Raw genomic sequence first — 107,867 nt, 5'->3', positions numbered from 1 at the left:
GCCTGGGTCCAGGTGTGGCTTCTCCATCTCCCACCTGGCTTTAGGTAATTAGCGGAGCGTCTGAGCCTTCCGGCTCTCGGCAGTCTGTATATCCAATCCTACCCACGTGTGCTTCTCCCGCTCTGGTTGCTTTCTAGTTTTCTGGGTCACTGGATTGAAGCCTAGGCCTCTTGGCCTCGCTTCTCTAACGAGCAAGAAGGGTGCGATGGGGACTCGCGGAGGACACCTTTAGCCTTAGCTGGTCCTGGCATGCCGCTTCAGTGTACCCTGGAGCAGCGACCCCTTTTGAAAACCTGGGGCTGAATGTCTCTCCCATTTATGCCAGACATGTTAAGCCACCACGTGCACTAGGAATCCAGGTAAGCACCCAGAGGCCCGAGTCGTTACTATATGCAGACACTCCAGTAAGTAACCTTTTTTTGCCAAACACTTCACAAGCATACCAGGCACTCCGTGGGTCATAGCCCAGCTAGTAGTGGAAGTACGAATGGTATTACACCGAGAACAGAACTTTGATAGCAGTTATTTAGGGTACCATCTCTTTAGGTATTACATCTGGTCAAAGTTTGGAAAATATCTGTACTTCACATGCAATATTCGACACAGGCAAATGGTTAGGATATAGGGCACCTGAGGCCAATTCAAGGCCTTCTGGGAACTGTAGTTCTCTTTGGTTAAGAACCGTTTCAGAGCTTTCTGGGAATTGTAGTCTTCTCCATACCAGAATCCAAACAGTGGTTTTTTTTAGCTTTCTCCAGGACATGAGCTCTTTCCCCAGACCAAACGCCCAAACACAGGCTTCTGCCTACAATTTTGATGGGCACAATGATTACAACTATAGCTCATCCCTAGCCGTCATACCCAACTCCTCAACTGGAGCAGGTTGTGTGTTAACAGCTCTGCCAAAAAATCACTGAACACTTGTGCTATGAGCTGATAGAAGTTGAGGATGCAGAACTGGGAGGGTCTCTGGCTAGAGGAGCCCACCTGTCACACTTCCCTTCCCCTGTCAAGGCTCCTTTAGGCGTGAGACCTGCATGAGTTGTGACCTCTGAGTACATAGCAAATGACATCAGAGGGCGAGATGGTCTAAGGTGGGACAGTCATTTACACGCAGTTGCCAGACAGAGTATAAAGAAAAAAAAGTTTGTTTTTTTTTATTTTGTGGAAAACAAAAGCCGAAAAACTAAAACCCCAAACTCCAGAAAAAATACGTTTTGTTTTCTTAAAAAATACTGTATAAGTCTCTACTACTCTCCCTCCCCCCCCAACAGCCCTTCTTGTGTACTCTCATCTAAGTGCCCTACCCCCCACCCCCACCACTATTTGTAGTTCTTGCTGTTGTACCCCACTTCCCAGTATCTACCCAGGCTGCTCACCCCCATAGTCTCTTACCTGCCATCTTATTTTGTTCTCCCTAGAATTTTGGTGAGCCTTGTACCCATCCCGTTTCCCCAGCATGCAAGAACTGTCTCCCCTTTCCTTCTCCAGAAATCAGTCATCCTTTCCCCCTACCACTCCCTCTCACAAGGATCTGTTCCAAGCGGGAGCAGGTAAGCTGCCTCCTGCCGGATTCCCTCCCACTTCCCACCCACCCCCACTCAAGAAATGTCAGAACCTCTTCCTGGGCAGCCTTAGCCAGGAATAAAACATTTTCCAGTCTTTTGCACCCCCACCCCCCCACCCCCGCGCCTCATCCCATAAGCCCTTTTCCCTCCCTCCACATATCCATGCACCTCCAAGAGAAGAAACTCTTTCTCTGGGACCCCCTATTCCCTTGGCCTTCTCAAAGAACTCTCCCTCTCTCCATCCTTTCCTTCTGAAGAGGCAGGGTCTTCTCTCTAAGGAATCTTCGGCCCCTTGCTGTGTGTCTGCTGAGGCTCCCACCGTACCTGCCTGCCTGCCCCCGACCCCCCACCCCCCTATTCTCCTGGACCAGGGAGCCCCTCCCCACCTCGCCCAGGGCCCCCAGCGCACGCCTCGCTGGCGCCCGCCTCGCTAGCGGATGAGGACATTGATCTCGGCCACACTAGCCTCCAGCACGTTCTCTGCTGTGGTCTTGCCGTGCTGCTCCTTGAGGTGCCGCCTAATGGCCGGCTTGTGAGCGAAGCGCACGTCGCAGTAGGAGCAGCGATAGGGCCTCGCTCCTGAGTGGAGGTTGAGGTGATCGTGCAGCGTGGACTTCTGCGTGAAGCACTTGCCGCAGATGCCACACGAGTGCGACTTGACGCCGCGGTGCACGTTCATGTGGCGGTTGAGGTTGCTGCTGTGGTTGAACTGCTTGCCGCAGCGCGGGCACATGAAGATGAAGTGCTGCGCCCGCATGTGGAAGACCAGCTTCTCCACGCCCTGGAACACTTCCGGGCACTTGGTGCACTTGATGTTCTTTAGGGGATTTCCGCTGGAAAAGCCTCCGGGCAGGGGTCCCCGGCCACCCCCTGCCCCCAGGCTGCCCCCCGCCCCCCGGGCAGCCATGGCCACCGCTGCTGCCTCCACGAGGCCTGAGGTGGCCCCCACACTGGCCCGGCCTCCTGGGATCAAGAGCAGGCCCTCCCCTTCCGCGTCCTCAGACAGGCTGTAGCAGGCTTTCACCACGCCCTGCGGTGGGGCCACAGTGCTGGGAGGCACACTGCTCTGGGCCAGCTCCCCAAGGTGGCTGCCCACAGAGCCTCCAATGCCCAGACCTCCTCCCAGGCCCCCGGGAGGTTTGAGCCGGTGTGCCACCTCCAGGGCTGATTCCACCTTGACGATGCAGATGTCAGACACGTCCTCATCCTCGTCCTCATCCTCTTCCTCAGCCTTCAGCTCCAGGTCCTCATCCAGCGGGAACTCCAGCTTCACAGGCCGCAGGAGTGGAGGGGGGAGAGGGGGCGGGGGCGGGGGTTTGGGGGCTGGCTTTGGGGTCCTAGCAGGAGGGAGCAGGGATTTGGTGGCACTGACACTGCTCACAAGGCTGGCATCGCTGACCCCATCCTCTTTGAGGCCTATTTTGGGCTCGATAAACTGGCTGAGGGCGTTCCGGCATTTCTCCACCACGTGCTCCATCTGCAGGTAGGACGCGGCCGTCAGGTAGTTAACGATATCCCTGACGGCGAATTCCAGTGCGCCCGTATAGCAAGAGAGGAGCAGGTCAGCCACTATGCGTGCACTGTGCATCAGTGAGACCTGCAGCTCAGAGCTGGGATTCAGCAGGAACTGGTCCCGCAGGAACGGTGAGCAGGCGGCCAGGATGACCTTGTGGCCGCGGAACTTGAGGCTGTCGGCCACAATGGTCACGTCGCAGAACCGCTCCTCTGCGCGGAGCTGGTTCATGTTCCGCAGCGTAGCGGCCTCGTGGCCAGGCAGCTGGAAGCGCAGGACTTCCACCCCAGAGGCCATTGTGACGGGGGGTGGGCAACCCTGGTTGGGAAGGAAACCAGTCAGAGACAAAGGTCTCTGGCTTTGCTAAGCCAAGGCTCTAGGCCTTGCACTCCCATTCTTGGCAGGGTCCCCCAGCATCGGATCACCCAATCTTCAAGCCTCTTCCTCAGTTTCCCCAGCCCCCGGGGAGGCGCTGTCCCTTCGGGAGAAGGGAGGCGTGGTTCCCGGGGGCGGGGCAGCGGCGTCCACACCCCCCAGCCCTACCGCCCGCGACGATGGGGCGAGCCGGCGCCCACAGGGGAAGGTCGGCAGAAGCGGGAGCCGAGGCCTGGGGTTCTGGGGTGGCCCGGGTTGCAGCCTCTTCTCACCCCGCCCCTTTTACCGGTCCCCATTCCTCCGCCCCCCCTTGCACGTTTGCACGCGGCTTTCACGTCCTCCCCCCCTGCCTGCACGCACCGTGCACGCCCCCCCCACGTTCAGAACTCCGTGGCACGCCCCCCCCCGCCCCACGACCCTGAGTGCACGCGCCGCTCACCTGGCTGGGTTCCGCGCGCTGTTTTTTTCCCCCCCTATTTCCCCCACCCCCCCGGGGCCGACTGCGCCCCCACACACGGGCAGGGCCTGGGCAGCGCGCAGGCGCGGGGGTGCACGGGGCGCGCGCGCGGGGCCGGCTCCGCGTGGGCGTAAGGGGGAGGGGCGGGGGCGCCTCGTGCAGTGTGTTCCAGGCCCCGCGCGCGGCGGCGTCGTCGAGAACTCGGGGAGGAGGAAGAGGGGAGGGAATTAAAGGAGCAGGATTCCCCCTTTCCCGACCCCCCTTTCTTCACCAGCTCCCCCCACACGGTTAAAGGGCCGGACGGCCTGGCCTCTCCTTTGGCCGGTATTATTTGTCCGCCAGAGCGGAAATACGTTCCGCACCCCCCTCTTTCTGGCTCCCCCTCCTCTGTGCCTCCGGGCCCCGCGGCCCGTCTGCGCGTGCGTGCCAAATGCCGCGCGGAGGCCCGCTCGCAGGGGCCCGCCCTCCCCACTCCCAGCGACCGGCGGCGCAGCTTGCTCCTCGCCCCCCAATGCGCGCTCCCCGCCCTCTGCTCTCCCCGCCTGCCTGGCTCCCCGCGGGCGGCGCTGCCACCTGCTCACGCGGGTGGTACTTCTCTGACCCAGCTGCGCGAAGCGGGGCCAGAGTTGCAGCCACGGCCCCTCCTGGGATCCCAGACCGCCCCGTGGCTACCGAGATGTTGGTTGTTGGTTGCCTACGCCTGCATCCCCTGTTGATTCTGTTCATATTTCCTCCAGCCACGCTTTCAGATTTTTGCAACTCTTCTGAAGCTGGTAAACACCTCAGCACTCCCGGCCTAAAAGATATTTTTAACTTTCTACCAGGCCAGTCAATCCTCCACTTCCTCTCCTCTGTCTCAAAATCTTAGGAAATCACAACCATCCTTCCTTCCCTCCATTCTCAGAATCGATCCTAACTTCTTGCCAAGGCAAACGCCCTCGTAAGGTCGATGACCTTGCCCATTGCACCCCATACAATATAATAGACCTAGTACTAATTCTTCTAATTCTGTGAAGATATATATTTGTAGGACAAGTGTCCATCCTACCCCTGCTTCTCCACCAGACTGACAAGGTCAGAACTCCATCGCCTTAAACAAAATCCTCCCTCAGTTCTGCCCCTTTGCCTTCTCTTTCTGTCCCTCCCAAACTGCCATCTCTGCGATTCAACAGCGGCGTTTATGAGCACCTTGAAGACTGGCTTCCTTCCCGCCTTCTTCCTTGCACCTCTCATATACCTCTCACTTCCCCACCCAACCAAGTCCAGGTGAAGAAGCCTCTGTTGCTTGCCGCCTGAATTTGTTTATTACATCCTCCAGGAGACTAGAGCGTTATCCTTACACATGAGTTTTGGTGGAATGTTCAATATCTGTGTTCAGTCTAATGGTTTCCCCATTAGACTGCCAACTTTTTGATGGCATGAATCATGTCCTGGGTTACGTTTTGCAAATAAAAGTCATACAATAAATGACTGACTGTTGAAGTCATTCCTCTTCAGTTCAGCTGGGATCCACCCATAGAAAGTTTGTTCCTGACTTAAACTGGATCCTGAATTTAAGGGATGCCCTTTTGGTTGGGAAGGGAGGGAAGTGTTCAGATGGTGCCTCTACTCTTTTCCTTTCTCTTTTAAATTCTCTGACTTTTTTGCCTTCACCCTGCTGATACTTTGTCGGTTCAGTCATGTCTGACTCTGTGCAACCCTATGGTCTGCAGCCTGCCAGTCTCCCCTGTCCATGGAATTCCCTAGGCAAAAATACTGGAGTGGGTTGCCATACCCTCCTCCAGGGGATCTTCCCCACCCAGGGATGGAACCCAGGTCTCCTGCATTTCAGGCAGAGTCTTTATCCCTGAGCCGCCTTCAGCCAGTTCTCTCTATTCTAAAATGCCCTCTTTGTAGAAATATGTGTTATTAGGCCACATGGATTCTGTTGGCATTTGTGTCAGATTTTCAGACACACCTAGGCTCAAAGCCATATCCCACTACTTACGACAGGAGGGCCTTTGGGCAAGTTCCTTCTCTGAATCACAGTATCTTTATCTTTAAATTGGAGGCCCTGATTCCTCACAGGGCTAATGTCAAGTTCAAGTGAGCCTGACACATAGTAGGTGTTGAATCAATGAGACCTCCCTTCTCCTTTGCCTAATTGGGGGACAGACTGAAATTTTCGAAAGGACTTTAAAAATTCTGTTTCCCTATCTTATCTCTTCTTTTCCTCATTAGCAAATTTCCCAAGAGTTGTTTATCAGCTTCTGGTGGCTCAGTGGTAAAGAATTTGCCTGCCAGTGCAGGCGACAGGGGCTTGTTCCGTGGTCTGGGAAGATCACACGTGCCATGGAGCAACTAAGCCTGTGTGCCACAAGTATTGAGCCTGCGCTCTGGAGCTGGAGAGCCACAACTACTGAACCCCAAGTGCCCTAAACCCGTGCTCCACAACAAGAGAAACCACCGCAATGAGAAGCCTGCTCATCACAACTGGAGAGTAGCCCCCTACTCCCTGCAACTAGAGGAAAGACCACGCAGCAACAAAGACACAGCACAGTCAAAAATTTTTTAAAAAATAAATAAATATGAGTTGTTTACACTCCAGTGAGAGCAGAAATTTTAAAAGTTGTCAAGGTAAGAATTTAAGTTTGTAAAAGTTTTGTATCTTGTTCCCTTCTTGCTACTTCTCCTTTCTGGGAGTATGAATGAAACAGGGGGCGTAATCTCCGTTTGGAGTTTAATACAGATAGTCGTAGGTAGCAGGAAGAGTTAAGAGCTGGTGAATCCTTAAGTACCCAGCCCACCCAGTTATAGTTTTATATGGAAACAAGCAGTACACAAGGTTGTCTTTTCCTGTACATTCTGGTGGGGAGATGCCGTAGGGCTGTTTTGTCACATACCCCCATGTAAGGATGTCTTGGCCCCCAACTTCTGCCAGCATAAAATGAGAGACCCTCCTGTCCTTGGGTGGCAGTACCACCTTGGCATAGTGTCAAGAACACATACACATAGATTCAGGATTTTTTTTTTTTTAATTAAAAAATTATTTATTTATTTTGGGCTGTGCTGGATCTTCTTTCTGCCTGGGTTTTTCTCTAGTTGTGATGAGCAGGGACTACTCTCTAGTTGCGGTATGAGGGCTTCTCATTGCAGTGGCTTCTCTTGTTGTGGAGCATGAGTTCCAGAATGCTTGGCTTCAGTAGTTGCGGCTCCCGGGCTCTAGAGCACAAGCTCGATAGTTGTGGCTCAACGGCTTAGTTGCTCCGTGGCATTTGGTATCTTCCTCAACTAGGGATCCAACCTGTGACTCCTGCATTGGCAGACAGATTCTTTACCACTGAACCATCAGGGAAGCCCAAAATGAGGATTCTTATTGGCGCTGAGAAGTAAAATCTGAATAAGGATTCAGAAGAAAAACTGGGAGACAGAAAGTCTAGGTTCTGGTCCAGTTTTGAAGTCTTCAAGGCTCCAGAGGTTTCAGTATTCTCTTCAGTGAAATGGAGAGATTGTCTTCGAAAGTCTCTTCCAGCCCCATCAGTCCGCAAAAGTTCAGTCTGCAATGGGGTATGTGTGTCTTTGTGTGTATGTTTGGAAGAAGTGGTCAAGGACTAGCAAGCTCAGGGCTTAGAGCAGCACTCTTGGTTACTGATAGAGGTGAGCAGTGGCCTGGTAGGAAATGTGTAGCAGTAGGAAAGCTGAGACATTTCCCTGTGGCATTCAAAGTGTTTTTGGCAGTGGGTTTACTTTTGCAATTGTCCTTCGCCCAGACCGAAATAACTATTTCTTGAGCAACCAAGAGAAAGGAGGAAAGAAGTCTGCCTGGGTTTTTAATCCATCAGCTGATAAGACTTTCCTGTCTTACAACAAAATCTCCAGCCTCTCCCCGCTCTCTCCTTTGCCCTACACTCAACGCTGCCCTCACTGTAGGAATCCTGGTGAAAAGGGCAGCCTGTTCAGGTGATGATGATAACAGGGGCTCACAGCTTGAGAAAAGAAACTCGATAAAAACAAAAGGCTCACACCAGTCCCCTCTATTTGTAAAGCCACATTTCCTAAAGTCCCATGCATCTCCTAAAATGTACTCCTGTCCTCGACTTTTGCTGGTCTCTTCTCCAATAACCTGTTCCTTCCAGCTCTTTGGAACCCTCTCATAGACACAACCTCCTGATAAACTCTTCCCTCCCCTTCCTGCTTTACAGGGAATTTAGTTCTTCCTGCAGCCCATGACCTTTCCCCTCCTCCAAGTCACCTCCCCTGCCTTACTCAGCACGAGGTCTGGGGAGATGGTGGTGGATTTTAGCTCCTTGTCAACCCCAGGAGCAGAACTCTTCCACTTCATGCCAAACACCCATTCCTCCCAGCCTCAAGAGTGCTGCTTGTTGCCATGAGAAACTGACTTCCAGGCCTGCCAGGGTTCATGCAAATGACCCAATCCACACTCCAATTAAAATTTATTTTGGTTTATGTTTTCATAGAGTCCTTTGTAGGGCTCAGAATTCAAAAAAGTGTAAAAGGGTACATTGTCAAAGGTCTCCCTTCCACCTCCACCCAGACCCCTTCCCTTCCACAGCCTATATTACGGGTGTTTTAAAGCTTCTTGACCTCCTTCCAACAACTTTTATATTGACTCTTATCTCATCCGTGTTCTTCCCAGAATCATTCTCTGGTGATTATCAGCACTTGGAACTACATCCTCCCTGCAATTTAAAATGCCAGCATACCATTCTCTGAGTAGCCCTCATATTGCTCCCTCCTGGAGGGCAGCAAGTATATCTGCCCTGCTTCCCCAGGGGGTCCTCCAGCCACCTGGTCTTCCCTTTTCTGTCAGGCCCTTCTCCCTCCCTTTCTTCCCTGTCCAGCCGAAGTACCGCTCACAGTCCATCCCTCAGCTCTTCTCTGCAGGCTCCCTTTAGCTGGGCACTGGTGCCACTTTAGGTACTGGAAGAGCCTCTCCCACCTCTCCCCAGCCCCCAGATCCTTTCCAACCCTGTCCACTCTCCTGAGTCCACCACCCTAACTTCGGATCCCCTTCTCAGCAAGCGGCCCTGTCTCTTAACTGAGGCTATATAGCTTCTTCAGCCTGGACCCTCTCCAGCTTCTCCTCTTTCCAGCATAGCCAGCATTCTGAGTTCCTCACTCAGCCTCTTTACTCTCTCTTCACATTCATCCTCTCTCCTAAAAATATTTATTATGAATATATTATACACATAGATGTATGTATAGGGCTCCCCTCATGACTCATCTGGTAAAGAATCTGCCTGTCTGTGCAGGAGACACAAGAGACAGGAGTTCCATCTCTGGGTTGGGAAGATCCCGTGGAGAAGGAAATGGCAACCTGCTCCAGTATTCTTGCCTGGGAAATCTCATGGATTTCAGAGGAGCCTGATGGGCTACAGTCCATGGGGTTGCAAGGAGTCAGACATGACTGAGTGTGCACACATACACACACAAAGGGACTAGCAAACTTCTGGAATTCCCTACCAACCAACCGAGTGATAGAAGTATGTATATGCTGGATATGTATAGTTAAAGATGAATGCAACAAAACCCCTGGGTACCTGATCAAAGGTTAAGAAATGAATTCCTGTAGAACTGAATCACGGTGCTGTACATCTGAAAGTAACACAGCATTGTAAATCAACTATGTGTCCGTGTGGGTCAGTTGCTCAGTTGTGTCCAACTCTTTTCGACCCCATGGACTATATAGCCCGCCCATCTCCTCTGTTCATGGGATTTCCCAGGCAAGGATACTGGAGTGGATAGCCATTTCCTTCTTCAGGGGATCTTCCCGACCCAGGGATGGAACCTAGGTTTCTTGCATTGCAGGCAGATTCTTTACCATCTGAGCCACCAGGATAGCCTATAAATTAACTATACTGCAATGCAAAGTTAAAAAAAAAAATCCTAACACACATACACACACACACAAAGAAATAAATTCCTGGGATTTCAGATGTCCACATGCTTCACAATGACTGCATCCCTCTCCCTCCTGGGAGAATGGACCCCACCCTGAACTCCTTAGGTTCACTTCCTTTGTTTATCTTCATAGTTCTACTCTCTATGCATTTTGTAGGCATTCCTACACATGCATACTATTTGGTTTTGCCTGTTTGATCTCCAAAGGGATAGAATCATCGGAATCATATTCTGTTTTTATGAGGCTGGCTTTTTTACTGAGCATTATGATTTCATTGGCCGTGTAGCTGTAATTCATTAGCTTACTTTCTGTTGCATGATGACACCACTGTTTATAAATCCCTTGTCCTGTCAGTGGACATTTGCTTTGTTTAAACTGGTGCTTGTCACTGCAACGCTGCTGTGAGTTCTCTTACTTTTCTCTGGATAAGTTTCTCCAGGGCTACAGTCTTCAAAAGAGGGCCTGTGTATCTCTGTGATGTGAAAGGACTGTCCAGGGCTTAGGTGGACCTGGAGAGATGTACGGGGACTGTCCTCAGATCTGACACTCCCATATGAGCTGGGACACTGGTGGGCCTGTGAGGGCCCCTTTCCCCACCCCTTGCCCAACTTTTCCTTACCACAGAAAGAAGGCCCAAGAGGGAATCCAGGAGGGTAAAAACTGCCAGGCAGCAAAGCGACAGTTTCAAAACCTCACTGAGGTGAGTGACCTAGTGACATCATTTTGCAAGTGAGGTACCTTTCTTTCCTTTCAACAAAATTGAAGGAAGATTTATCGAGTGCCAGCTGATTGCTAATTTTTTTTTTCCTATCCTTTATGCTATTGAAGTGAAATTCACACAGCCTAATTTTTAAGGAATTTTTATTGCTAATTCTAGCAATAAATAATATTTATCCATAAATACATGAACTGATTGAGAAGTGGCCTGATTGTCTTATTTAGAATTGGGCTTCCAATAGTGTTTTTATGCTTCATCATTATGTAGTGAAATTTATAATATATTCATATTCTTTTGACAAATTGATTGTTAATGATGATCATAAGTACTTAATCCAGAAGAAAGTTTAACAGAGCCTTAAAATTTTTTAAATTCAGTTTTGAGTTATATACTTATTTTTATTGCAGAGAATAGAAGATTTTCAAGCATAAAACATATTAGGATACTATTTGGGGAGGTAGAAACAGAAATATGAATTCAGAAGAAATGGAATGATATGAATTTTTTGGGGGGGCCATGAGGCTTGCAGGATCTTAGTTCCCAGCCAGGCGTTGAACTTGGACCCTCAGCAGTGAAAGCTCAGAGTCCTAACCACTGGACCGCCAGGGAAGTCTCAGATGTGAAATTTCTGATTGTTAAAGAAGGGTGTGTTCATGTACTTTTAAATGAATCACAGTATCATCAAAAGTGAAATAACACTTTTTTTTTAAAGGTCAGTGTTTACAACATGCTGGAAATTTCACCCTTTCACAACTATTTAAAAATTTGAGGAAAATTTTAGATAACAGCAGGAAAATGTACAAGAGATACATACTTGCAAAACTTTTTAACATGAGTCAAAATTTTGAGTGTTTCTCAAATTTCATTATGCCCATGAATCATTTAGAGGTTTGCTTAAATGTGGATTCTGAGTCAGTGGTTCTGGATGGCCTTGTATTTTACATTTCTACAAGCTTCTGGTGATGCCAATGCTGCTGGTCTGTGGACCACACTTTGAGGAGCAAGCCTCAGTATATTCCCAAGAATGGAATTGCTGGGTGATGGGTATGGCACATGCTCAACTCCCAACAGCTGTTAAAGTATTTTCTGAAACATTTATATAAATCTGATAGCAATAGTGTAAAGGGACACAGTGGGTGATTAAATAGTTAATCCCACTAAGGGATTGTAAGTAGAAAAAAATATGGGAGACCCCTGTAAGTTTATGATTACTGAAGAAAGCAGGTTTGCTTAACCACAAAACCAAGCAGGCTTGCTTAGTAACAAAACCATGCAACAGTAGCATAAGACATGCCCCCAAACAATAAAGCAATGGTGGCATAAGACCCACATCCTGCCCAGTGAGCTTACTAAGTTGATGATCGCTAGGACATGCTCTCTGCACACATAAAAAACAATAATTTGTAGACCTAGCTTGACCACACAGCAATAAGAAAACTCCCACACTCAACCTGGAGGAGGAACTAATGATGAAAATATGACATCTACTCAAGAAAGACAAAGGTCTTTCCACCTGCCCATTTTTCCTTTGATTGTAAAACTGTAGCCCAGGAAGTCACAGCATGTCTCACCCATCCGCTTGTAAGCCTCACAAACACCCTATTCTAATAAACTACTTCTTATCTATCACCTTGTCTCTTGCTGAATTCTTTTCTGTGCTGAGGCATAAAGGATCATGATACCAGAGCTCTTTGGAGCTTCTGAAATGACATCAAACGTTGCAAATCTATACTCGAACTAGCTGTGGAAATGCTGCTGTTTCTTGAAAAAAGTTCGCTAAAGGCTTCCTGATTTTCAGTCCTCATCTCACTTACACTTTCTGTGACACATTTGGCCATGCTCATTTGATACACTTCTTCTCCCTGGTTTCTGTGACACCATTTTCTTTGAGTTTCCTTCCTTCTACAACCACAGTCTCTTCTGTAACCCCTCACCCTCTTCCAGGTCCATCATATAACTGTTGGTTGTACTTGACCTTCTGTTGGGCTGAACCCCCAGGGTCTATAGGGCCTGCACTTGCCCAGCTTTAAGACTGAAGAAAGAGAGCCGTGTCAGCAATAGAGACATCAATGGAATGGAGAAGCTTGTGTGTTTCAAGCAAGATCCTGGAGTGACACCCCACCATGCGCAGCTCGTGGGCTGGCAGGACTTGGTGGCAGGCTTTGCTCCTGGGGGTGGAGAGGGAAGGGGAGGGAAGGGGAGATTACCTGTTATAGGAGGAAGTGAGGGCAGTTTGGCTCATTAGTTACCAGGGAAACTAGCAGATGGGCCACTGCTCTTTACCGCCCCCTTGATAAGACCAAGGTATGACCACTAGCTAGGGCTGGGGCAAGTATGTAGGAAGATCAATCATGTGCATGGGGTGTAAGCGAAGCAGGCACTGGTCAGGCAGGGGATGTACACAGAGCAACAGAACAGCCATTCCCCCCCCCCAATTATTTATTTGTTTATGGTTGTACTGGGTCTTCATTGCGGCACGTGGGCTTTCTCTAGTTGCAGTGAGTGGGGGCTACTCTTCACAGCAGTGCACGGCTTCTCAGCAGTGGTTCTCTTGTTGTGGAACACGAGTTTTATGTGCAGAGGCTTCAGTAGTTGGGGTATACGGGCTTTATTTGCTCAACAGCATGTGGAATCTTCCCCCATCAGGGATCAAACCTGTGTCTCCTGCATTGGCAGGCAGATTCCTATCCACTGTACCACCAGGGAAGTCTGACAACAGCCATCTTAAGTGGCCTGACCATACACCTTCTTTCAGTTCAGTTCAGTCACTCAGTCGTATCCGACTCTTTGCAATCCCGTGGACTGCAGTATGCCAGGCTTCCCTGTCCATCCCCAACTCCTGGAGCTTACTCAAACTCATGTCCATCGAGTCGGTGATGCCATCCAACCACCTCATCCTCTGTTGTCCCCTTCTCCTCCTGCCTTCAATCTTTCCCAGCATCAGGGCCTTTTCAAATGAGTCAGTTCTTCGCATCAGGTGGCCAAAGTATTGGAGTTTCAGCTTCAGCGTCAGCCCTTCCAATGAATATTCAGGTCTGATTTCCTTTAGGATGTATTGGTTCTATCTCCTTGCAGTCCAAGGGACTCTCAAGAGTCTTCTCCAACACCACAGTTCAAAAGCATCAATTCTTCAGCTCTCAGCTTTCTTTATAGTCCAACTCACATCCATATATGACTACTGGAAAAACCATAGCTTTGACTAGATGGACCTTTGTTGGCAAAGTAATGTCTCTGCTTTTTAATATGCTGTCTAGGTTGGTAATAACTTTTCTTCCGAGAAGTAAGCGTCTTTTAATTTTGTGGCTGCAGTCACTATCTGCAGTGATTTTGGAGCCCCCAAAAATAAAGTCTCTCACTATTTCCATTGTTTCCCCATCTATTTGCCATGAAGATGAAGTGATGGGACTGGATGCCATGATCTTAGTTTTCTGAATGTTGAGTTTTAAGTCAATTTTTCACTCTTTTCTTTCCCTTTCATCAAGAGGCTCTTTAGTTCTTCTTTTCTTTCTGCCATAAAGGTGGTGTCATCTCCGTATCTGAGGTTATTGATATTTCTCCTGGTAATCTTGATTCCAGCTTGTGCTTCATCCAGCCCAGCATTTTTCGTGATGTAGTCTGCATATAAGTTAAATAAGCAGGATGACCATATACCGTCTTGATGTACTCCTTTCCCTATTTGGAACCAGTCTGTTGTTCCATGTCCAGTTCTAACTTGCTTCTTGACCTGCATACAGATTTCTCAGGAGGCAGGTCAGGTGGTCTGGTAATCCCATCTCTTTAAGAATTTTTGGGGGGCTTATGGAACCATGAATGGGGCAGGGTCAGGCCCTCGAGGGCAGGCGCGAGTGTCCTGCCTCCTCTCCTTCAGCCTGACCCACCGCCTCCACAGGAAATCAGTCCTGAATATTCATTGGAAGGACTGATGCTGAAGCTGAAACTTCAATACTTTGGCCATCTGATGTGAAGAACTGACTCATTTGAAAAGACCCTGATGCTGGGAAAGATTGAAGGCATGAGGAGAAGGGGACAACAGAGGATGAGATGGTTGGATGGCATCAGCGACTCAATGGACATGAGTTTGAGCAAGCTCCAGGAGTTGGTGATGGACAGGGAAGCCTGTCCATCCATACCAGTCCATGGGATCACAAAGAGTTGGCCATGACTGAGCGAATGAACTGAACTGAACTCCCTCCTCCAGTCACTAGCTCTTTTTCGCCTGTTCCCTTGATGCTAGACCCTATATGCCAGCTGTTGTACTATACTACTGTACTTTTCAAGCAAATCTCTTAGTAATGAAGAAAATTTGAAATTATTTGGGAAGTGCAACAACCCAAATGGCCATGGGCACAATTATAAAGTTGTGGTGACAATACATGGAGAGATTGATCCTGTTACAGGGTCATGAATTTGACTGACCTCAAAGAGTATATGGAGGAGGTGATTATGAAGCCCCTTGATCATAAGAATCTGGATCTAGATGTGCCGTATTTTGCAGACGTTTTAAGCACAACAGAAAATATAGCCGTATATATCTGGGAAAACCTCCAGAAATTTCTTCTGTGGGAGTTCTTTATAAAGTAAAAGTATATGAAACCGACAATAATATTGTAGTCTATAAAGGAGAATAACTCTTAGAGATTAATTTCCATCCATATTTGAAGAAGATCTTTATCCCCTTGAACAATTAAGAAGTCATCACCTAACTGTTGCACTTCCGCATTGTGTTCTGGAATCATTGTGAGTGAGTCCTGTTCTAGACTCAAATCTACCTTAAAACCAAGTTTGTAATGTATTCTGAGTGTCATTTAAAGAGTCTTTCATCTGTAGATTAAAATCACTTCAGCAAAATGTTCTGGTGTAGAATCATTTGGAAGCAAAAGAAATCTTTTTTTTTCCATTATCTCATTTTTAGTATTCATTTTTTTCTTGGTATAATATAAATGGCAAAAATGTTTATAAGACTGACAGTAGGTGAATCTTATTAAAAATACCAGTGACCACAAAGTCTGGAAACAGAGACTACATAATATTTCTAGTAGATTGATCTCCCTTGATTACTTCTTCAAGGATATGCTAAATGTGTTCCACTGGAAAAGGGAATGGCAAACCACTTCAGCATTCTTACCTTGAGAACCCCATGAAGAGTATGAAAAGGCAAAAAGATATGACACAGAAAGATGAAATCCCCAGGTGGGTAGGTGCCCAATATGCTACTGGAGAACAGCAGAGAAATAGCTCCAGAAGGAATGAAGAGGCTGAGCCAAAGCGGAAACAACGCCCAGCTGTGGATGTGTGTGGTGATGTAAGTAAAGTCTGATGCTGTAAAGAAGAATATTGCATAGGAACCTGGAATGTTAGGTCCGTGAATCAAGGTAAACTGGAAGTGGTCAAATAGGAGATGGCAAGAGTGAACATTGGCATTTTAGGAATCAGTGAACTAAAATGGACTGTAATGGGCTAATTTAATTCAGATGACCATTATATCTACTACTGTGGACAAGAATCCCTTAGAAGAAATGGAGTAGCTCTCATAGTCAACAAAAGAGCCCGAAATGCAGTACTTGGGTGCAATCTCAAAAAGGACAAAATGATCTCTATTTGTTTCCAAGGCAAACCATTCAATATCAAAATTCATTACCATGTCAGTAATCCAAGTCTATGCCCTGACCAGTAATGCTGAAGAAGCTGAAGTTGAGCGAAACCATGAAGACCTATAAGACCTTCTAGAACTAATACCAAAAAAGATATCCTTTTCTTCATAGGGGGCTGGAATGCAAAAGTAGGAGGTTACGAGATACTGGAGTAATAGACAAGTTAGGCTTTGGAGTACAAAATGAAGCAGGGCAAAGGCTAATGGAGTTTTGCCAAGAGAATGCACTGGTTATAGTGAACACCCTTTTCCAACAACACAAGAGATGACCCTACACATGGATACCACCAGATGGTCAATACTGAAATTAGATTGATTATATTTTTTTGCAGACGAAGGTGGAGAAGCTCTATACAGTCAGCAAAAACAAGACCAGGAGCTAACTGTGGCTCAGATCATGAACTCCTTATTGCAAAATTCAGACTTAAATTGAAGACAGTAGGGAAAACCACTAGGCCATTCAGGTATGATCTAAATCAAATCCCTTATGATTATACAGTGGCAGTGACAAATAGATTCGATGGATTAGCTCTGATAGAGTGCCTGAAGAACTATGGACAGAGATTCGTGACATTGTACAGGAGGTGATAATCAAAACCATCCCCAAGGAAAAGAAATGCAAGAAGGCAAAATGGTTGTCTGAGGAGGCCTTACAAATAGTTGAGAAAAGAAGAGAAGCAAAAAGGCAAAGGAGAAAAGTACAAGCTTATTCAGTGAAAATTAGACCTGAGTCATCTGGGACAGTGTATTATAAACAGATGTACAAGGACTGATGGGAGTGCCTTTTGGCAGTGCCTGTTGTTCATTGCAAATTTGCTTATTGAACCATGAATTGCTGGTGAGGAACACTGAACATATCATAGAAGATGAATAGACTGCTTATGTATAAAAAAAAAGAATTTTCCACAGTTTGCTGTGATCCACACAGTCAAAGGCTTTGGCATAGTCAATAAAGCAGAAATAGATATTTTTCTGGAATTCTCTTGCTGTTTCGATGATCCAGTGGATGTTGGCGATTTGATCTCTGGTTCCTCTGCCTTTTCTAAAACCAGCTTGAACATCTGGAAGTTCACAGTTCACGTACTGTTGAAGCGTGGCTTGGAGAATTTAGAGCATTACTTTGCTAGCGTGTGAGATGAGTGCAATTGTGTGGTAGTTTGAACATTCTTTGGCATTGCCTTTCTTTGGGATTGGAACGAAAACTGATGTTTTCCAGTCCTGTGGTCACTGCTGAGTTTTCCAAATTTGCTGGCATATCAAGTACAGCACTTTCACAGCATCATCTTTTAGGATTTGAAATAGCTCAACTGGAATTCCATCACCTCCACTAGCTTTGTTCATAGTGATGCTTCCTAAGGCCTACTTGACTTTGCATCCCAGGGTGTCTGGCTCTAGGTGAGTGATCACACCATCGTGGTTATCTGGGTTATACACCTTCTTAGCCTTTATCTTTTTCTCCCTGGTGTGCTCTTAAGAGGTGGGCTACCACCTTGATGACCCTGTGATGGTTAATTGTATGTGTCAACTTGGACGGGCTATGGTGCCCAATTCTTTAGTCAAACACTAGTCTGGATGTTTCAGTGAAGGTATTTTGTAGATGTGACTAATATCTGTACTCAGTTGAATTTAATTAAAAGAGACTGCCTTCGATAACGTGGGTGGACGACCATCAATCAATTGAATGCCCTAAGAGCAAAAACTAAGGTTTCCAGAGAAGGAATTTTGCCTCAAGACTCAAACAGAAATCTGCCTCCATTTCCAGCCTGTCAGGCTGCTCTACAAATTCAAACTCAAGGCTACATCGTCAACTCTTCCCTGAGTATCCAGCCTGCTGGCCTGTGCTATGGATGGTTTGGAATCACTAGTCCCCACAAATGCATGAGATAGTTCCTTAAAATCAGTCTCTTTGTATATATCCTTCCGGTTCTGCTTCTCTGGAGAACTCTGGCTGATACAGACAGACTCCCATGTTTCTTTTTCTCACTAGACCTGCCTCCTATTTCCAATCTAGAATATCCACCACCTCCTGAGTGTTCTAAAGGTGCTTAAGACATACTATGTCCTGGACAGAATCTGTTCTCTTTCTCCTTAAACCTGTTTCTCCTCCTGCGTAGACTGTGTTGCCACCAGCCATCGCCATCCCAAGCTGAAAACTTGGAATTCAGTATGGACTTCTGTTTTCCCCTTTACCCCTCATATGTGCTGAGCCACTAAGTCTTCTTTCCATCCACTTAATAAATATATGAATTTGGGACTTCCCTGGTGGTTCAGAGGCTAAGACTCTGCACTACCAATGCAGGGGACTGGGGCTCCATCCTTGATCAGGGAACTAGATCCTACATGCTGCAACTTAGAATTCACATGCCACAACTAGAGATCCTGCATGCTGCAACGAGGATCGATGATCCCATGAGCCGCAACTAACACCCAGGGCACCCAAATAAATATTAAATAAATGTGTGAACTTGGAGAAGGCAATGGCACCCCACTCTAGTACTCTTGCCTGGAAAATCCCATGGATGGAGGAGCCTGGTAGGCTGCAGTCCATGGGGTCGCTAAGAGTCAAACACCACTGAGCAACTTCACTTTCACTTTTCACTTTCATGCATTGGAGAAGGAAATGGCAACCCACTCCAGTGTTCTTGCCTGGAGAATCCCAGGGATGGGGGAGCCTGGTGGGTTGCCATCTATGGGGTTGCACAGAGTCGGACACAACTGAAGCGACTTAGCAGCAGCAGCAGCATGTGAATTATTCCAATGTGCCAAAACCAGGCTAGTGCTGGGAATAAAGGAGAGAGTAAGATACATTTCCTGAGGGTATGGAGATATTGAAACCTTTGTGCATTGTTGTTTTGGTGGTGAGAATACAAACTAGTATTCCACAGCTGCTACGGAGAACAACAGGGCGGTTCCTCAAGAAAAAAAAAAATTTATCAGATGACCCAGAATCTCCACTTTTGGGTATATATCCAAAAGAATTGAGAATAGGGCCTCAAAGAGATATTTGTACACCTATGTTTATAGCAGCATTATTCACAGTAGCTCAAATGTGTCCATCAACAGGTAAATGGATAAGCAAAATGTAGATACACCATATAGTAGGATATCATTTAGCCTTAAAAAGGAAGGAAATTCTGACATATGCTTCAGTATGGATGAACCTTGAGGACACCATGCTATGGAAAATAAACCATACAGAAAAGACAAATGCTGTATGATTCTATTTACATGAGATACTTAGAGTAGTCAAAATCATAGAGACAGAAAATAGAATAGTGGTTTCCAGGGCTGGAGGAAGGAGGGAGAGAGGAATTATTGCTTAATGGGTGAAGAGTTTCAGTCTTACAACATGAAAAGACTTAGAGATTGTTAGTGGGGATGGTTGCATGATATTATGAAGGCATGTAATGCCTCTGAGCTGTACACTTACAATGATTGATACGGTAAGTTTAGTGTTACAAGTATTTTACCACAATAAAACATTCTTTAAAAAAAAAAGAAATGAGAAATAAATTCATTTAATAGTGAACCATCATTTTAATACAAAAAAACTGTCTTGTCAAACACAATTCTTGACAAAGAAATCTGTCTCTTTAGAAGCTAAAAAACCTATCTATTTGTTGGACATATTTTGCTTCACTTTTTCAAGCTTGTTTCCCAGGTAGCTAAAGCCTCTCTCATATTTAACTGCCTTTTGAATCAAATGTGTGTGTGTGCTCAGTCGTATCTAACTCTTTGTGACCCCATGGACTGTAGCCCACCAGGCTCCTCTGTCCATGGAATTCTCCAGGCAAGAATACTGGAGTGGGTTGCCATTCCCTTCTCCAGGGGATCTTCCTGACCCAGGGATCAAACTCGGGTCTCCTGCATTGCAGGCAGATTCTTTACTGTCTGAGCCAACACCTCGGAAGCCCTTAAATCAAATAATAAAATGTTATTATTTTTTTTAAGAAGACACATTTCCTACCCTCAAGAAGACTGTAGATAATAAACAGGAAATCACACCACACTGAGATAAGTGTTGAGACTGAAGCAATCCGAGTGTTTGGAGAGCCCAGGGAGTCATCAGACGGGCGGGCCTTGCATTCTCTCCTCAACATTCCTCCTGCCTCCCCTTCCCCACTTCTCTATTTGCTCTCGGCCCCTGGTCTCTTGCCGGAGCTATAAATGTCTCCTAACCGGTCTCCCACCTCTCTCAATTCCCTTTCCACACTGATTCCACAATAATATTTTTGAAGCACAAATGAAATTCTATCACTTCCTTATCTAAAATGCCACATAACTAATTGCTGTACAAGCTCCTAACCCTGGCTCCCCAGTAGGATGTACCCTCCTCCCTGGTCTCTTTCTACTGTGGCCTCCCCTTCCCCCTCCCACCCTAAAACTTTTGGAATTGTGGGTAATGTAGTTCCCTTCATGGACTCTAGCTCTTCAGAATCCAAGCCTCTGCTCCCATGGATTGCTTTGCCTGGAGTGGTCTCTCTTTTTTAAGAACACTCATCTTTTTTCCTTTCCTCTTTCTTTTTTATGTTTTAAATGATCAAAGTATGATAACACATTAACAGGAGACTTGGAAAATACAGAACAAAGTTACACATAGGTTAGTTAGTGTTAGTCGCTCAGTAGTATCCAACTCTCTGTGACCCCATGGACTGTAGCCCCCTGGGCTCCTCTGTCTATGGGATTCTCCAGGCAAGAATACTGGAGTGGGTAGCCATACCCTTTTCCAGAGAATCTTCCTGAAATAGTACCATTATATATTACAGTTATTTTTAAGTAGATAAATTAAGACTTTTAGTTTCAGTTTCAACATTAAACACTCAAAAATTAATAGAATGAATATACAGAAAAGCAGAAGATACAGTAGACCTGAAAAGCACCAGGAACCAATTCAACATAAGATTTATCCAATTTTCATACCACAGTAGGATAAAAATTCTATTCAAGTTCCCATAGACTATAAACTAAGAGACACTGGAACATGTCCAGGGACATAAAACAAGTTGCAAAAATGTCATGGTCTAAAGTCATTGAAATGATACAGAGTCAGAGGACCTATGTTTTGAGGCCTATCTCCAGTTCCCCTATGAAGCTTTTCTGAACCTCTGGAGACATTTGATACCTCCCTCAGTGTCTCTGTGAACTTTATATGTATTCCTGTCTCAGTTTGTGTCAGTCAGAATGGCCAAGTAACACCGGAGAAACAAACCGTCTGGCAATCCTAGTAGCTTCACATAGTTGTATTTCTCACTAAGCCTACCTAATTGGGTCAGTGGAGTAGTAGGTGGCTCTCATCGTCATAGCTGCTCAGCCTCCAGATTAAAAGAGGCTCTGTCAGAAGAGGGCGCTGCAGGGTGTCAGGCTGAATTGGCAATGAACGTGTCTGCCATGAGGAAACAACACATTGAGCTTGTGTTCACGCCTCGCCGTTGAAAGCAAGCTCTGTGGTTATGCCTAATTTCAAGAGCACTGAGAGCTTCATCTCCTGTGTGCCTGGAAGGCGGAAAATGGCAAGACTGGTGCACAGCCTCAGTGACTCCATGGCTGAGCGCAGTGCTGACTGGCGGATGTATCTCTCTTCCCAGGGACATAGAGGGATCCCAAGCGTGTCCCAGGGCACTGACCTTGAGCAGTTTGTGCTGCAGCAATGTGGAGAGACCTGTAAATCAATGGATTCTCTGTGTTAATGTTACAGTCCAGGGGTGACTGAGGTGTTGGTGGGGAGCCTATGAAGGAAGAACAGAGGGAAGTAGGAGAGGAGGACAGGAAAGGGACTGTCCTGGTTTGAGTTTCCTGAAATCAGAGCCTGAGCCAGAGGTAGAGGCAGTCAATTTAGGTGATTCCAGAAAGTAGATGTGAGGGAGGGGGAGACTGTGAAGGAGGAAAAACCAACTTAGGAGAGTGACAGGATTCGATTCCACTGGAACATTACGAGGAGAGAAAGAGAATGTCTCCAGAAATTATTCACCTGGAGGACACGGAGGCTGGAACTTCTGTCCTCCAATTTCCATTCTTCAACTGATTGCAGGTTGACTCTGGGGCTTAGCTTCCCTGCCTTTCCCACTTTTGAGTGCCCTTTGGGCATCGATGCTATAGAGAAGGCCCAGGTTGGGATGACTGAGCACAAGATGAAACTGAGCTGCAAAGAGCTGCACCCCTCAGCCACTGTGGAGAACAGGTGGGTGAGGAGAGGCTGGGCTCCGGAAGTGGCTGTTACAGGGGCCTGATGGTGCTTGAATGAGTGCTTCCTGCCAGTGCTGTGCTAGGTCCTAATTTAACACATTTTACCCTTGTGCAGTACGGCAGCCTTATGAGGTAGGGTTTGTGGTAATTTTTAGAAAGACAGGAGCCTGACGTCTGGGGAAGGACAAGAGGTGGCTCTGACAGAGTGGGTTTACTTTTTTTTTTTTGGTTTTACTTTTCTATGGTCATTTTCTAAAGGGCGTTATGAACTCAGAAATGAGATTTAAAACTGCCTACAGAATGGTCCCCAGGGAACTGACTCATGCTAGTAGAACTCACCAAAAACTAGTGTGTGTATGGCTCATTTATTAGTTTCAGTGGTAGATGTAATTCACAAGATGATTCAATATGTATGTTTCCTGAGTTATGTTTATCAGCCATTCATTAAATATTTTTGGCAATGCCTATTCAGTGCCAGGATCTTGGTGCCTTGTCTGGTCTTCTAATTTCTTTATTTAATTATAGTCACTTATTAGTCAAAGGGGGCTTAAAAATACTTTATTTTTAACTTTTTGTCATGGAAATTTTCAAACATACCTAAAGTAGGGAGAATAATATACAGAACTCCCATGTACAGATCATTTGGCTTCAACAATTTTCAACAGCTTGCCAGCCTTGCTTTATCTGGCTTCCCTGTCCCACTAGCAATTTTTAAAGCAAATGCCAGACATCATATCAATTCATCTGTAAATACTGCTGTTTGCACACCTAACATTAAAAGGATTTTAAAACAATATCACCATACGGATATAATATACAGCATAAGGAATATGGTTAATAGCATTTAATAACTTTGCCTGGGGACAGATGGTTACTAGACTTATTGTGGTGATCATTTCATAATGTATGCAAATGTTAATCATTATTTATATGTGGTACACCTGAAACTAACATAGTATTGTATGTCAACTATAATTCAGTTTAAAAAAAAGACCACAATGATACCAAGAGGGGTACTCCTACCATTTTGCTCTTTCTTTTTTTTACATTTATTTTTGCTTTTTTGTTTTCTTTGTAAAGGCCATTTAAAAAATATTTATTTAGGCTGCATCAGATTTTAGTTGTGACATGCAGGCTCTTTTTTTAGATGCTGCACTTGGGATCTAGTTTCCAGGCCAAGGATTGAACCTGGCCCCCTGCATTGGGACTACAGTCATAGCCCCTGCACCACCAGGGAAGTCCCCATTTTAAAATTTCTTCTCTATAGGCCCTCTGACTTTGTGTGCCTCATTTCCTGCACTACTGTCTTCCTTTTATTTAGTTGGTTTTTCATAGTGCAATATTTAAATTCTCATTTCCTTTTGTATATATTCTGTTGATATACCTTATTTTCTTTGTGGTTACCATGGGGATTACTTTTAATATCCTAAAAGTTATAATACACTAATTTGAATTTTTACCAGCTTACCTTCAATAATATATAAAACCTCTGCCCCTTTCCAACTCTGCCCCCACTTCTTTTGATTGTGTATGCCACAACTTTATGAATATATTTAATACAACTGAGCTGTACACTTAAAATTGGTTAAGATGGTAAATTTTGTTATGTGTATTTTACCACAATAAAAAGTTAAAAAATAGATTTTTTTTTTTTTTTTTTTAGTTCTACCAGTTTATTGCTACCAACCAATTTCCCTCCACCCTCATGCACGCGTGCTCAGTCATGTAACCCCATGGACTGCAGCCCACCAGGCTCCTCTGTCCATGGACTTTTCCAGGCAAGAATACTGGAGTGGGTTGCCATTTCCTTCTCCTAAAAAATAGATTTGATATTGCTGATATTAAAAATGTGAGCATTGTATTATGATTCAAAGCATATTGTATTATGTATTATACCTAATACAATATGTATATATTTGTATTATGTAATATACATAATATAATACATAATTGTGTTATGATTCAATTATGATACAATACATAATCGTGTTATGATAAAAAGAGTCCTTATCTTATATAGATACATACTGATGCATACAGTTGGCCTGTATCAACTGTAATATGATGGCTTGGAATGGTTTAAAAATAATCCCAGGACTTCCCTGGTGGCTCAATGGATAAGAATCTGCCTGCCAATGCAGGGGACCTGGGTTTGATCTCTGGTCTGGGAAGATTCCACATGCTGCAGAGCAACTAAGCCTGTGCACCACAACTACTGAAGCCCAGGTGCACAAAAGCCCAGGGGCACAGAGCACGTGTTCTGCAAGAAGAGAAGCCAGCACAGTGAGAAGACAACGCACTGCAACGAGGAGTAGTTCCTGCTTGTCACAACTAGAGAAAGCCCATGCAAAGCAATGAAGACCCCAGTGCAGCCAAAGATAAATTAAATAAATTATATTTAAAAAATCCTGGAAGGAGTGGGAGGGTATACAGAGATGAACCAGGATTGTCTGTTGATTGATGATTGTTGAAGCTGGGTGATAGGCACACAGAGGTTCATCATACTATTTTCTCTACTTTTGCATATGTTTGAACTTTTACAAAATAAAGCTTGGAATGTCTAAAGAAAGAGATTTCATCTGGATCTCCTGTTAGTAGCCCAGCAAGTGCTTCTTTTGCTGAATGGTTCCATGTAGGCAGACATTCAAGCTGCTTTTTCCTGTAAAAAGCTTTTATAGGGCTTCCACTGGAGACAGATTGGAGACACAAAGAAGGTGCCAACTCCCTCAGAGACCTCCTGCCCAGTTCCTGAGCTTTCTCCTGGGCTCTTTGTGTTTCCCTCCATCAATCTGAATAGGAACCATTCATATTCAATAAAAAGCTCAGAGAATAATAAGTGAAAGTGAAGTCGCACAGTCGTGTCCGACTCTTTGCAACCCCATGGACTATAGCCTACCAGGCTCCTCCATCCATGGGATTTTCCAGGCAAGAGTACTGGAGTGGGTTGCCATTGTCTTCTCTGAATAATAAAGGGGATTTAATGAAGAGTAAATCTCTGGAAATTCCCTGATGGTCCAGGGGTTAGGACTTGGCGCTTTCACTGCTGGGGCCTGGGGTTCAATTCCTGGTTGGGGAACTAAGATCCCACGAGCTGCCAGGTGCGGCAAAAAGAAAAAAAAAACTCTTTCCTTTCCCCACACCCCATTTTCCAGCCCCCACCAGTTCTCCCCAGAGGCAGCTTTCCTATCCACTTTCCTGTCAACCTTTCCAGAGAAATTTCACACATATAAAATACAAATATGGTTGCATTCTCTGTTTCTTCCTTTTTGCATAAATGGTGGCATCCCAGACACACAGTTTTGAATGTCTACTAAGTTAAAACGTATGTGTTATATTACATATAATATCTTGAGACATCCCACTTTACAGGTACAGACAAACCTCAAGATTTCAGAGGCAGCAGGATTTCCATTTTCCAAACCACTGCATACTGTGCGTCAGTCTAGGGACATGGGTCAATCTCAAACTTTTCCTCTTGGTCACAGTGAATGCTGCAGTGGATGTCTTTGTACCTCACCCTTCCACACCTGTAGGGGAAAGGATCCTCTCATTTTCTCAGTCCTAATTTAATTTTCAGAGATACCCTTAAGGGCAGGGTGTGATAGGTGATGCAACATGGTGAGTAAGGTTATGAAACAGCTAATAAATTTTTCAAGCTGAACCTGAGATTCCAGGCTGTCTTCAAAGACTGACTTCCTTCCCCCATCCTGGGACAGGGGCCAACGGTGGGGGCACAAGGAGCTCTGCTGGAGTATGACCTTTCATCTGCGTCTGGCAGGAAAGCAAGTCATGAATGCACCTGTCCTCTTACACTGGAAAGTTCTCTCCCTGTCCCTTGACAGCACTGGGGGGTGGGGACAGGAGGCTGACCATCTTTGAACCCCCGGGCTGCCCTTTTGGTGGGAGGGACCTGGTATTCAGAAGAGGGAATAGATGGATCATCCTCCTAGCACCCGTGGGAAATAGAGGAAAACATTAGAGAGGCATTTTGAAGGAAAGGGCAGAGGAATTGGGCTTCCCCGGTGGCTTAGATGGTAAAGAATCTGTGTACAATGCAGAAGACCCGGGTTTGATCCCTGGGTTGGGAAGATCCTCTGGTAGAGGGAATGGTTATCCACTCCAGTACTTTTGCCCGGAGATCCCATGGACAGAAGAGTCTGGCAGGCTACAGTTCATGGGGTCGCAAAGAGTCACACTACTGAGCGACTAACACTGGCAGAGGAACTACAGTTAGTTCTCGCCTCCCACCAAAGCTCAGTCCAGACAGGGGACCGGGGTGGAGGTGATGAGAGAGGAGCCAGGGAGGTTGCAGCCAGAGGCCATTCCATCCCGGCCTTGCATTTTCTAGATGATCCCTGAGTACACGGGCCATGATCATCACCTTCTCACCTGGACTATGCAGGGCAGCCTCCCCAAAGGTGGCAAGAAGTGAAAGCAGGGAGAGTGACACGCACACCGCCCCGCCAGGACTGGGAGGCCCCAGAGGGGTGGGAGGGACAGGGGTGAGGTAGGGGCTGTAATGTGGGAGATAGGCACACTGGCAGAACCCAGGCCAGGCTGTTCCCAGAGGCTGATGTGGCCCCTTAGAGAGCTCAGGACAGGCTGTTTGTTTCTTGGGAGGTCTGCATTCCATCCTTGCTTAATTCTCAGGAATTGCTTGTGCAATGGATGGGTGAGAAGAGGAGGTTCAGTGTCCAGACCTAGAGTCTGAACTGGTAGGGTAGCCTCTGGGTGCAGAGGTCTGGAGGATCCTGGGGATGGGCGAGGGGCCAGGGACTGGGCATTACCCTTCTCTGAGACTCTAAGGATGACTTCTGTAAAAGGGTTCTCAAGGTCACAGTTGGGCAATTGGTTCAAAGTAAGTAGGTTGGTGCACGCTAGGTGAGGGGTGGTTGTGTATCTAGTACTCTAACACTAGTGTGTGCTAGAGGAACGGGGTGGGGTCTGACCCAAAGTAAATATTTTTATTAAACAAGAAATGGAAAGGGACTTCCCTGGTGGTTCAGTGGTTAAGAATCTGTCGGGCAATGCAGGGAACAAGGATTCGATCCCTGGTCCGGAAAGATTGCTCATGCCCCAGGGCTACTAAACCCGTGTCCCGGAACTACTGAGCCTGGGAGCCCCAACGAAGAATAGCCTCGCTTGCTGCAACTAGAGAAAGCAGGCAGAAACTAAGATCCACTGCAGAAAAATAATAAATAAATGTATATATAAAAACAAAGACATGGAAGGAGTAGAAACCCAAAACACTTTTGTTGCTGATCTAAAGGAACCTAGAGGGACTTTCCTGGCGGTCGAGTGGCTAAGACTTACATTCCCAATGCAGGGGACCCAGGTTCAATCCCTGGTCAGGGAACTGGGTCCCTTATCCTGAGAGCCAACCTGTTGTGGCCAAATAAATAAATATTAAAAAAAAAAAATTGGAGTGAGGCTATGGCTAAGGAGAAGTTTCTGCTGGGTGTAATCTGGAGTCTGGGGTGTAACCATCAATCTTAACCTCACTTGTGGAGCTCATTGTTTCAACGGCTCTTGGGACCCTTCCTCTGGGAAGCACGAGACAATCACGCACATAACTAGAAGGCAGTACAGCCTGTGGATGGGTCTCGTAGGAATTTGGAAGACTGAGAGAGCTCCCTGGAAGACAAGGGGTTTGAGAAGGATTGAGGTGTTTCGAGAGAGAGGGTAGCAAGAGGCAAGCGCTTAGGGGAGAGAAGGCTGAGAAAGACACAGGGCTAGGGGGTGGGGTTGGAACTGGGATTTGAGGGAGGTTTGGGCAGCTCAGAAGCTGTTAGGAAGAAGCACTAAAGCACAGGGGCTATGAGAGTAGACTCAGGGTACTGTCTTGTTTTGAATCCAGCTCTACCACTTAGTGAGAGTGTTAGTCGCTCAGTCATATCTGACTCTTGCAACCCCATGGACTGTAGCCCGCCAGACTCCTCTGTCCACGGGATTCTCCAGGCAAGAATAGTGGATTGGGTAGCCATTCCTTTCTCCAGGGGATCTTCCTGACCCAGGGATTGAACCTAGGTTTCCTGTGTTGCAGGCAGATTCTTTACTGTCTGGGCCACCAGGGAATCTAGAAGTGGTACATGTCATTTACAGTCACGTTTCACTGGTCAAAGCAAGTGGATGGGGAAGTTCAAACCTACTACATGATAGAAAGGAGACAAAGCCAGAACGTCTCTAACACTTATGATTCTGAAGGTAGTTTTTTTCTCTCTTGTAAAAATCTGAGCAGGTCAGCAGGACTGTTATAACATCAACACGGTGTCAGAGACCCAGGTTCCTCTGTCTGTTGACTCTATTATCCCCAGGATATTGCTCTTGAATCACCATCAGGTTCATATTCCAGCCCATGGGAATGGGGGTCAGCGTGGGGAGAATACTCGCCGTTTACTTGGAAGTTACACACATCAGTTGTACTCACATTCTATTGCCAGAATCTTGTCACCTGGACACTAACTGCAAGGGAAGTTGGGAAATGTAGTCTTTAGCTGGGTGACTGTGTGTCCTGCTAAACATCTCTTACTGTAGAAGGAGGGAGAGCAGGTACTGGGTACAGAGGAAGCACCTACAACTCGGTCACAGCAGCAGTTTTGGGACTGCAACACCAGGGGTGTCACAGTCTTCCTGCATTCAGTAAATTTTGTCCGAGGAACTGATTTTGTGTACGTTCACTTGCGTATGTGTATTTCTGAGAAGTTATTTGTAAATCAAAAGAGTTTTCATAAACTTAAATGATCCCTTCAGAGATGTTTCATCTTCATCTTTAACTAATCTTATTTACTTACACCCAACATTCTTCCAGTTCATTCAACTCTTGTTTCTCCGTCAGCGCCACCAGTCCCGGCACTGCTGTGCTCCTCTACTCAAAGGAGCTCAAAAAGTGGGATGAGTTTGAAGACGTTTTAGAGGAGAGGAGGCATGTCAGAGACTTGAAATTTGCAATGAAATGTTACACACCTCTTGTCTATAAGGGAATTACTCCTTGTAAGCCAAGTGATATTAAATGTAGTGTTCTCAGTTCTGAAAACATTATGTCATTAAACAGGTGGTGCTAGTGGTAAAGAACCTGCCTGCCAATGCAGGAGACTTAAGAGATGCGAATTTGATCCCTAGGATTCCAAAGAGTCGCACACGACTGAAGCTACTTAGCACATACACATTGTTTGATGAATATTAAAGACTTCTGTGGGATGAGGAGGCTAACGCAGGAGCTCAGAGTTTCTTTGTTTCTTGTATTTCATACAAAATGCACATTGTAATTAAAAATTTTATTTTTCTTTATGGCTGGTAATTTAACATCTTTTTCTTTTGCTTTTAATTTTATTTATTTTTTGGCTGCATCAAGTCTCCACTGAGGCAAGTGGGCTCAGTAGTTGTGGTGGCAAGCTTAGTTGCCCTGTGGCATGTGTGATCTTAGTTCCTCCTCCAGGGATCGAACCCGAGTCCCCAGCATTGGAAGGCAGATTCTCAACCACTGGACTACCAGGGAAGTCCCTTGCACATTGCAATTTAAAGGCACATTCCAAATCTAAAAATATTTTCACTTGTTTGAATAATCAACCCAGATTTATTTATTTTATAAGTTGGGGACTGGACTTTCCTTAAAAATGTTCTCAATCTTTTTCTTGTCTCTAAGTGCTGATTTCACTTTTATCCCTAGATTCTCTCTGGGGAAGAGCTGCAGGGAAGAAAAAGATGGTGAATCCTAGGCATCAAGAATTTTTAAGACCATTAGTTTAGTCCCTCTGAGGCTTATGTTGAAGAAGACAATACTAACCTAGGTTCTGAGGAAGTATTCATAACATCCACTTGGGAAACCCAAAAGAAAACCGAAACTTTACTTAAATAAAATGTTTTGCAATCTCAGTTGGTTTGTGTGCTTTAGACTATTCATGTAACAGTGTGTGGGCACGTGTGTCTGAGAAGCGGTGGCGGTGGGGGAGCAGTGGGCATAGCCTGTGGTGCAGATCAACTGACTCTAGGGATGTGTGGAGACTAGGGAGACAGGGCAAAACTTTCACTCCCTCAGCTCAGCCCCCAATCCCTGATTATGGTTGTTTTTTTTTCCCCTAACAAGGGAACATTCCCCCTTGCCACTCCCTAGTGTTCTTTCTCTGGCAGCAGATGAAGCAGCTGCTGAGCTAGCTCTGGTTTTCGGGAAGTCAGATGACCTTTTCCCTCTCCCGGTTCTCTGCCTGTCCCTGCCCCTGAGGTAGACACCATGGAACCACTGATGGCCGTCCTTTGCCTGCTGTCCCTGTACCCAGGTAGGAGCAGGGGAGAGGGGATGCTGGGGTCCTGTGGGGCCGGGCTGGTGCCACCAGATTGAGTTTCCACGTGTGAAATGGACAACCTCTTCTGCTTTCCTTTTCTCATCCATGCCTTCCTTCTCTGCTGCATTTCTGAGTCATGTCCCCACGCCCGCAGGTTTGGCTACAGCTGCGCTTTCCTGTCCCAAGAACGTGAATATCTCTGGGGGCAGTTTCACCCTCAGCAACGGCTGGAGCCCTGGGAGTATCCTCACCTACTCCTGCCCCCTGGGCCATTACCCATACCCAGTGGCGACAAGGCTGTGCAAGAGCAACGGACAGTGGCAAATCCCGAGATCCACTCGGTTGACAAAGGCGATCTGCAAATGTGAGGCTCCCTGCCAGCGTCCACCCTGGGGACTCCTATTTAGTTTGCTCAGCGTGGGGCTTAATGTGACTCGATGGGGTGGAAAAGCTCCTTTTCCACAGGGCTTTTCAAAATAGTGAGGAAATGTCTACTGCCCACAGCAAGGCGTTGGAGGCAGGCTATGACGGAGATTGTGGGGTTCTAAAGCCAAGGATGATGTTTAGAGGTCTTGACAATCTGCCTCACGGTACTGACTGTTCAGAATGGATGCTGAATGGTCCGGGTGTTCTCTGTTTTGCCATGTGTCACCCCTCTAGTTACCCACTCCTAGGACATTGGAGAACACCAAGGGAGGGATTGGGGTGGTCATAGTCCTCACAGGGCTGAGAGAAGTGACTGTTTTTAAATCTATTAGATTGAACTATGTGAAACTGCTAATATTCAACCAATTGTCAAAAGTAGCAATTTCACAGGCATCCACCTAATATTTTGACAAGCAGCTGGCTCTTGCCATGCCTCCAAGCTGAATGTCACCCACTTTGGTGTCCAGTCCAGGTGTCATCCCTCCATCCCTGTATTCATCCCCTTCTCTCCCTCCAGCTGTTCGCTGTCCAGCCCCCGTTTCCTTTGAAAATGGCATGTACATGCCACGGCTGGGGTCCCACCCGGTGGGCGGCAACCTGAGCTTCGAGTGTGAGGATGGCTTCACTCTGCGGGGCTCAGCTGTGCGGCAGTGTCGCCCCAACGGCATGTGGGATGGGGAGACGGCCGTGTGTGACAATGGCGGTGAGTGCCCTGACCCATGGCTGCATGGGGGCAGGGGGCTCCTGGGAGCCGTGGAGCCAGATATGTGCCCAGGGAGCATGTGTGGGGTCAGGGACCAGGTGTTTCTGGTGTCAAAATCATATTCTTAGATTTTGGTCAATTGAGGCCTATAGTCACATATCTCCAGTCTGTTACGCTTCTGGCTCGAAGAAGTCGGTGCTAAGCTTTGGGTCCAGCATCAAGACTGCAAATGCTCTGTCCAGCTTTTCCTAATGCCTCCAAGCCAGGCTGGTACCTGGTCCCCCTGGGCTGTTGCAGAGAGGATGTGATGAAGGCAATCAAGTGCTGTGCTCAGCTGCCTTGCCTCTGGAGCCAGTCTGAGTTCCAAGCCCAGCTTTGATTTTGACAGCCTTTGGGGAGGTTATTTAATCTCTCTGTGCCTCAGTTTTCACATCTGTAAAATGAAGATGGTGAGAGTACTGACTGCAGGGGGTTGCCATGTGGATCAAGTGAGTTGCCTCTGGAACAGCTCCTGGAATCTGCTGAGCACCACAAATACTTTTGTTATGGTCATTACTGCCCTCGTGAAAGATCGGGGGGGGGGGGGCTCTGCTTGACAAAAGTGGGGTTCCTGGGATTCCCTGGAGCTACATTTGCCTGTAGGTTTTAGGAGCTTCCTAGATCACAGTTCTAAATACATAATACAGAGGACTCAGAGTTCATGAGGCGGTAGGATCATACCCTCACCTGGAGCCCAGCTGCTGGCTTTCTAGTCACAGCCTTGATTCTTTGACAACAGCCATTTATTCAAACATAAATATAATTCATTTGAAAATTGAGGTTTAATCTATCTAAAGTGTACAGATTTTAAGTATTCACCAAAACCGAGTGTCCATCATCTCAGGAGGCTCCCTCCTGTCCCCTTCCACAAAGTAACCCTCTCCTGACTTCTATCTCCATAGATTCGTTTAGCTTCTTCTTACACCTCAAACAAGTGGAATCAAACAGACTGTGCTCTTTCGCATCTGGTTTCCTTTATTCGACATTCTGCCTGGGAGATTTATCGATGTTTCCCTGTGTATCAGCAGTTTATTTTTTTTTATGCTGTGTAGTTCCATTACATACTACAGTTTATCTACGCATTCTCCTATTGGTGAGCATTTGGCTATTTCCGGTTTTTGGTTATTGTGAGTAAAGCTCTGTGAACACGCTTATATGTGACTTCGGGTGCACTAGACACTTATCTCTCGAGTATATTATCTGGGAGTGGAGTTACTGGGTCACAGGTTGGCATCTGTTTTCTTTTAGTAGGGGCTGCAAACAGTTTCTCAATAGATCAGCAGCTCTGGTTGTCCTCTGACACCTGGAATTGCCCATCTTTTTAGTTTTAACAGTTCTGGTGGGTGTGTAGTGACGTCTCATTGTTTGCAAACGTTCTCTGTGGAGGGGTAGGCTCCTCAGCCGCCATCTTCCATGAGGTTCTGGTATGGTACCAGCAGAGACCCTGGGTTGGGATTGGGATGTTTTAGGTGGCAACTGAGGCCACAGAGTTCTAAACCTTTTCCCTACTTCAGGTTTTTCCAACCACACCCCTGGGAAGCACAGGTATGATGTCTCCCAAGGGAGAGGCCAAGGGATCCGTGGAGGCTCTGAGGGTTTCCAGAGGAGGAAGAGCCTAGAAGGAGAGGGTGGGCGAGCCGGGTCCAGAGTCCGGAGGCTGAGGAGGCGAGTCCCTGCTCACCTCCATCTTCCTTTGTTCCTCGCAGCCAGCCACTGCCCTAACCCGGGCATTTCCGTGGGTGCAGTGCGGACCGGGTCTCGCTTCGGCCTTGGGGACAAGGTCAGATACCGCTGCTCCTCGAATCTGGTGCTGACAGGGTCTGCGGAGCGTGAGTGCCAGGACGATGGGGTCTGGAGTGGGACGGAGGCCATCTGCCGCCGTGAGTAGCAGCTCTGACCCTGTGGACACTGCTGGGCCCCCACGCCCGGGCCCAGCTGACCCCATCGGCTCTCCCCACAGAGCCCTACTCCTACGACTTTCCTGAGGATGTGGCCCCCGCCCTGGGCACCTCCTTCTCCCACTTACTTGCAACCACCAATCCCATTCAGATGAAGAAGGGTGAGTGCTTGAGGTGGGCGTGGCAGGGTGCTGGGCGGGAGCAGGGGGCGGGACAAGCTTGGGGGCGGGGCAGGAGCCTCCTGTGGGCTCACTGGGCTGAGCTGACTGGAGGCGAGGCACAGGGGTCTGATTGCCTTGGCTAGAGAGCAGGTGGGCAGTGGAGGTCTGAATCTCCCCCCTTCCACATTTCTCCCAGAAAACTTGGGCCGCAAAATACAAATCCAGCGTTCCGGTCACCTGAACATCTACCTGCTCCTGGACGCCTCTCAGAGTGTGTCCAAAGTTGACTTTGAAATCTTCAAGGACAGCGCCTCCCGCATGGTGGACAGGGTCAGGAAATAGGAGGCTGCGGATATTGGCTGCCTTCCTGCACTGTCTCTGTCTCCTTCCCTTCTCAGAATCCCATTCACAGCTCACTTCCTCCAAGAAGTCTTCCCAGATTACACACATGCCATGGATCATGAATTTAGAGGATACTATTTTTCATTCCACAAACACTGTTGGGGTACCTACTATAGGTCAAGCACTATTCTGGGTCCTGGGAGACCACAAAGATGAACGAGGCTGAGATCCCATTTTTCAGGAATTCTAGAACAGTGGTCTTCACAAAGGGGTACCCAAAACAGTCTGTGGGGGGGTGGTGTGGCAGAAAAATGCTAGTAATCATGTGGAATAACTAACTTAACTGAAATGAAGAACTTAGTAATTTCCTTTTAAAATTTCAATATTTTCTATACATTTAAAAATGTATACAATATATTTGAACAGTGATACATTTTATGAGTATACTTTATAAATACATTATACCTATATTGAGATATTGGAGAAGGCAGTGGCAAGCCACTCCCGTACTCTTGCCTAACTGAAGTGACTTAGCAGCAGCAGCAGCAGCATATTGAGGTATGTGTTCAGAATGTTTCTGCTGACAGAATGCATGAACAGAAGAGTTTGGAAACCACTGGTTCACATTTCTTGCCAGGACTTTGCTTGGGAATTATGCTTTTCACAATAGTTTTTGTAGATATGTGTTTTCCCTCCCTGCTCCAATGAAAAGAAGGCAGCTTTTGTGCTCCTTAGTTTCTCTCTTCAGATGTAAAGTTAAGTAAGCTACTAAGCCATGAGGCTGTAAAATGCGACAGGCAAGTGCTCATAGGTTTGAATTCTTCCTCCATCTTTCACCAGTGGTGTGATCGGGGGCAAGGTAACAAGTCTCAGCATCCTCGTCTATATAATAGGGACCATCACGACCCCTCACATCATTCATATGAGGATTAAATGCAGAGTGAGCCTGTCAAACAGAGGAGAGGACCAACAAACGTCAGTCTCCTGGCTTCCTTAAGCAGCTACCTCCCAGGAAGGGATTCTCCATGGGCCTTGCCTTTGTCGATCTCTGTCTAGGCTCTCTGTCTCCTCCAGGGCCCATTGCTGGCTCTCTTACCATCGTCTCTTTGGTCTGGGGGCCCTTCACCCTCTCACTTGCCCTTCACAGATCTTCAGCTTTGAGATCAAGGTTAGTGTCGCCATCATCACTTTTGCATCAAAGCCCAAAGTCATCATGTCTGTCCTGGACGACAGATCCCGGGATGTGACTGAAGTGGAGAACAGTCTGAGAAATATCAACTATAAAGGTATGATGCCATCAAATGAAGGTGATGGGAGTGGGAGTAGTGGATGAGCTCTCTGTGCCTGCAGAGATTCTGGACAAGTTTGAGAGAGAAGCCTCTTGGTGGCATTCAGGTCCCAGGGTTCTAGGCCTAAGGTTTCTTAGATTGGGGTGACTTCCAAGTCAGGTTCATGGTTGGGGAGTCACAGCTCCTACCAATGCCTGGCTTGTTCACATGTTCTACGTGTCCAAAAGCATCGTACAGGTCTTCAGCTCCTCCCTGAACCACATGGTCTGGTTTTCATAGTCTCCTCATGTCATTATGATACTACCTGGCTGGTAGGTAGCAGCTGGTTGAAACAACCCACTTTCTTTGGAAACCCCATCTTTGAATCCTGGGATTTTAGAATGACCTTTAGTGCTGTTATGCAATGAGCATTTCTAAAGGGAAAGGTTTGAAATGTTTGAACGGGCAATGATGCCAAATCTCTAACTGAATATCAAAGGTCTGTCTTTATCAAATCAATTGATAATTGCATTTCCAGTGTTTGGGGAAAATAGAGTGATTCCCTTCTCCCAGGTGGTAGGTGGAAAGTTTCTAAGAGAGTTTTTCATCTTCACATATTCCAGACCATGAAAATGGAACTGGGACCAACATCTACGAGGCCCTCCATGGTGTCTATATAATGATGAATAACCAAATGAATCGGCTCAGTGTGAACCCAGTGGCCTGGCAGGAAATCCGACATGCCATCATCCTTCTGACAGACGGTAGGTATTGTTGGCTCTGTGAGTGAGCCTGGCACCGTGGAAAGAGCAGCAATGTGGGGTCAGAAGACCTGCCTTCTGGTTCTCCCTCTGCCATGTCAGGCCTTGGTTTCTTACTTTTAAAGTAGAAACAGTGTTGATGATGACGGTAATGACAACCACAACAATTATTGACAATGGAAGCTGCCCTCTTTTCCGTATATAGTTTGTTTGTTTGTTTGTTTGTTTATTTTTTGGCTGCACTGCATGGCATATGGATCTTAGTTCTCTGACCAGGGATCAAACCTGAACCCCTGGCAGTGGAAGTGCAGAGTCTTAACCGTTAGTCCTCCAGGGAAGTCCTCTTACACAATTTTTATGAAGAGCAATAAGTACTGTGTGTAAAAGTGCTTTATGATTATGTGTTAGTTGTTACCACGTGGGAGGTCACCTAGAGGGATTTGGGTGGGAGGTGTGGCTCTGCAGCAGTGATGTTGAGGTCCACAGATGAAAGGCAGACTGGGTAGTGGATCAGGGCTCTGCCATTTATCTTGATTTTGCCCAAATCACACAGCTCCTCTAGAAATCAGATTTCGTATCTATAACATGAGGAGAACCACACTTACAGGGGCTTCACAAGAATCAAATGAGATAAAGTATTAAGATGCCCCTGACCCAGTGCTAAAGAATTTCCGTGAATAATATATCTTGAAACTCCAGTAGGGAGTGTAAGTGTTGAGGTTCCCAGGGTGAATGCCTCCCCACTTCTCCAGGGCTGAGGGGATTGTGATGCATCCATCTTAATGAACAATTCTTTTCCGTCCTTGATCCAGGAAAGTCCAACATGGGTGGCTCTCCCAAGGTGGCTGTTGACAATATCAAAGAGTTCTTGAACATCAACCAGAAGAGGAAAGACTATCTGGGTGAGCCTCTGCCCTTGCCCTGCCACAATCTGTGCTCTCTGCAGAGGACCCAAGGCCCATAGCCGGGGATTTCAGCATCTTGGCTGTATTTCTCTGCATTTCATTTTTTTTGGCTGCACTGCATACAGCGTGAGGGATCTTAGTATCTTGACCAGGGATCAAACCTACACCCCCTGCAGTAGAAGCATGGAGTCTTAACCACTCGACCGCCAGGGAAGTCCTCAGCTGTATTTCTATCGAGACCCCAGGCTGTGTTGTTCTGTATGCAGGCAGCCAAGGATCACACTGAAGAGTTTGTAGTCAAACTACAAACCTTGAGTTTGTGGTTTCAACCTTGGGTTCATCTTTGATTGGCTGTGACCGTGGGTCGTTTCTTTACTTGTAAGGAGGATACAGGACAAGGACCTACCTCACAGGCCAGTAAGGGCAAATACTCAAACATTACCTGGTACAGAGAGACTCACGTGTGCAGTGGTGGTGACCACCACCACCACCATCATCATCGTCGACGTCGTTTTCAGTCACCAGCTTTTGTTCCACAAACCTCGCCAGGAAGAAAAGGTCTGGAATCCTTGTGGCAACTGTCTGGCCTTTTCTCCATTAGTAGTGCAGTTAACTAAGGCTTTGGCAGTTGCAGTCTCTAAAAGAACAGTTCCTCTAATTCTGACTAAACAAAAATTGCACTGACCTTTGACCAGAAAAGAACTTCAAAAAGAAGTGCTCCAGATAAGGGGTGGCAGTTTGTTTTGAGGTCCCAAGTTTTACTTTCCCCTTGGGTTCTCTCTTTTCTGCTCATGCCACCCACTCCACCTGCCCCTTGAGGGTAAGCAGATTTCTTTGGGAAAACCCTTGTCTAAGGAAGGCAAAATCCAAACTTCACTCCCTAACTCCTCAGCATCACTGGGCCAGAGTTATATGCTTGAAAACACCTTCTTCAAAAGAGGCAGGGACCTCAGGGAAATAGAGAAAACACATTGCTATTGTTGTTCAGTTACTCAGTTGTGTCCAACTCTTTGCGACACTGTGGACTGCAGAACTCCAGGCTTCCTTGTCCTTCACCATCTCCTGGAGTTTGCTCAAACTCGTGTCCATTGAGTTGGTGATGCTATCCAACTATCTCATCCTCTGTTGTCCCCTTCTCCTCCTACCCTCAGTCTTTCCCAGCATCAGGGGCTTTTCCAAAGAGTCAGCTCTTTGAATCAGGCAGCCAAAGTATTAGAGCTTCAGCTTCAGTCCTTCCAATGAATATTCAGGACTGATTTCCTTTAGGATTGACTGGTTTGATCTCCTTGCAGTCCAAGGGACTCTCAAGAGTCTTCTCCAACACCACAGTTCAAAAGCATCAATTTTTCAGTGAAAACACATGGGATGTGATAATCTTCCAGCTCCCACTGTAATTGCATAAAAGGACTATGAGGGGTATAAAGGGTGGGAGAAGGCTAGCTCGGCGGCCGCCCCGGGGCAGTTCTAACTGGCACCCACATTGGCTCAGAGGTTGATGTGGATGGTTGTGTGGATCCAGTTTCTCCAATGGGAAGAGTTGGCTTCAAGCCCTTCTCCCAGAGCCGGCATTTTGTAGAGGATGACCAGATCTGAAGCTGTGCCTCCATGCTACATCATGAGTTCTTTTTCATTCATTTATTTACCTCACCAAGAGCCTCTTTGGGGCCAAGCACCACTCTATGAATACAGCTATAAACAAATAGAGGAAAATGCCTGTTTCATGGGGCTGTAATTCTGGAAGGGGGCGATATATTAGTTTATTAGGGCTGTGGCAACAAATGGTATAAATTTGGGTGGCTTGAAACAACAGAGATGTATTCGCTCATGCTCAGGAAGTAGGAAGTCCAAAATCAAGGTATCAACAGGACTGTGCTCCCTCCGGAACCTCCGATAATCCTTCCTTACCTGTCCAACTGCAGGTGGCCCCAAGCATTCCTTAGCTTGGGGTAGGATTACCCAATCTCTGCCTCTCTTCATATCACTGGCTTCCCTGAAGGTATCTCTGTGACGTCACATGGTTCTCTGTGTTGGCGATCGGATTCCCTTATTCTTGTAGAGGCGTCAGATTTGTCTCTCCCTTCCTTCCCCCATCCAGCGAGACCTCACTTTAACTGATTGTATCCGCAAGGACACTATTTCCAAATATATATGAGCATATTCACAGGTCCTGGGGGTTAAGACCTGAACATACCTTTTGAGAAGACACAATTCTACCCACTCTAGGCATTACACAAAATAAATAAGGAAGCTATATGGCGCAGTAGAGGGTGACATGCACTGAGGTATAAAATTAAGCAGAAAAGAAATCGAGATGTCTGGGTCATTGCAATCTTACGCATGGAGGCCAGAGGAGGCCTCCTGCGATGGTGACATTTGAGTCAAAGCTTAGAAATGTAAGAGAGTGAGGCTTGTGGGAAGCCTGGGGGTAGGAGTGAACCAGGCAGGGACAAAGCTCGTGCAAAGGCCCTGAGGTGGGAGTGCATTTCAGGAACTTCAAGGAGGTTGTGTGACTGGAAGAGACTGAAGGGGAACAGTGGTAGGAAATGAGGTCAGATAGGTAGTGGAGGGGAGGGAGGGGATCCTGCTCATGTAGGGCTTCGTGGGACACAGCAAGTTCTCAACCACAGCCTCCTGTGTGGCGGGATAGCTGTTCACTGTGAGATTCTGCTAATTCCCTCCCCTTCAGACATCTACGCCATCGGTGTGGGCAGCCTAGACGTGGACTGGAAAGAACTGAATAATCTGGGGTCCAAGAAGGACGGCGAGAGGCACGCCTTCATTCTGAAGGATGTGCAGGCACTGAGCCAGGTCTTCGAGCACATGCTGGGTGAGTGCGTTTCACCCTCTCTGGAGGGGGTGGCCAGTGTGGAGCTGGCCGAGGGTCCCGGGATGGCATCTGCTCACAGCACCCCTCACCGGGCTCCTTCACCATCTGCTTCTCACACCCACAGATGTCTCCCAGCTCACAGACCCCATCTGTGGGGTAGGGAACATGTCTGCCAATGCCTCTGCCCAGGAGAGGACACCTTGGCACGTCACTTTAAAGGTACCCAGAAGGAGGGATGGGGCTTGGATCCCAGAGGTGTGGCCACGAGCCAGAGACGTAGCAGTCCCTGAGATCACCTGTTCCCCTGTAGCCCAGGAGCCAGGAGACCTGCCGGGGGGCCCTCATCTCTGACCAGTGGGTCCTGACAGCTGCTCACTGCTTCCGCAATGCTAAGGACAGCACACTGTGGAGGGTCAGTGTGGGTAAGGAAGGGCCCGCACCAGATTCCCGATCCCCTGGGAAGAGCTCCCACCCCTTATTCCCAGCCTCTGGCCCCTTCAGGAGCCCTGGTCCAGCCTAATCTGCTACTTTGTTCCCAGGGGATCCCAACTTTCAGATGGGCAAAGAATTCCAAATTGAGGAGGCAGTGATCTCCCCCAGGTTCGATGTCTTTTCCAAGAAGAATCAGGGAATCCCGGAGTTCTATGGCGATGACATTGCTCTGCTAAAGCTGACCCAGAAAGTGAAGATGTCCACCCATGCCAGGTGCCCGAGTCTGGGATGGGAGGGCACCTTCTGTAGGGGAGAGTGTCCTGGGGAGCCCTAGAGGAGAGGACACCAAGGATGGGCCTCTGTGACCCTGGTCCTTCTCCTTAGGCCTATCTGCCTCCCCTGCACAGTGGGGGCCAACCTGGCTCTGCGGAGACTCCCAGGCAGTACCTGCCGAGACCACGGTGAGTGCTGGACTCAAGATGAGGGAGGGACCGGCACCAGGGCTTGGGGGATGATATCATGGGCTGTGCTGCAGTCCCCAAGTCAGGATGCTGGGTAAAAGGACCAGCACTGACATCCTTTTCCTTGACTGCAGAGATGGAGCTTCTGAACCAAGTGAGCATTCCCGCTCATTTTGTGGATTTGAATGGGGATAAACTGAATATTAACCTCAAGACGGGGTCAGAGGTGAGAGTCTCAGGTTCTGGATGCTGTTGGTGGGGGATGGGATTTCTCTCTGCATCCCCTAGCTCTGGCTGCTTTCTCCCTCTGACTCCAGGCCATCCCTTCTCCCGGGCCTAGCTGCCCTGCCAGGGTCCCCTGGACTTGCTCACTCCATCCTTTTGCCCTGTTCTGCCCCTCCTGCAGTGGACAAACTGTGTCAAGGTCGTCTCTGAAGACAAAACCACGTTCCCCAACCTGACAGATGTCAGAGAGGTGGTGACAGATCAGTTCCTATGCAGTGGGACCCAGGGGGATGACAGTCCCTGCAAGGGTGAGCCCCTCCTCCACCCATTTTCCACCCCCCAACTCCCACCCTGGAGTCCGGATTCCCCAGGGGAAGGCCACCGGTGTCCCTTATGGCCAGCATGCATGCCCCAATGCAGCGGTGATGGTCGGCAGGATGACAATCTCTGTCCCTCCTTTCTGGTAGGAGAATCCGGGGGAGCAGTTTTCCTCCAGCGGAGACTCAGGTTTTTTCAGGTGAGAAGGGAGAAGTTCACAGGACTGGAGTCACGGGATCTGGGCCTTGTTGGGGGATGAGGCAGGCCTTTGAAGGAACTAAGGAGATTGGGGCTGGGACAGGGTAAGCCCCCCACTCCAACCTTTCCCTCTTCTAGGTGGGCCTGGTGAGCTGGGGTCTCTACAACCCCTGTGGCAGCTCCAGTAAGAACTCCCGCAAACCTGCGCCCCGTGGCAAGGTCCCGCGAGATTTCCACATCAACCTCTTCCGCCTGCAGCCCTGGCTCAGGCAGCATCTGGAGGGCATCCTGAACTTTGTGCCCCTCTAATCTTTGCCACCAAGCCCTCTGCTGACCTGCCAGGACCTGCCATCTCTCCGGTCGCCTACCTCTGAACGCCCACCCTCAGCCTCCATGACCCATCCGCACTCCTTGCTCTGAACACATCCCCGCCTCCAGGATCCCGGATCAGTGGCGCATCCACACTAGGGAATCCCCGGTGCTCCTGCCAGCGCTGGCCCCTCCCTCTGCTGTACTTGGCTCACTCTCCTTCCACTTACACTGGAAATTACCCAGTTATGAAATTAATAAAAACCAATGATCTCCACATCTGTCTGTGCCTCTGCCTAGGGGCTGGTCTGGGAGGGGAAGGAAAGGCCAGAATGATTCCAGGAACTGCCAAGAAGGCAGGTCAGAGACCTTGCTGGACAAACAGTGGCTGAACTCTGCTCCGTAACAGAGTCAGCAAGTGGGGGGGCAGTGTGGGCCTTATATCTAGTCCCCAAGGGGAGGTCTGGGCTTGTTGAGAGGACCAGGGGCAGAGAGGAGGTGTTAACTGGCAGAGTCTTGGACCTTGGGGAGCCAAAGGTGGAGTTTTTGCAGTTTCTGTTTCCTTGATTGGCAGCTCAGTGGGGCCCTCCCCACTTGGACATTCCGGAAAGTGATGTGGGTAGGGAGGGTGGGGTGAACAGCAGGTGCCAGAACAGGATTGCATAAAAGGCTGGAGGTTGTGGGGGGCAGGGGAAGGGAGTGTGACCAGGCTCAGGTCTAAAGTTTCAGCTTGGCCATCAAGCCAAGCAGACTTGCAGCAGAAGCCAGGAGAGGCCCTCCTGCCCCCAGCCCCGGGTCACCATGGGGATCGGTCACAACCCCCGACTCTGCCTGGTATCCTTGATCCTGGGCCTCTTGTGTGGAGGTAAGTGAGATCACAGCCCCCCTCCCTCCACTCCTGCTTCCCCCATGATCCGTCCTCGGCCTTGTGAGGCTGGATCTCACCAACTTTTCTCTTTTAGGTGTGGGCATGACTCCACCGCCTGAGGCCAGGCCCCAAAGCCCCTGCTCTCTGGAGGGAATAGAGATCAAAGGTGGCTCCTTCCGGCTTCTCAAGGCAGGCCAGGTGCTGGAGTACTTGTGTCCTTCTGGCTTCTACCCATACCCCGTACAGATTCGCACCTGCAGATCCACAGGGTCCTGGAGCACCCTGCAGACTCAAGACAGAAAGATTGTCAAGAGGGCCGAATGCAAAGGTTGGAGGGCAGTGAGGATGGGGATGGGCTGGCTGAGGGACGGAGCAGGTGGCAGCCAAGGTCCAGATTTGGATAAGTCTAGGCTTGAGTGGAGACCAGGCAGGCTGACAAGTTGGGCTGAGCATAGGTCAGAGCTGAGTGAGGGTTGGAGGTGGGATGGAGAGGGAAGGAAGGGGAGCTAGACTTTACTAAGCATTTACCCTGTGTCAGGCAGCCCTGGCAGTTCAAAGAACACTTAGAAATGGGGAGGGGGGAGCAGCAGGACTCCTTATGGGTGGAGGTACCTCTAGGGGTCGAGGGTAGTAGCTATCCTGTGGGGCCAAGAAGTAATATTTCTCAGTGACAGGGTCCTTGAGACCAGGAGGGTTATCCTGAAGGGCAGCCCTTCCCTTCCAGTAACTTCTACTTGGTCTCCACCCCCTTGCCCCCAAAGCAATTCGCTGTCCCAGACCACAGGATTTTGAGAATGGGGAGTACTGGCCCCGGGCTGCCTACTACAATTTGAGTGATGAGATCTATTTCCGCTGCTATGATGGCTACACTCTTCGGGGCTCTGCCAATCGCACCTGCCGAGAGAATGGTCGGTGGGATGGGGAAACGGCCATCTGTGATGACGGAGGTGAGAACCGTCCCCTCTTTCCACAACAGCTCCTTCTCCCTGACCACCCTCAGCCTAGGAAACACTGCCACAGCTTGGTGCTCTGCCTTGCCCTTTGCGCCCCAGGCTTTGGCCCTCACCAGTGTATCTCATGCTTCTGCAGCGGGGTACTGCCCCAACCCGGGCATCCCCCTTGGCACAAGGAAGGTGGGCAGCCAGTACCGCCTTGAAGACCGTGTCACCTACTACTGCAACCGGGGGCTCACTCTACGTGGTTCCCAGCAGCGAACATGCCAGGAAGGTGGCTCTTGGAGTGGAACGGAGCCTTCCTGCCAAGGTGACCCTTGATCTGTACCCTCAAGTCAGACCCTGCTCTCTCATCCTCACATCCCCTTGGGAGCACACTGCCTTCTCCCCCTGCCACCATCCAGCTCTTTCCTCCCTTCTAAATCTCCCCGAAGAACTTCTGAGCCCTTCCGGCCCCAGAAGCCCACCATCTCCTGTCAGTGTCCCTGACCCTCCCAGACATTTGACCTGCTCTCTGACCTCTCCCAGACTCCTTTATGTACGACACTCCTGCAGAGGTGGCCGAAGCCTTCCTGTCTTCCCTGACAGAGACCATAGAAGGAGTTGACGCCGAGGATGGACATAGCCCAGGTTTGAAGGCAGAGAGGGGAGGTGGGGCAGGGAGTTGGGCGTGGGGTGGAGAAGGGGCAGGAGACCTATTTGTTCTGGAGACTGAGCCTCTCTGGTGGCATCCAGGGGAACAACAGAAGAGAAAGATTGTCCTGGACCCCTCAGGCTCCATGAACATCTACCTGGTATTGGATGGATCAGACAGCGTGGGGGCCCGCAACTTCACAGGGGCCAAGAATTGTCTCAGAGATTTCATCGAGAAGGTGGGGCTCTCTCCCCTTGAAGGTGGGAACCCTGAAAGGACCTCAGTGCTCTGCCAGGACTAGTTCCCAGATACTCCCAGCCCCTCGGAGCCACAGGGTCCCAGAAAATCTCCAGGTGCTATTGTGTCCTCCTTTTCTTTCACTTGACCTTTAACCTGGACTCCTCCATGACCTCAGGGTGATGAGTCAGTCCTTGAATCTCTTACTAAGGACTTTCCTATCTGTCTCAGCCAAGCTGCTGAATTCTCCCAACCATATATTCTACTTTTGAGGCCGTGACCTATTTCTCCCCTCGCCCACAGGTGGCAAGCTACGGGGTGAAGCCAAAATATGGTCTAGTGACATATGCCACAGAACCCAAAGTTTTGATCAAAGTGTCCGACCCAAAGAGCAGTGAAGCAGACTGGGTCACAGAGCAGCTCAACCAAATCAACTACGAAGGTCAGAAGTCAGGAAAGGGTGGGAGGTTCACTTTGGGGTCAGAGAGGTCTAAAGTTTCAGGAGCGTTGTGGGCAGGGTGTAGTGAGACCACGTGGTGGGGCAGGGAGGACTACTTTTTAATCCACAGTTGGACAGCAGGGTCATTGGAAAATGGGGTTTGGTGGGAACCCTTTGGAACTCAGAGGGTCACTTTGTTGTCAAAAGGAAGACAGTGGGGTGACAACTCAAGTTGACAGATGTGGGATCCCAGGTGCTGCCAGGCCTCTGGGGTCAAGGATGGCTTGGGAGATCAGGCGAGGTGATGACATCTTCCCTGTTCACAGATCACAAGTTGAAGGCAGGGACTAACACCAAGAGGGCTCTCCTGGAAGTGTACAACATGATGAGCAGGGAAGTAAACAACCTCAGAGAGACCTGGAACCGCACACGCCATGTCATTATCATCATGACTGATGGTAAGAGGGGCTTTTCTCCTGCCTCTGACTCCCCACCCTCTCAAACCAGCTCATGGCCCCGAGTCCACACGTGACACTGGACTTGTGTCTGGGGGATGGTGTGCTGCTCTTCCCTGTGCCTTTACAAGGAGGGATCCTCCACTCCGTGATCTCTCACTCATGATCTCCTCTCCAACCTGCTCACTCAGCCCTGTATGTCACTCCTTTCAGCCTCTTTATCTTCCTGGACCCTCTTCCTTCAGGTCTCCCACCCTCACGGTCCGTCTCTCCTGCAGGTTTGCACAACATGGGTGGGGATCCAGTCACTGTCATTCACGATATTCGGTACTTGCTAGACATTGGTAGAAATCGCAAAAACCTCAGGGAGGATTATCTGGGTGAGTTTTATTGCCTAGGACCCAGCACCCTACTTTATTAGCTTCTTGCTTGCGCCAGGGCCAAGACCCTCACTCTGTTTTTTCTCTCTCAGACATCTATGTGTTCGGGGTTGGACCTCTAGTGAACCAAGAGAACATCAATGCTTTGGCTTCCAAGAAGGATAAAGAGCAACACGTGTTCAAACTCAAGGATGTAGATAACTTGGAGGATGTTTTCGTCCAAATGCTTGGTAGGAAGAAGCTATGGAAGGCTATAAGGAGATGGTCAGGAAATTCAGCTCTCCCCAGAACCCCCCAGGTCACTCATTCTTCCACTCCTCCTAAATCCCTGGCAGTCTAGAAGCCCTTTCTCTTTCCTCCTCTACCCCCAGGTCACTATTCTTGCTTCCTGGTACTTTCCACTCCCTGATCTCAGAATCACGGGTTCTGAAATGATGCAGAGACCTTTCTCAAGTCCCTCCTTTTACAGATATGAAAGCTGGGGCCAAGAGAGGTCAAGGAATGGCAAGTTAGCAGGAGTTGGGCCTGAAAATGCCCAGGTCTCTGAGTTTAGTCCCAGGTTCATGATTCCACAGTGGTTCCTTGCCTTCCCTTCCCTCTTATGGACATCTGCTCCCCACAGACACGTTGGTGTCCCTCCCCAAGACAGCTGCCATTTGGCAATGAACTGTCCCAGCTTTTAGCACAATCTCCTTTCTTGCCAGATGAAAGCCGGACACTGGGTCTCTGTGGCATGGTTTGGGAGCACAAGAAAGGTACTCCCTACCACAAGCAACCATGGCAGGCCAAGATCTCAGTCATTGTAAGTGCAGTGTCCTGGTGGTGGGGACTTAGGGGAGATCACGGTGAAATGAAGGTCGAGGGAAGGGCAAGGCACTCTTAATCAGATTGTGACATTTGTGAAAGCTGAGCTTTCCCTCTGCTGCTGTTCCCAGCGCCCTTCGAAGGGACATGAGAGCTGTATGGGTGCTATTGTGTCGGAGTACTTTGTGCTGACAGCTGCACACTGTTTCACTGTGGATGATGAGAAACACTCAATCAAGGTCAGCCTGGGTAAGGATGCAACCCATCAATTCTGAGCTTCTGCGGTGCCCTCTGGGCAACATTGCCTCCAGGGCCCACATTCTCCACCTCTCATCGCAGCCCTTCCCTTGCATGCTGGACCAGTTAGAGATGGGGAAGATTTGAGTTAGGGATGACACGCAGGCAGGAAGCTGCCTACACAGACATCGGTGGTCTAGAGGGACCCCCTCTCCTACTTCAGGAGGAAAGAGGAAGGAGTGGGAGGTAGAAGAAGTCCTATTTCATCCAAACTACGACCTCAATGCAAAAAAAGCAAAAGGCATTCCTGAGTTTTATGACTATGACGTGGCCCTCATCAAGCTCAAGGAGAAGCTCAAGTATGAGGAGACCATCAGGTGAGCCATCTGGATTCTGAGAGAAAAGGCTGGGAGAGGCATAACTGAGACTGGAGCAGGCCCAGGGTTCACTATCCTTGAATTTCCCCATCTCTCCTCAACAGGCCCATTTGTCTCCCCTGCACTGAGGGATCGATTCAAGCCTTGAGGCTTCCAAGGTCAACCACATGCCGGCAACAGAGTAAGATACATTCAGGGAGAGCAGCTTGTTAAGGGTGAGGTTCTGAGACATGGGAGGGACGAGAGGGAGTACAGGGAGAGCAGGTGATGTCCTGCCCAGCTGCCAGCTCACAGGAAGGGGTGGAGGGCCACTCGATGACAAAGCATGAGGCAGGGAGGGGAGGGAGAGTGCCGAAATGATCCCATCTATTCGTCTGTAAAGTGCAAGAGCTGCTCCCTGCAAAGGCGATCGAAGCTCTGTTTGTGTCTGAATCTAAGGATTCTAAGAAGACCCTGACTCGGAAGGCGGTCTACATCAAGAATGGGGAAAAGGTGAGGAATGTGGGATCCTGAGGTCCTTTAGGCCCTAGTTCTTCCTAAGCAAGGTTTGTTCCTCACCCCTCTCACTTCCCCATCTCACCTACAGAAAGCCGGCTGTGAGAGAGATGCTCTACGCGCCCCAGGCTATGACAAAGTCAAGGACGTCTCTGAGGTAGTCACCCCCAGGTTCCTCTGCACTGGAGGCGTGGATCCCTACGCTGACCCTAACACTTGCAAAGGTGAGAGAAGGCTCTTTGGTTGTGATGTGAGTTCTGAGGCCTAAGAGTCTTTCCCTACAGCATCTCCTCCCCTACAGGTGATTCTGGTGGCCCCCTGATTATTCACAAGAAGAGTCGCTTCATTCAAGTGAGTCTTCCCTTTCCTCTCTCTGGGGAGATGCTGAGTGGTCAGCGTGGGCCCCCCAACAGGAAAGCTCACTGCATGTGGCTGAAAAGAGGTGGGGGTGGGGGGTGGGCAGAGCCTGCCTCACCTTCAGACTCTTCCTTGAACTGGCCAATTCAGGACCATGTGTCTGGTCTGTGTGCCAGGGGACAGGACTGAACTGGGTCCCTAGCTTAGTCTTCCCAGGTCAGGTCAGTTCAGATGCAACCGGCAGTAGTTGTGCTTCCTGCGATTAAGGAGTTCTACCAAACGATTCCTGGCAACGCCTCGCTCTCTCCAGGTTGGCGTGATCAGCTGGGGCGTTGTGGACGTTTGCAAGCGGCCACACCAAGTACCTGGTTATGCTCGAGACTTTCACATCAACCTCTACCACGTGCTGCCCTGGCTCAAGGAAAAACTCAAAGATGAGGATCTGGGTTTTCTATAAGGGGTTTCCTGCTGGAAAGGGGCATGAGACCAAATTAAAACAGCTGCGACAACACCTGTGTTCAAGATCCTTTTGGGGTAAAGGAGTGGGGAGCGTGCACTAGCCATGTGGTTACAACTGAGATCACATCTAACAGCCGTTTTTAAAGGCTCAACCCCAATCCCAAGTGCTGAAAAACCAGAGGCTGAGGGAGATGGGTGAGCTTCCACCTCAGTGTTTTACTGAGACCAGCGTTGGGGCAGATGAGGCACACGGAATCCAGCTCCATTCCCTAGAAGCCGTCCACAAGGTTTTCCTTGTAGACATCGTCGCTGTAGACAATCTGAGTCCTCTTGTCCCGGTGGCAGCCCTTAGGGCTATTCTGGACAGCTGGGGAGGGAGGAGAAGTTTCGTTAACGTCTGAGGGAGAACACCGACGAGACCTGAGGCCCCGAGTTTGACCACCTCAACTCTAGCCTCTGGCCTTTGGATGCTCAGTTTCCATGCTGCCCTCTGGTGGCTGGGATGGCTTCTCTACTTTTAGCCCCCTTAGCCCTGTGGCTACCAATCCATGGCCCCAGGAAAGAGTGTGCAGTTATCATGGCACATGCAAACACTGTAATGAGTGTTTTGTCCTCAGAAATAACTCAAATGTTATTCTTGACACATGTGAATAATGTTAACCACCTACTTCCAGTCAGTATACCAAAATTTAGAAAATCTCTATAGCCCTTTGTTAACATGCTGGTCTTTCCTGGTTCCTTCTTTAGTATAACGGGTTACTCGCGCTCTGAACTCCCTTGTGCCTACTCCTTTACATGAAAATCTACTTCAGGTGAAACGGGTTATTCATTCCATCAGGAGAATTCATTCCAGTGTAACCCTGGCCCTAAGCATTCTCCCTGGAGCTGCCCCTTCCCCTTCCTCTTTCCTCTCTACACTCCATTCCCAAGGATTCTATTCCTGCCACTCTGGGGCTAGAGGGAACCCCTCATGCAAGCCCCCATCCTCTTGGAGCTTTCATCTTGATGCCGTGGATCACTTCCTCCTTCTCAAAGCCTGTATCCTTCGGCTGCAACAACCCAGGCCTCTCGGGTCCTGCTCCCAGCCCTCTGCCCTCTCCTTTGTCTCCTATGTTGCACCCTCAACTTCAGCCTAACAGGTCAGGAGGGCTGGGGCCGTATGGGGCATAAGGAACACAGCCCAGCTTCCTCCCATAGTTCCTGACTATTTATTCAAGTCCAGTCCCAGCTCATTTTTCCTCTGCATTCAGTCTCCCCTGCAACACTATCGTGTCGTTTTGCAGCAGCCCTATGATACAGGTGACTCCAGTCTACATTTTCAGTCCTTACTGAACACCTGCATTCCTGATTCCTAACTTCAAAGATCTATTTTATAAAACCAACTATACTCCATCTCAAAATGAATAAGGCCACATGAGGTGCTCACCTTCTTCGCCAACCTGACTCACTCCCACTCTCTTCCCTGTTCCAATCAACGCCTTGGAAATGGTTTCCAATACTTTTCTCTCCTCCTGCTTCTAACTGATAGAAGGCCTGGGGATTCTCCTTCTAATCCCCATAGTTGCCACACAAAACCAGATCTCTAGCCCCTCTAGGGGACCCAGGGACAGGCAGGAGAACAAAACGGGGTGAGATCTCTAGCCTCTCTAGGGGACCCGGGGACAGGCAGGAGAACAAAACGGGGTGAGCTGTGGGCAACAGAATGAGAAAGGAAGAATCCCCTTCTTACCTAGGGAGCCCCAGACAGACTTGCCCGTGGCGGCATCCAGCATGGGCTGTTTTCGGGCAATGCTGACTTTAAGCTGTACAGACTCCACTTGGGTCCCATTGAGCTAGGGCAGAAGAGGGGAGCAGGCAGAGGATGGGGGCAAACATTACAGACAAACCAAAGGAGGGTTTCCAGGAGCTGTCATCCTAAGAATAGAGTAAGTAGGGACTTGAGAATATAAGGTTTCCTGCACGAATAGGGAAATACTTTCTTTGTCAAGAGAAAATGATTTCCTCCTGGCTACCAGTATTTTAGAGAGAAAATATGAGGATGGCAGGAGGGATGGGAAGAACAGATCTGGGAAGTCCCAACCTCAGCAACAGCCTGATCTGCTGACTCCATCTTTTCATAGGTGACGAAGGCACAGCTGGGATGAAAAAACACAGGGTCAGTAGAGGGTCTACGGGCTCCTCGGGACCCAGGCAAACCCAGTGTTACAGGCTGTGGAGACAGGCTAGCTTCCTCCCTCAGGTCTCACACCCCAGGTCCTCCTAGGACAGCCCACTCTTGTCCTTACTTTCTGGGTGGGTCCATGGAGAGGTCAATGATGTTTCCAAAAGGAGAGAAGGCCCCACGGAGGAGGGTGGGCGTCATGTCTTCTCCATACACATAGAGAGTATTTCCCTTCCGAGGGGCCCGGCGTTCAGGGAACGAGTCTGATCCTATGGAACACAGGAATCCAGTCATGAGACACAAGCTTAGCTCATTCTCCACTTTAGAGTACACTTTAGTAGGACCCACCTAAACCTTACTGAGGTCACTTCCCACTAGCCAGGCTCACTCACTGCGGAAAGGCCCCTCTCGGTCCCGCTCCCTGTCCCGGTCTCGATCTCGGTCTCGGTCCCTGTCCCGGTCTCGATCACGGTCTCGGTCCCGCTCCCGGTCTCGCTCTCGATCCCGATCTCGGTCTCTGTCTCGGTTCCGCTCACGACTGCGGTCCCGGCTGCGGCTTCGGGGAGGGGAGGCTGAGGAACGGGCACCACCACGTTCTTCGTAGCCCCAGTCGAAGCTTCGAGGGGGGCCATCGCCAGCCCCTGGGCCCTCTGCCTCTTCCCCATCTGGCCCCAGTTCCCGAAGCCGATCACTGGAAGATACAAAACTGGGGAGCAGTAGACAATGAGGATCAAAGGGGGCCTTTACCTTGTCTTCCCGGATCCCACACAGACTCAACACTTCCTCTGCAGCCCCAGCTCTTCCCACTTCAGTCCCAAACCTCCTAAAGACCCAGGCAAGCCTCTCGTGCCCCCAAAACCCCGCCAACTGGGACCCCGTCTTATCTTTCTCTAACCTCTCATACAGAGATTTCCTTTGTGGACGTCTGGATGACTGAAAGAGACCAAGAACAGTTAAGACGAGTCTGAGTGGCTGGCATACGGCCTCCAATATGTGGGTTTCTCATTTTTCTCAATCCCCCGCTCCTCAGAGACAGAAAACTGGAAACCATTACCTCCTGCAGGTCGTCGTCAGCAGATACGCTCCTCTGGAACGGTTGGAAAGTGGGGACCGGCCCCTTCTCAGGGTCCTGGGAAGGTGGGAGAGACTTACCTCAGTGGGGGGAGCAGGAGGCCACCTATCGGGGGTGGGGGGCTCCTCTTCCCTGACCCTCCTCTTGGCTCCCCTGGCCTATCTTTTTTTTGTTTGTTTCTTACTTGACTACGTGCTATTTTACATAAAAGACTTAATACACACTTGAAGCATTTAGTTTACTAAAAACACCTTAAACCCGATGACCTTCTCAGTCTTTTCAACTCCTTAGAGAACACAACCCAACAGATCTATTACATGATGGACTAGAGTCACAGAATACATAAAATGGAGGAGAATTTAGGAGGCATCTAGTTTTTTCATTTTATAGATAAGAAACCTGAAGCTCAGAATGGTACAGCAACTTGTCCATGACTGAACTGGCATTACTTTCCCCCTACACCTACCTTCATTCCAACTTGGAAGGATGCCCTCTGACGTGAAGGATCCCTTGAACTATCTTTCTGCCTGTGCTCACCTTTAACTTCCCCTCTAGGGTCCGAGAACGCTTGAAGCCTGAGTTCTTGGTCTCAGCCTTGATGGCACTGATGGCTCCTGACTTCACCAGCTGCTTTGCCTGCTCTGTTGCTGTGGCCGTGTCCACCACAGGTTGCTCTGACAGTGCTGAAGTGGTAAGGGAAAGAGGTTTATTATGTTGGCCAGAGGTCAGCCGGTGTGCTTACTTCCAGCCTATCACCGCCTCCCCCATCACTCACAGCGTTTGACACCGCCTTGGCTGGCTGTGCTGCTGCTACTTTGCTTCTTCAGAGCCAGCAATGCCTTTTTCTGGGAACAAGAGTGAGAAGAGAGGGATTGATGAGGGCCAATCCCTGGCCAGGTCTTCTCCCAAGGCCCTTGGGCGCATCACTCCGGGGATACCTTTCTGAGAGAAAATAATGCAAATGGTACCCCTGGGGTGGTACACTACAGCTGTCTTGCCTCTAACATATAGTTCCTCAGATCACATACACGAGCCATACCTACTTGGTCTAAACCATCGTATCCAGAGGCTTTGCAGAGTCTCATATTTTTCAAGTTGAAAACAAGGAACTCAAACACAGACGATGGCCCCCGGATATACACTGCAGTTTAGTATAAGCCTCCGTGCCTTCTTAGGGGCTTCGTCCATACACCCCTACATGTTTAATAAGAACATACAAATGCTTTGAAACGGAGATTTGCAGAAGAAAGAGACACAAATCCTCCTCTTGAGTTCACAGGCTGAGAAAGAAGATGACCAGACTGAACTGTCAAGACTGATCATAAGTGCAGATTGGAGCTGAAAGCAAGTAAGATTTTTCTGATGCAAGTGGTTATTAAACCAGGCCCTGAGTAGGATCTACATAACGCAGGCTGAGGAGGAAAAGGCCTTTTAGACAAAGAAAACAGGGTGGCAGAGATGCAGAGATAAGAAGGTTTTGAGAACGCATGTTTTGGGACCAAGGAATAGTTCTATAGGAAGAAAGGCCAGATTAAAGCTTTTTATAGGCAATGTGAAACCATTGTGTTTTGAAAAAAGAAGGGCAGTGTTTACTGTTTTCAATGCACCGTTTTAACAAGAGTGAAAAAGTCTGTCCAATAAAAGAAACTTGTTGAGAGACCATTACAACAGTCAAAGTGAGCATCCGCAAAGACGTGATCTAGGGAATACAGAGGAAAAAGAAAACAGAAGAAATTACTTTAAAAGAAAAATGAACACTTGGCAAACGTTTGGCTACACAAATCGTGCAGGAGACAGAGATGACATATTCATCTCAAACAAATCGAAGAAGTGAATGCAGACAGTCCTATTTGGAAGACCAAGTTTAGTACAGACAAGACGACAGCTTCAGTTTTAGATATGTGAAAGTTATCAGTAAGACACTAGACGGCACTGGAAAAACTAAGCTTGGGATCACCAGTTCTTAGGTGGTACTAAAAGCCATGGGAAAGGAAAACAACTCCATGGCAGACCACACAGAAAAGAGAGAAAAGAAAGTACACACTTGGGAAAGTCCATCTCTTAAGTTACACTGAGAGATGATACGCCTCCAAGTATTAGCTAGAGGAATCCCCAGCCCCCATCCCCTCACACTCACCCCAGGTGTTCTCAGTGTAGAGTCTTTGAAAGTTTGGGCCATGCCCACACACATTCCCTCACCTTTTTCTTGAGTTTGTTGAATTTCTTCTGCAGAGCCTCCTCCTCCTCGCTCAGTCCGGGGGGTATCACCAACATGGTGGCTCCTGGTTCGGGGGCAGGGCCCAAGACATCTTTCTCCACTGTCACCGCCCACAGTTCACACGCCGTCCAGACTGATCCCGATCCCACCCCTTCAGGCCTGCCTACTCCTATCTTTTACCTCTCCCTACCCCTTGCTTAAACCAGGCTGCCGTCCAAACCCCAGCTCGGGATCAACCAGCATTCCCTTCTGTCTTCAGGAATCACGGATATCAGCGCCTTGGGGCACCATGTGGTCCAGGAAGGGATAAATACCCCCTCCGTCGCCAAGACGATGGCACCAGACCCCCCTATCTCGCTGGAGTTAGTATGGAATTGCGGGGTCCGAAAAACAGAGAAAGCAGTGGAACCCGCGCAGCGCTCTCAGAGCAACGAAAGGGGCAAGAAGACAGAAGGAGCTCGGAAAAAGGGGGGCGAAGGCTGAGGAGAAGGCCTTACCTGAGGGGGCGGCAACCGGGGCTCCACGGTCTCGGGCGGCGCCCGCGCGGGCAACGGATCCCGGGCTCAGAGCGATGACGTAGCGAGGGGCGGAGAACGCGGTAACCAAGGCGGCCCGCGCCGCACACACTTCCGCCCGGCCTCCCACCAGTTTGGGTCAGCCCCTAAGTAGCTCTTATCCCCGCCCCCAGGCCCTGTTGTGCCGGAAGTCGCTTCTACTTCCGCCGGTTTCGGCTCCTCCTTACGTTTCCCGGCTGCCCGGCAGCTGCCGTGGCTCCAGGATGATGGAGACGGAGCGACTTGGTGAGGGGGAGGGGGTGGAAAGACGGTGGAGACAGCGAATGACCCTTAACTCCTGACCTGTGACCTTTCCTCCGTAGTGCTACCTCCCCCAGATCCCCTGGATCTGCCCCTTCGGGCCGTAGAGCTGGGATGCACGGGGCGCTGGGAGCTGCTGAATGTGCCTGGGGCTCCAGAGAGCACCGTGAGTGCCGTTTCACCCTAACCTTGACCCTGTTGAGCTTAAAACCTCCTTCATCCTTCTCCCAGTAGGATCTAAGCTGACTCGGCTGTCCTGTCTCTGGACACTTGTCTTCCGAGCCTAGACTGGTGCTCGACAGACTCCAACTCAGTGGACCTGCAGTGGGTCAGAGCCCATAAGAAGACAGAGCAAGGAGCCCCGGGGAAACCTTAGTTCTGAGAACTGCTCTTTCAAACTGCTGTTTTCTCCCTGGAGGCATGTTCTGTCTCCAAGCACCAGGGCACTTGGTGACTGAGATGCTAGCCTTTGAACACCTGGCTCTTCATCCTTAGGCCTGGGACCCCCTTTTCCTAAAACTAGAGTTTCTCAAATATCAGTGTGCCTCATGATTAGTGGAAAATCCCATGGACAGAGAAGCCTGGCGGGCCACAATCCATGGGGTCGAACACAACTGAGTGTGCACACACACACACAATTGGTGGGGGAGCTTTTTAAAAATACTCGTTCTTAGGTCCATAGGTTCAGAAGTCCAGAATCTGTATTATTAATCAGAACCCTAGGTAATTCAGTTGCAGGCCGTTTTTTCTATGAAACAGAACAGTCTTTGGAAAATAGTGCTTCAGCTTGATTGTCCTAGTCTGGGATGTCTACCATATCTGATCTAAATACAAGTTGTGTCACCTTCTCTTTTGTGTCTTACTCTCTTCCCTTACTTCGTGCCTTTGTTCCAGCTTCCCCATGGCCTCCCTCCCTGTGCCCCAGATCTGCAGCAGGAAGCAGAGCAGTTGTTTCTGTCATCTCCAGCCTGGCTGCCTCTGCATGGTGTGGAGCACTCAGCCCGGTGAGGGGTCTAGAAGGGCCTGGGCTTGGCAGGTGGGTCCCTGAAGGAAGCTGGGACAGAGGAGAAAGAAGACCTGAACATTACTTTGCTTCTGTCTAGAAAATGGCAGAGGAAGGTGGATCCTTGGTCTCTCCTGGCCACACTGGGGGCCCCAGTTCCCTCCGACCTACAGGCCCAAAGACACCCAACCACAGGCCAGATACTAGGCTACAAGGAGGTAAGTGGTCGTGGGCCATCAGAAGCAGAGTTGGGAGAAGGTGGGGTCAGAGGCAAGCTCAGCCTCACTGGCACTCTGTTCTCTTGCCTCAGGTCCTGCTAGAGAATACAAACCTGTCATCTACAACCTCCTTGTCTCTTCGCCGGCCACCAGGGCCCATCTCCCAGTCCCTGTGGGGGAATCCAACACAGTACCCTTTCTGGCCAGGTGATGCTTGTGGAAATGGGATAGGGGAGAGAGCCCTTAGCCTCCACCCCTTTCATGTCACTTCCACCCCATGAATCCTATTTGTCCAACCTCTCCCCAGGTGGAATGGATGAGCCCACTATAACAGATCTGAGCACTCGAGAGGAGGCTGAGGAGGAGATAGACTTTGAGAAAGGTGAGGTGGTGCCAGGAGGGACTGTGGGAGGTAGGGCTCTGAGCCTGGGGCCTGAGGAAGAGGGGCCAAGTCCTGTGACTGGGTCCTTACTAGCTCTTCTGTTCCCTTGAGCAAATTAGGAAAAGGTACCTCTTCCATAACAACCTTTACTGTCATCTGTTGGACGACTGTCACAAAAAACTACAGTTACAGCATGTATGCTGTGAACAACATCTTGCAGGTTAATGTAAAGTATGATTTGTACAGCAGTGTGCGAGAGCCTTGATTCTCTCTGTCCCCGTCCTCCAGACCTCCTTATTGTTCCACCTGGCTTCAAGAAAGGCGTGGACTTTGCACCAAAGGGTGAGTTTTAGTTTTGAGATGGGGCCGTAGGGGAAGCGGTGCCCTTCTTCTTCAGAACGGAGGTGGACACGACCAGGTCTCCATTTTTGCCTTGCTCCTAGATCACCCAGCTCCAGCTGCCGGGTTGCTCAGCCTCAGCCGTCTGCTGGAGCCCTTGGATTTGGGTGGGGGTGATGAGGATGAGAGTGAGGCAATGGGAAAGCCTGGCGGTCCCAGACAGGACACTGTTTCAGCCTCTCCTGGCAGTGTTCCTCTGGCCCGAGCAAGCAGCTTGGAGGACCTAGTGTTGAAGGTTGGTGGTTCTGGGTGGTTGAGGCAGGAAAGAAGGGCCTTGTCCCAGACAGGGTGGGCTGGCCTGGTTGGTTCCCTGGGGAAGACTGGAGCATCTTCTGGGAGGGGTGGTAACAGAGAGCTTTCTGGCTGTATGTTTATCAGCCCTACACCCCTCTCCTTCTTCAGGAAGCATCCACAGCTGTATCCCCCCCAGAACCTCCCAAGCCCCCACCTCAGGAGCAGTGGGCCATTCCTGTGGATGTCACCTCCCCTGTTGGTGATTTCTACCGCCTCATTCCCCAGCCAGCCTTCCAGGTAGCGTGGCCCAGCCTCAGGTGCTCTCCCACCTCCTCCAGCCAACTCCCTTGTCTCCTCTCCCCACCAGAGGCCAGGTGCCTTCAGTGGACGGAGGTCTTGGCCTTCTTCCCCTGCCCTGGAGGCCCAATGAGGTAGAGGCAGGAAGACCTCTGTCCCTTCTGCGCCCCCATATGTTTCTCTCTACCACAGTGGGCATTTGAGCCAGACGTGTTTCAGAAACAGGCCATCCTGCACTTGGAGCGTCATGACTCAGTCTTTGTTGCAGCTCACACATCCGCGGGGAAGACGGTTGTGGCTGAATACGCCATCGCGCTTGCCCAGAAACACATGACACGGTAGAGGACCCTCCCCAGCCTCCCCTTCACCAGCTGTGTTCTCTCCTGCATCCTTTCTAAGTCTCTTCTCTTCTCCACCTCCGTACTTCATCCTTTAGATGAGAGGCTTGGGGGAGAAACTGAGGCAGGGTTTCGGAGGGAAACAAGAAGATGTGGGGAGAGAAAGATGAGCGGCATTAGCTGGGGAAGGCATTGAGGGACAGGATTTTTCCAGAGTAATTCCATGAAGGAGAACGTGAGGAAAGTTTGGGTGAAGAAGTGGAGGGGGTGCCTGAGCTCTGTGGTGTGCCTCTGGGAAGGGTCAGGGTGGGAGAGGAGGTGCTGACAAGGAGCCTGTGTGGAGGGCCTGGCTGACTTCGTGCCCTCCTCCCAGCACCATCTATACTTCGCCCATCAAGGCTCTGAGCAACCAGAAGTTCCGGGACTTCCGAAACACATTTGGGGACGTGGGGCTGCTCACTGGGGATGTGCAGCTGCACCCGGAAGCCTCGTGCCTCATTATGACAACGGAGATCCTTCGGTGAGAGGCGGGCACTCAGCGCGGGGTGGGTTTTTGGTCAGGAAGGTGAGGCCGCTTTGGAGAGCACTCTGGCTGAGCTGAGGTGAGGGTGGAGACAGGAGCCGCTGGGGAGTCAGCCTGGGGCCTTTCTCCTCCAGCTCCATGCTGTACAGTGGCTCGGACGTCATCCGGGACCTGGAGTGGGTCATCTTTGATGAGGTTCACTATATCAATGATGCTGAGGTAAGGGGACAGGGTCCCCAGGTCCTGGCAGTCCTCTCCTGTGGGGTAGGTTCAGCAGCTCCGCTGTTCCACACATCCCGGGATCTTCACTGCCTTCTTTGTCCCTTATGGAACCTTGTGCCACTGCTCTGGGCAGGAGGGCCGCCCCCTCCGAGCTGCTGGTACTTGTTCTCCCTCCCTGTGTGCAGCGCGGGGTCGTGTGGGAGGAGGTACTCATCATGCTGCCTGACCACGTGTCCATCATCCTTCTGAGTGCTACTGTCCCCAACGCCCTTGAGTTTGCTGACTGGATCGGGTAAGACACGTGTCCCGGGGTGCTTGAGTGAAGGGGGCCGTAGCATTTGTCAGTTGGGGTGGGGTGTAGACTGTCCCAGCGAGGGAGTGGTCAGGCCTTGGGGCTGGGGAGGTGAAAGGGGTGCGGCTGGGGAGCATGTCCAGCCTGGGAGGTTGTGGGATCCCACCTGGGCCAAGATCACTTTGCGTGTTGAGAGATGGGGTGGCGAGGATAGCCTTCCAGTCTGGCTCCCAGAGAACCAGGGCGAGGCCAGGGCAGGGAAGATGGAGGGCATGTGGGTTCCTTCCCGCACTCCCAGCCCTGATCTTCTGTCATCCCCCCACCCCCTGCTCAGGCGGCTGAAGCGTCGCCAGATCTATGTGATCAGCACCGTTGCTCGCCCAGTGCCCCTGGAGCACTATCTCTTCACGGGGAACAGCCCCAAGACCCAGGGGGAGCTCTTCCTGTTGCTGGACTCCCGTGGCGCCTTCCACACAAAGGGGTAAGCCTGGGATATGGGGAGAGTCAGGGCTGGGCCCAACCGGGCTGACTGATGGCCGCCCTTCCCTGCCCCAGGTACTATGCGGCTGTGGAGGCCAAGAAAGAGCGGATGAGCAAACATGCCCAGACCTTTGGGGCCAAGCAGCCCACGCATCAGGGGGGTCCTGCCCAGGTGAGAACTGGCCGGCTTTGTACCTGCCACCCCTTCTTTCTCCTGAGTCCTTTCTTCCCCCGTCCTCCCAGGGTTTGGAGTGGAGCTTTGAGCACTGCCCGATTTGACTCTGCTTCACATGCCCCCACTTTGGCCCCCATTGGTTCAGGGACTCCATCTCTACGCCTCCGCAGGACCGTGGTGTGTACCTCTCCCTCCTGGCCTCCCTCCGTACCCGTGCACAGCTGCCCGTGGTGGTGTTCACCTTCTCCCGGGGCCGCTGTGACGAGCAGGCCTCGGGCCTCACCTCCCTCGACCTGACGACGAGTTCAGAGAAGAGTGAGATTCACCTCTTCCTGCAGCGCTGCCTCGCCCGTCTCCGTGGCTCTGACCGCCAGCTGCCCCAGGTGGGGAGAGGGACTCAGAGACGGTGGGGATCGGGTGTTCACTGCCCCATCCCTGACCCTGGGCCTCGGCCCCGACAGGTTCTGCACATGTCGGAGCTCCTGCACCGTGGCCTGGGTGTGCACCACAGCGGCATCCTGCCCATCCTCAAGGAGATTGTGGAGATGCTCTTCAGCCGTGGCCTGGTCAAGGTGCTCGTGCTGGTGGGAGAGGGACTCCCCAAAGCATTCATCACCTGCTTGTGGGGGGGGGGGGGCGGGCAGGACAGTGCAGCGGCTGAGAACTTGGGCTCTGGATCCAGGCTGCCTGGGTGGAAATCCCAGGTCCACTGTTAACTCGCTGTGTGATCCTGGGCAAATTACTTAACCTCCCTGAACTGTAAGTTTCACATTTTGAAATGGAGGTACATAAAGTATGAACAGGGGCTTCCCCAGTGGCTCAGCAGTAAAGAATCTGTGTGCAATGTAGGAACCACAAGAGACACGAGTTTGATCCCTGGGTTGGGAAGATACCCTGGAGGAGGGCATGGCAACCCACTCCAGTATTCTTACCCGGAGAATCCCATGGACTGAGGACCTGGCAGGCTATAGTTGCACATGACTGAAGTGACTTAGCACACATGCACACCAGATATGAACAGACAGTATTCAGAAGAGAAAACTAAAAAGCTAGCAAACTTATGGAGGTCATTAGTCATCAGAAAAATGCAAATTGAAATACAGGATAGGACTTGACAGGACTTTACAGTAATTAAAACTGGTAAAATTCAGGAAAGTAGGCAATGCCAAGTGTTGCCCAAGACGTAGGCGATTATAGGATTAGAGGAACCCTTGTACAGGTGTGGCCAGTCTGAAGTGTGCCTGGTGCTCTTGAGGCAAAGACAAGTCTATACCTACTCTTTGTCCCTAAATTCCGCTCCTGAGTGCAAATCACAATGAAATTCTCACCCTAGTCAATGAGGGAACACGTCTGCTCTTCCTCTGTGGGCTCTTGTGGCAGGGTGTTGGTGGTACCAGGGGCCCTTTCACTGGGAGAGCAGGTAGGCAGGTGTATGCCATGCACCCCCAAGGTGTTCTGTGGCAGGTTGGAAGCAATGGATTAGATAAAATCACAGGAACACGGATGGACGTTGAAAATACTACATGGAAGAAAAGAAAACAGAAGGAGATACGTGTCACCTTTCCTGCAAATTGTATTACACACCCACAAAACACATTTTGTAAAACACATTCACATGAAAAGATACACATTAAAGATTGACAGAGGGGAGACGGGAGTGGGATGTGGGGGTGAAAGGAAAGAAATAGGTAGCTAAGTAAATAAAACAATAGTACCTACTCTGTAGATTTGCCTTGAGAGTCAGATGAGGTCTCGTGAGTTACCTGTCCGGGCCTATGTTTAGTGCCTTAGCCTTGGCTACAAAGTGAGGTGGGCTCGGCCAGGGCTGGACCACAGCTGTGTTTAGCCCCTTAGCTGATCCTCTCTTCCCCTCCCATCCCAGGTCTTGTTTGCCACGGAGACCTTTGCCATGGGTGTAAATATGCCGGCCCGGACGGTGGTATTTGACTCCATGCGCAAGCACGATGGCTCCACCTTCCGGGACCTACTCCCTGGGGAGTATGTGCAGATGGCGGGCCGGGCGGGCCGGAGGGGCCTGGACCCCACGGGCACAGTCATCCTGCTCTGCAAGGGCCGCGTGCCTGAGATGGCGGACCTGCACCGCATGATGATGGTGAGCCCGGGCACCTCGAGGCCAGCTCTGGGCACCTGCTGCATCCTCTGTGCCCACCCTCCTCCTCTCTCCCCTCTCTCCTTTCCTTTGGTCTGGGAGAAGCCAGGGGAGGAGCGAGCCAATCCGAGGATGAGGCTGAATCTCATCTCTAGTCTTTTTTCACTATGAATATGGAGCTAGGTGGGACCTTGGAGAGTCTGTTTATTTAGTCTCGCTCCCTTGTTTGGCAGAGGTGAGCAGGCAGTTTGTCTAGGGCCCCGAGGTTGCGGGGCTGGGACTATAGCTGCTTGGAGTAGAGCAGCCCACCAGCGGGTCTCCCCCCACCCCCCAGCCTCACTAGTGTCTCTGGCCTGACCCAGGGGAAGCCGTCCCAGCTGCAGTCCCAGTTCCGGCTCACGTACACCATGATCCTCAACCTGCTGCGGGTGGATGCTCTCAGGGTGGAGGACATGATGAAGAGGAGCTTCTCAGAGTTTCCATCCCGCAAGGACAGCAAGGTGAGGAGGTGGGTGTCCCCAGGTTGCCCTGCAGGATATGGGACAAGGGAAGCCAGGCTAGGATGAGGCGGGCCTCTGGAATAAATGGGTTTAAGTGGAGAGGGCAGGCCTGGGGACTCTGGCTTCACAACCACCCTGGCTTCTCCTAGGCCCATGAACAGGCTCTGGCTGAACTGACCAAGAAGTTGGGGGCTTTGGAAGAGCCTGAGGTGACTGGCCAGCTCGTGGACCTGCCTGAGTATTACAGCTGGGGGGAGGAACTGACTGAGACCCAGAGCCAGATCCAGGTGAGCGCCTGTGAGTGTTGGGGGTGGGGTGGTGCACGGGGAGACTGTACCCAGAGACTGGGATGCTCTGGGTACACCTGAACCTTGTCCCAGCGTCTCTGTGACACTTCTTATCCCCTTTCTTCTCGTCCCTGCTCTTCAGCACCGCATCATAGAGTCTGTGAATGGGCTGAAATCTCTCTCAGCGGGAAGGGTGGTGGTTGTGAAGAATCAGGAGCATCACAACGCACTGGGTGTGATCCTTCAGGTGAGGCTGGTGGGAGTCTGGACTCCAAGGCTGGAGGGAGCAGCCAGCCTCATCTCCATCTTCCCCACTTGGCGAGGAGCCAGCTGTACTCAGCAGTGCTCTCATTTTCCCCTCGAGCCCTCCTTTCCTTCCCATCCCCACCACTTCATGCTCATCTCCTTGTCCTCCCCCCAAGCCCTGCCCCCGAAGTCTGCTCCGATTGCTTGACTTGGTTACCAGTCCATACTGTTGGGCTCTGCATGGCTGCCCCATGCTCCCTGCCTGAAGTGGGGGATCTGGTCTCTTCTTGGATGTCCACTCCTCACACTGCCCTGTCCTGGCCTCCCCATGTCCCCTAGGTCTCTTCGAACTCCACCAGCAGAGTATTCACAGCCCTGGTCTTGTGTGACAAGCCCGTATCTGAGGACCCGCGGGAAAGGGAGCCAGCCTCCCCAGACGTGCCCTACCCAGACGACCTTGTGGGATTCAAGCTGTTCCTGCCTGAAGGTGAGAGTGGACGGATGCCTGGGCTCTTGCCAACAGCACGGCTGAGGTGCCCAGTCTGACCCTGCTCTCCCTTCTCTTCAGGGCCCTGTGACCACACTGTGGCCAAGCTCCAGCCAGGAGACGTGGCCGCCATCACCACCAAGGTGCTCCGGCTGAATGGGGACAAGATCTTGGAGGATTTCAGCAAGCGGCAGCAACCAAAATTCAAGTCAGAGATGCTGGGGAGGGACCATGTGGGGGTGGTGGGGAGGTGTGGTCAAGGAGGCTCCCCCAGCCCGAGTGGAGCTCCACAGGAAGAGAAGCCTCTGCCCCAGGTCTAAGACCAGCTCCATCCTCAGGAAGGATCCGCCCTCTGCGGCCGTGACCACTGCTGTCCAGGAACTGCTACGACTGGCTCAGGCGCACCCCACAGGACCCCCGACTCTCGACCCTGTCAATGACCTGCAGCTCAAGGATGTGTCTGTGGTCGAGGCGGGGCTCCGGGCCCGGAAGCTGGAGGAGCTGATCCGGGGGGCTCAGTGTGTGCACAGTCCCCGTTTCCCTGCCCAGGTCGGTCCCTGGATGTGAGCTTCCCAGCTGGGAGGGACGGCTTTCCCTCTCGTCCCCTGCAGACTGGCCGCCCTGGTCCCAGCCCTGGCCCTCAGCTCCCCTGCTGAGGTCGGGGAGGAGGCTCACGAGCCCCTGCCCTTGGCTCCTCACAGTACCTGAAGCTGCGGGAGCGGGTGCAGATCCAGAAGGAGATGGAGCGGCTGCGCTTCCTGCTGTCGGACCAGTCCCTGCTGCTGCTTCCCGAGTACCACCAGCGAGTAGAGGTGGGGGGGGTGCTGGGCTGGGCTGGGGGGTCTGGTGGGGAAGCCGTCTGCCTGCTCCCAACACCCACCATCCTTGCAGGTGCTCCGAACCCTGGGGTACGTGGACGAGGCGGGCACCGTTAAACTGGCCGGGCGGGTGGCTTGTGCCATGAGCAGCCATGAGCTGCTCCTCACCGAGCTGATGTTTGACAACGCACTGAGTGCCCTGCGGCCTGAGGAGATTGCTGCCCTGCTCTCCGGCCTGGTCTGCCAGAGCCCCGGGGACCCTGGTGATCAGCTCCCCAGCACCCTCAAACAGGTATGGGGATGATGGCCAGGACTCCTCCCTTCCTCGGCCGTGGCATTCCCAGTCCATCCCCACGTGTTCCCCAGGTGCCCTCTGAGTGTCCCTAAGAGCTGGAATGGTTTCTTCTTGCATCCCCGCCTCCTTCCTGGAGCAGGAAGACAGGGCTTAGAGCCTCTCCTCTCCGTCTGCAGGGGGTGGAACGGGTCCGGACTGTGGCCAAGCGGATTGGTGAGGTCCAGGCGGCCTGTGGCTTGAACCAGACCGTGGAGGAATTTGTGGGGGAGCTGAATTTCGGGCTGGTTGAGGTTGTGTACGAGTGGGCCCGGGGCATGGTGAGTAGCTGGGGTTTGGGACCTTTGTGGACAGCCAGCTGGGGAGAGGCTGTTCTGGCCCACCATATTCAGTCCCCACCCTGCTTCCCCCACAGCCCTTCTCTGAGTTGGCAGGGCTCTCAGGGACCCCTGAGGGCCTGGTGGTCCGCTGCATCCAACGCCTGGCTGAGATGTGTCGCTCGCTTCGAGGGGCGGCCCGCCTGGTGGGCGAGCCTGTGCTAGGTGCCAAGATGGAGACGGCAGCCACCCTGTTACGGAGGGACATTGTCTTTGCTGCTAGCCTCTACACCCAGTGACCGGCCCCTGGCTACAATGTAACAATAAAACTGCAAATTCCCTGTGTGAACCTGAGGTGTTGGGCAGGGATGACTCAGCTCAAAAGACACAGCAGGGAGAGCCACCTGGAAATACACCTTTATGTGCACACAGAAATAGGACCAGCCCCTGTGAAGCATCAGTCCTTGGGGGAGGGTGTCTTGGGGGGTGATGGGAGGTCCTGGGTCACAGCTTCCACGTACCATGGAGGCAGGAAGGCGTGGGGTGCATCTCGGTGTTCAGACACTCTGACAGGGCTGCCAGGCTCCCAGGAGAAGAGGTAGACGAGCCTGGGGGGCAGATAGAGTCCTGAATTGAGGGCTGGAGGCTGAGCTTCTGGGCCCCAGAGGGGAGGGGCAGAGCTGAATGCCTCACCTGGGGTCATCATGAACCACTGTGTTCTGGGCAAAACTAAGGAAAGCGGCACAGAAGTTCATGCACACGGAGGGATTCCAGCCGTCACGGTCGTCCTGGAGAAAGCCCAGGAGGAGGCAGAAGACTGGCGGTGAGGGTGGGAGAAGGGGAAGGTGGGCTGCAGGTCCCTGAACAATGGACCTGTGGTGTTGGTGCAGGGGGATGCAGGTGGGAACTCATTGCCTTACCCTGACGTATTCAAACATCTCCATGGTAGGAAAGGTCTTCAGGGAACAGACAAAACCCTCCGGGTTACGGAAGCCAGCAACAACATTTGGGACACCTGGCAGGAACGACTGGGCCCACCATTTCAGGAGCTTATGTCTGTCAGGAAAGGCAAGGGGGTCAATGGGACCCCTCCTCTACCCTCCAGCCTCCTTCCCCAAGTCTCTTTCCAAGCTTTTCATCCAAGGCTCTCATCCTGTCTACCCCGGTCCTGAACCTGTAGAAGCTCTTCCATTGGCCAGGGCTGTGCATCTCCTTGGAGGTCTTGAGCTCCACATAGCAGGTGGGGGGCTGTGTGGATGGGGCCTGGGGGTCTGTGCAGTCCACCTCCCCAGAAAAGAGAAGAGGGTGGTTTCCCAGGCGGCTGCGTAGCACAGAGCAGAAGGCCACGTTGGTGTTAACCTCCCCAGAGGGATCTGGGGAGCCTCCGGGTTTGTCTGCACAAGGAGAGAAACAGCAGCAGGGCTGGGGGCTCTCAATCTCTGGGGATAGGGGAGGGGGCCCCAGAATCGGGGCAACTCTCACCTGCACACATGTACTGCTCAAATTTGTACCCCATGTACATAAGCTCCCGGAGAAGCGGTGGCCGGGTAAGCCTCTGAACACGAGCAGCCGGCGTCTCTACCTCACTCAAGTAGAGTGTCCCCTGGAACCGGGAGGCCGCCAGCTGCCAGCCTTCCTGCCGCTCATACGGTGTTGTCAGCAGTTTTGTCAGGTGCCCCCGCCACGTCACTATGGCCCCTGCCAGCCAACCTGGACCCCTGAGAAGGAGGAGTTAGGGGCTGAAGGTCTGACACCTGCGTTAGCGCAGATGGCTTCCCCAAAGAATAGGGTAAGGTAAGGACTCACTCCAGCTTTGGCTCTCCCAATTTTAGAGGGTGAGTGCAGGTCTCTAGGGCTACTGTGTGCTATGCTTTGCTCACCCCTCTAGCTGGCCTCTGTGCGCCAGGAGCCAGCGAAGCAGGTGGTCCAACCTTTCTTGGACCTCTTCGTCCCGGGGCTGGTATCGATCAGGGTATCCGTCTCTGAGGTCAAAGTTGGGGCTTTGACCATTGGTGGGAGGTGGGCTGTAGTACCGCAAAGCGCGAGCATCTCCATGGTACTGGCGCTGTGCATCCAGAGAGAAGCAGCCCAATTCGGAAGGGCGCCGGTAGAAAGGAAAAGGCCCAGAGTAGAGGGCAGGGTCTGTGGGCAAGGAGGGTGCTGGGCGGGGGAGCCTGTTCCGAGGCTCAGCGACCTCTATCTTTCCAGCTTCTCTCTTGGTCCCTCTGGACGCCATGAGGTCCTGAGAGGGGACAAGGAAGTTCCCCTTTAAAAGAGAAGGGCTGGAGAAGAGGGACTTCGAGTCAGGACTAAGCGAGTCTGGCCTTGAAACATGCAAGCCCCGTGTCCTCAAACTGAACCCCCCCAGGTGCGCATGCCACCTTTTCCCTTGACCTATATACCCCCAACCCCAATAGCTCCAAACCCAGAGAGGTTAGGAAGGATGCTTGGGCTCAGATCAAGGATCTGGTTACCTCAAATCCCGCCAACCTCGACTTCCACCTTCTCAGGGCTCTGACGTCATGGCAGAGACATCACATGTCAAAGGGATGCGAGGGCAGTTTTCTCTGCTCTCGATGACGCGATCATTCAGCGACAGAGGTGGCCTAACCCCTAGGTGGCGGGAGGGGCTGTGCGCTTTACACCCGGAGGGAGATCCCAGCGTGGCCACCGGCGCCCTTCCGCAGCGCCCAGGCGTCCCCGGACGTGAGCGATCTCAGAGGAAGCCAATCAGCAGCGGACGTGGGGCCTCGGCCAATGAGGATGGCGCTGGTGTTGGCATTGGCACCGCCCCTCCCAGCAAGGGGCGGAGGGATGACAAGTCGACGCCTCTCTTGTCAGCGCTTCAGCCTACGAAGATCGGGCTGACTGGTTTCCAAGGAGGGACGCCCAGGGAGCCCGTACGTCACTGCCCTGTGCCGGAAGACTATTTTCGTGGTGTTTTCCCTCAACAACTTTCTACCTCTTCCCCGCCGCCAAAAGATCCCGGGATATGAGCCGGAAGAGGCATCGCCTGGTCCCGGAGACCTTTGGGTTGAAGAGGCGGCGGGAACTAGGGGATGTAGAGGCAGATCCTTTGCGTGGCGAGTCAGGTAACCATGGCAACCCCGGGGCGAGGCTAAAGACCCCGGCTGGCAGCAGCCTCGCCTCCGGTAACCCTGTATGTTGAGACAACAGCGCCCCAGTGTGGTACCCCTGCTTCCCCCCGCCTCAGTTCACGTCGCAATGACTCTGTCTCTCCGCCCAGGATCTGCGCGAGCGGCAGTCGCAGAGATAGTGCGACTGTTCCCGCGAGTCCTGTTTGAGGATGCGCTACCCCCCATCGCGCTGAGAAGCCAGGTGTACAGCCTCGTACCGGACCGAACCGTGGCTGACCGGCAGCTGGTGAGGAGCGTCAGAGCGACCGACGGGAAGGCGCTTTCGTGCCTCTCGGGCACTTCCGAGGTTCTCCCCATAACTCACTCGGTCTACCAGCTGTTCAGCCATTCAGCAAGCGCTGAGTCTTTCTGGGCCGGGCATTGTGCCAGGCACTGCGGTGCTGAGGAGAATGCTACAGACCCTCAGGGAATAGCATGCCAAATGATGAAGGTGGAAGAGCGAAGCTTTTGGGGAAACTGAATCACTGGGCGTGGTTCGAGATGGGAATGCAGGCAGACGTCAGATTAGGGCAGGCCTTGTACACCAGCGTCGTTTCCATTTTACAGAGAAGGCAATGAGCTGGTAGAGAATGTTAAAACCAGAGAGGGAGTGGTGTGTTGCACGAATTGGAGGCAGTGTCATGAGGTGGGGAAATCAATTAGGAAGATACTGCAGCTGAGAACTGGTGAAGGCCTAAATTAGGGCAGTGTAATAAGGAGGGAGAGGATGGGTGAGGGATGTGGAGCGGGAAAGAGGAAGAACTTCAGGATAGCTCTCGGATTTTCCGGACGACTGAGTGGTTGGCGGAGTGAGTAGAGTAGAACATTTAATGGTTGGGGGCAGATGATGTGTTTATTTTGTACAAGTTGAGTTGGAGGTGTTTGTGGAGCATCCTGAGGCAGATGTGCAGCAGACAGTTGGATGAGGGTTTGGAGAAAATTCTGGGCCACTGATACAGCACTGGAAGCCATCGAGATGTGAGTAGTGGTTCAGTCTGTGGATGTAGGTGAAATTGGTAGGAAGAGGGAAGAGAGGAGTGGTTTTTAACCTTTTTACAAACTTTAGAAGATAATGAGAGCCATGGCTCTCCAGAAAAAAATGCATATATGCCACTATATGTGTATATATGCATATATATGTATATATAGTGTATGTACAATTTGAGGAGGAAGGGAGTTGCTTCACAGATCCTCTGAGGCCAAAGGTTAAGGACCCCAGGTTTGCAGTGACAGATAATAGAGCCAAATCCCCAGTGCTAGGAGATACCAACATTTAAGGCCGTGTTTCTCAAAGTATGTCCTGAATTCTACTAGATTACCTGGACTGCTTATTCAAAACTACAGGTTCCTGGGAATCTCTCAGTGAGAATGAATTAAGATTTCTTGGCGTAGAACTGAAAATCTACATTTTAAAGCTACTTCCTCAAGTGATTCATAATGTGTGCTAAAATTTGAAGTCTGAGGACTTCCTGGGAGTCCAGTGGTTAAGACATTTCCACTGCTGTGGTGGGGAGCACAGGTTAAATCCCTGGTTGGGCAACTTAAGATCCTACATAAATGGAGGTGTGGCCAAAAACAAATTGAGATCCACTGATATGGTGGGGGTGGGGGAGGAGAAGAAGGAGTCTGTTAAAAAGCTGTTAAAAGAATTGACAGAGTTGGGAGGAACCCAGGAAGGCGTATATTGAGAAAGTAGCAATTTTCAAGAGGGTGGAATAGTTGGCAGTGTTAGAACCTATGATTCAAGACAGTGGTCTGTGATGTGGTCAAGTAAAATAATAGCCAATTGGATTTTGCAATTGGCAACCTGTTAAGAAGAAAAAAGGGAAGAAAGGGAAGATGGAGACTAGCTCCACTCTCTTAAGGAAGCAAGTCAGAACCACTCCTTATAGAGTATTTGTTGTTTTTAACCTACTGGTGTTAGCCTAAATTTTAGAAAAACTTTAAAAATTGCACAAAAGAAAGTATAAACACATATAATTTAAAGAATGTTTATAAAGCAAATACCCACTTAACCTCACCCAAGTCAGACTGCAGAACACAGCCAACAGCCCCCATACAGCCAAAATGCCTTATGTCCCTGGGAAGCAACATACCTGACTGGTTTGATAACTGTTCCCTTAGCTTCCTTCATACCATCTGTGTGTTTATCCATAAACAACATAGCTTAGTTACCTACTTTTCAACTTGATATAAATAAAATCATACCATATGTATTTACTTGCATCTTGTTTCATTAGATGATTATTTTGGAGATTCATGGGGGCTTCCCAGGTGGCCCAGTGGTAAGGAATCTCCTGCCAATGCAGGAGACCCAAGAGATGCAGGTTAGATCCCTGGATTGGGAAGATCACCTGGAGTAGGAAATGGCAACCCACTCCAGTATTCTTGCCTGGAAAATTCCACGGACAGAGGAGCCTGGTGGGCTACAGTCCATGGGGTTCTGAAGAGTTGGACATGACTGACTGAGAATGCACATGCGCACGTGTGTGTGTACATACACAGGCACACACACAGTTTAAAATTCATTTTCATAGATTTCTATTTTGTGAATATATCCCACTTTGTCCATTCTAATGGAAGAAATTGTATTGTTTTAAGAATTTGTCAATTTCATCTAAAATTTCACATTTATTGACAAAGTTTGTAATCTCACTTTATTTTCTGTAGAATCTATAGTGATGATCCTTTTTTGTTGTTGTTGTTGTTGTTTATATTGGTTATCTGTGCTTTTTCTAGGTTCCTCTTTCCCCCTTTCTGTCTTGGTCAGTCTCACCAAGGTTTATCAATTTTAGTAGTCTTTCAAAGAATTAACTTTTAGCTTTGTTGCTCTTTCTTGCATGCATGTTTTCCATTTCATTCATGTTTCCTCTCTACTGTTATGCTTATTTTACTTTTTTTCCTCCACTGATTTTCATCCTCTATTCTTTTCTAATAGATGCATGTCAGGCTGTAGTCTCCCCCTATGTATATCATCTGTCAAGTTTCCATTATTATTTATTTTAAAATATCTTCTAATTTCCTTTGTGATTTTTTTTCTTTGACTTACTGGGTGGATTAGAAATGTAAGTCTACTTCCTAAACATTTTCTAGTTACCTTATTAATGATTTCTGGCATAAATGATATTATTATGGCCAGAGATCATACACAATATGATTTCACTCATTTGGAAGCTTCTTGAGACATGCTTTGTGCTATATAGTCAGTTTTACTAAATATTCTATGTATGTATATTTAAAAAATATATATATTATTCAGTTACTAATTTCTTAGTAACTAAAGTTATTATTGAAATATTTTACTTCCTCACTGATTGCTATTTTGTCTGTTCTGTGAGTTCATGTGAGTTGTATTAATGTACTTTTGTGATTGTGGCTGTTATTGGCTCTTCAGATACTTCCCACACCTTATAATCTCTTTTCTTCTGGGACTCCAATTAAACACATATTGGGCCTTCTGTTTGAATCCTTTAAATCTCTCATCCTCTTGTCTTCATTTTTAATCTTTTTGATTGTCTTTGTTATGTTCTGGTTAGTTTTTTGTTTTTTTTAACCTGTCTTGTAGATTAGTGGCTTTTTATTTAGCTGTGCCTTAATCTACTGACTCCCAGAGTTTACTCAAACTCATGTCCATTGAATCGGTAATGCCATCCAACCACCTGTCGTCCCCTTCTCCTGTCCTCAATCTTTTCCAGCATCAGAGTCTTTTCAAATGAGTCAGCTCTTCGCATCAGGTGGCCAAAGTATTGGAGTTTCAGCTTCAACATCAATCCTTCCAATGAACACCCAGGACTGATCTCCTTTAGGATGGACTGGTTGGATCTCCTTGCAGTCCAAGGGACTCTCAAGAGTCTTCTCCAACACCACAGTTCAAAAGCATCAATTCTTTGGCGCTCAGCTTTCTTTACAGTCCAACTCTCACATCCATACATGACTACTGGAAAAACCATAGCCTTGACTAGACGGACCTTTGTTGGCAAAGTAATGTCTCTGCTTTTTAATATGCTGTCTAGGTTGGTCATAACTTTCCTTCCAAAGAGTAAGCGTCTTTTAATTTCATGGCTGCAGTCACCATCTGCAGTGATTTTGGAGCCCAGAAAAATAAAGTCAGCCACTGTTTCCACTGTTTCCCCATCTATTTGCCATGAAGTGATGGGACCAGATGCCAAGACCTTAGTTTTCTGAATGTTGAGCTTTAAGCCAACTTTTTCCACTCTCCTCTTTCACTTTCATCAAGAGGCTCTTTAGTTCTTCTTCACTTTCTGCCATAAGGGTGGTGTCATCTTCATATCTGAGGTTATTGATATTTCTACTGGCAATTTTGATTCCAGCTTGTGCTTCATTGGTGATGGACAGGGAGGCCTGGGGTGCTGCAGTCCATGGGGTCTCAAAGAGTCGGACATGACTGAGCGACTGAACTGAATTGAACTGAATCTACTGAATCCATCTGTTGATTTCTTAACTGCACCTGCTTTATTTTTGAGTTCTGGAATTTCTATTAATACATGAATGCCTTTCAAATCCATTATGTCATTTTTTATAATTTCCTGCTGAAATTTTCCATTCTAGCTTTTATTTCAGCATTATAAGCATACTTCAAGAAAATAGTCTATTTTTGATAAGTTTACTGTAACATATCTTTTTAGGTTTGTTTCTATTGTCTGTTTCTTTTGAATTTTGTTTTCCTATATTAGTCTGGTAATTCCTTATTATCTTATGAGCTCTTTAATGCTTAAACAACTTTTAAAATAACATTTTATGCAGCATTTTACCTAATTTTCAGTGAGTGAGTTGGTCTTGCTATATTCCTGGAAACAGAAGTTCTGGTTTATTTTTATTTGTTTGAAACATTTTATCCCATGTTCCTCTCTACCTTCCTCACCCAAAATCTCAACTGTTAATTCCTTGAGGGCAGAGCCCATTAATCACTGCTTTATCTTAGTGTCTGCCTATGATTGGTCTTAGAAAATATGTCATGATTTTTTTAATGTATTTTTTTAATTCAGCAGACATTTTAAAATATTTATTATTTATTTGGCTCTGTTGAGTCTTAGTTGCAGCATGCGGAATCCTTAACTTGCTGTATGCAAACTCTTAGTTGTGGCATGTGGAATCTAGGTCCCCAATCAGGGATTGAGCTGGGGTCCCTTGCACTGGGAGCATGGTGTCTTAGCCATTGGACCACCAGGGAAGCCCCCTGTGTTGACTGTTTAACAGATAACTCATGAGGTGGGTGGGTAAAAGACTAATTGGAAAAGACTGGCGATCCACCTAATTCTCTCCCCATAGTTTTTCCTTTACATAAAGAAGAACTCCCCAATACTTGGACACAGAATGTCCCTGCCCAACGTGTCCAGGGTATAGCAGAGCATCTTCCCCTGACACCCTTCTTTTCACTCTCATGTCTATGGAGGCAGAAGGCACTGCAAGAGCAGGGGGAGATCAGGATTGTCCAGCTAGGCTTCGACTTGGATGCCCAAGGAATCATGTTCACCGAGGACTACAGGACCAGAGTGAGTGTGACTGTGTGTGGGTCATGGGGGCCAGGGCATGGGGGCCAGGAAGACTAGGGAGTGGGAATAAAAAGAAAAGAGACAAACCCCCCACCTCAATCTCACAGACAGGGCACAGGGCTCTGATAAAATATTAATATGAGGGAGAGGAAGAAGAGGAGGAGAAGTATGAGAGGTAGAAGGACCTGAGCAGCAGGCAAAACATAGGAAAAGAAATGTCATCCTGGGGACAGAGGTCAGTGGAGGGTGAAGGTGGGGCCAGACCACATCTCTCATCTCTGGTTCCAGGTCCTCAAGGCTTGTGATGGCCGCCCATATGCTGCCGCAGTACAGAAGTTTCTGGCTTCCGTGCTTCCAGCCTGTGGTGACCTTAGCTTCCAGCAAGACCAGATGACACAGACATTTGGCTTCAGGGACCCAGAGATCACGTGAGACCTGGGGGAACCAACAGAATCAGGCATCTGGCCCCTCCCCTCCTCCCTCCAGTCCCATCCGGCCTTGTCCTCTTTCTTTTTGGGGAACCTGTTAAAAAGGCAGACTCTTATTTCTTTTTTTTTTTTTAAATAAAATGACCTAAGTTTGTGCTTCTTCCCCAGGAGGAGAGGCCTGTCTTATCTGAGGCCTTGGAAACAGCCCTGGACTAAAATTCAGGAGATATGGGTGGCTAATCAAATATAGAGGCCTGGCAGGAGCCATAAATGCCTGGTGGGAATCAGCATTCACATTCAAAAGAACAACAGCTAGGCAAGGGCTAAAGCAAAGTATCGTTTCAGGAGGGTGGGTCTGACTCAGGATCCCTACTTTGTAACCCATGATATACCTGAACGCATTGGATAAACTTTGGTAAGATTTGGGAAGAGCTACGGAGAAGGCAATGGCACCCCACTCCAGTACTCTTGCCTGGAAAATCCCATGGACGGAGGAGCCTGGTAGGCTGCAGTCCATGGGGGTCGCTAAGAGTTGGACACGACTGAGCGACTTCACTTTTACTTTTCACTTTCATGCATTGGAGAAGGAAATGGCAACCCACTCCAGTATTCTTGCCTTGAGATTCCCAGGGATGGTGGAGCCTGGTGGGCTGCCGTCTGTGGGGTCACACAGAGTCGGACATGACTGAAGCGACTTAGCAGCAGCATGATGAGGTACGGGCTTCCCTCGTGGCTCGGTGGTAAAGAATTGCCTGCCAATTCAGGAGACGCAGGTTCAGTCCCTGGGTTGGGAAGATCCCCTGGAGAAGGAAATGGCAACCCACTCTAGTATTCTTGCCTGGAGAATCCCATGGACAGAGGAGCCTGGCCAGCTGCAGTCTGTGAGGTCACCATGGAGTTGGACATGGCTTAGCAATTAAACAAAAACAACAGTGGTGAGGTGTGTGTAGGTAATGGCAGGAGCTCTGGAGAAAGGCCTCTGTGTCTCCCCTGGTGGTGGGACTGAGAGTAGTCAAGGGGGGCTTCAGAGAGGTGGAGCAGTTTTAGTGAACATGCAATAATAACAGTTGTGTCTGACTCTTTGCGACCCTGTGGACTGTAGACTGCCAGGCTCCTCTATCCATGGAATTTTCCAGGCAAGAATAAGCCATTCCCTTCTCCAGGGGATCTTCCTGACCCAAGGACTGAACCTGAGTCTCCTGCATTGCAGGCAGATTCTTTACCGTCTGAGCCACCAGGTAACAGGAAAAGAGAGAGTGGACGGAGGGCAATCAGGTGGGAGAATGGCAAGCAAGTTCATGGGGCACTGAGCAGCATGGTCTGAGCAGAGAACTGCCCCAGGCTGGACTCCTGTCATCCAGTCTTTTGGCCTAGGTGCCCAGGCCTCTGGAGACTTAGTGTCCAACGTTAGTGGGTGGGGAGGAGAGACAGTTCTCAGAGTCAGCACTTCATCTCCACTCTCTTAGGCAGCTGGTCAAAGCCGGGGTTCTCACTGTCCGAGACGCTGGAAGTTGGTGGCTAGCCGTGCCTGGAGCTGGGAGGTTCATCAAATATTTTGTTAAAGGTACACTCTCTGCAGCTCAGGCCCGCAGCCCCTCAAGAACACTTTTTGGTGCCTCCTCAGGCCTCCAGGTCTTACTCACCTTTCCCCTCTCCCGTGCCACCTCTCCCCCAGGGCGCCAGTCTGTCCTCAGCATGGTCCGGAAGGCCAAGTACCGGGAACTACTCCTTTCAGAGCTCCTGGGCCGGCGGGCACCTGCCTCGGTGCGACTTGGCCTTGCCTACCACGTGCACGACCTCATTGGGGCCCAGCTGGTGGACTGGTGAGTCTTGCACCCCAGACTCTGGAAGATGACAGAGCAATGACCTCAGGTTGGATTTCCTCCCTCCTCGTGCTTCCCTCATTAGCATAGCCCAGCCTCTCTCCTGTCTTCTGGAACCTGGGAACATATCCAGCCAAGTTCTGAGTTCTCTGGAGCTCAGGAACCAGGCTCCAGCCTTGTCTTTCTCTTGCACAGTGTCTCCACCACTTCTGGAACCCTCCTCCGCCTGCCAGAGACCTGAGGACTCTGCTCGTCATTGCACACCTCCCCAGGGTGGGGATTGAGGGGCCCAGGAGGGCTGCCCGCCCTGGCTGAGGCAGGGTCACCTTGGGAAGGCTCGGGAGCCAGGATGAGTGCTGGGCTTGCTGCTGTGCCGAGGGTCAGATGTGACTGCCGCTGTTAACCTGGGCTGCGTCCCAGTGGAGGGGTTTGGGCAGTGCTTCTCTGCCCTTTCATGGAAGTGGAGCCAGAAACCTTGCCAAGGCCATGGCTGCTGTCTTTCATGCAGGAAGGTGCTGCCACTATTCTCTTTGGGGTAGGAAGGAGGGGTCACTGGGTAAGCTGTCAAAGTTGGACAGAGTTTTTCTTCTTACATGTTGGATTGAAACTGCCAAATAAAGTACTTCTGATGTTTTGTGGATGTCTTTTGTTTCATGAGACATGTGAGTTCGGGCACCTCGTTTAGGGGCAGAGGTAAAGCCAAAGTGGGGCCTGAGCTTTACCTTGTTGATCAGAGAGGAACAAGGGACACTGCAGTCAGTTTCCTCTGTGGGATGGTGAGGATGTGTCTGATCTCCTAAGTGACAGAATTTTTGTTAGCGCCTACAAAAAGCTAGTGTAGTTCAGTTTTTGTGGGAGTTAGTGTAAGAGGTTTCCCAGGTGGCTCAGTGGTAAAGAATCCACCTGCCAGGTCAGGAGACTGGGTCAGGAAGATCCCCCGCAGGAGGAAATGGCAACCCACTCCAGTTTTCTTGCTGGGGAAATCCCATGGACAGAGGAGCCTGGTGGGCTACAATCCCTGGCATCACAAAGAGTTGGACATGACTGAAGCAACTGAGCATGCATGAACAATAGTAACAGACAGGTTTCTTAGTATCTTGTTTTTTGGGATCAACAGAGGAGTCACATGTCTGAACCATTTGCTGAGCGACATGGGGCCCTCCTGGGTGGATGTATGTGTGTAAATGCTATATGCACAGGCACCCACACCCTCCCGGTAGTGCTGGTGCCCAGGGCATTGGAATGAGAAGGGTTAACAGGGAAGGACTCAGTCTCTCCAGGCCATCATTTCCTCAAGAGACCCAGGTGTCCGGGTGCCTCCTCTGAGTACTGGGCCTAGGGCCAGTTGCAGTTCTTGGTTGTCACGTGGTTTCCCAGCTTATCTGGGCCAGGGGAGGAGCAAGGTCCAGAGTCAAAACTCTGCTTCAAGCCCTGGGTTAACCAGAAAGGAGCAGGAAGGCAGGCGGGTCTGAACCCCTTGGGTCCTCCAGCCATGAAGCTCCTCTGGGGGCTGATCTGGGTGTCTGGCTTCTTCGCCTTGTCTCTGCAGAAGCCCAGGTCCTGGAGGCAGGATGTGGAGAGCTTGGACAGGGCCAGGGCTGGCGAGGGGAGAGTGAGCTCAGAGGGTCCTGATTCAGGGGGAGGGGTGGAGGCTGGCTGTTGACTCACACTTGTTCTTCCCAGGTTGCTCCTGTTTTCTCCTTCTGTGGTTCGCATAGGGGTCCCCCTGTCTGTGGCCGTGAAACTCCAGGATGCTCCTTCAGGACAGGTGGTGAGAGGATCCGTGTTCCTGAGGAACCCATCCCACGTTAATGAGCTCTGCTCCCGGAAGGTGGATTTCAGCCTCAGCTCAGACAGAGACTTCATACTCCTCAACCTCCCGGTAAAGGCCCCACTCCCGTTTCCACCCAGCACCTCCCCTTCTGTTCTCTGTCTTCTTGGAAACATCTTTGTTTTCTCATCCCCCTGCTCCCTTCCTCCCCTCCCACCCCAGTGGTCCTCTGTGTTTCAGTCTCGCTGTCTTTTCCCTTCTGCTCTGTCTCTGACCCACTCCCACTCAATCTCCTCACAGATCCCCCAGGAACAGGCCAGGATCTGTCGCCTCCATCTCCTCCACAGAGCCCCCGAGGTCCAGCTGATGGTGCAGTCGTCATGGTTAAGGGACACTCTGTCCAAACAGACAGACATGCAGGGTGTCAACCTGTTGTTCTCCTCTCGCCGGGGGCACCTCTTTCTGCAGACTGACCAGCCTGTTTATAACCCTGGCCAGCGGGGTGAGTCTTGGCACCAGGGCCTCCACCTTTCATATGCCTTCCCAGCCACCTGAGTGATATAATCTGAAGCCCCTTACAGCAAGGCTGGTTTGCAAACATTTGTTCTCCTTCCCTTTGCTTTCTGGGAGGGGGTTGGGGACCCAGGGCCCGGCCCACCCTCCCGTGGCTTCCGCTTACCTCCTCATCCTCCATTTTCAGTTCGCTACCGAGTCTTTGCTCTGGATCAAAAGATGCGCCCGGTCACTGACATCCTCACGGTCACTGTGGAGGTGAGCCCCCGACCTCTGACCTTCCTAATGGGCCAGGGCTGCTGAACTGGCCTCTGACCGTGACTATTTCACTGCCATTGCAGAACTCTCAAGGCTTCCGTGTGCGGAAAAGGGAAGTAGTTGCTCCCTCCTCCATCTTCCAGGACAACTTTTTGATCCCAGACATCTCAGAGTGAGCATCTCTCCCGCAGACTGCCCCCACCGACACTTCTCTAACTCCCACTTCCCCTAGCTGGCCAACTACAGCACATGGTCCATTCCTGAGCTCCCTCAGCCCCTGGCTCACCCCATAGTCTCTTCCTAGGGAGCTGGGTCACTGGCTGTCAGTGGACCTCTTGTACGAGTGGGCTGAGTCTCTCCCTTGTCCGCCCTCAGGCCAGGAACATGGAAAATCTCAGCCCGATTCTCAGACAGCCTGGATTCCAATAGCAGCACCCAGTTTGAGGTGAAGAAATACGGTGAGAGCTAGAGACAGGAGGGACAAGCACCCCTTTTCTGCAAGGAGGAAGGGGTGGAGCAGAGGTGGGGGGGGTGCAGGGCCAGGGAAGGGAGATGCGGCTGCCACAGCCCCAAGGGGAGGGAAATATTTTAAGGGTCCTTTCACGAGAGTCTGATCTGCCCTCCCTTTGCCCTGGGTCAGTTCTTCCCAACTTTGAGGTGAAGATCATTCCTGAAAACCCCTACATCCTGACAACGCCTGGCTTTCTTAGTGACATCCAAGTGATCATCCAGGCCAGGTAACTCCCCCTCGCACATGGTCCCTCACACTAGGTCTGATTCCAGAATGCCCCATGCAGAGTGACATGCTATGGAACACCACTTCCCTCCCTTGCCCTAGCCCTCAGCCCCTCTTCCGAATCTCTCCTTGGTGGCAGGTACATCTACGGGAAGCCAGTGCAGGGGGTGGCATATGTGCGCTTTGGGCTCCTGGGTGAGGACGGTGAAAAGACTTTCCTGCGGGGCCTGGAGAGTCAGACCAAGGTAGGAAGGAGGGTCGAGGTGTGTGAGGTGGGTGAGGAGAGAGAGGCAGCGTGAGGAGGTGAGGTGGGAGACTCGAGTCTCATTCTTGTCCTGTCTTCTTCTTTGCCCCAGCTGGTGGATGGCCAGTGCCAAATTTCCCTCCAAAAGGCTGAGTTTCAGGGTGTGCTGGAGAAGCTTACTATTAGCATTAATGACCTCCCAGGGCTGCGCCTCTATGTTGCGGCAGCTGTTATTGAGTCTCCAGGTGAGTGGCTTCCCCTGATTATAACCCTGGACCCTCACCTCTGACCTCTGAGCTGACCCTCTGCTCTCTAGCACCAACACCACCCTGCTTCCCCTCAGCTGGGACACAAAGTCAGGAAAGACCCAGAAGACTGTCTCTCTACAACTCCATTTCTGGGCTGTTTCTGGGGAAGGGGGACCTTCCACAATCTCAGTGTATTTTTTTTTTACCCATCTATCCACCCGTCCCCCCATCCATCCACGCATCCCTCCATCAATCCACCCATCCCTGCATCCATCCACCCATCCATCCCTCTAATCACCTATCCATCTATCCATCCACCCATCCATCCATTTCTCCCTCCATCCATCACACATCCCTCCCTCCCTCCACCCATCCATCCATCCATCATTCCATCCATCCAGCCTTCCAGCCACCCATCTTCTCCTTTCATCCATCCATCTATCAATCCATCCGCCAATCCATCAATCTATCCGTCATCCATACATCTATCAGCAGAGGTGTGTTATACACAATCTGGGTGCTATGTCCTGTGGTGGCCTCAGGAAACATAGAGATGAACAGAAGGCAGTTTATGCCCTGAGGAGTTCAGCCTTGTGGGTGGGTAATACTAGAGCTCCCTCTCCTTGCCCTCAGCCCTCCTTTCCCTCTCTTCTCAGGTCTCTGTGTTCACTTCTCTCCACCCTGTATCTTGCAGGAGGAGAGATGGAGGAGGCAGAGCTCACATCCTGGCGTTTCGTGTCATCTCCCTTCTCCTTGGATCTAAGCAAAACCAAGCAGCAGCTTATACCTGGGGTTCCCTTCCTGCTGCAGGTTTCTTCTGGAAGGGGGAGGATGAGCAGTGGGGGCAGGGAGTGGTGGGCAGGAGGGCGCAGGGTCTCACTGACTGCACTCTTCCCTCTGCCCCTCCCTCATCTACCTAGGCCCTGGTCCGTGACATGTCAGGCTCCCCAGCCTCTGGCATTCCCGTCAAAGTGTCTGCCAAGTTGTTTTCTGGATCTGCTTCTAAAAATGAGGACTTTGAATGGAACACAGATGGGAGCGGCCAAGTCATTGTTTCCATTGGTGTTCCTCCGACCATCTCAGAAGTGCAGCTCTTGGTAGGACCGCACCCTCATGGGAGTGGGTGGGCTAGGAGAGAAGCTTCCCAGGCTGGCTGGTGGAGGCGGGGGGAAGCTGGGTGCCTGGGCCCTTTCCATTGACCCTGCCACCCCTCCCCTCTCTCCAGGTGTCTGCAGGCTCCCCCTACCCTGCCACTGGCAGACTCACCGTGAAAGCCCCCCTGTCCAGAAGCTCTGGGTTTCTGTCCATTGAGTGGAGGAATCCTCGACCTCTTAAAGTCGGAGAGACTCTTAACCTAAACCTGCAAGCCGTGGGCATCAGTGGGAGCTTCTCACACTTCTACTACATGGTGCGCATGACTGGCTTATAGGGGAGGACAGGGGTGGGAGGGTCTCAAGCAGGAAGACGCCCTCAGGGTGGGTGGTGGTCTCAGGGGTGAGGATGGGCAGTGAGGAGCACCCTGCTCTCCCCCAGATCCTGTCCCGGGGCCAGATCGTGTCTGTACATCAAGAGCCCAAGAGACACCTGACCTCCATCTCCGTGTTTGTGGACCATCACCTGGTGCCCTCCTTCCACCTCGTGGCCTTCTACTATCATGGGGGTGTCCCGGTGGCCAACTCCCTGCGAGTGGACGTCCAGGCTGGAGACTGTGAGGGGAAGGTAACTGGCATCAGAAGACATGGTGTGTGTGTGTGTGTGCTGGGAGGATTAAGAGAGAAGACTGGATGATTGCAAATGGGGTGATTTCGTTTCGGGTGCACTGAGGATGCACAAGACTGAACGAGTTCTCCCCACCCTGACTGCCCCCCACCTGCCACCTCTGCCAGCTGGAGCTGAATGTGGACAGTACCAAGGAGTATCGCCCTGGGGACACTGTAAAACTCAACCTGCAAACAGATTCTCGAGCTCTGGTGGCCCTGGGAGCTGTGGACATGGCTCTGTATGCTGTGGGTGGCAAGTCCCACAAACCCCTCGACATGGTCAAGGTTGGTCAAGTCCTCTCTCTGATCCTCCCTTCCCTCCGAGGCTCACCCTCCTGCTGCCCCAGGCCCCAGCCAGCCACTAGAACTCACTCACCTGGACTGCTCCCAATCCTCCCTCGAGCCTTGGCCCCGGTGGCCTCTGTTTCCACTCTCTGTCTCTCTCTCGTACTTGTCTGGACCCTGCCCTCTCACCTGCAGCTGAGTATGTGATCATGGCCACATTGTCTCTGCAGCATCTCTGCCTTTTCTCGCCAGGTCTTTGAAGCTATGAACAGCTATGACCTTGGCTGTGGTCCCGGTGGTGGAGACAGTGCCCCTCAAGTGTTCAAGGCAGTTGGTCTGGCCTTTTCTGATGGAGACCATCGGACTGAAATCAGAAAGAGTGAGGACAGAGGAGGAAGGGGAGTGGGTGGTGGGAGGATAAGGAAGAAGGAGGGGCCTGAGGGGGAAAGACAGGAAGAGGAGGGGTGGGAAGGGCTGGGCTGGGAGGGGGAGCCTGAGAGGGGAGGGGGAGGCCCTGCACCCTCCGGCTGACTGCAGTCCTGCTCTCTACCAGGTCTGAGCTGTCCCAAGGAATCAAAGTCTCGGAAAAAGAGAAACGTGAACTTCCAAAAGGCAATTAATGAGAAGCGTGAGTTGAGGGTGCCCATGATATTCTCTAGGGCTTCCCTGGTGGCTCAGATGGTAAAGAATCTGCCTGCCATGCACGAGACCCGGGTTCTATCCCTGGGTTGGAAAGATCCCCTGAAGAAGGGAATGGCTACCGGCTCCAGTCTTCTTGCCTGGAGAATTCCATGGGCAGAGGAGCCTGGTGGGCTATAGACCATGAGTCTCAGAGTCCAACACGCCTGAGCGACTAAGACATATGAAGTTCTCCACTTGGGCCCAAGGGTCAGGATTCAGGTCTGCCTGTTGGCTCCTCTGCTCCCGAGTGAGCCAGGAACTGGTATCCGGGCTAGAAATCCAGACATCATAGTTCTGGGGTTGGAGGGAGAGCAGGGGGAGGTGCTCTGCTTTGACCAGCCTCAAGTTCCTGGTCTCTCAGGGTGAGTAGTGGTGCATCTAGAGCTCAGGCTGGGGGATGAGGCGTGTCTCACTCTCACCCTCGCCTGGTCCTGCAGTGGGCCAGTATACTTCGCCCATAGCCAAGCGCTGCTGCCAGGACGGGCTGACGCGGCTGCCCATGGCGCGCACCTGTGAGCAGCGGGCGGCCCGGGTGCAGCAGCCGGCCTGCCGGGAGCCCTTCCTGTCCTGCTGCCAGTTTGCTGAGAGCCTGCGCAAGAAGGCCCGGACCAGGGGCCAGGTGGGCCTGGCCCGAGGTGAGGGGCTGGGTGGGGCTGGGACACTGGCGGGGACCTCTGGAGGGTCAGGACAGCCCCCTCCTCACTGCCCTGCACGGTGCCCCCCCCACAGCCATGGAGCTCCTGCAGGAGGAGGACCTGATTGAAGAGGATGACATCCCCGTGCGCAGCTTCTTCCCCGAGAACTGGCTTTGGAAAGTGGAAGAAGTGGACCGCTTCTCCCAGTGAGGGCGTGTGCGGGGCCTGGGCTTGTCTCTGGGCTGTGTCTGGGGCCTGCCCAGCGTGCGACCCAGCTTCTCACCTTTCCCACCGCAGATTGCGACTGCAGATCCCGGACTCTCTGACCACGTGGGAGATCCACGGCGTGAGCCTGTCCAAAAGCACAGGTGCGGTCACCCTGCCAGGGCTCTTGGCTTTCGTCCTCCAGGCTCCCTGGACCGAGGCTCCCTGCTTGGTCCTTTGCTCTTGGTACAGGAAGCAGGGGCAGAGACCTGGAGATGTCTCCATGCCGAGCATGGGGCTGGAAGCCAGAGAGCAGCGGCAGGCAGGGGATGGGTGGCAAGTGGGGGGAGCTGGGTGTGATGCCCCCAGCCTCTCGTCTGTACCCTTGATCCATCAGGCCTGTGCGTGGCCACCCCGGCCCGACTCCGAGTGTTCCGTGAATTCCACATGCACCTCCGCCTGCCGGTCTCTGTCCGCCGCTTTGAGCAGCTCGAGCTGCGACCTGTCCTCTACAACTACCTGGATAGAGACCTGACCGTGAGGCCCCTTGGGGGCTGAGCGCACGGTGGTGGAGGGGGACTGGGGCAGGTGAGGGTGGGGAGCCTAACTGGGCTGGGACTCTGGCCCTCCCTGTCTTCCTGCCCCCAGGTGAGCGTCCACGTGTCCCCGGTGGAGGGGCTGTGCCTGGCCGGGGGCGGAGGGCTCGCCCAGCAGGTGCAGGTGCCCGCGGGCTCTGCCCGGCCCGTTGGCTTCTCTGTGGTGCCCATCGCAGCTGCTGCCGTGTCCCTGAAGGTGGTGGCTCGAGGATCCTTAGATTTCCCTGTGGGGGACGCAATATCTAAGATTCTACAAGTCGAGGTGAATGCAACACCCCTGAGTCTAGGTCCCCGGGCTCCCAGATTCATCCTGGACTCTGGCCCTCTCCCTGCAACAGGCCTGAGGCCACCCCCCAACCCAATGCTTTGGTCCGTTTGCATCTCCCACAATTCTGGCCTGACTGTGTTCCTGAAGTGCCAACTCCAAGTCCCGAGGCGTGTGCAGTGGGAGGGGCAGCCTGTAGCCTGTGTGATCTTTCACAGCTACGTTTCCCCTCCACAGAGAGAAGGGGCCATTCACAGGGAGGAGTTAGTCTATGAACTCAACCCCCTGGGTGAGTGACCTCCACTCACAGACATCAGTGTCCTGAGGGGTGGTAAGGGGCAGAGGGTGTGGACAGCAGAACAGACCGCCGACTCCCCTCATCTTCCCAGACCGCCGAGGCCGGACCTTGGAAATTCCTGGCAACTCTGATCCCAATATTATCCCTGAAGGAGATTTCAAGAGTTTCGTCAGAGTCACAGGTGGGAGTGTCCTCCAGTCCCTTCCTGGTGGCCACCCTTAGATTCATGTGAAACCTGGACATTTCTGTTGGATCCCGAGACTCCATGACCCTCCGACCCTGGCCCCCAGACCTGCTGTCTGACCCTCCATCGTGTCCCTCCTTATAGCCTCGGATCCACTGGAAACTTTGGGCTCTGAGGGGGCCTTGTCACCAGGAGGCCTGGCCTCCCTCCTGAGGCTTCCCCAAGGCTGCGGGGAACAAACCATGACCCTGTTGGCTCCAACACTGGCTGCTTCCCGCTACCTGGACAAGACCGAACAGTGGAGCATGCTGCCCCCTGAGACCAAGGACCGCGCCGTGGATCTCATCCAGAAAGGTTCTGAGTGCAGGGGCAAGCAGCAGTGGGGGCCAGGAGAGGGCAATTAATGAGCTGGGCAGCCCAGGTGGCCAGATCAGGGAAGAGAGATGCGGTCCCCAGTGGAAATGGGGAGCGTGGCCTGGCCACAGAAGTGGGGGAGTCGGTGTGACCTCAGCCGCCTCTCCTCTCCAAGGCTACACGCGGATCCAGGAGTTTCGAAAAAGAGATGGTTCCTATGGGGCTTGGTTGCATCGGGACAGTAGCACCTGGTGAGTTTGGGGGAGTGTCCTGGGTGTGTGGGAGGGGCCAGAGCTGGTGGGGGCAGAGCCAGCTATCATGGGAGGGCAAATAGGAACCCCAGCCCTGCCCCCTGTAGCGTCCAGTGGCTATCCCAAGCCATGCCTTCCTCCCTTCTAGGCTCACGGCCTTTGTGCTGAAGATACTGAGTTTGGCCCAGGACCAGGTGGGCGGCTCTCCTGAAAAGCTGCAGGAGACGGCCATGTGGCTGCTATCGCAGCAACGGGATGATGGCTCATTCCATGACCCGTGTCCTGTTATCCACAGGGAAATGCAGGTTCGGGGCAGGGAGGCTGGGCCAAGGGCACAGCAGGGAAGAGTCGCCCTGCCCCTCCCCACTTCCAGTTGGTGCCTCCTTTTCTCCCCACCTCAACCAGGGAGGCTTAGTGGGAAACGACGAGACTGTGGCGCTCACGGCTTTCGTGGTCATCGCCCTTCACCACGGGCTGGCCGTCTTCCCAGACAAGAATTCTGAGCAGTTGAGGAGAGTGGTAAGGCACTCATGTGTTAGCCCTTTGCTGATCCCCTTTTTCCTCAGGAGTGCAGTCCACAGACCTTCCCCCACTTTCCTCCAGGAAAATTCCATCTCAAGAGCAAGCACCTTCTTGGGGGCAAAAGTAGCTTCTGGGCTCCTGGGCTCCCACGCCTCCGCCATCACGGCCTACGCCCTGTCGCTGACCGAGGCCCCCGAGGACCTGCGGAGTGTTGCCCACAACAACCTCATGGCCATGGCCCAGGACATTGGTGGTGAGGGGGTCCTGGCAGTGAACCTGGGGCTTGGAAAAGCTGAGACCCCTGAGTGTGTCCAAAGGGAGAAACGGAATGAATGGAGGCCCTCGGAGGGAATCAGAGCATAAGCAGGGGTGACTGGGGAAGAATCAGGAGAGACTAAAGGGGTAGCGTCAAAGGGCCAGACGACTAAGATCCTCCTCTGTTCATCTGTGGGTCTCCTTTCACTCCAGATAAGCTGTACTGGGGCTCAGTCACCACTTCTCCAAGCAATGTCCTGTCACCCACTCTGGCTCCACACAGCCCAGCAGACCCCATTCCCCAGGCCCCGGCCCTGTGGATTGAAACCACAGCCTATGGCCTGCTACACCTGCTGCTATGGGAGGGCAAGGCTGAGTTGGCTGACCAGGCTGCATCCTGGCTGACCCGCCAGGGCAGCTTCCAAGGGGGATTCCGCAGCACCCAGGTAGGGGCTGTCCTGGGGTTCTAGGGTGGCTGGTCCTGAGACCGAGTACCTGAGGCCTGGCCCATCATCCCTAGGACACGGTGATGGCTCTGGACGCCCTGTCTGCATACTGGATCGCATCCCATACCACCGAGGAGAAGGGGCTCAACGTGACCCTCAGCTCCTTGGGCCGCAGTGGGCGCAAGTCCCACGTGCTGCAGCTGACCAACCACCAAGTTCACGGGCTGGAGGAGGAGGTGCAGGTGAGCCATGCCCTCCCCTGGGTGACCGGTACACCTGAGCCTCCCTCGGCCAGGCCAGAAGCCATCCCCTGTCCCCCATCCCTGCTGAATCCCCTTGGCCCCTCTGTATGCTAACTCTGTGGGAAGACTTACAGGCTCTGTGACCTGTAGCAAGTCACCCAGCCTCTGAGCTTCATTTATCTGATCTGAAAATGACACATACAGAGTCTACAGAGGGTTTAGGAGATGGTGGAGAGAGAATGCGGGTGAAGGTAGAAAGTGTTGAAATGTGAGGTGGGGAGAGGAGGTGGAGTTATTTTGGTGGACGAGTTAAGTTGAAGCAACAGTGTGGCCTTCTGATATCTCTTTCCCTTTTCTGCTTGTGAAAGTTTTCCCTGGGAAGCAAGATTAACGTGGAGGTGGGAGGAAACAGCAAAGGAACCTTGAAGGTGAGAGCTTGCGGCACTGGACGCCCGGGGCCATCAGCGGGAAGCTGGGGTGTTGAGTGGGAGACCTGCAGGCAGAGCTCATGGTCTGGGAAGGAGGCAGAGACCCCTGGGTTGCCGACCCCTGAGCTCTGTCCTGGGCAGGTGCCCCTCACTCTGCCCTCCACCCTTTCTGGGCACCTGTGGTCCCCTTCAGCCCCAGTGCTGATGCTCAAACACTTGGCGCCTCAAGCCAAGCGTCTCTCTGAGCGTCTCTGACATGGTTGTGCCCCAAAGTCCCTCTTCCTCCTGTGTGTCTTGCCTGGCTGACAGAGTCCATCCCTGCAGGAGAGCAGCTGCACTTCGGGGGCCATCTTAGCGGCCCCCACCATGCTAAGCCTCTCCTTATGACCTGGGACACTCTCCTTTGCTTTCACCCTTGCCCCGCTCGCCTCTGCAGTAACTCCGCCTTGCTTTCACCCCAGACACGCCACCTCCCCAGTAACTCCGCCTCTGCTTTCACCCCAGATCCGCCCACCTCCCCAGTAACTCCTCCTCTGCTTTCACCAGAGACTCGCCCACCTCCCCAGTAACTCCTTCTCTGCTTTCACCCCAGACCCACCCACCTCCCCAGTAACTCCTCCTCTGTTTTCACCCTGGCTCCGCCCACCTCCCCAGCTGGACAGATCCTCCCATGTACACACATCTCCTAGCTTTGTATGACCTTCAGGATCTTCTTGTCCCACATGACAAACTCATTCTCCTCCTTCAAGGCTCGGCCAGCAGCCTTTCCTGAACTTTCCATTAAAGCCTCTTCGGTGCTTCTATACAATGCTTGCCTCCACGCCAGGACCCTGCTCCCCTCTCTCTCTCACCCAACACCTGGGTCTATTTGTATTTCTGCAGGGGTCCAGGGGCAGGATGAGAAAGGGCAGAAGGCCTCAAAGCTCTTAGCCCAGGAGCTAAGGGATCCAGAGCCCTTCCATGTGGCTCTGGAGAGAGGTCTGTGGCCCTAAGTGTCCCCATATCCCCTTCCCACCCCTTGATGAGCCAGGTTCTTCGCAGCTACAATGTCATGGACATGACGAACACGACCTGCCAGGATCTTCAGATTGAAGTGACGGTCATGGGCCACGTCGAGTACACGAGTGAGTGTTGGGGTCTTAGGCTGTGGGTTTCTGAGGGGGTGGTGCCAGGGCTGAGCCACAGTGCTGTCCCCTCGCAGTGGAGGCTGAGGAGGACTATGAGGAATACGAGTATGAGGACTCTCAAGCCGGGGATGACCCCGAGGCCCACTCCCAGCCCGTGACACCCCTGCAGCTATTTGATGGTCGGAGGAACCGCCGTAGGAGGGAGGCCCCCAAGGCAGCTGAGGAACGGGAATCCAGGGTGCAGTACACTGTGTGCATCTGGTGAGCCGTAGGGTGGCCCTGGGCATGTGGGTGCTGCTGGTCTGGGAGAGGGAGGCAGGGCCGAGGTTGGGGCTGGGTGTCTACAGCCTGGCACCAGGCAGGGTGACCCAGACAACAGGCACGTGTCTCCACAGGCGGACTGGCAAGGTGGGGCTGTCGGGCATGGCCATTGCAGACATCACCCTCCTGAGTGGATTCCACGCCCTGCGGGCTGACCTGGAGAAGGTGTGGCCAGCCACCCAGAGGGACCACTTGTGCCCACAGGAGCCCTGCCCCATCCCCGCAGCAGCCCCAGCTGCGGAGCCCTGTCACGTGCAGGGCGGCTGGGGGCTTCCTCCTTGTGACTCTCAGCTCCCATTCCCCACAGCTGACCTCCCTCTCCGACCGTTACGTGAGCCACTTTGAGACCGAGGGTCCCCACGTCCTGCTGTACTTCGACTCGGTGAGCAAGGAGGGTGACAGAGGGGCGCAGAGCTGGCACTGGGTTTCCTGAGCTCGTGTTAGGAGGTTTCCCAGGAGGCAGGTGTATCAGCAGCTACTGCTCTGGGAGAGAACTTGTGGTGTGAGCAGGGAGACAGGACAGGAGGGGGTTGGAGCCTTGGCCAGGGAGGTTCCCCGCTGCCTGCAGGGAGGCGGGGCTGAGCCCCTTCTGTGTCTTGGGATCCAGTGCCAGTCAGCCGGGGAGGGCTTGAGAGAGAGCCTTTCTTAAATTTGAATTTATTCATTGTGACGGACTGCTTTTTTGTTGTTGAACATCCCGTTGTTTTCTGTTTATGATATTCAAGTGTGTTTTGTTTTTTTTTAAATAATGGCGATCCTAGATGAATTGTTTTTTTTCCCCCATGGCCGTATTTGACTAACACATAGTTATCAACTCTGACGGCCCTCCAAAAATTTCTTGAACATTTATTGTAACCTTTGGAGAGAGATGTGAAAAAGGCATGTTAATACTGATACCATTCGCCATGTGTTTGTGGGTCGGGGAGGCCCTCCCTGCCCAGTGTGTGCAGAGGGCACAGACCCTGTGGGCTTGAGAAGCCAGGCAGAGGAGTTATTTTCCACACAGTGGAAAATGAGGAAGATGTCAAGTCAGGGAGCTCACCGTGCAGCATAGGAAGGAAACTCATGTGGGATACCAGGCTGGACTGGACCAGTGTGGGCATGAGGAGAGGAATCAGGCCTACATGAGTGGCGGGGTCAGAGAGGGCGGCAGAGGGCTAGCACTTGTTGGTACCTAGGAGATAAGTGAGGCCTTAGTTGTATCAGTGAAGCTATGGAAAGGGTGAGTGGGTTTGGAGGGCAGGCAGAGGGAATTGGGAGAGTTTAATACGTCCTGTAAAATTCCCAATACAAGAATCAGGCTGAACATTTGGTTCAGGAACCATGCGCCTGCAGAGTTTTGGGAGTGGTGAGACCGCCCCAGGAGAGCGCAGAGAAGGGGAAGGGACTATCTGGGGCCTGTGTCTCTGGGAGAGACAAGCGAGAAGCTCAGAAATGATCAGGTCAGAATCAGGGGTGGTCTGGAAGCTAGCCCTGAGGGTAGGGAGAGTTTTGTGAAGATGTGTCCATGAAGTGAGACTCTGTGAAGCCACTCAGGGCCCTGGAGATGGTGAGGTCACCATGTGGGCAGTGACGTCAGCAGAGACCTTGGGGAGCAGTTTTTAGAAATCCTGGGCTGGAAGGAAAGAAATGGTGAAGGACACTGAAGGTAAGGTCGACCGGAACCAAACAGGCCAAGCAAATCCATCATAGCGGTCTGCAGGGCCCACAGGTGGGTCCCTGACTTCCCTCCACCCATCTCCCCCCATGCCAGGTCCCCACCTCCCGGGAGTGCGTGGGCTTTGGAGCTGTGCAGGAGGTGCCCGTGGGGCTGGTACAGCCGGCCAGTGCCGTCCTGTATGACTACTACAACCCTGGTGAGACGTCGGGGACACTCGGGAGGGTGGAGTTAGGTGGCAGTGAGGGGTGGCAAGGGAGTCCTGTGGGTCCATGGGACTGGGGAGGCAGGGAGAGGCGAGTGCCCTAACGTCCCTCTCTGCTTTTCTCCAGAGCACAAATGTTCTGTGTTTTATGGGGCACCACGTAAGAGCAAACTCTTGTCCACGTTGTGCTCTGCGGATGTCTGCCAGTGTGCTGAGGGTGAGACACTGGGCCGGGATCAGGGGTGGGATGGCGGCGTGGCTGGGGCCTACATGGTCTCACCTGGGCCCCTGACTTCAGGGAAGTGCCCCCGACAGCGCCGGGCCCTGGAGCGTGGGCAGCAGGACGTGGAGGATTACCGGATGAAATTCGCCTGCTACTCTCCCCGAGTGGACTACGGTCAGTCTTCCCGCCTGGGCCCTGGCCCTGACCCTGACCCTGACCCACCCTCAAAGTCTCTTAGGTTTGGCCTGCTCCTCTCAGGCCCACGGACAGCCTTGTCACTCTGCCCTGACCTCCCGTCCTCTTAGCCGCGGGATAACTAACCTTCCCTCCCTTCTCCTAACCCCCACAGCCTTCCAGGTTAAAGTTCTCCGAGAAGACAGCAGGGCCGCTTTCCGCCTCTTTGAGACCCGTATCACCCAAGTCCTGCATTTCAGTAAGAGGGGGACAGATAAGTGGCCGGGGCTGGGGGGCATACTGGGGAGCTGAGGTCTGGCCTTGGGGCCTTGGCGCCTGGAAGAGTGAAACTGCAGCTAGTCTGAGCTCAAAGCCCCTCAGCCTCTTAGAAGCCCAGAGCTTGTCCACAGACAGGAACGCAGTCCCATCTGCCCGCTGGGAGTGGTAAGGGTCAAATGGAGGCTCGGCGCAAAGCCCCCCAGGCCCCTGCTGTGCTACCCCTCCTCTTCCCCTCTGATGGTTCTGTGGACCTTCTCCCCTCAGCCAAGGATGCCAGGGCCACCGCTGATCAGACCAGAAACTTCCTGGTCCGAGCCTCTTGCCGCCTTCAGCTGGAACCTGGGAAAGAATATCTGATCATGGGTCTGGATGGGGCCACTTACGACCTCAAGGGAGAGTGAGTTCTTGGGACCCCTGAGTCTTCTGCTCTGCCCACGCCTCCCGAGGGAAACGGTCCCCTGTGCCCTCAGAATCCAGGTGCCTCAGGGTCTGCCCCTGACCCTCAGCTAACCCCTGCTGACTGCCCCTTCGCCCGCAGCCCCCAGTACCTGCTGGACTCGAACAGCTGGATCGAGGAGATGCCCTCCACGCGCATGTGCCAGAGCACCCGCCATCGGACACCCTGTGCCCAGCTCAACAGCTTCCTCCAGGAGTATGGCACGCATGGCTGCCAGGTGTGAGGGCGCTTTCCCAGCTTCCCCAGGAGGAGCCGGAGCTGTGGAAAGATGGTGCCTGGACTCCTGCCATGCCCTGTGCCCTGACCAGAGCCCTATGCAAAACCAGGGACTCAATAAAGGCCTTTGGCAGCAAAGTGTCTGTGTGTATCTCCAGGACTGAGATCAGCGTCCCCACCACCTGTTCCAGGTTCTGGGGGGCCCAGGCCTGGGTTGGCATCATCTAAGGCTCTCAGAGCCTGGGTGACCCTTACGGTGTCCAGCTCTGCCTGAATCCCCTCCTCCCCTAGGCAACCCCTTGGGAGCTCCGTGCCACATTGTGACCATGGTGGGCAGCTGGCCCTGCGCTCTGAGGATGCCGTGTCCACACTAAAACCTCCCTTTTACCCTGCCCGCAGGGCACTCGCTGTGACTGGCAGCCTGTCACCGGGGCCTCAGGCGGGGGGCTGCACACCAGGCACCTCAGCCCTTCTGCTTCGTGAGCAACTCCCCCACCGCATGTCCCCAATATGCTCATGCACGTGGCATTTCTGGGGTCTTGCTTCTAACTGAAACCTGCTCTGTTGAAAGCCTGTTTGACACTGGATCCATTTATCAGCAGTATTAAGTAACTTTCCCAGAATTGTGCAATCCTCAAGTCTGATGACATCTTCATCTAGATACTGATTTCAAACAGACCGAAAGGCCGACTTTAGTGTTTCTCAATACTCTGAGGGAACTGCTGTTCCCAGGGGTCAACCCTCCCCTCCCCTCCCCTAGCTCTCCCCCATTATGGCAACACCTCTTGGTCTTCAGGGCTAACGTAGAAATTCATCTAGAGGAATGTGCTGAGGTCATTTTTGAGGGAAACTGAGTTAACTCAGCAGCCTGCCATTCAGTCATTCAACAGGAATTGTGGACCTCTCACTCTAGGCCATGCCCTTCCCTGTTCCAGATCCCCATCTTCTGTGAATGGTGTGAGGTCAGGGAGCTGCATGCTTCTGTGGGGCCTCTGACCAGTCTGGGGGCATGTGAGAAGTGGGCAGGGGAGGCTTCCTGGAGGAGGTGATCTCTAAGTTGGACTCGGCAGGCTGAAAAGTCAAGCAAAGGGAGTAGGAGTAGATGAGGGTATTTGAAGCAGAAGAAAGAACATAAAAGGCCCCAAGGCTGGGGGCAGGACAGAGCACTTTTGGGGGCATTGCATATCATTTATCATGTCTGGAATTAGGAGTTGGAGGTGGTGTGGATGAGATGGGGTTGGCAAGGTACATGGTGTCCGTTATGAAGCAGTGTTCACAAGCAGGTCAGCAGTCCAGGTCATTCTCCGTTTGAACAGAGTCCCCTCCTATTCCACCAAACTGAGTAGTTCTGACCTGGGGATTCCCTGGTTGTCCATTGGCTGTGACTCTGTGGTACCAATGCAACGGGTCCAGGTTTGATCCCTGGTCAGAGAACTAATTCCCACATGCCACAAATAGCCTCAAGTTAAAAAAAAAACAACCCTGCATGCTGCAACTGCAGATCTAAGATTCCCAATGCTGAAACTAAGACCATGTATAACCAAGTATGTTAATATTTTTTTTACAAAAGCGTTCTGACATTCCTCAGTGTTTCAGAGGCTTCTTAGGGCCATTGTCTACATGGCCTGGTCATTGCCCATCAGATCTCTCCCGAAATCTGGTCAGCATGGTGGTGGCATAAACCCACGTATGAGAGTCAAACATTCAGCTATAGTTATGGCAAGACACGATGTAGGGCCTGAGGTCAATATGAGGAAGGAGCTGGCTGTTGCTGCCCAATCCCAGAAATCCCATGTTTTCTTCCTCCCAGTCCTGGGCCTGGGTCCAGGCTGAGCTGACCCTCTATCATCAGGACCCCTAGCAGAGAACTCTTATGCTAGTTGGTACCACAGCTGGGATCTTGACCCAGGCTCTCTGGTGGCAGAGTCTTGCTCTGGTTAAAGCTCTGAGGTCCGTTGGCAGAGAAAGGATGGGGTATTGGGGGATGTGTGGACTCAGGTCAGCTCTAAGCCCTCACCCCACCTCCTAGGTGCCCCAGCCTCCCACTGAGTCCTGCCACCCCTCTTTAGCATGACCTCTCCTGTAAGTCCTTCACCTGCCCCCTCACCCGCAACAGTGGCCCCTGATAGCCCTACTTAGTCCACTGGGACCCCACCCCTCATGGCAACAGCTCCCTGAAGAGGGCTGGGCCCCTGATCCCAGCTGTGGCTATCAAGTTCCTTCCTGAGGACTTTGGAATTGATGGGCATGTTTGATGACACCATTAAAGCCCTCTTGTCCTGGGGCTAGACCCGTATTCTGTGGAGTCTAACCCCCAAAGCAGTCCTGTGCCGCCTGCACCTGGGAGCACAAGCAGCTTGATGCAGAGTGGGAGGAGAGGACTGCAGACAAAGAGGAGGGAGGGGACCGCCCTGGTGTTCCAGTGGTTAAGAATCCACCTGCCAAAGAAGAAGAAATGGGTTGGATCCCTGGTCTGGGAAGATCACACATGCTGTGAAGCAACTAAGCATCTGGGCCCCAAAGACTGAGCCCGAGTTCTAGAGCGCATGAGCCTCAACTACTGAAGCCCACATGCCTAGAGCCTGCACTTCACAAGAGAAGCCACTGCAGTGAGAAGTCCGAGTATCACAACTAGAGAGTACCCTCTGCTCGCTGCAACTAGAGAAAGCCCAGGCATTGCAATACAGGCCCAGTGCAGCCAAGAATAATAAATAAATGAAAGAGGAGGAACAAAGAGCGAGGAAGCAGCCACGTCTCTAGGGCTCTTTAGTTCACAATCCCTGGCTTTCCAAGGCCAATAAGGTCCCTTCTACTTGCCTGCTCTTGGATTCTGTGAGATATCCCTGTATTTGTATAACAATTCTTACTTTTGGCTCAAACTAGCTCAAGTGGGCGGAGAAGGCAATGGCATCCCACTCCAGTACTCTTGCCTGGAAAATCCCATGGACGGAGGAGCCTGGTAGGCTACAGTCCATGGGGTCGCTAAGAGTTGGACACGACTGAGCGACTTCACTTTCACTTTTCCCTTTCATGCACTGGAGAGGGAAATGGCAACCCACTCCAGTGTTCTTGCCTGGAGAATCCCAGGGACATTGGAGCCTGGTGGGCTGCCGTCTATGGGGTCGCACAGAGTCAGACACAACTGAAGTGACTTAGCAGCAGCTCAAGTGGGTCTCTTTTCCTTGCAACCAAAGAGCGTCAGGTACAGGGTAAGAGCTCCAAACTGGGGAAACATTTAATTCTTCATCGTCAAGTTTTGAGAATAAAAACAGGCACTATTACTGATGACCCTTGGACTATAGGTATAAACTGGGATAACACAAGCAAATCAGGACATGTGGTTCCCCTATCTGTAAGTTAAAAGAAAAAACCACATCACTTTCATCTCATTTCGTGCTTCAAAGGCCATCTGGGAGGGCATATTTGGCGTGGGTTGTCATTCTCTCTGGGACAAACCCCGTGGCAGGAAGCTGGTCCAAGGTGGCGGTGGCGGTGGGGGTGGGTGGGGGTGGGAGAGGGCTCATGGACATGTTTTCTTGAACGGTTGACAGAAAGCTGATTCTGGCTGTTATAGAAGGTCAAGGTTGTGTTTCCTTTCCTTTCTTCTTGATAGATGAATGGGAAAAGGCCTGCTCTTTGATATTGGATTTTTGAAGGCCAAGAGGATGGATACCATTCCAGGAATGTACTGTTTTGAGGACGGGACAGTGGGCAGGGACCCGAGGGAAGGAGTCGAGGGAGGCTTCAGAACAGCCCAAGTAGCCAGATGGCTGGAGGTGTCGAGAGCTATAAGTGCTCAGGGCCAGGGCCTCTGCCTGGGTCTCCAGCCATGGTCCTCGCAGGGCTGCTGCTGTTGCTCACCCTGCTAGCCGGTGCTCACCTGCTGTGGGGCCGGTGGAAGCTCAGAAACCTCCACCTCCCACCTCTGGTCCCCGGATTCCTGCACCTGCTGCAGCCCAACCTCCCCATCCATCTGCTGAGCCTGACTCAGAAACTCGGGCCTGTCTACAGGCTTCGCCTTGGGCTACAAGGTGAGGGTCTGCTTCCTTCCTGGCCCACAACAGTGAGGAGGGTTGGGGGTGTCCTTTCCTGCTGACCTTCTGCTTTTCCTACCACTCCCCCTGCCAGAGGTGGTGGTGCTGAACTCCAAGAGGACCATTGAGGAGGCTATGATCAGGAAGTGGATGGACTTTGCCGGCAGACCCCAGATACCATCCTGTAAGGGGTTGCTTGAAGGGAGAAGCAGGGCTTCGGGAGGCAGGGGAGGTCAGGCCTGCGGCTTCCTTGGTCAAGTCGACCCTCCCACCCCTAACCCCTACTCGCAGACAAGCTGCCAGGACATCTCTCTGGGGGACTACTCTCTGCTCTGGAAGGCCCATAAGAAACTCACCTGCTCAGCCTTGCTGCTGGGCACCCGCAGCTCCATGGAGCCCTGGGTGGAGCAGCTGACCCAGGAGTCCTGTGAGGTGAGCCTGGATTCCCACAGTCAGCCCAGGTCAGTTTCACCCCTCCTGGAAGCCCCTCTATTTTTTTCACTTATATTACCTGCAGCATGTGGCATCTAGCTCCCTGATCAGAGATCGAACCTGGACCCCCTGCATTGGGAGCAGAGAATCTTAGCCTCTTGACCACCAGGGATGTCCCAGGTCCCTATTTAGTTCATGTTCTTTCTCTTCAGCGCATGAGAGTCCAGGCCGGTGCCCCTGTGACCATTCAGTAGGAATTCTCTCTCCTCACCTGCAGCATCATCTGTTACCTCACTTTTGGAGAAAAGGCAAGGCTCTCTTGCCCTTACATACGCTTGCCCCTCTCCCACCTGCCCCACGCAACCCCTCCCTGATCCTCTCCTGGTTCTGAACTGAAAGGATTTCCTCCTTTTCTGGCAGGAGGACACCTTAGTACATGCCTTTCACGACTGTGTTCAGGACTTGATGAATACCTGGGACCACTGGTCCATCCAGATTTTGGACATGGTTCCTTTTCTCAGGGTGAGGAGGTGCAGCCCCGACACGCCTGGTCCTGGGAGAAAGGGTGGGGATGGGGAACAGGCTTCCTTGCCAGCAGCTTCCCTTTCTTACTCTCTGCCCCAGTTCCTCCCCAACCCTGGGCTCTGGAGGCTGAAGCAGGCCATAGAGAACAGGGACCACATGGTGGAGAAGCAGCTGAGGCGCCACATGGTGGGGACCGTGCGTGGACCGGGCTCCTCCTCAGCCGGCGGCAGTGATGCTACTGCCCAGAGCCAGGCAGCTTCTGGGCCATCCCAGCAGTCCTGGACCTGCTCCCACCCTCTAAACGCTAACCCCAAGCCAGGCACTCAGGCCGGCTCCTCCTCCCCTCCCCAGGAGAGCATGGTGGCGGGCCAGTGGAGGGATATGATGGACTACATGCTCCAGGGGGTAGGGAGGCAAAGAGTGGAAGAGGGCCCGGGACAGCTCCTGGAAGGACACGTGCACATGTCTGTGGTGGACCTTTTCATCGGCGGCACTGAAACCACGGCGAGCACCCTCTCCTGGGCTGTGGCGTTCCTGCTTCACCACCCTGAGGTATGCCCTGGAGACAGGCAAAGGGATCCTTCCCGGCAGCCTGGCCAGGGTGCCGGGAACCTAGCTCACTGATGGCAATGCAGGCTGTGTCGTGAGGGGTAGGACTTGGTGGGTCAGGGGGGTTGGCATGGGTTCTCCTTGGCACATAGGCTCATGTGAGTTCCTTCAGGGAATGGTGGGAGTTTGGGCTTCCCTAGTGGCTCAGACAGTAAAGAATCTGCCTGCGGTGCGGGAGACTCAGGTTCGACCCCTGGGTTGGGAAGATGCCCTGGAATAGGGAATGGCAACCCACTCTAGTACCCTTGCCTGGAGAATTTCATGGACAGAGGAGTCTGGAGGGTTACAGTCCATGGGCTCTCAGAGTTGGACAGGACTGAGTGACTAGCTTGCACGCAAACACCCACACACACAGATACACACATAGACACACACAGTGGAGGCTGGCAGCTGAGGGCTGGCCAGTGACAGGACTTGGGCTCCATTTCTCAGATTTTGCAGTATCTTCAGGAGGAGATGGATCGTGAGCTGGGCCCCAGAGCCTCGAACTCTGGAGTCTCATAAAAGGACGGCGCTCAGCTGCCCTTGCTAAAGGCCACCATTGCAGAGGTGCTGCCCCTGGCCTTGCCTCACAGCACCATGGCCTAGCAGGTGACTCTGGAGGCCTAGGGATGAACAACCAAGGCCCCAGCGGGGTGCCGGCGGGCCTCTCACTTAACCCTAACCCTCAGCATCTTTGGCTATGACATCCCTGCGGGCACGGTTGTTATCCCCAACCTCCAAGGTGCCCACCTGGACGAGACCGTCTGGGAGCAGCCTCATGAATTCCAGCCGGGTGCGTGGTGGGGCGGGTGCCCGCGGTGGGGGGGTTGGCGGTGCAGCGGGGGCGGAGGCCGGCGGCCCCTGAGACCCGGGTCGGTCCTTCTGCCCGCAGACCGCTTCCTGGAGCCGGGCGCGAACCCCAGCGCGCTGGCGTGTGGCTGCGGGGCGCGCGTGTGCCTGGGCGAGTCACTGGCGCGCCTGGAGCTCTAGGCCTTTTCGCTGCTGCCGCTGCCGCCCGTGGGCACCCTGCTGTCGCTGCAGCCAGATCCCTACTGCAGCGTCAACCTCAAGATCCAGCCTTTCCAGGTGCGGCTGCAGCCCCGGGGGGTGGAGGCCGGGGCCTGGGAGAGGGCCAGTGCCCAGCGATGGGGGAGGAGTGGTGATGGGGGGGGAGGACTCGGCCAGTCACGTGCCTTGGTGTCTCCTTTTATTGTTCCGGTACAAACCCCTGCCCTCCCCCCTGTAAACCTGGTGCTATGAGATCAAGGGTGAGGGGTCTCACCCCCAGCACACTGGCAGAAAGCCGCAGAGCACAACATGAAGAGTTTGCTTTTACGTGGTGCCCCATAAAACACAGAAATTTTGTGCTCTGGAGAAAAGCAGAGGGGTGTTAGGGCACTTGCCCTCTCTCTCCCTCCCAGGAGATGGATCCACAGGACTCCCTTGCCACCCCTCACTGCCACCTACCCCAACCCTCCCGAGTATCCCCAACGTCTCACCAGGATTGTAGTAGTCACATAGGACGGCCCTGGCCAGCTGTACCAGCCCCACGGGCACCTCCTGCACAGCTCCAAAGCCCACGCACTCCCGGGAGGTGGGGACCTGGCATGGGGGGAGATGCGGGGAAGGGAAGTCAGGGACCCACCTCTAGGCCCTGAGCCCTCATAGACCGCTATGATGGATTTGCTTGGCCTGTTTGGTTCCGGTCCATCTTATCTTCAGTGTCCTTTATGTGTTCTTACCTTCCAGCTTCGGGATTTCTAACAACTGCTCCCCAAGGTCTCTGCTGACTTCACTGCCCACATGGTGACCTCATCCCAGTCTCTTGTCCTGGCACCTACACAGAGGCTCTTTTCATGGACACATTCTTCACGAAGCTCTCCCTACCCTCAGAGCTAGCTTCCAGATCACCCCTGATTCTGACCTGGTCATTTCTGACCTTCCCGCTTTGTCCCTCCCAGAGGCACAGGCCCTAACACAGGCCCTTCCCCTTCTCTGTGCTTCCCAGGGTGGTATCATCATTCCCCAAACTCTGCAGGTGGGCAGTTTCTCCCAAATGTTCAGCCTTTTTCTTGTATTGGGACTTTTACAGGATGTATTAAACTCTCCCAATTCTGTCTGCCTGCCCTCCAAACCCACTCACCCTCTCAATAGCCTCAATGATACAGCTAAGGCCTCCCTTTTCTGCTTGGTAATAGCAAGTGCTAGCCCTCTGCTTGTCCTCTGTGACTTTGCCACTCATGTCTAGGCCCAGATCCCTCTCCTCATGCCCACACTGGTTCAGTCCAGCCTGGTATCCCATGCAAGTTTCCTTCCTAAGCTGCACGGTGAGCTCCCTGACTTGACATCTTCCTCATTTTTCACTGTGTTCAACTAGACTCCTCTGCCTGGCTTCTCAAGCCCACAGGGTCTGTCCCCTTTGCACACACTGGGCAGGGAGGGCCTCCCCGACCCACAAACACATGGCGAATGGTATCAGAATTAACACGGCCTTTTCACATCTCTCTCCAAGAGGTTACAGTAAATGTTCAAAAAACCTTTTTGAGGGCCATCAGAGGGATGATAACTGTGTGTTAGTCAAAGGTGGCAATGGAAAAAAAAACCCAACTCATCTGAGATCACCATCATTTCAAAAAAGACAAAATACACATTTATATCAAAAACAACAAAAAAAAGGGAAGGTCAATGAAAAAGAAGTAGTCCTTCAAGTTGAATACATTCAGCTTTATGAAAGGCTCTCTCTCAAGCCCTCTACGGCTGACTGGCACTAGCCCCCAAGACACAAAAGGGGTTCAGCGCCGCCTCCCTGCAGGCAGCGGGGAACCTCCCTGGCCAAGGCTCCGACCCCCTCCTGTCCTGTCTCCCTGCTCACACCACAAGTTCTCTCCCAGAGCAGTAGCTGCTGATACACCTGCCTCCTGGGAAACCTCCTAACACGAGCTCAGGAAACCCAGTGCCAGCTCTGCGCCCCTCTGTCACCCTCCTTGCTCACCGAGTCGAAGTACAGCAGGATGTGGGGACCCTCGGTCTCAAAGTGGCTCACGTAACAGTCAGAGATGGAGGTCAGCTTGGGGAATGGGAGCCGGGAGTCACAAGGAGGAAGCCCCCGGCCCCCTGCACGTGACAGGGCTCAGCAGCTGGGGCTGCTGCGAGGATGGGACAAGGCTCCTGGGGGCACAAGCGGTCCCTCTGGGTAGCTGGCCACACCTTCTCCAGGTCAGCCCACAGGACGTGGAATCCACTCAGAGGGTGATGTCCGCAATGGCCATGCCCGACAGCCCCACCTTGCCAGTCCACCTGTGGAGACACGTGCCTGTTGTCTGGGTCACCCTGCCTGGTGCCAGGCTGTAGACACCCAGCCCCAACCTCGGCCCTGCCTCCCTCTCCCAGCCTAGCAGCACCCACAAGCCCAGGGCCACCCCAGGGTTCACTAGATGCACCCTAGATTCTAGTTCCTTGGCCGCCTTGGTGGCCTCTGTCTTACGGCAGTTCCTCCGCCTGTCAAACAGGTTCAGGGGTGTCACAGGCCGGGAGTGGGCCTTGGGATCATCCCCAGCTGGAGAGTCCTCATACTTGTATTCCTCATAGTCCTCCTCAGCTTCCACTGCGAGGGGACAGCACTGTGGCTCAGCCCTGGCACCACCCCCTCAGAGACCCACAGCCTGAGACCCCAACACTCACTCGTGTACTCGACGTGGCCCATGACCGTCACTTCAATCTGAAGATCCTGGCAGGTTGTGTTTGTCATGTCCATGACATTGTAGCTGCGAAGGACCTGGCTCATCAAGGGGTGGGAAGGGGACATGGGACCTTTGGAGCCACAGACCTCTCTCCAGAGCCACATGGAAGGGCTCTGGATCCCTTAGCTCCTGGGCTAAGGGCTTCTAGGCCTTCTTTCCTTTCCCATCCAACTCCCAGACCAGTCCAGAAATACAAATGGGCCGAAGTGTTGGGTGAGACAGAGAGGGAAGCAGGGTCCTGATCTGGGGGCAAGCACTGTACATATGTACCAAAGAGGCTACAATGAAAAATTCAGGAATGGCTGCCAGACGAAGCTTGAAGGAGGAGAATGAGTTTGTAATGGGGGACAAGAAGCAGCTGAAGGACATTCAGGGCCAGGAGATGTGTGTAAATGGAAGGATCTGTCCTGCTGGGGAGGTGGATGGGGCTGGGGTGAAAGCAGAGGAGGAGTTACTGGGCCATGTGGACAGGCTTAGGATGGAGCAGGGACCGCTAAGGTAGCCCCCGGAGTGGCAGCTGCGCTCCTGCAGGGATGGACTCTATCAGCCAGGCAAGACACAAAGGAGGAAGAGGAGGTTTGGGGCACAACCACGTCAGAGATGCTCAGAGCTCAGGGAGACGCTTGGCTTGAGGCGCCAAGTGTTTGAGCATCAGCACTGGGGCTGAAGGGGACCACTGGTGCCCAGAAAGGGTGAAGGGCAGAGTGAGGGGCACCTGCCCAGGACAGAGCTCAGGGGTCGGCAACCCAGGGGTCTCTGCCTCCTTCCCAGACCATGAGCTCTGCCTGCAGGTCTCCCACTCAACACCCCGGCTTCCCCCTGATGGCCCCGGGCGCCCAGTGCCGCCAGCTCTCACCTTCAAGGTTCCTTTGCTGTTTCCTCCCACCTCCACGTTAATCTTGCTTCCCAGGGAAAACTTTCACAAGCAGAAAAGGGAAAGAGATGTCAGAAGGCCACACTGTTGCTTCAACTTACCTCCTCCACCAAAATAACTCCACCCCCTCTCCCCACCTCACATTTCAACACTTTCTACCTTCACCTGCATTCTCCCTCCACCATCTCCTAAACCCTCTGTAGACTCTGCATGTGTCATTTTCAGATCAGATAAATGAAGCTCAGAGGCTGGGTGACTTGCTACAGGTCACAGAGCCTGTAAGTCTTCCCACAGAGTTAGCATACAGAGGGGCCAAGGGGATTCAGCAGGGATGGGGGACAGGGGATGGCTTCTGGCCTGGCCGAGGGAGGCCCAGGTGTCCCGGTCACCCAGGTGAGGGCATGGTTCACCTGCACCTCCTCCTCCAGCTTGTGAACTTGGTGGTTGGTCAGCTGCAGCACATGGCACTTGCGCCCACTGCGGCCCAAGGAGCTGAGGGTCACGTTGAGCCCCTTCTCCTCGGTGGTATGGGATGCGATCCAGTATGCAGACAGGGCGTCCAGAGCCATCACCGTGTCCTAGGGATGATGGGCCAGGCCTCAGGTACTCGGTCTCAGGACCAGCCCCCCTAGAATCCCAGGACAGCCCCTAACTGGGTGCTGCGGAATCCCCCTTGGAAGCTGCCCTGGCAGGTCAGCCAGGATGCAGCCTGGTCAGCCAACTCAGCCTTGCCCTCCCATAGCAGCAGGTGTAGCAGGCCATAGGCTGTGGTTTCAATCCACAGGGCCAGGGCCTGGGGAATGGGGTCTGCTGGGCTGCGAGGAGCCAGATTGGGTGACAGGACGTTGCTTGGAGAAGTGGTGACTGAGCCCCAGTACAGCTTATCTGGAGTGAAAGGAGACCCACAGATGAACAGAGGAGGATCTTAGTCGTCTGGCCCTTTGACGCTACCCCTTTAGTCTCTCCTGATTCTTCCCCAGTCACCCCTGCTTATGCTCTGATTCCCTCCAAGGGCCTCCATTCATTCCGTTTCTCCCTTTGGACATACTCAGAGGCCGCAAGCTCTCCCAAGCCCCAGGTTCACTGCCAGGACCCCCTCACCACCAATGTCCTGGGCCATGGCCATGAGGTTGTCATGGGCAACACTCCGCAGGTCCTCGGGGGCCTCGGTCAGTGACAGGGCGTAGGCCATGATGGCGGAGGCGTGGGAGCCCAGGAGCCCAGAAGTTACTTTTGCCCCAAGAAGGTGCTTGCTCTTGAGATGGAATTTTCCTGGAGGAAAGTGGGGGAAGGTCTGTGGACTGGGCTCCTGAGAGGAAAGGGATCAGCGAAGGGCAGACACACAGCTGCTTTACCTTTACCTTCTCCTCAACTGCTCTGAATTCTTTTCTGGGAAGACCGCCAGGCCATGGTGAAGGGCGATGACCACGAAGGCCGTGAGCGCCACAGTCTCATTGCTTCCCGCTAAGCCTCCCTGGTTGAGGTGGGGAGAAAAGGAGGCATCAACCAGGAGGGGTAGGTGCAGTGTGAGTCTTCCCTGCTGTGCCCTTGGCCCAGCCTCCCAGCCCCGTACCTGCATACTCCTATCTATTACTGGACAGGGGTCGTGGAATGAGCCATCATCCTGTTGCTGTGACAGCAGGCATGTGGCTGCCTCCTGCAGCTTTTCAGGTGAGCCACCCACCTGATCCTGGGCCAAACTCAGTATCTTCAGCACAAAGGCTGTGAGCCTAGAGAGGAGGAAGGTATGGCTAGGAATATGGACTGGTTCCTATAAGGGGCAGGGCCCCACAATGAGGTTTCCAGGCTATTTGCCCTCCAATAATAGCTGGCTCTACCTCCACCAGCCCTGGCCCCTCCCACACACCCAGGACACTCCCCCAAACTCACCAGGTGCTACTGTCCCGATGCAACCAAGCCCCATAGGAACCATCTCCTTTTCGAAACTCCTGGATCCACGTGTAGCCTTGGAGAGGAGAGGCAGCTGAGGTCACAACGACTCCCCCACTGCTGTGGCCAGGCCACGCTCCCCATTTCCACTGGGGACCGCATCTCTCTTCCCTGCTCTGGCCACCTGGGCTGCCCAGCTCATTAATTGCCCTCTCCTGGCCCCCACTGCTGCTTGCCCCTGCACTCAGAACCTTTCTGGATGAGATCCACGGCGCGGTCCTTGGTCTCAGGGGGCAGCATGCTCCACTGTTCGGTCTTGTCCAGGTAGCGGGAAGCAGCCAGTGTTGGAGCCAACAGGGTCATGGTTTGTTCCCCGCAGCCTTGGGGAAGCCTCAGGAGGGAGGCAGGGCCTCCTGGCGACAAGGACCCCCAGAGCCCAAAGTTTCCAGTGGATCCGAGGCTATAAGGAGGGACATGATGGAGGGTCAGACAGCAGGTCTGGGGGCCAGGGTCGGAGGGTCATGGAGTCTCGGGATCCAACAGAAATGTCCAGGTTTCACATGAATCTAAGGGTGGCCACCAGGAAGGGACTGGAGGACACTCCCACCTGTGACTCTGACGAAACTCTTGAAATCTCCTTCAGGGATAATATTGGCATCAGAGTTGCCAGGAATTTCCAAGGTCTGGCCTCGGGGGTCTGGGAAGATGAGGGGAGTCGGTGGTCTGTTCTGCTGTCCACACCCTCTGCCCCTTACCACCCCTCAGGACACTGATGTCTGTGAGTGGAGGTCACTCACCCAGGGGGTTGAGTTCATAGACTAACTCCTCCCTGTGAATGGCCCCTTCTCTCTGTGGAGGGGAAACGTAGCTGTGAAAGATCACACAGGCTACAGGCTGCCCCTCCCACTGCACACGCCTCGGGACTTGGAGGTGGCACTTCAGGAACACAGTCAGGCCAGAACTGTGGGAGATGCAAATGGACCAAAGCATTGGGTTGGGGGGTGGCCTCAGGCCTGTTGCAGGGAGAGGGCCAGAGTCCAGGATGAATCTGGGAGCCCGGGGACCTAGACTCAGGGGTGTTGCATTCACCTCGACTTGTAGAATCTTAGATATTGCGTCCCCCACAGGGAAACCTAAGGATCCTCGAGCCACCACCTTCAGGGACACGGCAGCAGCTGCGATGGGCACCACAGAGAAGCCAACGGGCCGGGCAGAGCCCGCGGGCACCTGAACCTGCTGGGCGAGCCCTCCGCCCCCGGCCAGGCACAGCCCCTCCACCGGGGACACGTGGACGCTCACCTGGGGGCAGGAAGACAGGGAGGGCCAGAGTCCCAGCCCAGTTAGGCTCCCCACCCTCACCTGCCCCAGTCCCCCTCCACCACCGTGCGCTCAGCCCCCAAGGGGCCTCACGGTCAGGTCTCTATCCAGGTAGTTGTAGAGGACAGGTCGCAGCTCGAGCTGCTCAAAGCGGCGGACAGAGACCGGCAGGCGGAGGTGCATGTGGAATTCACGGAACACTCGGAGTCAGGCTGGGGTGGCCACGCACAGGCCTGATGGATCAAGGGTACAGACGAGAGGCTGGGGGCATCACACCCAGAGGACCCCAGCAGTCCCCGAATTCCCACCCATCCCCTGCCTGCCGCTGCTCTCTGGCTTCCAGCCCCACGCTCAACATGTAGACATCTCTGGGTCTCTGCCCCTGCTTCCTGTACCAAGAGCAAAGGACCAAGCAGGGAGCCTCGGTCCAGGGAGCCTGGAAGACGAAGGCCGAGAGCCCTGGCAGGGTGACCGCACCTGTGCTTTTGGACAGGCTCACACCGTGGATCTCCCACGTGGTCAGAGAGTCTGGGATCTGCAGTTGCAATCTGCGGTGGGAAAGGTGAGAAGCTGGGTCACACGCCCGGCAGGCCCCAGACACAGCCCAGAGACAAGCCCAGGCCCCGCACACGCCCTCACTGGGAGAAGCGGTTAACTTCTTCCACTTTCCAAAGCCAGTTCTCGGGGAAGAAGCTGCGCACGGGCATGTCATCCTCTTCAGTCAGGTCCTCCTCCTGCAGGAGCTCCATGGCTGTGGGGGGGCACCGTGCAGGGCAGTGAGGAGGGGGCTGCCCTGACCCTCCAGGGGTCCCAGCCAGTGCCCTGGCCCCACCCAGCCCCTCACCTCGGGCCAGGCCCACCTGGTCCCTGGTCCGGGCCTTCTTGCACAGGCTCTCAGCAAACTGGCAGCAGGACAGAAAGGGCTCCCGGCAGGCCGGCTGCTGCACCCAGGGCACCCGCTGCTCACTGGTGCGCGCCATGGGCAGCTGCGTCAACCCGTCCTGGCAGCAGCGCTTGGCTACGGGGGAAGTATACTGGCCCACTGCAGGACCAGGCGAGGGTGAGAGTGAGACACGCCTCATCCCCCAGCCTGAGCTCTAGATGCACCACTACTCACCCTGAGAGACCAGGAACTTGAGGCTGGTCAAAGCAGAGCACCTCCCCCTGCTCTCCCTCCAACCCCAGAACTATGATGTCTGGATTTCTAGCCCGGATACCAGTTCCTGGCTCACTCGGGAGCAGAGGAGCCAACAGGCAGACCTGAATCCTGACCCTTGGGCCCAAGTGGAGAACTTCATATGTCTTAGTCGCTCAGGCGTGTTGGACTCTGAGACTCATGGTCTATAGCCCACCAGGCTCCTCTGCCCATGGAATTCTCCAGGCAAGAAGACTGGAGCCGGTAGCCATTCCCTTCTTCAGGGGATCTTTCCAACCCAGGGATAGAACCCGGGTCTCGTGCATTGCAGGCAGATTCTTTACCATCTGAGCCACCAGGGAAGACCTAGAGAATATCATGGGCACCCTCAACTCACGCTTCTCATTAATTGCCTTTTGGAAGTTCACGTTTCTCTTTTTCCGAGACTTTGATTCCTTGGGACAGCTCAGACCTGGTAGAGAGCAGGACTGCAGTCAGCCGGAGGGTGCAGGGCCTCCCCCTCCCCTCTCAGGCTCCCTCTCCCAGCCCAGCCCTTCCCACCCCTCCTCTTCCTGTCTTTCCCCCTCAGGCCCCTCCTTCTTCCTTATCCTCCCACCACCCACTCCCCTTCCTCCTCTGTCCTCACTCTTTCTGATTTCAGTCCGATGGTCTCCATCAGAAAAGGCCAGACCAACTGCCTTGAACACTTGAGGGGCACTGTCTCCACCACCGGGACCACAGCCAAGGTCATAGCTGTTCATAGCTTCAAAGACCTGGCGAGAAAAGGCAGAGATGCTGCAGAGACAATGTGGCCATGATCACATACTCAGCTGCAGGTGAGAGGGCAGGGTCCAGACAAGTACGAGAGAGAGACAGAGAGTGGAAACAGAGGCCACCGGGGCCAAGGCTCGAGGGAGGATTGGGAGCAGTCCAGGTGAGTGAGTTCTAGTGGCTGGCTGGGGCCTGGGGCAGCAGGAGGGTGAGCCTCGGAGGGAAGGGAGGATCAGAGAGAGGACTTGACCAACCTTGACCATGTCGAGGGGTTTGTGGGACTTGCCACCCACAGCATACAGAGCCATGTCCACAGCTCCCAGGGCCACCAGAGCTCGAGAATCTGTTTGCAGGTTGAGTTTTACAGTGTCCCCAGGGTGATACTCCTTGGTACTGTCCACATTCAGCTCCAGCTGGCAGAGGTGGCAGGTGGGGGGCAGTCAGGGTGGGGAGAACTCGTTCAGTCTTGTGCATCCTCAGTGCACCCGAAACGAAATCACCCCATTTGCAATCATCCAGTCTTCTCTCTTAATCCTCCCAGCACACACACACACACCATGTCTTCTGATGCCAGTTACCTTCCCCTCACAGTCTCCAGCCTGGACGTCCACTCGCAGGGAGTTGGCCACCGGGACACCCCCATGATAGTAGAAGGCCACGAGGTGGAAGGAGGGCACCAGGTGATGGTCCACAAACACGGAGATGGAGGTCAGGTGTCTCTTGGGCTCTCGATGTACAGACACGATCTGGCCCCGGGACAGGATCTGGGGGAGAGCAGGGTGCTCCTCACTGCCCATCCTCACCCCTGAGACCACCACCCACCCAGAGGGCGTCTTCCTGCTTGAGACCCTCCCACCCCTGTCCTCCCCTATAAGCCAGTCATGCGCACCATGTAGTAGAAGTGTGAGAAGCTCCCACTGATGCCCACGGCTTGCAGGTTTAGGTTAAGAGTCTCCTCGACTTTAAGGGGTCAAGGATTCAGCCAGTCGATGGACAGAAATCCGGAGCTTCTGGACAGGGGGGCTTTCACGGTGAGACTGCCAGCGGCAGGGTAAGGGGAGCCTGCAGACACCTGGAGAGAGGGCAGGGGACCTCCGGGGCTCCGCAGAGGAGATGGAGGCGACAGATCCTGGCATGTTCCCGGGGGATCTGTTATGAGAGGGAGTGGGAGTGGGTCAGAGACAGAGCAGAAGGGAAAAGACAGCAAGACTGAAACACAGAGGACCATTGAGGTGGGAGGGGAGGAAGGGAGCGGGGCAGTGAAAAGACAAAGATGTTTCCCAGAAGACAGGAGAACAGAAGGGGCGGTGCTGGGCGGCAACG

At 52.1% G+C, this 107,867-nt stretch overlaps 10 protein-coding genes and 1 pseudogene across 23 annotated transcripts; 7 read left to right on the top strand and 4 right to left on the bottom strand.

Moving 5' to 3' along the window:
- Window positions 1-1,137: 1,137 nt before the first annotated feature.
- Window positions 1,138-4,392, bottom strand: ZBTB12 (zinc finger and BTB domain containing 12). Its single transcript, XM_081522434.1, has 2 exons — window positions 3,896-4,392; window positions 1,138-3,399 (listed from the first exon to the last, which is right to left on the bottom strand). The coding sequence occupies exon 2, from the start codon at window positions 3,376-3,378 to the stop codon at window positions 1,999-2,001; it is 1,380 nt and encodes a 459-aa protein (XP_081378560.1). The 5' UTR covers window positions 3,379-3,399; window positions 3,896-4,392; the 3' UTR covers window positions 1,138-1,998.
- A 9,947-nt stretch (window positions 4,393-14,339) lies between these two features.
- Window positions 14,340-15,256, top strand: LOC145516369 (6-pyruvoyl tetrahydrobiopterin synthase-like; annotated as a pseudogene).
- A 15,325-nt stretch (window positions 15,257-30,581) lies between these two features.
- On the top strand, window positions 30,582-42,195 carry C2 (complement C2). 2 transcript variants are annotated; one of them, XM_081522432.1, is made up of 18 exons: window positions 30,582-30,639; window positions 30,800-31,009; window positions 31,589-31,774; window positions 33,520-33,693; window positions 33,774-33,872; window positions 34,069-34,202; window positions 35,362-35,500; window positions 36,106-36,246; window positions 37,056-37,145; window positions 39,835-39,975; window positions 40,100-40,194; window positions 40,286-40,397; window positions 40,515-40,680; window positions 40,792-40,868; window positions 41,003-41,094; window positions 41,275-41,401; window positions 41,561-41,610; window positions 41,748-42,195. In XM_081522432.1, exons 1-18 carry the CDS (start codon window positions 30,594-30,596, stop codon window positions 41,916-41,918), a joined length of 2,250 nt encoding a protein of 749 aa, XP_081378558.1. In that variant the 5' UTR covers window positions 30,582-30,593; the 3' UTR covers window positions 41,919-42,195. The 2 variants fall into 2 exon arrangements, with proteins under 2 accessions (XP_081378558.1, XP_081378559.1); XM_081522433.1 differs by lacking the exons at window positions 30,800-31,009; window positions 31,589-31,774.
- A 358-nt stretch (window positions 42,196-42,553) lies between these two features.
- On the top strand, window positions 42,554-48,665 carry CFB (complement factor B). Its single transcript, XM_081522431.1, has 18 exons — window positions 42,554-42,783; window positions 42,881-43,114; window positions 43,548-43,733; window positions 43,876-44,049; window positions 44,268-44,369; window positions 44,475-44,611; window positions 44,914-45,052; window positions 45,376-45,507; window positions 45,783-45,884; window positions 45,977-46,114; window positions 46,589-46,686; window positions 46,820-46,937; window positions 47,149-47,302; window positions 47,407-47,483; window positions 47,685-47,794; window positions 47,889-48,021; window positions 48,099-48,148; window positions 48,465-48,665. Exons 1-18 carry the CDS (start codon window positions 42,720-42,722, stop codon window positions 48,609-48,611), a joined length of 2,295 nt encoding a protein of 764 aa, XP_081378557.1. The 5' UTR covers window positions 42,554-42,719; the 3' UTR covers window positions 48,612-48,665.
- Window positions 48,666-48,667: 2 nt separating this feature from the next.
- NELFE (negative elongation factor complex member E) lies at window positions 48,668-54,629 on the bottom strand. Of its 2 annotated transcripts, none has more exons than XM_081522439.1 (11): window positions 54,562-54,629; window positions 54,046-54,128; window positions 52,622-52,691; window positions 52,384-52,529; window positions 51,829-51,903; window positions 51,670-51,707; window positions 51,167-51,480; window positions 50,899-51,043; window positions 50,694-50,748; window positions 50,343-50,445; window positions 48,668-48,980 (listed from the first exon to the last, which is right to left on the bottom strand). In XM_081522439.1, the coding sequence occupies exons 2-11, from the start codon at window positions 54,118-54,120 to the stop codon at window positions 48,883-48,885; spliced, it is 1,119 nt and encodes a 372-aa protein (XP_081378565.1). In that variant the 5' UTR covers window positions 54,121-54,128; window positions 54,562-54,629; the 3' UTR covers window positions 48,668-48,882. The 2 variants fall into 2 exon arrangements, with proteins under 2 accessions (XP_081378565.1, XP_081378566.1); XM_081522440.1 differs by having other exon boundaries at window positions 51,167-51,465.
- A 155-nt stretch (window positions 54,630-54,784) lies between these two features.
- Window positions 54,785-65,322, top strand: SKIC2 (SKI2 subunit of superkiller complex). Of its 4 annotated transcripts, XM_081522428.1 has the most exons (29): window positions 54,785-54,864; window positions 54,942-55,045; window positions 55,774-55,883; window positions 55,983-56,100; window positions 56,193-56,307; window positions 56,408-56,482; window positions 56,771-56,824; window positions 56,926-57,116; window positions 57,284-57,412; window positions 57,605-57,750; window positions 58,124-58,270; window positions 58,408-58,492; window positions 58,681-58,787; window positions 59,122-59,268; window positions 59,343-59,439; window positions 59,613-59,825; window positions 59,904-60,014; window positions 61,325-61,555; window positions 61,915-62,052; window positions 62,202-62,339; window positions 62,482-62,586; window positions 62,925-63,072; window positions 63,154-63,280; window positions 63,411-63,621; window positions 63,774-63,884; window positions 63,964-64,182; window positions 64,362-64,502; window positions 64,598-64,816; window positions 65,234-65,322. In XM_081522428.1, exons 1-28 carry the CDS (start codon window positions 54,843-54,845, stop codon window positions 64,796-64,798), a joined length of 3,741 nt encoding a protein of 1,246 aa, XP_081378554.1. In that variant the 5' UTR covers window positions 54,785-54,842; the 3' UTR covers window positions 64,799-64,816; window positions 65,234-65,322. The 4 variants fall into 4 exon arrangements, with proteins under 4 accessions (XP_081378554.1, XP_081378555.1, XP_081378553.1 ...); XM_081522429.1 differs by lacking the exon at window positions 65,234-65,322 and having other exon boundaries at window positions 56,935-57,116; window positions 64,598-64,848; XM_081522427.1 differs by lacking the exon at window positions 65,234-65,322 and having other exon boundaries at window positions 64,598-64,848.
- Window positions 64,899-67,201, bottom strand: DXO (decapping exoribonuclease). Of its 3 annotated transcripts, none has more exons than XM_081522435.1 (7): window positions 66,974-67,201; window positions 66,380-66,781; window positions 65,982-66,217; window positions 65,674-65,893; window positions 65,420-65,555; window positions 65,193-65,287; window positions 64,899-65,107 (listed from the first exon to the last, which is right to left on the bottom strand). In XM_081522435.1, the coding sequence occupies exons 2-7, from the start codon at window positions 66,733-66,735 to the stop codon at window positions 64,957-64,959; spliced, it is 1,194 nt and encodes a 397-aa protein (XP_081378561.1). In that variant the 5' UTR covers window positions 66,736-66,781; window positions 66,974-67,201; the 3' UTR covers window positions 64,899-64,956. The 3 variants fall into 3 exon arrangements, with proteins under 3 accessions (XP_081378561.1, XP_081378563.1, XP_081378564.1); XM_081522437.1 differs by having other exon boundaries at window positions 66,380-66,741; XM_081522438.1 differs by lacking the exon at window positions 66,380-66,781.
- A 221-nt stretch (window positions 67,202-67,422) lies between these two features.
- Window positions 67,423-76,035, top strand: WHR1 (winged helix repair factor 1). Of its 5 annotated transcripts, XR_014062829.1 has the most exons (9): window positions 67,423-67,591; window positions 67,747-67,943; window positions 73,054-73,149; window positions 73,438-73,577; window positions 73,746-74,291; window positions 74,788-74,815; window positions 75,044-75,141; window positions 75,253-75,400; window positions 75,596-76,035. XR_014062829.1 is itself a non-coding variant. In XM_081522443.1 (7 exons), the coding sequence occupies exons 1-7, from the start codon at window positions 67,492-67,494 to the stop codon at window positions 75,639-75,641; spliced, it is 765 nt and encodes a 254-aa protein (XP_081378569.1). In that variant the 5' UTR covers window positions 67,423-67,491; the 3' UTR covers window positions 75,642-76,035. The 5 variants fall into 5 exon arrangements, 3 of the variants coding, with proteins under 3 accessions (XP_081378569.1, XP_081378567.1, XP_081378568.1); XR_014062828.1 differs by lacking the exon at window positions 73,746-74,291 and having other exon boundaries at window positions 67,747-67,883; window positions 74,680-74,815; XM_081522443.1 differs by lacking the exons at window positions 73,746-74,291; window positions 74,788-74,815 and having other exon boundaries at window positions 67,747-67,883.
- A 746-nt stretch (window positions 76,036-76,781) lies between these two features.
- LOC145518314 (complement C4) lies at window positions 76,782-91,373 on the top strand. Of its 3 annotated transcripts, none has more exons than XM_081522416.1 (41): window positions 76,782-76,957; window positions 77,084-77,282; window positions 77,472-77,673; window positions 77,872-77,942; window positions 78,026-78,114; window positions 78,318-78,400; window positions 78,583-78,679; window positions 78,818-78,923; window positions 79,035-79,167; window positions 79,865-79,980; window positions 80,091-80,267; window positions 80,396-80,578; window positions 80,704-80,889; window positions 81,057-81,215; window positions 81,468-81,594; window positions 81,769-81,843; window positions 82,334-82,531; window positions 82,626-82,737; window positions 82,829-82,899; window positions 83,133-83,272; window positions 83,384-83,593; window positions 83,834-83,885; window positions 83,986-84,075; window positions 84,223-84,432; window positions 84,608-84,683; window positions 84,832-84,988; window positions 85,089-85,202; window positions 85,287-85,458; window positions 85,674-85,906; window positions 85,981-86,148; window positions 86,517-86,576; window positions 87,607-87,700; window positions 87,778-87,964; window positions 88,099-88,189; window positions 88,332-88,406; window positions 89,778-89,880; window positions 90,014-90,103; window positions 90,185-90,283; window positions 90,459-90,542; window positions 90,827-90,959; window positions 91,101-91,373. In XM_081522416.1, exons 1-41 carry the CDS (start codon window positions 76,893-76,895, stop codon window positions 91,240-91,242), a joined length of 5,229 nt encoding a protein of 1,742 aa, XP_081378542.1. In that variant the 5' UTR covers window positions 76,782-76,892; the 3' UTR covers window positions 91,243-91,373. The 3 variants fall into 3 exon arrangements, with proteins under 3 accessions (XP_081378542.1, XP_081378541.1, XP_081378543.1); XM_081522415.1 differs by having other exon boundaries at window positions 82,334-82,543; XM_081522417.1 differs by lacking the exon at window positions 88,099-88,189 and having other exon boundaries at window positions 87,778-87,917.
- A 3,691-nt stretch (window positions 91,374-95,064) lies between these two features.
- LOC145519027 (steroid 21-hydroxylase-like) lies at window positions 95,065-98,077 on the top strand. The gene is given in 10 exon segments (XM_081524271.1): window positions 95,065-95,266; window positions 95,364-95,453; window positions 95,529-95,701; window positions 95,914-96,009; window positions 96,122-96,223; window positions 96,326-96,412; window positions 96,578-96,778; window positions 97,268-97,413; window positions 97,492-97,610; window positions 97,710-98,077. Coding segments are annotated over 10 exon segments (1,584 nt in total).
- A 2-nt stretch (window positions 98,078-98,079) lies between these two features.
- LOC145519025 (complement C4-like) lies at window positions 98,080-107,652 on the bottom strand (the record flags this gene model as incomplete). The annotated part of the gene is given in 29 exon segments (XM_081524270.1): window positions 98,080-98,186; window positions 98,317-98,419; window positions 99,810-99,884; window positions 100,025-100,065; window positions 100,068-100,137; window positions 100,249-100,421; window positions 100,499-100,592; window positions 101,414-101,473; window positions 101,842-102,009; window positions 102,075-102,316; window positions 102,533-102,661; window positions 102,664-102,703; window positions 102,774-102,905; window positions 103,005-103,161; window positions 103,322-103,397; window positions 103,573-103,752; window positions 103,755-103,781; window positions 103,929-104,018; window positions 104,119-104,170; window positions 104,411-104,620; window positions 104,732-104,871; window positions 105,116-105,186; window positions 105,278-105,389; window positions 105,483-105,680; window positions 106,171-106,245; window positions 106,420-106,546; window positions 106,799-106,957; window positions 107,123-107,308; window positions 107,434-107,652. Coding segments are annotated over 29 exon segments (3,513 nt in total), but the record flags the coding sequence as incomplete, so codon positions are not given.
- Window positions 107,653-107,867: the final 215 nt, after the last annotated feature.

The sequence above is a fragment of the Giraffa tippelskirchi genome, chromosome 8 (genome assembly GCF_054371585.1).
Source record: "Giraffa tippelskirchi isolate mGirTip1 chromosome 8, T2T-mGirTip1v1.2.pri, whole genome shotgun sequence".
In the NCBI taxonomy this organism is placed as follows: Eukaryota; Metazoa; Chordata; class Mammalia; order Artiodactyla; family Giraffidae; genus Giraffa; species Giraffa tippelskirchi.
This window is presented reverse-complemented; position numbering and strand designations above follow the sequence as displayed.

Bases quoted from the DNA above. Each gene is read 5' to 3' on its own strand.
- NELFE (XM_081522439.1), bottom strand. From the start codon at position 54,120: ATGTTGGTGATACCCCCCGGACTGAGCGAGGAGGAGGAGGCTCTGCAG. The intron at 51,481-51,669 runs GTTAGAGAAAGA...ACTGCTCCCCAG, and splicing joins AGGAAATCTCTGTATGAGAG to TTTTGTATCTTCCAGTGATC. The intron at 48,981-50,342 runs GTAAGAAGGGGA...CTCCCTCCCCAG, and splicing joins GTCTGTCTGGGGCTCCCTAG to CTGTCCAGAATAGCCCTAAG.
- LOC145518314 (XM_081522415.1), top strand. From the start codon at position 76,893: ATGAAGCTCCTCTGGGGGCTGATCTGGGTGTCTGGCTTCTTCGCCTTG. The intron at 87,701-87,777 runs GTGAGTGTTGGG...GTCCCCTCGCAG, and splicing joins GGGCCACGTCGAGTACACGA to TGGAGGCTGAGGAGGACTAT. The intron at 90,543-90,826 runs GTAAGAGGGGGA...TTCTCCCCTCAG, and splicing joins CACCCAAGTCCTGCATTTCA to CCAAGGATGCCAGGGCCACC.
- CFB (XM_081522431.1), top strand. From the start codon at position 42,720: ATGGGGATCGGTCACAACCCCCGACTCTGCCTGGTATCCTTGATCCTG. The intron at 43,734-43,875 runs GTGAGAACCGTC...ATGCTTCTGCAG, and splicing joins GGCCATCTGTGATGACGGAG to CGGGGTACTGCCCCAACCCG. The intron at 48,149-48,464 runs GTGAGTCTTCCC...CGCTCTCTCCAG, and splicing joins AGAAGAGTCGCTTCATTCAA to GTTGGCGTGATCAGCTGGGG.
- SKIC2 (XM_081522428.1), top strand. From the start codon at position 54,843: ATGATGGAGACGGAGCGACTTG. The intron at 57,413-57,604 runs GTAGCGTGGCCC...TCTCTACCACAG, and splicing joins TTCCCCAGCCAGCCTTCCAG to TGGGCATTTGAGCCAGACGT. The intron at 57,751-58,123 runs GTAGAGGACCCT...CCCTCCTCCCAG, and splicing joins GCCCAGAAACACATGACACG to CACCATCTATACTTCGCCCA.
- ZBTB12 (XM_081522434.1), bottom strand. From the start codon at position 3,378: ATGGCCTCTGGGGTGGAAGTCCTGCGCTTCCAGCTGCCTGGCCACGAG.
- C2 (XM_081522432.1), top strand. From the start codon at position 30,594: ATGGAACCACTGATGGCCGTCCTTTGCCTGCTGTCCCTGTACCCAG. The intron at 31,010-31,588 runs GTGAGGCTCCCT...CTCTCCCTCCAG, and splicing joins GACAAAGGCGATCTGCAAAT to CTGTTCGCTGTCCAGCCCCC. The intron at 31,775-33,519 runs GTGAGTGCCCTG...TGTTCCTCGCAG, and splicing joins GGCCGTGTGTGACAATGGCG to CCAGCCACTGCCCTAACCCG.
- WHR1 (XM_081522441.1), top strand. From the start codon at position 67,492: ATGAGCCGGAAGAGGCATCGCCTGGTCCCGGAGACCTTTGGGTTGAAG. The intron at 67,944-73,053 runs GTTCTCCCCATA...CTATGGAGGCAG, and splicing joins GCCTCTCGGGCACTTCCGAG to AAGGCACTGCAAGAGCAGGG. The intron at 75,401-75,595 runs GTGAGTCTTGCA...TCTCTTGCACAG, and splicing joins GGGGCCCAGCTGGTGGACTG to TGTCTCCACCACTTCTGGAA.
- DXO (XM_081522435.1), bottom strand. From the start codon at position 66,735: ATGGCGTCCAGAGGGACCAAGAGAGAAGCTGGAAAGATAGAGGTCGCT. The intron at 65,556-65,673 runs GTTCAGGACCGG...CTTTCCTGACAG, and splicing joins CAATGGAAGAGCTTCTACAG to ACATAAGCTCCTGAAATGGT. The intron at 65,108-65,192 runs GTGAGGCATTCA...TCTGCCCCCCAG, and splicing joins GTGGTTCATGATGACCCCAG to GCTCGTCTACCTCTTCTCCT.